General features: G+C 36.4%; 2 protein-coding genes across 2 annotated transcripts; both read right to left on the bottom strand.

Moving 5' to 3' along the window:
- Positions 1 to 16,782: 16,782 nt before the first annotated feature.
- Positions 16,783 to 95,296, bottom strand: LOC141488442 (antigen WC1.1-like). Its single transcript, XM_074188511.1, has 27 exons — positions 94,921 to 95,296; positions 88,205 to 88,513; positions 85,402 to 85,710; positions 84,990 to 85,304; positions 78,053 to 78,124; positions 77,661 to 77,975; positions 76,520 to 76,831; positions 75,324 to 75,365; positions 74,920 to 75,234; positions 72,596 to 72,628; positions 72,021 to 72,140; positions 71,544 to 71,639; positions 69,122 to 69,274; positions 68,245 to 68,346; positions 33,642 to 33,956; positions 30,491 to 30,799; positions 30,079 to 30,393; positions 26,050 to 26,121; positions 25,656 to 25,970; positions 24,743 to 25,057; positions 23,451 to 23,492; positions 23,055 to 23,369; positions 20,628 to 20,660; positions 20,046 to 20,165; positions 19,569 to 19,664; positions 17,425 to 17,577; positions 16,783 to 16,909 (listed from the first exon to the last, which is right to left on the bottom strand). The coding sequence occupies exons 1-27, from the start codon at positions 94,991 to 94,993 to the stop codon at positions 16,788 to 16,790; spliced, it is 5,088 nt and encodes a 1,695-aa protein (XP_074044612.1). The 5' UTR covers positions 94,994 to 95,296; the 3' UTR covers positions 16,783 to 16,787.
- A 30,264-nt stretch (positions 95,297 to 125,560) lies between these two features.
- LOC141523439 (small ribosomal subunit protein eS1-like) lies at positions 125,561 to 127,207 on the bottom strand. The gene has a single exon (XM_074236618.1). The coding sequence runs from the start codon at positions 126,179 to 126,181 to the stop codon at positions 125,660 to 125,662; it is 522 nt and encodes a 173-aa protein (XP_074092719.1). The 5' UTR covers positions 126,182 to 127,207; the 3' UTR covers positions 125,561 to 125,659.
- Positions 127,208 to 144,179: the final 16,972 nt, after the last annotated feature.

The following is a 144,179-nucleotide window of genomic DNA, read 5'->3' on the forward strand; positions in this document are numbered from 1 at the left end:
AAAAATCTGAATTTCCCCCCATGATTTGGTTATTAATAATCATTTCACTCACTAGTTAGGTCAGAGCTAAAATGTTGAAACGAAGAGGTGATATATGATGCAAATTGGGCCAAAGATTAGTCCCTAAATCAATAGAAGTTTTTGCAAAAGGGATTGAAAATAACTAGAATTCTGAATTCAAATTATTCAGTCCAGCTGAGTGCTAGCATAAGATCTCCACATCTGGAAAGTAGGGGAGAAGACAAGCTCATATAGACTGATAATATAACAGAGAAAATGCTTCTTTGTAAACATGTTCTATACAATCCATGGAACATTTCTGGACTCTTTATATAAAGGATTTTTGCTCACTAAGAAGTTTTCAGAGCAGTTGAGAAAGATGACTATTTAATTAATGAAGTGTAGCAGGGCAAAGAACTGGAAGAAAATGTTGACATCAAGATATTAGAGAATAAGATGAGTTAAGGAAGATTTTGGATTAGGTACATAGAAAAAGAGGATGGATAAAAGGGAAATTTCAGAATTAAAAATGCTAAAGGAGAAGCACTTTTGATAGAAGCAAAAATCTTATCCAGGTAAAAGTTCAGGGGAGTGGAGAGGTGTTTTCAACATGTGAGGGAGTGGAAAGGAGACTCTCAACATTGCCTTCTCGGGATATGGTGCTTGAGGGAAGGGGATATTGAAATCTATTTCAAGTATCACTAATTCCATTTCAATTCAGTCAATAAACATTTATGAAGAGATTTCTTGTACCTGATAGTCTTAAAGAACTGATGGATACCAATCTCAGCTACATCATACCCCATATCCAAGAGGACATTGGAAGGTCATCTTCTCCCATCTTGGAATCAGTCAATCCCCTAGAGAACTTGGAAGACTGTTCTAGAACCAGTAAAGAAGAGCTGAATTTCGGGCGGCTAGGTGGCATAGTGGATAAAGCACCAGCCTTGGAGTCAGGAGTACCTGGGTTCCAATCCCGTCTCAGACACTTAATAATTACCTAGCTGTGTGGCCTTGGGCAAGCCACTCAATCCCATTTGCCTTGGAAAAAACCTAAAAAAAAAGAGAGAAGAAACAGTAATAACAAGAGCTAAGAGAGGATTATGGAAAGGGGTCTGGAGGAGAAAGCTTCAGAACCCCAGGGTCTGTTCATTTCATTGCTTAGCAACAAAAATGTGGGTACAATTGTTCCAGTATATGTCCGGAAAATGTAAATCCAGAGAATTTTCAATGCAATGACAAAATATTTTGAGCATATATGTGTATGGATGTATATACATACATATAGATAGACACATCTACATACTTGAATGCATGTAAGGTCAAATGAATATGCATATAGATATTTCTGAATAGAGACAAAATTTGTTGGAAATTACTCACCTGTATGTGATTCCCCATAATCATACCATTCGTTGTTAGGCCCCAGAGTACTCCCCTAATTCATCTCAGTGATAGGAGTAGTTTTAGGACCAGATAATTCTTTAACATCATCATGCCTATCACCTAGAGTTTCATCAAGCCAATGAGAGATATCTGAGAAAGAAATGAAAATTTTATTTTTAACAAGATTTTTCTGTGAGTGGATATGCTTGTTTATGTGAAAACATACATTTTTTTAAAGCTAGAAGGGATTGGGGTCCAAAGCCAAGATGGCTTGTATGAAGCTAACTTGCTTCTTGAGTTTTCCCTTAAACAAAGCTAAATGAAGCATCTTTACAGACATTAAAGCTACATTCCCCACCACCACCAAAAAACAAAAAAGACAAAATCCAAATAAGTTTTCATCAATAGATATCATGGAGGATTTTCAGTCTGTCTCTCTGGGGGTGGGAAGTAAAGCCTAGCTGGACAGGAGAGTGGAAAAGCCAGAAGGAGGCTTTTATTTGCAGTGAAGTCCAGGTCCAGGTCCCAAAAACTTGACAACAGCATAGGTCCCAGCAGCTAGATAGCAAGCCAGCAGGGTGGGTTCCAACCCCAATCAAAGTCAAAAATCTTGGGAACAATGGGGCAAAGGACAAAACTGGGTTGGAAATAAACCACTGCATAGGCAGAACCTAGACATAGAGGAGGAAACACACCCCTGCAAAGGCAAGGCCTGGACTGCATAGACAACATCTTGGTCAACAACAAGCCAGGGATCAGATCCCAGTCCCAGCATAAAAAGTTTGGATCTACACTTCCTATAACCCAGAAGCAGAGCTCAAACAATAAAGATGAGTAAAGGAAAAAAAAAACCTAAAAGAGCACTCACTATAGAAAGCTACTATGCAGTAAAGATGATTACAATGCCACCTCAGAAGAAGAAAGTGGTGAAAATTACCTACAGGAGAAGTGGATTAGTATAGCTTCAAAAGAAATGGCAACTGACTACAGTTATCTACTGTTTGACAAACCCAAAGACTTTGGCTTCTGGCATAAGAACTCACTATTTGACAAAAACTGTAAGTATAACTGAAAAATAATATGGCAAAAACTAGGCATAGATCCACATCTCAAACTCTATACCAAAATAAAGTCTGTTTCCCCTGTCCACCAGCAGATGGATTCAGCTCAGTAGAGAAAAGGAAACACATATACTCAGGTGGGGAATGTCATCAGGACATCTGACAGAGCCAGTTTATTGATAACATCAAACAGTTCTTATAGAAGAAAACCACAAAATTAACATACAGGTTGAAAACAATGATGCAACTTTGTTATGGGTAGGAATTAACCCAGCAGAATGTGACCCAGGTCAAGAAGTTCAGAAACAAGGCTTATCGAATAGTGAGGCCATGAATGACACAGTTATGTTAAAAAATCACAGTTCTGTGGAAGCTTTTAGCTCAAGGGTTACCAGAACTCATGTTATTTTGGCCATAACTGGCCTCTTGACCCTGAACTCCCTTGAGCAGGCTCTACACTTCCCTCTTTTCTGTTTACGCAACAAGCTCCCAATTGCCCAAACTGATGCTCAACCTGGATAACATGATCCTGAACTCTATTGATAGCATACATAGTGGCTTTGGTAATAGAAAAAAATACTTTGAAAAAAACTTGGTAAGCAGCAAGAGAGAAGCATAAAGAGAATTAATATAAGACATAATTGTATAATACTCTTGCCCAATGCCCAAAAAGAGTGGGATGATGTAACCATTTAATTATTTTATCAGCTGTCTTTACAGGAATCAAATCTCATTGGGAGGCTATTGGAAGTCTTCAGCCAACTTATACAAATCATCAATACCAAAAGATAGTTTTTAAAATGAGAGACAAACAACAAATGATCAATATCATAATTGCAACAAAGCTGAAATTATTATTTCTATTTCTATAATACCATGTAACCATGTACCAACTATAGGTGGAGAATACAACCAATCATACAATTTCTTGCTCAAATCTATATATTCTTCCCTAACACAAATTGTTTATTACAGAAATTTTTAATGCATTAATCAAATGATAAGGATTTTCATAAAGTTTTCTTCTGAGCCTTAAATTCTCTAGGAACATTTTCTGACAATTCTTGAGTAGATTTTGCTTTTATCTTTTCCTTAGTCATCACTTCTTTACATACACATGCTATAATAATGCAATTGTAACAATTTTTTATTTATCCTCTTTTTCTCAGTAATGATTATAAATTCCTCTATATGAAGTGTGATACTATTTAAGTCAGAAAAATTATACCTAACTTCTCAGCATCTCTTCTTTGATATTTCCAATAGTAACTTTGTTATATTCCAAATAAATTTTCAGCTTCCCTTATCAAAATAACTTCAGATATATTTTAAAAATATATCAGGGTTTTGCACATAAATGCAATATTCAGTTCCTTTTGCAGTCCCCAAATTGTTCATGATTAATATAAGGATCACAAGTTGTCTTTGTCGTGCCTTCCCTTCATGTGGTCTGTCCTTTCTCCTCTTATGCTATCTTTTCCCATTTCTTAAATGTAAGTTGTTCATTTTATGTATCACTTGATTCATCTGGTTTGCATGGTCTGATATTTCTTTCTGATATCTAGAAAGTTTCTCCTTCTGTGGACAAAACAAAAGCATACCCTTGACCCCAGGTTAGTAATTGTTCGAGTCTTTTCCAATGTCCATCTTTTGTATCCTTCCACATTACTGTATGAGTACTCTTAGGGATGTATATTCTATTTCTACAGTAATTTTGTAACCAAATTGTTTTTCAGTCAAGGTTTTATTCTTATCATCCAAAGTCAAAAAATTAATGCATACAAAATTTTATTTAGGCATAGTCTGGTATCTGTTTCCCCACATTTCCTCTTTTCTGTTGATGTGGGAACATTTTTAATGACCTATTATTCTTCTCAACTATAGGCTTGATCTGTGGGATAAAAGGAATTCCTGTAGTATGTTTTATATTGTATAGACAGAATTGTTTAAATGTCACAGAAGTATATCCAGGGCCATTATCTGTTTTTATAAATTTTTGTATTCTTGCAAAACAAGAGAATAAATGATTAATCACACCTAGAGTAGCCTCTGAACTTTGTGCTGTTGCCATCATATATGAACTAAATTTATCTACAGTAACATGAATAGATTTCATTTTTCCAAAAGTTGTATAAAGAGTCACATCCATCTGCCACAATGCATTAAGAGTCTGGCCTTTAGGATTCTTAAAATAATTTGGAGGGGTAGATAAATACCCCTTTGTGGACAGGATATTACTATATTCCTAGCTTGCTCTTTGGTGATTTTAAATTCTTTCTTTAGTAAAGAGGCATTCTGATGAATTGTTTTATAAAACAGTTTAGCTTACTCTTCTACTAAGCTTATAAGGAGTGGAAGGTTTAATTGATAGGTCCTATGATTACCTTCCTGTGTATATATATATATAATATATATATATAATATATATATTATATATATTATATATATACATACATACATACATATATGTATATGTATACATATATATGTATACACACATATATACATTTATATGTATATATATATACATATATATATATGTATATATATATATACATATATGTCCAGGTAATCCAGGATGGGACTTCATATGTTCAATAAAAAGGCATTATATCCATTTCTAATAACTTCTAGTGATTCTTTAAAGAGTTGATATAATACTACATCTACATACTACTACTACTACTACTACTATGATTAATACAAGTTGTTATGCATCTGATGACATGATAATCATACTTACTATCTATAAAAATATTAAGAGTTGTGGCCATTCTCTTAATACCGATAATATAGCATATACTTTTTTTTTTATAGATGTAAAAGGAGTATACAATTTCTTTTCTGTTATTGTAATATGCTTGGACCTACAGGTTTAGAATAAGACCCATCACTTTGTTTAAAAATTTCAAGGAGGCCAGAGGGTCATAACTTCTGATATTGTCCCTCATTATCTCTACAAAGCAATACAATGATTAATTCTAGGCTTAGATATTACTGACTCTTAACCTATGCGAAACATAAGATTCCCAGGCTGACATTTCATTCTCTTAAAGCAAATATAAAGCAACTTCTCTTAAAGTTAACCTTAGATCTGAAGATCTTTTACACAAATTTCTTTCACATCTCGTATTATAAGCTCATTTTCCTTTTATTCCAAATATACTATTATTTTCAAAAAGAAAATAAAATTCTCTATGAATTTAGTTTTAAATATATATATATATTAATTTAAAAAACACAAAGTAAAATTTTTTTCCAAAGCTAGTGTTACAAGATACATATATAATTTTTTTAAGGTTTTTTTCAAGGCAAATGGATTTAAGTGGCTTGCTCAAGGCCACACAGCTAGGTAATTATTAAGTGTCTGAGGCCGGATTTTAACTCAGCTATTCCTGACTCCAGGGCTGGTGCTCTATCCACTGTGCCACTTAGTGGCCCTGAGATACATATGTAATTTTTAATAGATATAATTTCATAAGCATGAGATGGAAAAAAAAACTTTTTACAAACTCTCTGGGCCCAAAAGATCTTGAGATATATAATCTGTTGGCAAGGATTTCTCTAATTTTCTTATAACAAAGCTTTACAAATATTATGGATGACACTTTAATTCATTCATGTTTTGTTATTGTCTTGCAAAAACAAAAAAATAATAAAATGAAATGTATAGAGAATTGAATCAAATTTATAAGGTTACAAGTTCCCAATTGATAAAATGCTCAAAGGATAGGAACAGATAGTGAAGTTATGTATAATCATATGAAAGAATGCTCCAAATCATTACTGATTAGAGAAATGAAAATTAAGACAACTATGAGGTTTTACCTCACATGTATTAGATTGACTAAGATGACAGAAAGGGAAAATGATCAATGTTGGAGATCTTGGGTGACATTAATGCCTTGTTGGTGGAATTGTGAACTGATCCAACAATTATGGAATGGTTCCAATATGGAACTATGTCCAAAGAGCAATAAAACTAATCATCTTTTGACCCAGCAATTCCAAAACTAGGCCTACATGCAGAAAAAATAATAAAAACTGGGAAAAATCATACATGTCCCAAAATATTCATAGTAGCTATTTTTGTAGTGGAAAAGAATTGGAAATTGAGAGGATACCCCTCAATTGAGCAATGATTGAACCAGTTATGGTATGTGAATGTTATGGAATACAATTTTTCTATAAGGAACCATGAATTATCAGACTCTAGAGAAGCATGGGATGAATTATAGGAATGATGCTGAGCAAAAGGAGCAGAACCAAGAAAACATTGTGACTTGATCAAACTTGATGGTTACACCTCCTCTCAGTAGTTCAGAGTGCTTGGACAACCCTGGGAGAGAGTAATGGACAATGCAAGCTTCATTCAGAGGAAGAAAAACAAAACAAAACATAATTTAAAAAACCCTACAGAAACTGAATGAACACTAGACTCACTTTTTAAAAATATATCATGTATTTCTTTCATATCTCCTGGATTTCTTTCTTTTTCCTTAATCCTAATTCTTTATGCTGAAAATGCATCTGTAAACATGTTAAACATAAATGTGTATGTACAACATTCACCTGACTATGTGTTGCTGAGGGGAGGGGAGTGGTAAGGGAGAGTAGAAGGAGATTATGTAACTTAAAATATGCATATGCATGTGGATGAATGTTGAAAAGCTTTCATAACATGTAATTAGAAAAATAAAATATCAATTAAAAAATAGAAGTGATTGTCAGGAGGTGTTCAAAGCTGAATTCAGATGAAGATTAAGGACTCTTAGGCTTGGGGTTAGGGACCTGCCCTTACACTAAAAATCACCAAGGAATCAAGGGGACAAAGTTTCCCTCATATAGGACAATGATTTCAGTCCCCTCCATGTTTTTTTTACTTACTTCAGTCTCAAAATTTTCCTCTCTTAATTTCTGTGGCCTCATCACTTAGCACTGAACCCAGCAGCAGGGAGAAAATAACCTAGTCCAGAACCTTCAACACTGTCCTAATTCAATTTATGTTTCTCTGGGGATAGTGACCCTGAGAAAAGAGTAAGTTGATCAACTGAATTAACCTCTAGATTCAGATGACTATTCTGACTGAAATCAGAATTTTTTTCAGGGGTTTAGAAATCTATGAAACTAAGCCTAGCTCCCTTTTCATGAATCATTTCTCTTGTCTCAGTCCAAATCTCCATCTCTTAAGTGTATGTTTGGAGTCGAACAGAGAGTATACACCTGCCTTTGAGAATATTATTAAAAGCATGGTCTAAGGAGATATTAGGATGTCTAGGATAAGGAGGAGTTGAGGACCACAAAAATATATTTTAGTTGATATCTTCCAGAGCAGAAAACTCCTTGGAAAGCAAGAGTCCTTCCCTCTAAGTCCTTCCTTTTCCATTACATGGGGAAAGGGCAGTTTGTCATTTCCCTTCATTTTCCCAACTATGTTATTGAATTTTATCTCTCCCATGACTCAGAAGAGACCTTAACTGGAAGCAAATAGGAAGAGAAGACTCATTCTCCCACACATTCTCCATCCCACACCCCAAATAATCTTTAAACTTCAGTACAAGGTGATAATATACTCTGATACCAGGGAGATCAGCCTTAAACAGGAGGTAGTCCCAATCTTTGTTAAGAAGAGTAAAAAAAGTCATGATTAATCAAAGTGTTATGGGTAAGATTAAAGGATCTCCCTAAATAGGTCACCTTCCTGGAAGTCTCCTATTCGACTGGTGAAGAACTTGTCTGAGAAAACATTAGTAATGTAAAAAAAAACTATGTCCTATTAATTACAGCATGTGATAGGCGATGGTCTGTTAGAAGGCAGTTTTCTTCATGCTGAAAAGAAAAAAACATGCTAAACTTAAAGTTTGTTAATGAGCAAGGGACTCAGATCTGGCCAGGTAATCCTGCTCATGCAGTCAGTGCGGTTCATGTGGATGAAAAAGAAGTATGAGTATTGAATTGAGTTTCATCCATAGTTTCATGTTATCTTTTAGGGATACTCAAGACATTTTGTTCCAATTTTGTTCTTATGACAAAAGCTCCAGATAGAAGAAATTATATAATCACTTTGGAAATAACATTATGAGTATCCCATCCTGAACTTCTAGGCACTATACTCAGTGGAACCCAGATAGACAAAAGAACATAGAAACTAAAAAGCAGAGAGTTCAGAGCATTTCCCTCTAGAGATGGAGTTCAGAGCTCAGAATTGGGCTCTTGGACCTGCCTGCTCACATAGAAAATGGGAAATAGAAACTAACATGTTGGGGGGGAGGAGTCAAAACAGGCAGTTAGAGTAGAGATTTCTAAAGATATCAGGACCATTCTGATACTGACCAAAGCTTATAGTTCATGTCCAGAGTGTGCAAGGGAGGAGTACCTACATACCTGAACTGCTCAGAGGGTCCTCCTTATCCCATGACAGATGGAAATCAATCTCTTGGTATATGGTTTGGTTTCATAAAGAGAATCCTTATATCTGGACAAAGCTGAACAAAGGACCACGGAACACAAACTCTGGACCTGAGCCCATAATCTGATGTAGATTTTATCTCAGGGTCCTCCTGAGTGACCTGTTTACACACAGGTCACTTCCTTTTTCTACTATAGATACCCCTTTAAGATTTGATGTTCGGTGGGGCAGCTAGGTGGCACAGTGGATAAAGCACCGGCCCTGGAGTCAGGAGTACCTGGGTTCAAATCTGGTCTCAGACACTTAATAATTACCTATCTGTGTGGCCTTAGGCAAGCCACTTAATCCTGTTTGCCTTGCAAAACCAAAAAAAAAAAAGATTTGATGTTTGGTATAATTTCATGCCATGGACAAGCTCTGTGCTCACAACCTAGCCTCTCCTGGGCCAACAGAGCTTGAAAATGAGGGCAAAACATTTGAGTTATATCCAGAACTGAAGTACTTTAGCTTTTCTAAAATCCTTATCCATTTCATCACCTCCCTTCACTCACTCACACCCTTTCCCACAATACTCAGGGTCCACAGGATATCCATCTTGTTTCTGGATTCTCCATCTGTGCAGCTGAATCTTTAGGAGGATGAGGACCAGGAAGAGAAGGGCCCCTAAAATGAAGAAGATCCCAAACAGGGGAAATATGCCAAATTTAGAAGAGGCAGAAACTGTCTTTGTGATTAGTCCTTTGGAGAAGAAAAATCATAAGACTCTGAATTATGAAAGAAATTGTCAAACTCTCCTTAGAACTAACTGAGATTAATATGGAATAAGGAGAAAAATATGATGTGCATCCTTAAGTTGAACATCCTCCAATGGGAGAATAATCCTCCCCCAACCCCTGCCTCAGTGGTACTTCAAGGGGAAGGGGAAAGGACTGAATGTCTAAGAAAGGAAAGGAAAGGAATCTTCCTTCTTATGGGGACTGAGCTCCAAATCTTCAAACTGGAAATTGGCATAAGGATGATATATTCTTGAAGAATATTCTATGAACACCCCTCCCCAATCCTCAACTCCCAACCCACAAGCTTCTCAGCAGTTTCTCAGGATTTTAATACAATAAATCTTGTCAGAGATGAAAGAATTTCAAGGGATCATCCTTGAGTTCAGGAATGCTTCTGCTGTCAAATGAAACCAGAATTGGAGGAAGGACAGTGAGGAAGTAGCAGAGCTTTTCTATTTTTTATGGTAGTTGACAATATTGTTCTCTCAACTGCAAAAAAAATTAGGGAAAAAGATCTGATAAATGGATAGACCTCAAAATGGGTATGTCTTCTCAATTCTGCTCTAAATCCCTTCTAATGTGAACATCCTCCTAAAATGTTTCATCTAAACAGCTTAAGAAGACTCCTAGATCTCCTGGATCCCTTTCATTCAACTCAAACTAAAGAAGAGAGTTGGAGACCCTAAGGATTAGAGTCAGAAGGCTGCACTGAAGTCAAATCCTGTGTTGAGATGTCAGCATTGGAAATTTGTGAGAGGGTCACATATTCTCTAAGAAACTTTTATAGATTTTCTCTCCCCACTTATACCATTAGCTCACAAGTTTCTCAACTGATTCTCTGACCTAACAGTTAGCACTTCAAGACATGACAGATTCCAATAGGGAGAGGATGTCCCCTGTCCCATAGAAATTTCAAATTCAATGTGTCCAAAAGAGCACTTATTATCCTCTGTTCTTCCTGGTCTTCTCCCTCATCATCTTTTCTATTATTGTTGAGGACAGGACCACCCTCCCAAACTTTCAGACTCACAATCTTGGTGCAATGCTTAAACCTTTATTCTCATTTGTCCCACAAATCTAATTAACTGGAAAATTTTCTCATTTCCATCTCCACATGTTCTCATCCCTCCACTAATACAATTAATACTCAATTTCACATCTCCATAATATCTTGGACTAATACAAAACCTTCTGATTGGTCTTCCCCATGCCATTTTATCATTCATACAGTTGTCAATATGATCATTTTAGCAAATGCTTTTTGGTCACATGATTTTTGTTGCTGTTAAAACATTTTTCAATCATGGAATTCAAATCTCTGGGATCCCATTTGGGGTTTTCCTGGTAGTGATATAGGAGTGGATTACCATTTCTATCTCTAGTTCATTTTACAGATGAAGAAATTTGGCATAGAGAGCTAAGTGACTTGCTCAGGGTCACACAGTTAGTATCTGAGATTTGAAATCAGGAAGAGGAGTCTTCCTGGCTCCAGAGGTGCACCACCTAGCTGCCCACATCATACCTATGCTCATTAAAATCTTTTTGTTCCCTGTTACCTACAGGATTCAATATAACATCTCTGTTGGACATCTAAACTCTTCACAAGTTATTCACATGGTACTTATTCACAATTCTTTTGTACTCCCCCTCTCCACACACTCCATCATTCAGCCTTATAGGCCCATTCCCTCTTCCTCACATATGATACTCCATCTCTGTACTTTTCTGATAACCCTTGAATGAAATGCTCACCCTTCTAACCTCCACCTCTTGACAAACCAGGCTTCCTTTAAGACTCAATTCAAGTGTTTCTTCCTAGACAGAAAACTTTCATAAGATACATTGATATGTAAGTAACCTTTCTAGGTTACCTTCATTCTTTTCTGTAGGAACTTTTTCTGTATCTGGTTATTTACATCTTACTTCATCCTTTATATTGCAAAGCTGCTTGAAAGTAGAGGATATTTTTGTTCTTCTTTCTATTAACAGGGATTACCACAGTGGCTAGTACATGGTAAGCATCTATTATTGGTTGCCAGCTGCTCTGATATGGGCTAGAGTGGAGAAGTGGCTGAACAGTATATCTTTTTTTCATAAGCAATAAAGGGGAACATTAGGTGGTACAATGGATAGAGGTCTGGTCCTAGAAGATCAGGAAGATCTCAGTTCAAATGCAAACACTAGCTGCGTGACCCTGGGCAAGTCACTTACCCTTATTTGCCTCAGTTCCTCATTTGTAAAATGAGAATCCTTTGAAAAAGAAAATGGCAAAATATTCCAGTGTCTTTCCCTAGAAAATCCCATGGACATATTGTATGTGGCCATGAAAAATTGGACACCCCTGAGTGCCTGAATAACAAATTATTATTATATAATTTTATTTTGAAGAAAAAATTACAATTATGAGGATGAGTGGGAGTAGAGACTATGCTGGGGTTTGAATATTTGCTCAAGATACTCTATTCAAGGAGATCAAGAAGGTTCTCAAATTCTCTACATACCCACCCCCATCCTGCAGCACAAACTTAGGGTGAGAATTGGAGAGCAGAAGAGACATTATTAGTTTGAGAGTCACATAATGTGTTTTCAAAATTTTTTTCCAGCAAGTCATACTTGCTAGTCTGTGTGACCTTGTGGCAGTCTGAAATCCCAGTAGATTTCTATTTCTTCCTCTGTAAAGGAAAAATACTGGAATGATGACAATTAATCTTGCATCTTAAATTCTAAGACCCCAGCATCAAATTACAGCTTCCCCTGGTACCACAAGACAGATCTAAGGAAGCTCCAATTACATGCTACCTCTAACCTCAATATCTATTCTCAGAGCCCTCAGTTCCATCTTATTTTCTTCACACTCACCTGAGCACATCACATTAGGATCCTCCTCATGCTTACAGTCACTCTGTGCCTGGGGCCTTGCAGGAGTGTCCCCCAGAAAAGATTCTGTCCCTTGTCACTGTACATCATCCAACCAGATGGTCATATGTCCTGGACCAAAGTCAGTCCCTCTTGTGGCATCACACAGCAGAGCCATGGTCCAGCTGCCAACAGATCCCATTAGCATCTGCTAGGTCCTACCAATCATCACATACTGTCCCCCAAGGGTCAGATCTCCATTTGTCCTGAGCATAAGGTCTCTCCTCTCCTGAGTTGGAATTTGTATTTGTCTGGAAAGGAAGCAGAATCCTGTTACACTCTCAACCTGAAGTGAGGAAACCAGGTTTTGCAGAATTCCCAAAGATCCCTTAATCTGCACCCAAAACACAGACACCCTTTTCATTTTTCTGATATTCAGTTATTTGTTGAATTCATATCACCTGAGTAAAAAAAATATATATGTATGCAATTGTATAAATGTATGCATATATGAATGTATGCATGTACATATGCCTATATGTACACATATTATATATATATATGCATATATATATATATATATATATATTATAAACTGCCTGACTTTAGAGAGTTAAGAAAGTAATTAGAGTGAATGGAGACTTAATGAGGAAGCATATCAAATTAACTCAGAGAGAGTAAAAATGTAAGAGGCAAAGTAACACTGATTGCTAGAGAAGAGGTGCAGAAAGAATAGTCATAGGAATGTGTAATAAAAGGCAAAGAAGTAAAATGTGTCATATTATCAAGAAATTTTGAAGAGTAAAGGATGGGAGGGAAATAAATCTCTTTCAGATCTCTTTAGAGTTCCTGGTGATCTGCCCTAAAGGAGCAGTAGTTTAAATCATTTCCAAGTCTTCATGAGACTATTTAGAGAAGTCTTGGCAAAGATACTGGAGTGTTTTGAATTTCCTCTTCTAGCTCATTTTATAAATGAGGAAACTGAAGTATACAGGATTAAATGGTTTGCTTAGAGTCACACATCTAATAAATGTGTGAGGTTAGTTTTGAACTCAGTAAGATGAATCTTCCTGACTTCAGGCCCAGTACTCTCTCCAAGTCACTACCAAACTCTCTTTTTTGGGGGTGGGTGCAAATAATATTTATCTGATTTGTGATAAAGCCTTTAGTCCTTGTTTACTAGAATGCATGACATGTTTTCCGTAAATGGTAGGTTAGGTCAGGGAAACTTTGGCTTCTGGATCGGAAAGAAAAGTTCAAAGAAAAGAGCTTCAGGACTCATTTTGGAGCTAGTTATTAGAAATCTCATTTTTTAGGTTGGCACATATGACTAAGAATCTCTTGTTAGGGGATATGAGAAATCATGCAATAATCTCTACCATTAAAATATAACTAAGAATTTCAATTTGTATCCACTGAAGTCATATTTGGCAGAGTATTTTCTGATAACTGGTGGAACAATCTCCAACAATTCTATAACTGAGAATTCAGATCTTGTGTCCTTTGAGTCACATCCAGGAGAGAAACTACAGAACCACCAGGGATCCATGCAATGACATAAGAAAACACGAAGATCAACTTACCTCTTCACACTGTGGTCTGATCACACATGTTCTTCAAGTGTGTGACCCTCCATGAATATTCCTTGGATAAACATGCTCATTGTGCATGTGTCTCTCTACATTTGTGTCCTATTTCTTTAGATTTTATGTTGCTTTCTTTTATTGTTTGTCTCTGAGAAAGTGTCTACCAATGTTCTACTAATCTTTATGTTTCATTACTGGTATGTAGTAGAAGAAAAGAAGTAGAAGTAAAAAGCCTAGGAGAAAAATCATTCTATGCACACACACACACACACACACACACACACACATACATACATATGCATTTTTTTCATCAGGATCTTTTTTGTGTTCAGTGATCATAACTCTAGACAAAGTTTTTATTGATCCATATTTAAAACTTGAGGAGAGAAGAGAGAAAAATGTAGAATTAGATTCAAACCTAAATGAACTTAATTAACAGCTAAGCATTAGGAGGAATTAGAGATGGCATGTTAGATGCCACTAAAGCAGATGTCAAAGTAGAATGTTAAGTCTGGAGTTCACATAAGGCACATACCAATTGTATGATACTTGGCAAGTCACTTAACCTTGTCTGCCTCATCTTTATTATGGACTGGAGAAAGAAATGTCAAACCACTTCAGTATTTGTCAAAAAATGAACAAATAACCAAAAAACCCAATGGGGTCTTGAAGTGTTGAATATAAGAGCTATGAATGAAAAAAAATGAGATACCAACCCTGATCTTTTCTCTTCCCCTTGTCTTCCCCCTGAAAGATTTGAAAGAAAAGAATCCTGCAGGGAGAGGGGAAAACAAATGACTAGAAAGAAAACTAAGGCTAGCAATGAGGAAGAGGGATAGGGAAGAAGAAGAACTAGGTAAACAGTGATGTTGCCCATTATGAGGGTGAAAAAAGGGTAAAAAGTTCTCTCATCACCAGCACAATATTATCTACTCTTAAAAACTACCAGATATACATAATGTATACACTATGGTATCTCTCAGTAGAAGAATGACTTCTATATGACTGGCTAGAGGTGCAAGGTTATAATGATTTACCATACATTATAATGTATATTCTTCTGTTTCATTGATTGAGCTAGAATTGCATCTATGAACATGTGATGCTTAAGATGTGCTTATTAAATGAATAATATGTATGAACAGAGCCATATCACACAAAGTAATGATTAAAGTTCAATGAAATTGGAGGGCAGAGATTTGGAAGGGGCAAGGAAGAAGAGGAGCTATGGAATGAGTTCACTTGATAGAAATATTTTTAATTTAAGTTATTAACCAGTGTGATGTTTAAAAAGTTCAATAGATATAGTTCTTGGATAATTAATAATTTTACTAATGATGCTAACATATTATTGATTAAAGGGTTCAGTGATACTCTCAAAAAACTCCTTATGAAATCTACTCAATGTTTATGTACCCTAGGAAGAGTAGATGTTTCAGAGGGTGGCAATTGATTCTGATTGGTTAACTAGTAATAAAACAGATGAAATATTATAATGAGAGGCAGACTTATTTTAATGAGTGACTGAAGGATATCACTTTGATTCCCAGCTTTGGATACTTTAATCCACTTGAGTAGAACACAATGAGCAGGAATTCATCTAGATAGGATGGGAGGAGCTGAATTTTTGTCAGAGATCAATAACTGGGTTTTCTAAAAAGGAAATCGAATAAAGAAGAAGTCAGGATCTAGATAGGATGGGGAGGGCTGAATTTTTGTCAGAGGTCAATACTGTCCCTCAAAAACTGAGTTTCTAAAAAGGAAATCGAACAAGGAAAAAGTCAGGATTTTGGCCATAGTTTGTTTATTAATTAACATTTCTCTCATCAACAAAGTCAGGGGTAAAATGTAGTAGGAAATACCTAAGTTACATGCAAAATCAGTCATTATTGGTCTCTGCATCAAGAGAGACTCTTAGGAAAGATAGCAGAAGGGACTAAAAAGAACTAGGATCCTGGATCTCCATGCCTGGAGGAGGAGTAACAAAGAATAGCTCATATAGTCTAATAATTCAGCAGGGAAGGTGCATGTCAGAAAGGTGAGTTCTTTACAGTTCAGAGAACATGCCTTGACTCTCCTTAAAGAATCTTTGCTTACACAAAAGTTTTCTGAATAATTGAAAAGACTGACCATTTCATTACTGAAAGATAGCAAGGCAAAGGAAGTTATACTATGAGTAAAATATTTTAAGAAAAAGTAGAGATCAAAAGATTAGAGAATAAGATATAGGGAAAGAAAGATTTAGGAATAAGGACACAAGGGAAGGAAGAAGGATAAAAGAGATGCTGAAGAAGGATAAAAGATATGCTGAAGAAGAAATCCTTTTTTTTTTTTTTTAGTTTTTGCAAGGCAAATGGGGTTAAGTGGCTTGCCCAAGGCCACACAGCTAGGTGATTATTAAGTGTCTGAGACTGGATTTGAACCCAGGTACTCCTGACTCCAAGGCCGGTGCTTTATCCACTATGCCACCTAGCGCCCCCTAGAAGAAATCCTTTTGATAGAGATAAAATGTCACCCTGTTGGGTTTGTTCAGGACAGTAGAGAGGCGTTCACTACATATGAAGGGGTGTAGAAGAAACCCTCAACATTAACTTCTGAGGATATAGTGTTTGAGATCAGGTAAATTCTAAAGTTATTTAAAGTATCATAGGAAACTGATTACACTCCAGTTTAATTCAAAAAATATTTATTAAGACATTTCTTGTAGCTCATCTTAAAATGACATTGGAGGGACACCAATCTCAGCTTCATCATACCCCATATCCTCAAAGGACGGTGGCGGGTCATCTCTCATTCTGGAGACAAGGGAATCCCCAAAGACCTTGGGAGACTGACCTAGAAGCAAAAAAAAAATAAAGCTGTATTTTTCAGCTTTGTCTAAAGAAAAAAAAAACAAGGAGTCTCTGGTAGTGGTACATATGGGTGAAAAGAATTGGGTAAAGGTTCTTTTCTAAGTCTAGATGCAACAAAAATGGGGAAAAGCAGGAATGGAAAGGAGAGACATTTGGAAAAGGGAACCTGGAGGAGCAAGCTTCAGAACCCCAAATCTGGTTTATTAAAATGCTTGCTATGATCACAGTGGATACAAGTGTCCCAAGTGTATTCCCAATAAATGTCAATACTACGAATTCTAAATGAATAGTTTGACATATATTTGTATGTATTGTGCACCCACATATATGGAGACATTCAGCTATATACTTGAATGCACATGCATACACACAGAATCAATGGACTTGATATCTTCAGAAATCTCTGCCTGTAACTGCCCATTATGGCTACCCCCCATCTTCTAAAATAGCTGGAAATCTCTCTTGTAAGGTCAAATAAGTCTATAGGGAACCATTCACCTGTTTGTGATTCTCCATACTTATCCCATTCAGTGGTAGGCTCCAGACTACTCCCCTCATCCATCTGGGTGACAGGGGCATTTTCAGGTCCAGATAATTCTTCAACATCATCATATCCATAACCTGGGGCATCATCAGGCCAATGTGAGATATCTGAAGGATAGATAAAAATTTTATTTTATTTGTTTGTTTGTTCTTTTAGGTTTTTGCAAGGCAATGGGGTTAAGTGGCTTGCCCAAGGCCACATGGCTAGGTAATTATTAAGTGTCTGAGACCGGATTTGAACCCAGGTACTCCTGACTCCAGGGCCAGTGCTTTATCCACTGCACCACCTAGCCGCCCAGAAAACTTTATTTTAAATATGAGTTTTTTTGGTAAGTGAAAAGATGAACTTGTGTATATGAAAAGAAATAAAATTTCAATTTTTTTTAAAGATAGAGGGAGGCTCAGGACATGTTCAAAGCTGAATTCAGCTAAAGAATAAGACACTTTGGTTTAGGATTAGAGACCTGACCTTGTACTAAGAGTCATCAAGTGTTTACATTGGGAAAGGGGACAAATTCCCTCATATAGGATAATGATTTCAGTTCCCTCCATGTTATTTTCCCCTTGCATTGTTTTATCCTGAAAATAATTTCCAGGACCTCATTTCTTTTTACTGGCCCTCTGAGCAAGAGAGGGAGAACAAGAGCAAGGAGATAATCACTTAGACCTAGAACCTAATTCATGTTTTTCTGGTGACAGTGACTCTGAGAGAAAACATACAAGAGAAAGTAAGATGATTCCCTAAATTATCCTCCAGATTTGGATGCTTCTTTCACCATTATTCTGATCTTGAATACAAGCCCTGTGCCCTTTTCATGGTCTTATCGATCTATCCCTGAGTCATTTTCCTGGTATCAGTCCAAATTTCTACTTCTGAAGAACATGCTTGCAGTCAAACAGAGTATTCAACTGCCATTGGGATTCTTCTGAAAAGCTCAGCCTAGTGAGAGATGGGATGTCTGGTAGAAGTTGAGGATAACAGTTACATTTTAGCTGTTGCCTTCAAAATCAGAAAACTCCTTGGGAAACATAAGCTCTGACCTTTAAGATCCCCTTTTCTATTTCTTGGGGACAGTTGATGCTGAACTTTCCCTTAATTTTCCTCTGTGGGGTATGAAAGCTTGTTGTTCACAGAAAATTCTCTGTTCAGATGAAGCCCCATGATGGATGCAAATAGGAAAAGGAAACTTGTTCTCCCTCTCTTCAGGCATGGTCTATCTGCAAACTTCAGAACAATGTCAAAATGTCTTCTGACATCAGGGAGGCCAGCATTAAACATTAAATAGGAGGTCTGTGGTCAAAAGGATTAAAAAAGTCACTGCTCTGGAGTAAGACTAGGGAAACTCATGTCACCTTCATAATTTGACTGGTGAAGAACTTGAATTGACAAAATATTAGTAAAATAAAACAATCCGTGTTCAAAAAATTGCAACATATTTTAAGCGATGTTGTCCTGAGAGTAGAGTGTTGTTCTTCAAATAGTGGAGGGAAATGAAGTATGGATAACTGAAAGTTTATTAAGAAGTAAGGGTCCTAGAGATGGCCCTGTAGAGTAGTGACTATGCTTTTAAAGATCAGCATTATTCTTGTGAATGAAAAAGACATAAGGGTATGGAAGAGAATTTCATCCACAGTTTCAAGTAATTATCTTTAGGGACATTCAAGCCTTTTTACTACAATTCTGTTCTTAAAAAGCCAACACTGGGTTAAGAGGGAATAGTATAATGGTGTTCATCAATTCCATTGAATAGACTATTGTCTAAGAGAAATGAAATTAATGCATCTTTGGACCTGGAATCGAGGACCTTATTGTTAATAGGTAGGCACTATAATGAGTGAGACCCAAAATGACAAAAGAAAACCAGAATCAAAAAAAGCAGATAATTCTGTACATTTTCCCTCTAGAGAAGAAGCTCAAAGCTCAGAATTAGATTGATGGACCTACTTGCCCATGCAGAGAAGGGAAAATGCAAACTCAATGATGGGTGTGTCACATCATAGGCAGAGATGTCTGAAGATGCCAAAGTCATAGATTTCAATATTGACCAAAGCTTATAGATGATGTCCAGAGTATCCAAGAAGGCAGTAGATATGCATACCTGGGTCATTCAGGAGATCCTTCTTCTCCCCTGTCAGCTGGTAATCAATCTCTTGGTACACGGCTTCGTAAAGAGAATCCTCATATCTGGACAAAACTGGGCAAATGGCTATGGATCAGAAACTTTGGGCCTGAGTTCATCACCTGACATAGTTAACTCAGGACCCTCAATCTACTTTCTGTTCATACTCAGGTCACTTCCTATTTCTACTATAGATGCCTATTCTGTCCATCCCCGTATGGTATGACCTTGCTTGGAATCTTGTGCCTTGCACAAATTCTGTCCTCACATCTTAGCTTTTCCTGGAACAATGACGAGTGGAGTCATTTAGAACTTGAAAACCAGTGCAAAAATTGTGGATCATGTCATTTTTAAAGTGTTTTAATGATTTTGTCCAACATCCCAATCCCTGTCTCTGCCTCCCTTTACTCACATCCACCCTTTCCCATATTATTCAGTATTTCATAGATTGCTCACGTTGTTTCTGGATTCTTCCTCTGTGCATCTGAATCCCCAGGAAGACAAGGACCAGGAAGAGAAGAGCCCCTAAAATGAGGCAGAAGATCCCAAGCAGTGGGAATATGCTAGAATCAGGAACTGGAGAAAAAAAAACAACATAAAGCTCTGGATTATGGGAGAAGTTTTAAAATTCTCAGGCAAGCTCACTAAGGGTAGTATGGTGAGAGGAGGGAAATCTGAAGCTCACCCTCAATTTGGAGATTCTGTAATTGGGGAATAATCCCCCCAAATGAGGGGATGGAGATAGGTCTGGATGTCAAAAATAAGACAGTTAAGGAATCATCCTTCTTCTTATGGGAACTGAGTTCCAGATCTTCAAACTAATAAATGGGAGGGGGCAGATATAATCTTGAAGAACTTTCTATGGACCCTCTCAAAAATCATAATTCAAGCCCCATCCCACAGACTCCTCAGGATTCAGTCATAGTAGATATCCTGAGAGATAAAAGACTTTCATAACTTTGAGACTAGAAAGGTTTTTGTTGTCAAATGAAATCAGAGGTCTTATAAGGTGAGTGAGGGAGTGGCAGAACACTGTACCTTTTATGATAGATGGCCCTGGTGTCCTCTCACCTGGAAGAAAATAGGAGAAAAAAATCTGAAGAAAGGGTAGAGATAAGGATGGGTATGGCTTCTGGATGCTGCTCTATGTTCCCTATTATGTGAACATCCTCCCATAATGCTCCATGCAACCAGTTTAGTCTTCACTCTAGGATCTGCTTGGTCCAGGATAAAGGATTCATACAATTCATGTTTAAGAGACTGGGAACATATGGATTGGAGTCAAATGGCATGTGCTGAAGTCAAATGCCAAATCCAGATGTCAAAACTGGATATTTATGGGAGGGTCACATATTTTCTAAGAAATTGTTATAGATACTTCCCCTCATGCCATCCTTTAGATCACAAGTTTCTTAGCATATTATCTTTCCTAATAGAACTTATTCTCCCAGACATGAAAGTGTCCCATAGACAGTGAATATTGCATATAGCCTTCCTTCTGTCCCACAGGCATTTCAAACTCAGTATGTCCAAAATAACCAATTATCTCCTGTCTTTCTCCTTCTCATACACTTTTCCTATTCGAAATTTCCCTATTACTCTTGGTACACTTCTACTCTCCTAATCACTCACACAATCTTTTCTGTCACTCTCCCTACAGATCCACTTTGCTGGAAAAATCTTGCTATTTCTGTCTGCATGTTTCCTTCTCTTTACTAACACAATCAATACTTAGTTAATATCTCCACTATCTCCAGGACTATTGTTATGATTGCTCTCCCCATGGCAATCTTTCCTTCATTTAACTGTGAAACTGGTCATTCTGGGGAGTATTTTTGACCACATTAATTTGTTGTTGCTGTTAAATCATGTTTAAGTCATTTCTGACTTTTTGTGACTTCATTTTTTTCTTAGAAGATGTACTAGAATGGTGATCTATTTCCTTTTCTAGCTCATTTCACAGATGAAGAACTAATAAAAAACAGAATCAAGTAATTTGTCCAAGATGACAGAATGTCTGAGGACAGATTTCTATTCAGGATGAAGGGTCTTCTAAACTCCAGATCTGCATCATCTAGTTGCCTCCATCATTCCCATGTACAGTAGAATCCTCTAGTTCCCTATTATTTTCAAATTCCAAAATACTCTGCTGATGTTCCAAATTTTTTTCAACTTATTCTAATTGTACATTTCCACAATTCTTATATACTCCTCCTCTTCACACAATCTAAATATCAACCATACAGGCTCATTCCCTGTTTCTTTAAAATGATTCTCCATCTCTTTACTTGAATATTGACTTTCTGGAACTCCTTTCAATGAACTCCTCCTTACTTCTATCTCTTGACATGTTTGGTTTCTTTCAAGACTCAACTCAAGTACATCCTTTTAAATGGTTTCCTGAAACATGCCAGATGCTGAAACATTGTTTTAGGTTACTTTTATGCCATTGTAAGGTACCTTTTATGTATCTAGTTATTTATATGTTCTTTCCCCCTTTACACTATGAAGTTGCTTGAAAGTAGGCATTTTTTTTTTACTTTCTATTACTAGGCCTTAATATAGTTCCTAACGCATAATTAGCACTTTTTAGTAAATTCTTACTAATTGATTGATTGCCTGTTATTCTGATTTGGGCTAAATGTGAGGGGGCAGGTGGATGGACATTTTTGTGATAAACAGCATAGGGGTACTATATGGTACAATGGATAGAGCCCTGGTTCTAGAAGATCAGGAAAATCTGAGTTCAAACTCAGACTCAGATAATAATTGTCTACCTTTAGGCAAGCTACTTACTCAAATTTCTCATCTGCAAAATGAGAACTCATTGAAAAATGAAATATCAAACAACTCCCATACCTTTTCCAAAAAAGTTCCATGGACATATAGTCCATAGAGTCATGAAAAGTGGGATGCAACTGAATGACTGAACAACAATGTTATCTCATCCTTTTCACCAGAAGAAAAAAAAAACAATTTTGAGTGTGAGAATGAGTAGAGACCAAGTTAGACATATTGGCTCTGAATTCTGCCTCAGTTCTCTGTCATTTGAATATCTTCCCAAGATACTCTATTCAAACAGCTCAGGAAATCCTTCTCATCCACTCCTTCTGGCACAAGTTTGAGGAGAGGGCTGGGGAACAGGAGAGATATTGTAAGGTTAAGAGTCACAGAACCTGGGTCCCAAAATTTCCCAGGAAGTTATAATTGCTAGTCTATTTAATCTTATGTCCATCATATAATTCCCATGGACTTCTATTTCCTCCTCTGTAAATCAATTTGATTGGCATGATGATTACTAACTTTATTTTCAGTTACAAATTCTATGACACTAATCAAATTAAAGACTCTCCTTTTACCAATGGATAGACCAGTGGAAACTCCATTCATATGCTTACTCTAAGTCCATGGGCTCAACATCTGTTCTCAGATCCCCAAACCCCATCTTAAGTCTGTCACACTCACCTGAGCACATCACACCTGCATCTTCCTCATGCTTACAGTCACTCTGCCCCCAGGGTCTTGCAGGACAATCCCACAAAGAGGACTCCTTCCCTGTGCATTGTACATCATCCAACCAGATGTTTCCATTTCCTGGGGTAAATTCAGACCCTCTTGTGGCATTCAGAGCAGAGCCACAGTCCAATTGCTGACAGACCACGTTAGCATCTGCTAGGTCCCAGAAGTCATCACATACAGTCCCCCAGGAGCCATCATGCCAGACTTCCACTCGACCTGAGCACGGGGTCTTTCCTCCCCTGAGTTGGAGTCTGTCTTTTTCTGGAAATGAAGCAGAATCCCTTGTTACATGCCCAGGAATCTCTGTGAGTTTCAGATATAGAGAAGAAGCAACTGAGATACCTGTGTACTTCTTGGATGATGGGCAGTCAGTGTCCTTCTCTCCTGCAGAGAGAAGCCATATGACTTAATCATTATCTTAAAATATCATTCAGCCAGGGGCAGCTAGGTGGTGCAGTGGATAGAGCACTGGCCCTGGAGTCAGGAGTACCTGAGTTCAAATCTGACCTCTGACACTTAATAATTACCTATCTGTGTGACCTTGGGTTAGTCACTTAACCCCATTTGCCTTGCAAAAAAAATGTCATTCAGCCATAAGGTTTTGAGGTTCCAGGAGAATTACTAAAGATCCCTTTATACTCTCCCAAGTACAAAATAATACCATCTTCTTCTTTATCAAAATCAGTGATTTGTTGATCTATGAGTTCTCAATTGAGAATATATATATACACATATATACATATATGCATATAGAAGTACACACATGTATGTACAGGTATACATACCAACACAATGGGGCAACTGGGTGGTCAGGGGATAGAACATAGTTCTTGGAATCAAGAGGATGGAGAGTTTGAATTTGACCTCAGATACTTGACACTTACTAGCTGTGTCTTTCTTGAACAAGTCACTTAATCCTGTTCAGTATCAGGACCATCTCCAGTGATCCTGATTCAAATCCAACCCAGATGGCTCAGGAAGAAAAAGTGAGGCTGGTGACTTAGCATAGAACCCCCTCACTAAAATCCAGTTCATGAGCTTCTCTTGTCATCACCTCTCTGATATCATGGTCCTCTTTGAGAATGAAGGACAAACATTATGTATAGATTTATGTGTATTGTGTCTAAGTATGTGCATGATTATATGTGTTTACATATGCATATATGCATACTTATAGACAAAAAAGCAAATATATCCATATCCATATCCATTTTGCAAAATGTCTGCCTTTAGGGCAGCATATAATTAGATAGAAGGGTCATGAAAATAAAATGAAGACTCTATAAGGAAGCAGATCAAAGTAACCCAAGGAGAAAATGAAGAATTATCAGGCAAAGAGAGGAGGTATGTTTTTATGTTGGATAGAGTCTTTTCTTTGAAACTGAATAAGGTTGAGAATTAGAAGGAGTTTTAGGGAATATTTATGTTTAAATCTCTAACTATGAAGTAGGAATTATGGAAGGGAGAATGACTAACTCACAAATTGTTGACATCAAGCTACTAATCAATTAAAAAAAATATGAGCATCTCCAACAAACCTATATTTGGATCTATATCATGGCCAAAGATTGAATCCACTTGAACTAAGAAATAATACTTTTTTAAATGATTTACAAAGAGACAGACGCAGTTACCTCTACATATGATATAGCTTTCCTCTTCCTTGTTACAAGAATTCTGGTTCCAAGACTGAGAAGGACAATGCCACAGGAGGGATTCTTGACCTTGGCAGTTGATTTTATCTATCCACTGAACCTGCATACTTCCTCGGGGGCTATGCAATATATCAATATTCCCTGTGACACCACAACTCAGGTGTCTGCAAATCACTGATACAGTATTGTGGTCCATGGAGTTGTAGCAAACACTACCCCATGTTCCATTATAGAAAATCTCTAGCCACCCACTACATTCATTGCCATCACTCATCAGTCTGAGATCTAGAGATTCTGAAAATGGAGAGAAAGTTATTACATCAACATCATCAGAGGGGACATTTTTTCTCATATTCGCTGGGTCTCTTCTCTCTGGAAGTTGTGCTCTATTTTCTGACTCTGCAGGGGAGTCTCCACTGAATGGCATAGATCCCAGACCTTCTGTCTCCAGAATTACTTCCTCTATAATTCTAAATACTTCTTTTACTCTTGTCTCCCACATAGATAAAGACAAGAATGTCTTTACTATGATTTCCCTAATAAGTTTCATAGTTTTAGAATCACTTTATATCTGTGACCCACCAATAGTAAATCAAATCAGCAAACGCAGATTGTATAACTGTTATGGAAATATATAAGGGCAATGTATGTATATATGTAGGTGTGTGTATGTATGTCTGCATATATATACATACATACATACATACATACATTCATCATGTCTCCATAAGGGAGGACACCCATGTAAACAATTTGTAGGACTTGAATGAAATCACTCCCCCCCCCCCCAGATCAGAAGTCTTGGTTTGAAATTGAAATCTCAGGAGACACTGACTGGTCCTCAATGTTCCCTCAAGGCCTTCAGAATTAGTGGGATGTGTGTAGCACAGACCTGAGCAGAGGACTCCTGCATCCTCTTTGTGTCGACAGTCATGCTGGCCCCAGTGGGGGGAAGGGCACTCTCCTAGATGGGATTCATTTCCAGAGCAGCTAAGCTCATCTAGCCAAATAGGCCCTGATCCTTCTCCAAAGTGAGCAGAGACCATGGCTTTGAGGGCCACTCCACAGCCCAGCTGCCTGCACACCACATGGGCATCACTCATGTCCCAGGAATCATCGCAGATGGTCCCCCAGGTGCCATTGTAATAGACTTCAATTCTTCCAGAGCAGGGACCTCCTCCATTCAACAGTCGAAGTTGTCCATTTTCTACAGGGAGAAAGTCAGAATAATTGCCCATTTCCCAAGAAAAAAAGCAGGGTTTCTTCAGTTTGTTCTACTTTCTTACCTGTAAATGGGGCAGGTACCTTTTCTTGGTTAGGCTGTGCATTATTGAATGTTAGGGACTGGGTCTGGTTTCCTACAAAAAGAACAGAACTAAGATGCCTGGAGCTGGAAGTTTTAAACATTGAGTGCATATATAAGGTAAATGTGTACCTTGAGGAAAGGCACTGGATAAGAGGAGAGGATCAGCAAATTTTAAGAAGACAGGTTGTGAGGGAGGGACAAAGGAAGGTGGGAGGTAGAAGGAATGAGGGTGGTGAAGGAATTGGATGGAGGGAAATATAATTATCCATGGTAACTGTGGGAAACAATATTGAAAGAAGTTTCTCTGCTGGAAGTCTTACTTTTCAAACCTAGAGAACTGAGTCAAAATTATAAAAAAATAAGAGCCATTCCCCAGTTGGTGAAAGATCAAGATCTATGAACAGTTTTCAGATGAGGCTATTAAGGCAATCTATTTAAATCATTTTAAAAAAAATGTCCAAACTCACTATTGAGAGGAGAGATGTGGGTTGGAATGGTTCTAAGGTATTACTGTATGCCTATTGGATTGGCTAATAGGGTAGAAGGAGAAAAAGACAATTATTGGAGGGGCTGTGAGGAAGTTGAGACATTGATTCATAGTTGGAGAGTTGTCATTTGATTCAACAATTCTGCACAGTAGTTTGAACCGATGCCAAAGAACTATGGAACCATGCCTATCCTTTGGCCTAATGGTGCAATTGCTAGTTCTATATTCTAGAAGAGATGAAATATAGATAGAAAAGAAGTTTAAATACACACACACACACACACACACATACACTGCTCTTTTCTGCCGATGGGGAGGTGGAGATTGAGGGAATGTCCTGATGGTGAATGGATGATATTGTGGTATGTAATTGAGTTAAAATACTGTTCCATTATGAGAAATGATAAACAGGATGCTCTCAGCAAAAACCTTACATGAGCAGATGCAGTGGGAAATGAACTGTATGCATACTGTAACCAAAGAGAACTCTGAAGGACATAAGATAGAGAATTCTATCCATGCCAAAGACAGAAATGAGGGTGTCTGGAATACAGATTGAAGCATCTTTTTTCACTTTATTTTTCTTCAGGTTTCTATTTTGGAGAGGAGAGGATGGTTATATGTTCTTTTACGACATGACTTTTTGATAATTTTGGCATGACTACCCATTTTGGGAGTGGGTTAGGAGGAAGGAAGAGAATTTGGAACACAGGGTTATGGAGGTGAATGTTGAAACTAGTTTTTATACTAAACAGGGGAGTGAATAAAAGAAAATTTAAAAACACATTTTGCTTGGAGTGGTAACTATTCAGGATGGCAGGAAGAAAATTTAGAGGTACATTTTTAAAATGAATGTTAAAAATATTTACATGTAATTTAAAAAGTCATTTTAAAAATAAATTATTTCAATGATTGTTTCAAAATGATTGGTCTATGATTTATTTAAGGAGAGTCCCACCTCTAAGCAAGGGTCTACATATAAAGAGGTCTATGTGGTGAGGCTCATGTGTGGAAATGGATGTTACTCTCCCATGTGTCATGAGGGTGTCATTATGTGACTCATAGGGAGAAAGAATAAATATGTCTAGACATCTTTTCTCCAGATTGTAGTTCTATCATTTCAGTCTTGTCCAACACTTTGTGACCCCATTTGGGGTTTTCTTGGCAAAGGTACTGGTGTAGTCTGTCTACTTTCTCCAGTTCATTTTACTGATGAGGAAACAGAACCAAACCAAATTAAGTGTCTTTTCCAGGGACATGCAACCGATAATTGTTTGAGGCTGAATTTGAACTCAGATCTTCCTAACTCCTGACCCTGTTCTCTTTTCACTGTGTCTTCTAGCTGCCTCTCTATCTAGCTGCTCCCACTGCCCTTTTCCAAAGGAGACTTTAATTCCTACAAGGAGGGCAAGCAGGAGACTGGGGTCAGAGGCTGCTCTGCTCTCTTCAGAGAGAGGGGATACAAGCTAGAATTATTTTTTTTTCTGCTTGCGTAATTATTGTTATTCTAGAGATCATGATCTAGATCCATCTAACTTCTGATTGTTCTGACATTAACTATGGAGGAGAGAGTTAAAAACATTATTTTATAGCAGTCTTGAGGCTACCCCAAAAGAAGCCATGACCCAAAGATAATTATGACTTCCTGTTCTTGAGGGATGAGTGTCTCTCCTGTTCTAATTAGATATGAATTCATTCTACCTCTAAATCAAGAAGAAAATGTGGAGGCCTTCAATAGTGAGCACCGTACAAACGCTAGTAAATTGACTTTCCTAAGTAACTGAGGAAAAAAGAAAACATAATAGCAGATATGCATTTCTTTTACACATCACTAAAAATGACTTCCCAAAATAATGCTTATATAGCAAAACTGAAAGGAGTTCCCTCTAACTTTGTCCTATTTCTAAATTTCTCTCTGGTACTCCCTATTGTGGTGATTAGAATAGGACATGATAGTGGGAATTGAGTCAACCATACTGACTCCATCTTGTGACTTCTCTATCTACTTATGGAGCAAATCCAATCACTGACTTTTGAGAATTCTTTATTTAATTTTTGAAGCTGAGAGAAAACCTTTTTTGCATTATTTGACTCTAACCCTGCATGACTGGGAACTGGACCACTTACCTCTCTCTGATGCTTGAATAAGTCAGATCCATGATTATGCAAGAATTTTTCTCCCAAGCAATGCTTTATCTGAAAACTGAACCAGTACTGATAAATCAGTTATGGTTCCATATTTTTCTGACATTTGGAAGGAGTGGAAAACTTGGACAGCCCTTCATCTTTCCTCCATCTAGAAATTAGACTGCCTAATTTTGTTTTCTTTTAGATCTTTAGCATTGATACAAAAAAAAACTTATCCTCTCTATTCTTATTGCCAAAACTGCAAAAGGTGAGTGGTCTTAATAAATTAATAAGCTTGGAAGGTCAAACCTTTGTTTCCTCAATCATTTCATTTTTCATATACCTCACTATCTATTCTATCAAGTTTTCTTGAACCCAGTTTCTGGCTAACTTGCACTGATTCAACACAGATCTACATTGTTCACAGAATCCTGCTTCTCAGACCCTCGATTTAATGTTTTATTCTAGATACTGACTGATTTTTATTTCTGATTCAGATATAAAACTGACAGGAAGGTTTTTACCCTAATTGAACTTCTACTACCTCTCATAAATATACAGAGAAGAAATAAATTGTATGATCTTTAGCTCAAGAGTTTATTTCCTTAATAATCCTTTTTTCTGGTGGAACTTGATTTTATAATATGAAATTAGTGAGACTTGAAAGAAGAGAGATCCTGGTATTCTAGCTCAGGTGCTCTTTTTGTTTCTGACTAGAATCATTCTTTTCTCCAGCTTTCACCAAATATGACCCTAACTAAATCAATTTCCACCAGTGAGGAAATGTTTTACTAATGACCCTTTTGAGCCAAGGGTCATAATTTTCAAGAAACAACCACTGAAATTTTATTGTAAGATGGTTATATTAAAGTCCACCAAATAACAAATAGCCTCCTGGTCTTTATGATAATCTCCAATCTAATCTGTCCTTGAAATTTGATCTCACCATCTTGCTGGAAAGCACCCTATATGTGGATTTAGACTATGCCTAGTCCTTCTAGTTTAAATTTTCTCATTTGTGGGCCTTTGCATCAATGCATAGAGTCACTATATCTCTTCACTGTTAGTACTATACATTAGCATAATTCTACACTTCCACCTAGAGTATACATCTTCCCTACCTGTGAATTCTCAAGGAAAATCATGAAAGAAAGATGGCATAAATTAAGGGTATCTGTACAATTGTCATGAGCAATCCCCAACAAAATGATTAGAACTCCTAACACTTGCAGAGAAAAACTGCCATGACTCTCCTCTAAATTCTGAAGAGGATTCCTTGACTATTGATGAATATAGACACTTCTATATCTTCCTTCCTGCAGATGTCATTGCTTTCACTGATTCATCACCTGGAGATATGTTTTACATCCAAATTAGAGATTTCCCTTCACGAACCTGAGCAGACCACAGAAGCAACTGTCGCTTTGGCACATGGAGAAGTCCCCAGCACAGTCACAGGACAATCCCATAAATGAGACTCAGTCCCTGTACAATAAAATGTATCTCCTGTAACTTGGACACTTCCTTTGCCAAAATGTACTTCTTGTGGAGATTTCATGGCAACACCACAATTGAGCTGATGGCAGAGGACATTGGCATCTGCCAGGTCCCAGTGGGACTCACAGAGAGCTCTCCAGGTCCCCAAAACTTGGATTTCCACTCTTCCTTCACATCGGGAGCTTCCATTCATCAGGCGAAAGTCTGTGTACCCTGGGGAGAAGAAGACAGGGTTCTAGTGTTTGTGACTTTTTAATCTTAGTATCAAGCACAATATGGTAGCAGAATAAATGCATTGTGTAAGCTTTACTTGAACAAATGACTCCAACAGCCATGCTAAGTTGGCATTTTCCTTGTGGAAGAGGAACTGTGGGGCACAATGAGAGAAGTGGTTCACTTCCATTACAATGGAATTCTTTATCTGATATATATCCATTTCCTTCCCCAAAGTGAGCTCTTTCCATGATGGAGACTGCAGTCCCACACTGTAACTCAGCACATATGACTTTGGCTGTAGAAAGATTAAAATTCCAATCACAGACAGTGTTCCAATTTTCTCCAGAATTGACTTCTACCCTCCCATTACAGGGTCCATCCCCTGCAACCAGTTTGACAAATCCTGGAAAGAAAAGAAAGAAGGCAATGAACTCCAAGACTTCCAAGATTCCCAAGGGAGAAGAAGCAGAAGGATTCTCCTTAAGTGAGAACATAACAATTAATATCTTGAAAACATGCTGACTCTGGTTGAGACTGAAATAAAACTGAAGGTACTTAATTCATGGAATTCTTCAGATCATGTCTGACATATAAGGAAGTGCAATCCTTCTACTCTTTTAGGTAGGGCAGAGGGGATGAATGCCTCTCCCTCAAGGTACAGAGAGACTTAAATGAGAGCATTAGAGAAATAAGCGTCTCCCTTGCTCCAAAATCTGGTTATTCTGAATAGATTTTCATTTTTTTTTCATTTCTAGGACTTTTTTCATCTTTTCTCCTTTTTTATAGAGAATGGATGCTTAAAGTAGTTGATATTTCAGTTGCTTTGCAGTCATTATAAAGGGTTTATGCTGAAATTCCATGATTGTTTCTATAATTTTTGCATTCCATGATTTTAGTGTAGTTTCCTTATTTTCCCATGGTTAATTTCCTGCTTCTTTTGGAATGTTTGAGAACTAGAAATAGTGCTACTTATGGCATTAAGTATATGATGTGCAAATGATGACCCACTGCCAAAATAAGAAATCAGAACAGGAATAGAACCAAAATTGTTTAAAATAAAACTACTAGTACAATGAAGTTCAATGCACATGTATAGATTAGTGTATTGTGAAACCAGGCCAATATTTTTCTGGTGGTGTTGTTGTCCTTAACTTAAATCCAACTCACTTGCATTTGATGGTGAGTGAAATATTCCCAATAAAACATTTTAGAGTCAATAATCCTAGTGAAATGAAATCTTCTTAGGGTTAAGAAATATTGAAGAAAGAACAAACTGTTATTCTTAAACTATTTCTAATAGAAAGGCCCTTGTATTTCAAACAGATGACTTTTTTGAGAAGACTAACTTTTGATAAGACTATTTTACTGACTAGGAACATAGGAGACTTTTCTTAGGAGACTTTGCATGCTTAGATATTATTTCATTTAGATAGGAATAGAAGGTCATTAAAAGTCTTTCTGATATTCTCACATCTGGATGCTGAGATATTATTTTGTGAAAATATTTTATTCTTCTCTTTGTTACTGGATAGATTTTTCACATAAAGATTGGAACTCTGAAGATCTTAACCAGTTGGGTTGGCAGAGAGGGGACTGTGGGGGTGGGGGAAATCACACTATGCCATATAATCTTGCTTGGTTTGAATCTAGAGTGCAGTTACTTGATCTTCACTACCTTTGTGAGACTTGGAGTGTGCCCTTCTCTTGAGAAAAGTCGAAATAAACTTTTTTTCTTTTTTTGCTCAGAGGAGTCCCTCAATATTTTTTTAAATGGATTTTTATCCCATACAATGGCATCACCTCCCTGAAGTCATTATCTACAGACATCATCTAGGTGTTATGTTGATGTATATGTGCAAATGGATTTGTGTATGCATACACATATATGTATGTATTATTTATGCTTGTGTAGAGAGAGACAGGGAGAAAGAGAAGAGAAAAATGAAGAGGAAGGAGACAGAGAGAGACAGAGATAGTTAGAGTGAGAAAAAGAAACACAGAAAGAGTGGAACAGATCACAATCTGCTGGTTTGGAAGGGAAGGAATCACTTTTTCCAATGAACCTTTCTGACTGATTGCCCAACTGTGAACAAGTCATTCTTCTCAATGTGTGAGTCCAAAACTAATCCATAATCTTTTGATACTTTGTCATGGCATTACCTTTGCTACAGAGACTTTTATGATTTTAATGATGAACATATTTTTTTTTGGATTTGGAAATGGACCATGATATGGATGGGGCTGTCAGAAAACCATCTTTACAGGGGATCAGGAAAACTTCTTTTTTTATAACCATAATTAAAATACTTAGATTCAGGAGCTCCATGTTAAATCTCTCTGGTCTAAACTATGAGACAAAAGTTGATGCAGGTCATTTATTTAATGCCCCTTCATCCAGAGGAATAGTAGTAATATGGAGATAGAAATAACTAGAGGAAAATGATTCATTTAAATATATGAAGCACCAACTTGAAATGATCTCTACCACATTCTGAAGTTAGCATAATCTCTGCTACTCACAATTAGTGTATGTCATTTACAAAGTTTGCTTGCTATAAAATGGAGACTTTACCTCCCTTTTTCTACCTTTAAGCTTGAGTATAAAACTGTAAAACTGAAGAGGTAAGAGAAAAGATTAGTGAATAGAGTTCCTCCCTCCAAAAAACTCCTTTAAGCAAATATAAGAACTGCACCAAATCATGATAGAGAAAATCCAAGAAAAAGTGAGAATGAGTCAATTTTTTCTAAGTCAGGTCACGAAAGTGAGATAGACAGAAAAATTCAATATACTAATTTGGTCAGGAATTTGTAGGACAGGGAGAACTTCATAAAAAGATAAAGCTATCTGCCCCCAAACAAGCAGATTAGAAGGCTCCCAAATCCCCTCTATACCCCAGGAAAAGTATGGAGAGGATCTGGAACACAGAAAAATATTGTAGTTTGGGAAATCACAGAACCAGGTTCAAAAATTTCCCAGCAAATTATTTTTGTCAGTCATTGTGGCCTTGTGGCAGTCATGTAAACCCACTGGACTTCTATTTCCTCCTCTGAAAAGAAAAGAGATTTCCCTCAAGATCATTAATTTTACTTTCAGTTCTAAATTCTTTGACTCCAGGGTCAGATTGCAGCCTCTCTTGGTATTAGAGGACAAACCTGAGGAAGTTCCATTTTTATTCAAGTCCTAGTTCCATGTCCTCCAGTTCAGTGTCTGTTCTCAGAGTTCCCAGCACATCCTTCACACTCACCTGAGCACCTCACACCAGCATCCTCTCCATGACCACAGCTACTCTGCCCCCAATGACTCTTCCTGCAATCCCAAAGAGAAGACTCTCTCCCTGTGCACTGTACAACACTCAGCCAGATGGTGCCACTTCCTGGGCCAAATGCAGCCAGACCTGGAGCAGTCACAGCAGAGCCACAGCCCAGCTCCCTACAAACCACTTTAGCATCTTTTAGGTCCCACCCAGCATCACATACTGTCCCCCAGGAGCCATCATGCCAGACTTCCACTCGTCCAGAGCACAGGGTCTCTCCTCCCCTGAGTCGGAGTTTGTCTCTTTCTGGAAAGAAAAAAGAATCCCCTGTTAGAGTCCAGGATTGAAGTGAGGAACCTCTGAGAGAACCCAGGTATAGAGGGGAGGAACATATTTATTTGTGCAGTGGTTACAGGTCACACAGACAATGTGTGTTTGTACAAACCTGGTTACAAGTTCTCTCCCCTGTCACATTTTAACTCCTTGAAGTCAGGAGCTGCTTTTCTACCTTTCTTTTTATCACTAAGGCCTAGTACAGGGCCTGCACACAGTGGTTGCTTTAAAACTTATTATTGATTTTGTACAAACTACAAGCAAGTTGAGGAAAGGCAGGGACTTAAAATAATGATTCAAAATAATTGTAGATCAAGAAAACTGAGGGTAGCTAGGTGGTGCAGAGGATAGAACACTGACCCTGGAGACAGAAGGACCTGAGTTCAAATACAAACTCAGATGCAATGATTGCCTAGTTGTTTAACCTTGGGCAAGTCACTTAACCCCATTGCCTTAAATTAAAATTTAAAAAAAGAAAAAAAGGAAACAAACAAAAACACTGGGAGAAACATTATTCTAGCTCAAGTCAATTTAAAACTTGATAGGAAAGTTCTGTCTCAAGTGTAGGAGGGATATATCCAGTGCAGGCTACACCAGCTGCAAGACTTCAGGTCCTTACAAAAGGCAGCAGGCAGTTGGCCACAGTCAGCACTAGCCAGCAGCAGGCTTTAGGGCAACTGAATGTGGGACAATATTTTCCAGAGTTCTCAGTTCACAGATGATACCAGGTGCTGATACATGGTCAGAAGGTAATTACAAAGCAGTTGCCCCTGGGAGCAGGGCTCTGCTGCTTCATCCATACTCTGTTACAAGTCATAGTCCAAGGCATGGAGGAACACTTGTGCATAAGCTACCAGGAACCAGGGACCCTGGTCAGAATCCCAGGACAGAAATCAGTAATGAGTGATGCTCACTCACATACAGGTCAGGAGGACTGGCCCCCTCCACCATGGTAGTAGAGATTAACTTTAACACAAAATTAAACATCTAGAAATAGACTGGAAATGATCTAGCACCTATAAAATAGAAGCAAACAGCAGAATGGATTAAAAACTAGGATTCTACACTATGTTGTTTACATAAAACACATGTGAAGGAGAGAGATACACACAGAATAAGGGCTGGAGCAGGATCTGTTATGCTTCAGCTGATGTAAAATTTGGACAAGAAACAATCATCATCTCAGACAAAGCAAAAGCAAAACTACAACTTATTGAATTTGTTGAACATGGAAACTACTTTGTGCTAAAAGATACCACAGAGAATAAAGTCATATCAATATTAAAAAAATATGTGCTATATGATATAGCATCCAAATTCTCAAAGGGAAAAATTTAATGAATTACAGAAGGAAATAGACTATACATATGTCTGTGTGTGTGTATAAACTATATTATTGAGGGACCTCAGCTTTCCCGTCTCAGAATTAGATTAATTTAACCAAAAAAAGATAAGTGAGAAAGAAGTTAAAGAGTTGAAAAAACCTCTGTGGGGAAATTGAGTGGGAATAGAAGAAAATATACTTTTATTTCCATAGTACATGATATCTACATAAAACCTTTCCATGTATTAGGATAAAAACCTCATAAATACACAAAAGCAGGAATACTAAACATATTCTTTTGAGGTCACAATGCAATAAAAATTGCATTCAATAATGGATCATCTAAGCATGCATTGAAAATTAATTAAAAACTAAGTAATCTAATTATAAAGCATTAGTGGAACAAATAGAAAATAACAGAAACAGTAATTACATTAAAGAGAATAATAAGGTATACTAACACAATATAAGGGATGCAGCCAAAGCTATACCTTGAGGATGTGTGTGTGTGTGTGTGTGTGTGTGTGTGTGTGTGTGTGTGTGTGTAAATAGGATTTATTTTGTTTGGGTTTTTTGTCCTTTGTTTTCAAAGAAGACCATGGCATCCAGGAAGATGATTCCATGACAAGCATATAAATTGGATTTGAGTGAGAAGATTGCTGTGCTAAGTCACCAAAGACACTTTCTCCTCCAGAATCATCAGAGTCCCTGGCCAAATATGAATCAGTATAATTGGAGGTGGCCCTGGATGTGAAGCTATCAGGGTTAAGTGACTTGCCCAAGGTCACACAGCATGTAAGTGTTAAATAGTTGAAGCTAGATTTGAACTCTGGTCCTCCTGACTCCAAGGCCAGTGCTCTATCCACTGTGCCACCCAAAGGGGTTTACTTATATTCATGTATATTTCAAAGTATCTGCCTTCAGGGAATTCAGGGTAGACTTGGAGAGAAGGGTCCATGAACATAAAATTGAGACTATTAAAGGAAGCAGAACACAGTGGAGAGAGTGAAGAAGAATTGAGACAACATGAGACTGACAGCAGCAGCCTGACAAGGCAATGCTTTATAAGATTATAAGATTATAAGAAAAAGATTTAAAGAGAGTAATCAGCCATAGGAATTAATAGGGCTATCTTTCCTTCTTTGTGATTACACAATTCCTATTAAGGAAGGAAAGAAGAAAAGTAGGTCATGTTATCAAGAAATTTTGAAGACTAAAGAATGGGAGAGAAATGAATCACAGTCATCTCTTCAGAATTCTTAGTGAAGTAGGTGGTTCAGTAGTCCATCCTAAATGTACAATTGAGGGTTTGAGGGAAGCAAAAGTCAAGTGAACAAATAAATAACTATTTTAACCAATTTCTATGTGTCAGACACCATATTGAGCCCTGGTGATGCAAAGAAAGGGGAAATAAAAGCAGCCACTGGCATCAAGGATGTAAAAGTCTAATGGGGAAGTAACATGAAAACAGCTTTGTGCAAATAAGGGATGGACAGGAGAAAGTGGAGATAATCAATGGAGGCACAACACTTGATTAAAGGCAGAGGTAATTAGAGACTTCTGGGTGAAAGACAGGACTTCAGTGGTTAGAATCAAGATGACTCATGAAATCTAGTTTGTGACATTTACCAGTTGTATGATTCTAGGCAAGTTACTTAACTCTATTTCCCTCAGTTTCCTTCTCTATAAAATGAGCTAGAGAAAACTTTGCCAAAATAAAACCAAACTCAAATGGACTCACGAAGACAAATACAACTGAAAAGATAGATCAGTGTTAAATGAAACCAGGGATGGCAAGAAATAACAGGAAAGAATTATAGACATAGAGGAGAACCAATGAAAATGCAGTCAGAAGATAGAGTGAGCTATGCAAACAAAAAACAAAACAAAACCGAAATTAGTATCACTGGTTTGAAAAGAATATGGAGGAAAGTAAAGTGTTAGTAGACTAAAAAGAGAGGAGAGAGCCAGAATATGAAGGACTGTGAATGAAAGGATTTGATATTTGATACCAGAGGTAACAGGGAGCCAGTAAAGTTGTTGTTTGGGAATGAGGAGGTGACATGGTCAGACATGTGCTTTGGGAAGATGAATGTAACAGCTGAGAAAAGGATGAACTAGAATAAAGAGAGTCTTGAGACAGAATGATCAATAGAAAAACTCTTGCAATAATCCAGAATAGGCTTACATCTTTAGGGTAGCGATGTAAGAATAAAAAAGAAGGGGATATAGATGAGAGATGTTAAAAAAAAGTAGTATTAAAATAACTTAGCAACTGATTGCATATGGTAGGGCAAAAGAGAGAGAAGAGTTGAGGATGACATTGAGGAATAGCTGACTGTCGGTGAATGGCAATGGAATCCACAGTAATAGGAAAGTGAGAAAGATAGGAATCCAATGCAGAGAAATATGAGTTTTGGAAAATTTGATTTTAAGATGTCTACAAGTCACCTAGTTCAAGATGTCCAGTAAAGGGTTGAAGATGTTAGACTGGGGGGGAGGGTGTCAAAAGAAAGAGTAAAGGTTGATTGATAGATCTGAGATCATCTCTATAGAGATGATATTTTAACTACTGAAGATAATGAGATCATAGAGCGAAATAGTATAGACTTTGAAAAGAGGTGACCTAACATATCAGACAGGAAGGAGAAGAATCATAAAACAACAGTATCATGAAATCCTAGAGAGAAAAGAATATCAAGGGGATTGTGATGATTGACAGTGCCAATGGCTACAGAGAGGTTGTCAAGTACAAGGACTGAGAAAAGTCATTTAGATTTGACAATTGAGAGATAATGGATTACTTTGAAAAGAACTGTTTCAGTTGAATGATGCAACTTGGAAGTCAGCTTGCAAATTTGAGATGAGAATTAGATTATAGGAAATGGAGGCACTTGTAGAGAGAGCTGTCACAAGACTTTTAGCCATCATAGGTAGTGAAAATATAGTATGATAGCAAGCAGAAATAGAAACAATTAGTGGGTAAGTTTGTATTCTAGGGGAATAATAAATAGGCAAATGCTTTAAGAAGTAGGTTAATCTCTTTATGTGATGACGGGTTAAAAAAAGAGGTATATAGGTGATGTGATATGTGCAAAGAAGAACATGGAACACTTGAGAATAACTTTAATATTTAACAATTTTGAATAAACTTTTAGGGGAAAATAGGAAAACTTATATAGAGGAATCCTGCCATATCCCTTTCTTGAAACAAATATAGCACTGTTACATAAACCAGGGAGAGTGAAAACAGAGAAAGAATTTCTCTAGATAAATTTCCTTAGTATCAATATATCCCAAAGAGATGCACATATGTGGAATTTATGACAGAAATACAGGATTTGTTTATTATTGGAGAAATTATTGTTATAATTGACCATATAAATAAATAAATAAATACGTTTCAAACAAAAGCTATACGATTATCTTAACAAATGCAGAAAAAAGGAGGCAGAGTCTAGATGGCAGAGTAAAGGCAGGGACTCATCTGAGGCCTTCCCTAAGGCCTCCCAAAAGCTTTCAAATAATGACTAAATAAATTCTAGAGCAACAGAACCCACAAAACAATTTTCTAGCCCAAGACAGCTTAGAAAGTCAGTAGCAAAGGTGTGTTGCACCAGAGTGAGAGAGGAGTGACCAGGAAAAAATAAAATACTAAATAAACTTCAGAAAAATTTTAAAAGTAAATAGAAAGGATTTTTAAAAAGATGAAGAAAAAGTTTTTAGACAAAATACAATTACTATTAAAACCTCTGGAAAGCACAGAAATGAAGAGAGCTTCTCTTAAATGGATAAGTGGTATTTATCTAAAACCAACAGCAGATTTGTCTGTAAGGAAGACAAACTAGAATTCTTCCCAATTAGATCAGGAATAAAACAAGGATGCTCCCTTTAAGCACAATATCATTCATCCTTGTACGAGAAAAGATAAATATAACAAAAGCAAGAAAATAAAAAGAAATTGAAGAAATGAAGAGAGATGAAGAATCCAAAGTATCATTTTGCAAGTTATATGATATACTTGTAGAATCACTAAGAAAAAACAAACAAAAAGAATAACCTAGTTGAAATAGTTAAAAACTTTTGCAAAATTTCCAGGTAGAAGATAAACTCATAAAAATCACCAGCATATCTATATATTATGAACAAAATCTAGCAACAAGAGCTAGAAAGAGAAATTCCATTTTAAATAACTGCAGTCAATATAAATTACTTGGAATCTACCTGCCAAGACAAGAAATATATGAACATAATTAAAAATGACATTCCACATGAAGAAAGTCAAACAACTGGATAAATATCCATGGCTTATGGGAAGGCTGAGTCAATATAATAAAATTGTAATTCTGTGGAGTCAGCAAAGTAGAGAACCTTCACAAAGATCATAACCACTTTAGCACTGGGGTTGAGGGAATGTTGTCACATACATCAGTTTTCTTGTAAACCTTCTTTGAAAAATTATCATTTGGACCATCTGAAACACTGGGATAGAGATGAGCAACAAGCCTCATAAAATAGTTTTATCAACTGTACTTGAAATGTTATTCATAATGATTTCAGGTTTTTGTTATTCTCTCTGCAAGACAACTTATAATAACTTCCAAGTTGGTTTCTGTGCCTTTAAGGCTTTACCCTTCAATCTGTCCTCTAGACAGCTGTCATGCTTGGCTTGTTATTACCCTACTCAAAAATCTCAGCTGGCTCCCCTTTTTACCTCAGGAAGAAAATATTATTGAAATAAAAAATAAAAACCAAACTTTTCTGTGTTATTTGAAGACCTTTCTGATTTACTTCCAATTTATTTTTCTAGAATGATTTTAGATTCTTCCTCCTCATTCAGTCTACGTACTACAGTATGCTAGATGAGTTACTATTTTTCATACACAATATTCTATCTTCCAGTTCCTTCCTTATAATGCCTCTTGGAATTTCAAAATTCCTTCATACCTTACCTCAAATTATTTCATCTGAAGCTCCTGATTTCCTGATTATTTGAATTCTAAGCACTTACCCCACCCCCAGAAACTTTGGGTCTACCCTGCTATATATTTTGCCCTACTTGTAGTTATACATATTTCCCTTCCACCTCTAGTGTCTTTATATCTCTAACATTTCCATGACAAAAAGAAAGTACTTTAAAAAGTTTTAATAAAAAAATTCTTATTGGTAATCCATACTGACATGCCTCCTGAATACTGTCAACTCCTTCTTGGTCCATCTGAAAGATAAACTAGCAGGTGTGTCCTTCCTCTCAGTGAGATAAGGATGGAGCAGTAGGGAGACAAGGCAGAGAATGGGAGATAGTTGTGAAGTATTACCATTTCAGAGCAGGAAAACTCCTTGGAGAAATTCTTTCATGTTCCTCTTTTTAGAAAGGAGAGAATAATGGGGTTGAAAATGGTAAATTAACTTCCTCAAACTCACATGACTAGTGGCAGAATTAAGGTCTCAATTACTAAAACCTGCCTTATTTCCATTAGAGATATGAGTCTATTTTACAGCATGGATAGGAGACATGTATGAATGTTGTTTGAGTTTTTCCCTTGGGAAAGTCAGCAGAAATGAAAATGAAATTCCTCTTACTGAACACTATAATCCTTTGTACTTAATGTGAGTGGTCTGAAGCAGCAGAATATCTTGTAGTGACTGATGTCAATGTTTTTCCTCTTCCAGTCACAGAAACTATACAAAATCTTCAGGTCGTTTGACAAACTAATAATGATCTCCCAGCTAGTGAGCTAGTGAGACCAGCATAGTTCCAATAAAGCCTATCGATTGGCTAATAGGTTGAGGAATTAGATCAGCATATCTCTCTGCTTGATTTGTGTATGAAACCTTCCTTCCACATACTCATAAGTTGAATTTGGCAAATGGCAATGATTTGAATTGTTCTTTAGTCCTTTAAAAGAATGCTCTTCCAAATGTAAAAAAAAAAAAAGGATGCGAGAGCTAGCCAAGGACAACAGACCAATGAGACCTAAACAATATATTCTATTATTTTCTTAAACATCTACTATATTATAAGTCATAAGAAAACTCAGACCATTGCTGAAATAAATAGGAGACCATACAATCAAATTTTGTGATAAATACTTTCTCTCCTGATGCATAATGCCCCTCCTTGACTAATTACAACACCCCTCTAAAATAAAAAAAAATTTGGATTTTTTCAGTTTTCTTGCATTCCTCAAAACAAACAGTACATATTGTATTATTACTTTCTGAGCATTAACTTTGTTCCCCAAGTCCAACTCCTAATAGAAACTCCCGGAGAAGAAAAATGAAATCTTACCAGAATAAGTCACTAGGAACCCGAATACAAAGAAGACTAGACTCTGGACAGTAGGAAATCTCTCTAAGGCCATGCTGAAACCCCCAGTCCTGCTGTGTCTTGAAAGCACTTTTCTTGAGAGACCCCAGAACATTGAATGGGAGATGTAGAGCAATAGGAGGGGGGTAATAGTGGCTCCTGACCACACCACCTGTGCTGGGAGCCAATAGAAACTCTCTTTACCATTTCAGACACTATCAGGAGACTTCATCTGCAACAGTCTGAAATTCAAAAACCAATTAAATTCTTAATCCTACATATCTCCTTATATGAAAGATGAGGTCTTTGTGATGAAAATTCTGTCTGAGAGGATTGGAAAGAGATGTGCTTCTCAGAAGTGGGTGAAAAAGCTATATCTGTGTGACTTAACTCTTTTATGGGAACCATTTCATTTTCATGATCCAAAAGATGTGATTCCTGTTACAATCAGTGATGTTGTAATCACTTACTACATGACACGGGTTGGATTCAGGGACATCTTTGATATAATTGATCTTATTTCAGTGTATATTAAATGAAACACTTCTCATTAGATACAATCCATAACATTTGAAAAAAAATAAAAAAAAGTTAACTTCAATATATAAGAGGAAGCAACAAAAACACAATTTTGGAATTGGAGAAAATCAATAATCTCAGTTAGAACTACAAGTTAAGAATGTTGAGCTTTGGAGGATACAGACAAAAAGAATCTGGATAAACAGCACTTTGAACTCAAGAATTTTAATATAGGAATCTCAGAAAAATTATGATCCAATGCCAGAGGTATAACAAATGCTAAATATGCACAAGCTTGCAGGAAATCACTGGCCTGTCAGCTGGAATTTTTTGCATTCTATGAGATTTGGTACCTTACATAAATTCTTATACCTTGTACTATTTTGCTCTCAAGAAGTCAGACTTAAGAGCAGAACAAAGAAAATAACTTTCTTTGAAGGTTTGGGTGGCATTAGTCAGTAGATAGCCCCATTAGATCATTGGGTAATGGTGCAAAGGCAGAAACAAGAACATCTAAATCTATTCAGTGTAAACATTGAGAATTGATGATTATTTATTGAAGTTAATTACTGGCAAATATTGTGTTTGTCTATATGTTTAAATGGGAAATTAGTTATTCACATTCAATTCTGTCTTTGAAATTTCTTTTTGGTACTTGCATAGGCTATTCTCTAGGCCTGGAAATTTCTCCCTCATATTTGTGTTTTTTGAATTCTTGCCCTTCCTTCTAGAACAATCTCAGTGCCCTTTTATCAATATCAATATCAATATCAGTGTTTTCAATATGACCTTGACTAGACTCCTCTCTTGTTTCAATTGGTATGACTCTACTCACTATCCTACTGACTTGTCTCATAAAAACTCCCCTCCTTGGTCACCACTCCTATATAGGTGTTCTCTTTCTTTAGCATTGGTAATGTAGGGTTTTTTTATTTGTATCCCCTGTGACCAGTAAATGTCTGGTATATGTAAAGTGTAAATTATTGCTCATTACTCTACAGTACAATGTACTGGAGAGAACAGTGAAAAATCTAGAGTTCAAGGTATTCAAGATGTGCAAACATGGGCAATATTTCTGGATCTCAGTAAAAGTATTTATATGTAACCTCTGTCCTCAAGACCACTGGCATGACACTCTCTCCTTACTGGTGGAGATGAAGATCTTGCCCTGCCAGGAGTCCTAGAGCACAAACAGAACTAGGATGAGCAGGAAAGCTCCAAACTTCTTCAGTCATTTTGGGATGCTTCAGGCTCAAGTCACTTTGGCCTTTTGACTTTCAGCTTCAAGAGGCAAAATGGAAGAGGTCAATCACTCTTCAAATTACTGAAGAAAAAGACTCTAGCAAGACATGAGAGGAGCTGGAGTTTCCCTCATTTCCCAGAACTCAGCTTGCTACAGTAGTCTTCAGGGAGTTTGATCTTGTGTGAGAACTAAAACTCCCTGGTTGAACTGAGTTAAGCTTTCTTCCAATGGGAAAGCTCTTACACTCTCTCTACACTCTACATTCTCCTATGTTTGCCTTCTCTGTTGTTTTGCTACTGATTTGGATCAATGTGTTTCTTTGCTGTTTGCTAGATGTGCATTCTTGTGAAAATGGTATTTGGTGAAAAAGGGATCAAGCCTTGAATTTAAAACTTGGGATCTGGGGCAGCTAGGTGGCATAGTGGATAAAGCACTGGCCTTGGAGTCAGGAGTACCTGACTTCAAATCTGGCCTCAGACACTTAATAATTACCTAGCTGTGTGGCCTTGGGCAAGCCACTTAACCCCATTTGCCTTGCAAAAACCTAAAAAAACAAACAAACTTGGGATCCTCTCTCACCCCTAAAATAATGACATAGTAACCAGACATTAGATGTAATTCTATCATATTTAAGATTTATATGGCCAATCATATTTAAAGGAGCAGATATAGTCCTAGCATAAGGCTCTCTCTCTTTCTAAGAAGAACAGAGCAGTGACTTCTGGTCCCACTCCCTGCTTCCCTTCCTTGAGAGAAATTAAAATCTCCCTCTGATTGGTGGAGGAAGAAGAGGACAATGATGCCTGTTCTTCCTCCCTTTGAGTCCCACAGGGACAGCCCCTGCTAGAGATGAGACTACAGGCACTTGTGACACTCAGGGCTCTCTATATGCATGGGGTTTATCACATATAAAATGGGAACAGTAACACTTGTGTTGACATGGTTATGGCCACAGCAAAATATTCTGAGTCCCCACTTTAGTTATTTATAAAATGGGAATAATAACACTTTCCCTAAACATCTCAAGAGGTTGTAGTGAAGAACGTGCTTTGTAAACTTTAAAGCATCATTTCAAGATTATTGAGACCATGTGGCACCATCCTCTCACTTTACATATGACGTAACTGGAGTCTCCAAAGGTGAAGTATCATACCTAAGGTCTCACTGAGTGAAGAGTCATATCAAGTAAACTAAGGCTTCTGATTTCTTACCACTAGACTATGTTGTTACTAACCCAACCTCCTGAATAACAAATAACTTTAAAAACATTCAGTATGCTCTCAGTAACTTGCATACTACTCTTTCAAAATGTCTAATAATTCAGGGGCGTCTAGGTGGTGCAGTGGATAGAGCACCGGCCCTGGAGTCAGGAGGACCTGAGTTCAAATGAGACCTCAGACACTTAGCAATTACCTAGCCATGTGGCCTTGGGCAAGCCACTTAACCCCATTGCCTTGCAAAAAGTAAAAAACAAATTATGACTTTAATAGTAAAAAGAAGTACAAATTCTCTTCTTCTTTAGGCCCTTCCCTCACCCATTAAGAAGGCAAGCAATATGACATATATTGCACATCTGTTGTCATGTAAGATACATTTTTATTTTAGCAATATAGACAAAAACAAAAATGAGATGAAAAAACAATCTGCACTCAGAGTTTGACAGTTCTCCCTCTAGACATGGATATAATTTTTTTTTTTTTAATCATGAATCCTTTAGAACTGGAGTGGATGAACATATTGATCAGAGTCACTAAGTCCTCAACAGATGACCATTAACACAGTATTGCTGAGTACTGTGTACTAAACCATATTCTGCTCACCTCATTTAACACCAATTTATATGTTCTCTCAGATTTTTTATGAAACCAATACCTATCTAATGTCTTTGAGCATAAAAAATAATCCATCAGAATTATATACCACAAGTTGTTCAGTCATTCTCCAATTGGTGGGCATACCTCCAATTTGTGATTCTTAGTCACCATAAAAAGAGCAGTTACAAATATTTTTGTTTATACAAGTCTTTTTTCTTTTTCTTCTAGGTGAAAGAGTATGCACAATTTTAGCCCTCTGGGCAGAGTGCCAAATTGTTCTGCAGAATAGCTGGACCAATTCACAGCTCCACCAACAGTTCATTAGTGTATCTATTTTTTGTATCCTCTCCAGCATTTTTCATAATCCTTCTTTGTCATGTTATCCAGTCTGATAGGCATAAGGGGATATATCTCAAAATTATTTTAATTTGCATATCTCAATTGAGGACTGGCTACTTTTACAAAGTTGACTCCATTTCCTACATATTTGAGAAATGAGGGCCTCATTAGAGAAATTTTGCTCCTGGTTTCCTATATTTCCTCTCATTTTTTTTATGGCATGTGGTTTTGTTGTACAAAACCTTTTAACCTCATATAATCAAATTTTACTTCTTGTGAGCACTCACATGTTTTGTCATCAACTCATCTCTTAACCATAAATCTGAAAGACACATTTTTACATCTTCCCCTGATTTGCTTATGACATCAAACTTCATGTCTATATCATGCATACATTTTGACTTTCTTTTGATTAATGGTACAAAAACTATGTAAATCATTTTATATATAATATATATGTATGAAAATGTAAAAAAAATCTATGCATAGTTTTTCCCCTGTTTTCATTTTCCCAGTACTTTTTGTCAAATAATGAATTTTTTTTAGGTTTTTTTTTTTTTGTAAGGTTAAGGTTAAGTGGTTTGCCCAAGGCCACACAGCTAGGTAATTGCTAAGTGTCTGAGGTCTCATTTGAACTCAGGTACTCCTGACTCCAGGGCCGGTGCTCTATCCACTACGCCACCTAACCACCCCAAATAATGAATTCTTAAACAAAAACTTTGACATGGGGTTATCAAAGAATAAATTGTTATGGTTCCTTACTACTGCATTTTGTGTACCTAATCTATTCCATTGATTTAACACCATGTTTCTTACATTATCACATTGTCAAATATTTTAAAATCTGGTACATGTAGGCTGCCTTTCTTTACTTTTTTTATTTATTACCTTGATGAATTTGATTATTTTTATCTCTATAAAATAGTTATTTTGGTAATTTGATTCATGTGGTACTGAATAAGTAAATTCATTTATATAGAACTATCATTTTTATTTTATTAACTTATCTACTCATGAGCAGTTGTTTAATTATTTCCTTGTATAAAAAGAATTTTAAAATTGTGTTCATATAACCCCTGGATATGTCTGAGATTCCTAAGTATTTTCTCACATCTGCAATTATTTTCAATGTAATTTCCCTTTTTATCTCTTCTAGCTGGGTTTTATTGGTTATATATAGAAATGCTGATGATTTATACACATTTATTCTATATGTGGAAAATTTGCTAAAGTGTTTGTTTCAAGTAGTTTTTTTAGTTGATTCTCTAGTATTCTCTAAGCAGAAAATTGTATCATCTGCAAAGAGAGATAGTTTTGCCAATTTTAACTCCTATTTATTTTTCTTATCATATTGCTACAATTTGATTAACAGTGGTAAAAGTGGACATCCCTTGTTGAAGTGGATGTGCAACAACTGGGACCCTACTGCACTACTGGTGGAATTGTGTTCTTATCAGAGCTCTCTGGAGAACAATTTTCTAGATCACTTTTTTCCAATGAGATATTCCATATTTTCTTCTACTTTTACATTCTTTGGGCTTTTTTTTGTTCCTTGAATTCTTTTGGAATCATTCTACTCTTCCAACCCTAATTATTAAGGAATTATTTTTATCAGTGAAGGTTTTATTCTTCTTTTAGCATTTGGTCAATTTTGCTTTATAAAGAATTATTTTAAGGCCCTCCTCCTCTGGGCTCTAGAGCTTCCGTTGGAGGGCCCTGCCCTCTGAGGGGAGCCGGCAGCAGTGTCTGTGACCTTCTCTGAGAGAGAGAGTAGTCATGAGAGGGGGCCAAAGAGGCGTTGGCAGAGACCTCCGGAGCCGAATGTGTGTTGTCTGGGAAAGAACCGACATTGGAAGGCAGTTTACAATGGGCTTCCCATGTGGGGGCTTCTTCTTCCTTTTCCTCTGCAGTTCTCTGCCCCCCCACCACACACACACACACTTGCCCTCTGCTTCTGGCTTTTCTCTCACAATCTTCTTGTTTGTTCAAAGAAACAAAAACAAAAACAAAAAAAATTAAATAAAAATAAAAAATAAAAAACAATTATTTTCCTCAGTGGAATTTTATACTTTCTTTTTTATCATTTATAAATTTTGGTTTTTAAGGAGTTTTCATCTTAGATGAGATTATGTATCTCTTTCAACAAATAATTTTGTGTGTGGGGGGGTTCATCTTTGCAAGGCAATGGGATTACATAACAAGCAGAAAGACACACAACTAAGAAAGCTTTTAGTGTTTGAGATGTGATTTGAACTCAGGTCCTTCTGACTCCATGACTAGTGCTCTATATACTGAATCACCTAGCTAGCCATTGAAAGTCTAATTTCTTCAGTAGTTTTTATTACTTTTACCAAGTCATTAGTTGTCTTTTTATTATTTATTTGTATTATTCAAAATTACTTTTTCCAGTCTTCCCTCTTACATTCTTATTTGATTTTTAATTTTCTTTCTGCTTTTTCATCCATCTTCTCCTTTAATTCTTTTGGGAATTCTTATTGAACTTGTAGTCAATGTTCATTTGACTTTGATGCTTATGAATCTTTTTGTATCATTGTTTACTTCTGAGTTTGTATCTATATTCCCTGTCGCAACAGTAGATTTTCATGATTAGAGTCTCACTTTTCATTTCTTGTCCATTTTTCTAGTTTATTTTTTGACTTCAAAGTTTTTGTTAAGTTGGGCTCTTCTCACCTGAAGAATACAACACTGTCCCAAACCCCGATTGTTTTTGTGCTGCTATTTTCACAATGAATTTGAAGTAGGTGAGAAATAGTTTTTTGTGCTTTCAAAATGGAGTTCTTCATGGACAGACATGGTTGTTGCTCTCCTGGCCTGTATTCTACTTCTTCCTCAGGAAGGGTCTCTGCTCCTTCATCATCACAAGCACTAGTGTTCCTCTTTGTATTGTAAGTACCTCTCAGAAATGAGTATGGCAATGGAGTTACCAGCCAATATCCAGTCCATTGCTCAGTAGCAGCACAGAGGTCCTCCCTTTATCATCTCTGATGCATGAAAATTCTCAAAAGCGTTTCTGCTTTTGTTCCTGTCACTCACAGCCTCCAAGGCCCACAACTGATGGGTCTATCATGCTGCTCTCTGGGTCAGCCCCAGCTAGAAAGTCATCAGAGACTTCTTCCAATCACCTATAATGCCTTGACCTCACACTGACTTTGTGTTGACTGTGCTGTTTAAGAATTCAGGTGGAGCCCCTTCACTTACTGTTATTGCCTATTCTTTTACACAGTTATTCTTTTCCTTCCAGAAATTGATCCAGTGATCCAGAAACAGGGTTTTCGGCAATAGAGCTTCCAGATGGAAGCCTAGTCCTAGTGGTAGTACAAAAGAACCTGGGGAAGCTCTCTTTTCAAATGCTCAATTTCCTTAAGATCTCTGGGTGCTGGACTGTTCCCTGCTGCTGCTGCTGCTTTTGCTGTTGCTGCTGCTGCTTTTGCTGTTGCTGCTGCTGCTTTTGCTGTTGCTGCTGCTGCTGCTGCTGTGATTACTGTCTACCACTACTTCCACAGTGCTGTTCTGTGAACTTTCTGCACATTCCTAACCCCAGGGTCCACAGACTATTTTCCTAAACTTCCTTAATTGGAAAAACAGTTCACTTAAAATTATTTTTTCGCTTTCTTGATCAGAATTAAGTCTGGCACATTGTTAAGAATGAAGTGTGGTCATTGTGAAGGAGATTGGAAAGCTACTAAGTCAAAATTGCTGCCTCTCACTCCATCATCACATCTACCACTTCTACCAGCAGAACATTTTCCAGAATATACTATATTACTTATTAGTTACTTCTAAAAGATCTGAAGAAAGTAGGAGAGTCCCAGGGAACAGAAAATTGCTGTCAGGACATTTGACAACAGGTCATGATTCATAGGAGAGGACCTCTGGGTTTGAACTCAGGGGAATTCTATTCAGCAATTTAGGGCAAGCCTATATACCTCTGAGGATGGGTTTTTAAATTAATCTAGTACCAAATCTATAATGTGATGGACCATAAGTGACCAAAACTTCTGGATACTATTACAGGAACCACATTCCCCTATCATCAACTCCTCTCTTGCTCACTCTACATATATTATTTTTGTCCTATCTTGTAGACAAAATAAAGAAAAATAAATGTGATAAATTCTCAATAAATAGTGAAGTAATAAAGTAATACATGTAAATATATGTGATAAAAAATGAAAATGTCATATAAATGCATAAATATTTTCAAAATCACAGAAAAGTTTCCAAATTAATAAACTATCTAAATATAAATGTCTAAAGTTTAGGGAACGAGCAATATGAATAAAATGACCTAAGGCAAGGAGGTAAATTTGACCTCAGTACTAAGACTTGATGGGATTGGAATGTGTCCAATGAATGAAATATTTTTCAGGCTTACTATATCTTTTTGAAAAGTGGGAATAATAATAAAAATAGTATTTATAAAATAAATATTTATAAAATAACAATTATGTATAGTGCCATAAGATTTTCAAAATCATTTACAAATATCATTATATTTTATTCTCATAACAACTTTGAGAAGTAGATACTATAGTTTATAGTTTACAGATGGGGAACTAAGGCAGAAAGAAAACTGATTTGCCCAATGTCACATAAATAATAAGTGATTCAGTTTAATTGTGAACTCAGGTTTTCTTGAATCCAATTTCAGCACACAATCCTTTATACTATCTTTTATTATCTAGATGAACAAACTATTAAGACTTGGTAGAGAATGGCACTGCATATTAAGAAGTACCAGGGGGACGAATAAGAGTTCCAACTATGATACTCTCCTGCTTGAGAAGCTCCATTATATCTAGAACAAAATGCACTCTCCTCTCTTTGACTTTTAAAGTCCTTCACCAAGTCACTCCAACCTCCCTTTCAAGACTTGCTTGTTATTCTCCTTCAGCTCCCCACTCCCACATCTGTAGTTTCCCACACAATAGTTAGATAATAGAATAATAATAGTAAAATAAAATGCTGCTGTAGGACTTACAATTTTGTAAATTTGCTTTGCATATTATATCCTTCAATCTTTCTCAATCATTATATGTATATGTGTGTTTGTGTTAAAGTGTGGTCTCATGTAATACATATATATATATATATGACTTCTATCTTCTTATAGTGTATACTGCTATATTTTTGCCATTGTTCTGTTGTGTCTGACTCTTCATGTCTCCATTTGGATATTTTTGGAAAGGATATTAGAATATGGTTTACCACATTCTTCTCCTGTTTAATTATACAGACAAGGAACTGAGGCAAACAGTATTAAGTGACTGGCCCAGGATCATACAACTTGTAGGTGTTTGAGGACAGATTTGAACTCAGGAAAATCAGTCATTCTGACTTAAGATCTGGTACTTTATCCAGTTCACCACCTAGTTATCTCATATTTATATACATTTACATGTAAGTATAGACACATACACATTGTATTGATATGTGTATGCATGTATGTCAGGTATCATCTCTCCTTTAGTTTTTTTTTTTCTTTTCTTTCCTTTGTTGTTGCTGTTCAGTCATGTCACTCTTTGGGAATCTAGGAATCATAGGACTCTAGGATCTTTAAAGTCTTTCTAAGCTCCTGTTCAGTGTTTCCAAGACAGTGTCTCTCCATCTCAGCCCCTTTCATCCTGTCACTCTTTCCCAACATCAGGGTCTTTTCCAATGAATCATTTCTGTCATTTCTTGTCTATCAATAATATATTCTCTTTGTCAGAGAAAACAGAAATAGAATAAAACTCAAAAAGTTCTTCCCTACTACCAATAGCAAAACAAAATTTGGCAAATTCTTCTTTCCTGTTTCTGTATCCTTATCCCTCTCATTTTCACTCTATATAGATCACAGCTTGCCTTGCTTTCCTAGATGACTGACAAAGTTTCAAGCAAGGCAGAGAATTCTTGAGTACTTATCAGATATATAGACAGATATCTAAGTCATCTAATAACTGAAAAGCAGATGTGACAAAGTAAGCAGGATGTTAAGATCTGTATATGTGCTGTGATTAGAACCATTCAGTAACAGTTATGTGAGCCTGTATAATGCATAAGCTTCGAAGAAGCACAGAATTATGTATTTGGAAGAGACTTCAAAGATATCTCATTTGTATATCATATTAGTAGACATATAGCACCTGGAATATCTCTTTCTCCCTCATTTGGTCATCAAATTAACTATCTAAAGATTAAGGTATTTAAAAAATAGATAATAAACTCTCATGGTTCATTATGAACATGGACCCTTTTTCCCCCAATCAAGGGAAGTAATAAATTTAAAATACCATTATTATTCATTAAATAATGAATAAAGATAGTATGGGATATGTGGCCATGCACTGATATCATACATAATGGAGCATATGTAGCCCAGAGCAGATGTGGATAAGGATCTCTCTCTAAGGAACATCCATGGAAGGGTACTGGAAAAAGAACTCATGCTGTCACTGCAGGGTTTTCCCTATTTTCTGATGTTATTATTTCTAGGCCCTTTCTTTCTGTTGGAGATTGCTGTATGGTAGCACTGTACTACCCTCAGAGCCCCACACGTTCACAGACAAATACATAATATATAAGATAAACATACTATTCTTCATGTTTTTTATCTAATTTGATCAATGAGATCTTTTGCATCCAGTTAGCTATGTGAAATGGTGAAATGCTTAGATTTTAAAAACTGGAGAAATCTTGAATTCCAGAAGTATTTATTAAATTTTGTGCTGTCAATCACTACTTATTAGTCTAGCCTTCAGAGACTGAAATTTAGAAAGAATATGAGTTGATGTGACATCTCTGACAGAGAAACTCCAATCATTACCTTTGTAAGAGGAAATCCAAAGAAAAGAAAAATAGGGAAATTAGGCAATTGTGAAGATACTTCCCTTTATTCTAACTAGCTTGGCATCTTCAGTACAGAATCTCCTATAAGGCTGGGAAGAGGTCTCAATGATATAGCTAAGTCTGAGCAAATGTGATAAGGGAGACTATGTGTTGTTTTGTTTTGGTTTGTTTTGGTTTTGCTGGTGCTAAACAAAGATTTTCTGCCTTTTCAAAAAGAGCAGCAGAGTGAATCTACAAATAGAATTTATGCTCAGAAGGACTATTGTGCTTGAGGCTGGATTTTAACTCAGTTCTTCCTGACTCCAGGATCAGAGTTCTATCCACTAAATTACCTAACTGTCCCCAATGTCTTTTTTTTCCTTAAAAAAATTTCATTTCGGCTCTATGATGTTCCTTACCTTCCCCTGAACCTAGCAGCACATCCAAGTCCAATTTAGTCTAAACTATATTAACACAGACCCTTCAGAGGAAAGGAAGTGAAATCTTACCTGAGGCAGTCTGTAGGGAAGCGAAGAAAAAAGCACTAAAGGAGAGGTGGAAGTGTCTATTTAGGGCCCTCCTGTCCTTCCTAAGACCTATTGCAGTCTTGCAAGTAGCAACTTTTCTAGTCATTCTAGAGCAATGGATGAGTAATATTTTAAAATAGGAGGAGAATCTGTATATTCAACTCCTAACACCTGTGTTGGAAGATAATAAAAACTGCCATAACAATTTCAAATTGTAGGGAGACTTGATCTGCTATTGTTTTGGAAGCACACACCATTCGAATAACCCTGACTATTTACTTAGAAGAGAGGTGGAGATGTTTGTAAGCAGAATATTATCTCTAAGAATCAGAGAAATGTTTCTATGTTTGAAAAAAAGTTATATTAAATTGTATGTGCTATAGTCACTCCTATGTGGAGGTTCTATTCCTTTCTTTTATCAACATATCAACGTTAATTTGATATTATTCATAGATATTTTGGTCAGTCTCTATTAAACATATGGGAGGGGGTGATGGTGGTGGCCCATAGATGCATTAGATTAAATAAACCTACTTCTAAATCTGAGCACTATTGTATAAGAGTTGGTCATGAATAAGACATTTAATCTCTCTAATTTTTAGCTTTCTCATCTATAAAATAGGGATAATAATTGTCTTACCTCATAAGGCTTTTGCAAAGAAAAGACAGGAGCACCTAAGTTCAAATCTGGCCTGAGACACTTGACAATTACTAGATGTGTGACCTTGGGCAAGTGTCTTAATTCTTATTGCCTCACATCTCCAGTCTTCCTGATTCATATCTGCTCATTGGACCCAGATGGCTCTGGAGAGAAAGTGAGACTGGTACCTTAACACAGCACCCCATCGCTCCAATCCAATTCATTTGCTTGCCATGACATCACCTCCTGGATGTCATGGTTTTCAAGAATGAAGGACAAACATCATGATTTTTTTTATATTTTATAAATCATAAGTACTTTTATATTTTATAAATTATAAGTATTATTACATTTATAATTGAGAAGTTTAAGGTTTGTGGGGAAAGAAAGTTAAATATTCTTTATTCAGTGACTGATATTTGGGAACCAAGTTAACTCAAGGTCTATGCTGATCTGCTTTCAGTCATCACCTATCAATTCAGGCTCTGTAACTCTCAGGTCATCTTCCATACACATGGCAGTGTGATGGTTAGAGGAAACAGAAGAGAGAAATGGGGGAATGAGAATGATATTTCCTTCTTTTTTCCATGATAACTGAAGGAATTTATTTTCATTTTCCTTTTTAAAATGTCTTCCTTGTAACATTATTCACTATTTTCAAAGTTTTCCTAGAGGAACCATTATTGAAATATAACCTTTAAAACCATCTTTGGCTTTGAATGGCATGAGAAATTTCCTCCACATGACTTCCCACTCTTCTTCCTCATTGGAAGTTCCATATAAATCAATCTGGATCTCAGAATTAGCTATTTGTAACTCCAGCAATCTCGATGTAAGAGATAAATATATGCTATCTACTGTAACTTATGGCTCGAAATCCATTTCCATGAGACTCTCCTCAATAGAGAGATTAAGAAAGAAAAATTTATGGATAACTTGGATCATGCCTCTCCAAGTTAGCTAGCTGACTATTTCTACCTTTGAGAGTAGTATAGAAATGATTAGAAAGTACTTCTTTCTTTCTTTACCTATCTCCAAAAAAGTTACTGGACTAGAATGATGTATCCCCACCATACTTTGCATGTTTCCATCCTAAGGGTACAGCTCTTTGAGATTCTAAGTTAAAAAAGATATCATACCTATTTTTTCTCAAAGGGAAGAAATTTGAGAATTTAATATTTAAGTTTATTATTATTATTATTATTATTAAATACTGGAACTCAAAAGATTAGAGAATAGTTTAGTAGTTTAAGTCTTTACCAACTCTTCATTATTCTATTTATAGAGTATTCTTGGCAAAGATACTGGAGTGCTTGAATTTCCTTCTCCACCTCATTTTATATATATGAGGAAACTGAAGTGCACCGGATTAAATGTTTTGCTCAGGGTCACACATCTAATAAGTGTGTGAGGGTAGTTTTGAACTCGGAAAGAAGAATCTTCCAGACTTCAGGCCCAGCACTCTATCCAATGCATTACTAAGCTCCCTTTGATTTGGGGCAAATAATCTTAACCTAGTTTATGATAAAGCATGTAGTCATTGAATTCATACAACATGACTGTCATAAATTAGGGTGAGATCAGGAGAACTGACTTCTCGATCAGGAAGAAGAATTCAAAGAAAAGAGCTTCAGGACTCTTTTTGAAAACTCAATTTTGAGGTTGGAGCATGTGGCTAAGAATCACTTTTGGGGGTGATGAGAGATCATTCAACAATCTGTGCTCTCAACATAGAAATTAGCTAGGGATTTCAATTGGTGTCTCCTGGAATCATATTTGGCACAGTATTTTCCAATTACTAGTGGAACAATCTCCAACAATTCTGAAACTCAGAATTCAGATATTGTTTCCTTGGAGTAACATTCAGTAGATAAATTACAGAACCAGGAGGGAGCCATGCAATGACTTTAAAGGAAGACATGAAGAGGAATGAATTACCTCTCCACACTGTGCTTTGGCCGCACATGTTCCTTACCTGTTTGCCCTTCCATGAGTATTTCCAGGATAATCATGTTCTCTGTCTTTATGTCCCTCCACATTCCTGTCCTAATTCTTTGGATTTGTTTTACTTTCTTTTGTGGCTTTTCTCTGAGAAAGTGTGTATCATCGCACTGCTAATTCTTATGTTTCATTTCTGGTATTCATGAGATGAAAAGAAGTAGAAGTAAAATAACTAGGAGAAAAATAATTTTGTGCCTTCGCATGTGCACACACACACACACACACACACACACACACGTTCATCAGGATGGTCAGAACTCTAGATAAGATAAAACTTAGGAGGAAGAAGAGAAAAATATAGAATTAGATTCAATCCTAAATAAACACAATTAAGAGCTAAAGACTAGGATGAAATATAAATGGCATGTGAGATGACACTGGAGCAGTTAGATGGCATAATGGATAGAGTATTAGGTCTGGAGTTCAAAGAAGGTCTCAGACCCCTACAGGTTATCTGATGCTTGGCAAGTCATTTAGCCTTGTTTGCCTCAATTTCTTCATTTGTAATATGGACTAGAGAAGGAAAAGACAAACCACTCCACTATCATTGCCAAAAAATGAACAATCAAAAATCCCAGTGGATTCATGAAGAGTTGAACATGACAGAAATAACTGTGATGAGATGCCAACTCAGGTATTTTTTCTTCCCCTTATCTTCCCCCCAATGGATGTGAAAGAAAAGATTTCCCCAGGGAGAGGAACAAAGGAATGACTAGAGAGAAAGACAAGGCTAGCAGTAGTAGACTGGGGATAGGGGAGAGGAAAAACTGGGAATATAGTAATGTTACCCATTGTGAAGGTGGAAAGAAGTGTTAACAAGGATTCTCCTCATGAGCATCATAACATCTACACTCAACAACAATTAGATAAACATAATGATACACTATATTATCTCACACCAAAAGAATGACTTCTATATGACTGGCTATAGGTTCAAGGTTATAATGATTTGTCATACATTATATTTCATATTCTTCTGTTTCATTGACAGGGTTAGAACTGCATCAATATAATAAAAGTTTGATATGTGCTTATTGAGAGAATAATATGTATGAATGTATCCATATCACATAAAATAATAATTAAAGTTCAATGAAGTTGGAGGGCAGGGATTTGGAAGGGTCAGGGAAGAAGAGGAGCTGTGGAATGAGTTAACTTCATAGAAATATTTCAGTTTGGGTTATAACCAGTGTAATGTTTTAAAAATTCAATAGATATAATTCCTGGGTAATTAATCATTTTATTAATAATGCTAGCTGGTTATTATTGATTAAAAAGGCATCAATGAGAATCTCAAAAGTCAAAAAACCCGTTGTGGAACCTACTCAATGCTTATGTGCCCTAGGAAGACTGGGTTTCTCAGAGGGTGGCAATTGATTCTGATTGATTAACTAGTAATGAAAGAGAAGGAATATTATAATGAGAGGTGGAACTATTCTTATGAGGGGCTGAAAGATGTGACTTTATCTTATTATTTACTTCATAAATACCTCCAAGGTTTGAATAATTTAATCCACTCTAGTAGGACACAATCTCGTTAAAAATTTGGTTTCAAAAATGGAAAAAAAGAACAAGGAAAGTCAGGATTTTGCCCATTTTGGTGATTAATTAAAATATCACTCATTATCTAGGTCAGGAGTATAATGTAGAAGGAAATAGCTGAGTTACTATGCAAAATGGGTCAGGGATTGAGCTCTGAATCAGGGGAGACTTTTATGAAAGATAGAAGAAGGGACTAAAAAGAACTAGGATACAGGATTCGGTCTTCTGTCCACCTGAGAGTGAGCATGAGATCTGCATGACTGGATGAGTAGGAAAGAAGAACCCATGTAGTATTTGAATTCAGCTGGAGAGGTGTAACTCTGGAAAGGTGAGTTCTTTACAATTCAGAGAATATGCCTTGACTCTCCATACAGCATATCTGCTTCTGAACAATTGAGAAGACTGACAATTTGATTAATGAAAGGGAGCAAAGCAAATGAAGATGTACTGTGAGTAAAATATTTGAAGAAAAAGTAGAGTTCAATAAATTAGAGAATAAGATAAAGGCAAAGGAGGATTCAGAAATAAGGACAGAAGGAAAAGGAAAAAGATAAAAGAGAAGGAGAAGGAGAAACCCTTTTGATAGAGGCAAAAATGTCACCAGGTGGGTTTGTTCAGAATAGGAGAGAGGTGTTGAATACATGTCAAGGGGTGAAGATAAAAACCTCAATGTGAACTTTTTAAAAAAATTATTCATTTTTAAAGAAAGGTTTTATTTATTTTGAGTTTTACAATATTCCCCCAATCTTCCTTCCCTCCCCCACCCCCCACAGAAGGCAGTCTGTTAGTGTTTACATTGTTTCCATGGTATACACTGATTTAAGTTGAATGTGATGAAAGAGAAATTATATCCTTAAGGAAAAAAAATAAAGTATAAGAGATAGCAAAATTACGTAAGACATTTTTTTTTTAAATTAAAGCTAATAGTCTTTGGTCTTTGTTCAAACTCCACAATTCGATCTCTGGATACAGATGGCATACTCCATCACAGATATCCCAAAATTGTGCCTGATTGTTGCACTGATGGAATGAGCAAGTCCATCAAGGTTGATCATCACCCCCTGTTGCTGTTAGGGTATACAGTATTTTTCTGGTTCTACTCATCTCGCTCAGCCTCAGTTCATGCAAATCCTTCCAGACATCTTTGTATTCACATCCCTCCTGGTTTCTAATAGAAAAATAATATTCCATCACATACATACACCACAGTTTGTTAAGACATTCCCCAATTGAAGGAAATTCACTTAACTTTCCTTTCTTTGCCACCACAAACATGACTACTCTGTATATTTTTGGACAAGTGATGTTTTTTCTCTTTTTCATAATCTCTTCAGGGTATAAGCCAGTAGTGGCATTGCAGGAACAAAGGCTATACATTTTTGTTACCCTTTTCGACATAATCCAAATTTCTCTCCAGAAGGGTTGGATGAGTTCACAGCAACACCAACAGTGTAATAGTTTCCCATATTTTCCACAACCCTTCCAACAATGATCATTATCCTTCTTGGTCATATTGGCCAATCTGAGAGGTGTGAGGTGGTACCTCAGAGAAGCTTTAATTTGCATTGCTCTAATAAGTAATGATTTAGAGTAATTTTTCATATAGCTATGGATCGCTTTGACTTCCTCTTCTGTAAATTATCTTTGCATATCATTTGCCCATTTGTCAATTGGTGAATGGCTTGCTTTTTTGAAAATTTAGCTCAGTTCTCTGTATATTTTAGAAATGAGTCCTTTGTCAGAAATGCTAGTTGTAAAAATTGTTTCCCAGTTTACTATATTTCTTTTGATCTTGGTTACAGTAGTTTAGACTATGCAAAAACTTTTGAATTTAATAAAATCAAAATTATCTAGTTTGTGTTTAATGATGTTCTCCATTTCTTCCTTGGTCGTAAAGTGCTTCCCTTTCATAGATATAATAGGTAAACTACCCCCTTGATCTTGTAGTTTGCTTATAATACTGTTTTTTATGGCTAAATCCTTTATTCATTTTGATCTTATCTTGGTATAGGGTGTGAGGTACTGGTCTAATCCAAGTTTCTTCCATACTAGCTTCCTATTTTCCCAACAGTTTTTAATCAAAGAGAAAGTTTTTATCCCCATAGCTGGACTCTTTGAGTTTATCCAACAGCAGATTACTATAATCATTTCCTGCTGTTGTACCTAGTCTATTCCACTGACTCTATTTGTTAACCAATACCAGAAAGTTTTGATGACTGAGGCTTTATAATGTAATTTTAGATCTGATAAGGCTAACCTATTGTCTTTTTTTGCACTTTTTTCATTGAATCCCTGGAAATTCTTGACTTTTTTGTTTCTCCGTATGAATTTACTTACAACATTTTCTAACTCATTAATGTTTTTGAAATTTTGATTGGTAGGGCACTAAACAGATAGTTTAGTTTTGTTAGAATTCTCATTTTTATTATATTAGCGCAACCTACCCATGAGCAGTTGATGGTTGCCCAGTTAATTAAATCTGATTTTATTTGTGTGAGAAGTGTTTTGTAATTGTTTTCAAAAAAATTCTGAGTCTGCTTGGCAGACTCAGATAATCCTAGATAATTTATATTGTGGGAAGTTACTTTGAATGGGATTACACTTTCTAGCTCTTCCTGCTGTATCTTGCTAGTCATATATAGAAAAGTTGAGGATTTATGAGGGTCTATGTTATATCCTGCAATTTTGTTAAAATTGCTAATTGATTCCAGTAGGTTTTTGGATGATTTCTTGGTATTCATCATGTCATCTGAAAAGAGTGAGAGTTTTGTCTATTCCTTCCCAATTCTAATTACTTAAATTTATTTTTCTTCTCTTATTGCTGAGGCTAACATTTCTAATATGATATTGAATACTAGTGGTGATAATGGGCATCCTTATTTTACCCTTGATCTTATTGGGAATACCTCTTGCATTCACTATTGCATATGATGCTTGTTGATGTGTTTTTACTCAAATTGACCAGAGGTTTATCAATTTTATTGTTTTTTTTATCATGAAATGAACTATTGGTTTTATTTATCAATTCAATAATCTTTTTGCTTTCAATTTTATTAATTTCTCCATTAATTTTTAGAATTTCTAATTTGGTATTTAAATGAGGATTTTTAATTTGTTCTTTCTTTAATTTTTTTAGTTGCATATTTAGTTCATTGATTTCCTCTTCCTCTAATTTATTCATGTAAGCATTTAAAGATATATATATATATATACATATATATATGTATATATATATATATACATATATATATGTATATACATATACATCCCCTGACAGTCACTTTGAGTGAATCCTACAGATTTTGGTGTGTTGTTTCATTAATGTCATTATCTAGGATAAAATAATTGATTCATTGATAATTTGTTGTTTGATCCACTCATTCTTTTTTAATTTAATTTAATTTTTTAATTCTCATTTTGTACAAATTTTTTACATTAATAAAATATTCTCGTTTAAGAGTAAACAAAATACCCCTCCCCCCATGAATATAGACTTGCTTGAGTGATAAAGTAAAGGGGAGAGAAAAAAATTAAAATTAAAAAAATAATAGTAATAATTGTATGTATGGCCAGGTGGCATAAAGCACCAGACCTGGAGCCATGAGCATCCGAGCCCACATCCAGCCCCGTAGACCCAACAATCACCCAGCCGTGTGACATGCAAGCCACCCGATCCCCACTGCCCTGCAAAAACCTAAAAGAAGAAAAAAAAGACCAAAAATAAAATAAAATAGTAATAATAGTAGGGGTGGCTGGGTGGCAGACAGAGAATTGGCTCTTGAGCCAGGAGCACCTGGGTCCAAATCTGGCCTCAGACACCCAAAGATCACTCTGCTATGTGGCCCCAGGCAGGCCACCAAGTCCCATTTGCCCTGCACCCTCCCCCAAATAATAACAATAAAAAAATGTGCTTCAGTCTTTGTTCCAACACCAACACCTCTGTCATCGGTGGATCTCATTCTTTATGGTAAGTCCATCGCAAAAGTTACTTCCATATTTTTCCAACATTGCCATTGCTGATCTCAATTCTTATTTCTCCACTACCATGTACTATATTTTCTCTCTCCTTTCACTGGGACTCTGCTGTAGGGTCACTGAGTGGTGCAGCAGACAGATCCCTGGTCCTGGGGCCAAGAGGCCCCGAGTCCCCTGCCACCCCATAGGCCCAGAATCTACCTGACCCCATGGTCCTGGACAGGCCTTCCAATCCCAGCCTTGCAAGAAGTAAAAAAAGAAAATGTGTTATATCTGACCACTCTCCCCCCATGGTCCATCCTCTCCTCCTTTATTCATATCCCCACCCCTTCCCCCTTCTCCCTCCTCCTTCTTACTCCAGATGCCTATACCCCATTGAGTATATATGCTGTTTCCTCTCCTAGCCACCTCTGATGAGAGCAAAGGTTCCCTCATTACCCCTTGCCTCCCCCCTTCTATATCATTGCAATAGCTCTTTGTAATTAAAAAAATCTTATTATATGAAATATCTTGGCCTATTCCCCCTCTCCTTTTTCTTTCTCCCATTACATTTCCCTTTTTTCTATTGACTCCATTTTTACACCATATTTTATCTTTGAATTCAGCTTTCTCCTGTGCTTCAACTATAAAAGCTCCCTCTACCTGCTCTATTAACTGAGAATGTTCATATGAGTATTATCAGTGTTATTTTTCTATGCAGGAACACATGCAGTTCATCATCATTAAGTCCCTCATATTTTCCCCCTCTCCTCCAGTTTTCATGCTTCACCTGAGTCCTGTATCTAAAGATCAAACCTTCTGTTCAGCTCTGGCCATTCCAAAAGGAACATTTGAAATTCCCCTGGTTCATTGAAAGTCCATCTTTTTCCCTGGAAGAGGACATTCAGCCTAGCTGGGTAGTTCATTCTTGGCTGCATTCTAAGCTCTTTTGCCTTCTGGTATGTTATATTCCAAGCCCTATGAGCTTCCAGTGTAGTTTCTGCTAAGTCCTGTGTGATCCTGACTGCAGCTCAATGATATTTGAACTGTGTCCTTCCGGCTGCTTGTAATATTTTCTCTTTGACTTGGGAGTTCTGGAACTTGGCTATAATATTCCTAGGGGTTGGTTTTTTGGCATCTCTTTCTCGGGGGGATCAGTGGATTCTCTCCATTTCTATTTTTGCCCTCTGCTTCTAGAATATCAGGGTAATTTTTCTGTAGGAATTCTTTGAAAATGATGTCAAGGCTCTTTTCCTGATCATGACTTTCAGGTATTCCAATAATTTTTAAATTATCTTTCCTAAGTCTATTTTCCATATCAGTTGTTTTTTCAATGAGATATTTCACATTTTCTTCTAATTTTTCATTTTTTTGGTTTTGAAGTATTGATTCCTGTTTCTGGTAAATTCATCAATCTCCCTGAATTCTATTGTTTGTCTGAAGGATTTGTTCTCTTCAGAGAGTTTTCTTATCTCTTTTTCCATCTGGCCAATTTTGCTTTTTAAGGCATTCTTCTCCTCAATAACTTTTTGAACTGTTTTATCCATTTGACCTAAGCTGGTTTTTAGCATGCTATTTTTCTTCAGCATTTTTTTGTATTTCCTTGACTAAGCTGCTGACTTCATTTTCATGTTTTTCCTGCATCTCTCTCCTTTCTTTTCCCAGTTTTTCTTCCAACTCCCTCATTTGATTTTCAAAGTATTTTTTGAGCTCTGTCATAACCTGAACCCAATTTCTGTTTTTCTTGGAGTCTTTAGATGCAGGAGCTTGTGCTTCCTCATCTTCAGACTGAGTATTTTGATCCTTTTTGGGCTCATATGCAAAATATTTCTCAATGGGCTTCCTCTTGTTTCTCTGCTTGCTCATGTTCCCAGCCTGGGCCTGTTTTGGGGGTGTTTCCTGAGCTTTTGGGACACTCCCACAAGGGTCTCAGTGTGTGAGGCTCTGTCCTCCCTCCTGATCTGTGAATGACCCTAAGCGCCCCCCTCTGTCAAGGGGCTGAGGTTGGGGGTGGCCTGCTTTTCTATGGGGGGGCCTGGACTGCTATCAGGATCTGAATGTGGTCAGAGTGCCAGAGTCCTGTTCCAGAGGTAGAGGACAGAGCTCTGCAGTCTCTCTTCACTCCCCTCCCTCAGCTCAATGGGCTCATGCCCTGGGGGCTCCTGCTTACTGGCTCCGCCTGCTTCTGTTTCCAGGTCTGGGCTGCTGAAAGCCCAAGCTGTTTGCTGTGTGCCCTGAGGGCTGGGCTCCACGTGCTCACTCTGGCAAAGGTCCCCTGATGTTCCCCTACTTTGTGCCCTGTGCTCCCTGGGGTGCAGCTCAGGAGACTCCCTCGCTGCTGTGAGCCACTGCTCCCAGTGCCCTGGGGCTGCCTCCAGGAGGCTGAAGTTCTTTCGCTCTGGCAGGCCACCCCTCTGGCAGGCCGCCCCTCTGACCGGGAAGCAGAGCCTTTCTGCTCTTTTCCAGGTTACCTTGAGTAGGAGAACTGCCTCACTGGGTTCCTTTATGGGTTCTGTCTCTCAAAAGTTTAGTTAGAGTCCTTAGTTTCAAGTTTTATCAGAGAGCTACTAAGACTCGATCCCTTCTTGTCACCATCTTGGATTCACTCATTCTTTAAAATGAGGTTATTCAGTTTCCAATTAGTTCTGGGTCTATAGCTCCCTGACCCAATATTGAATATGATTTTTATTTCATTATGATCTGAGAAATATGTATTCAGTATTTCTGCCTTTCTGCAATTGATTATTAGGTTTTTATGCCATGGTCAATTTTTGTGTAAGTGCCATGTACTATAGAAAAAAAGTTATATTCTTTTCTATCCCCATTCAATTTTCTCCATAAGTGTATTATATCTAGTTTTTCTAATAATCTTTTCTAATAATCTTTTAACTTTAACTTTTAATCATTAACTAATAATCCTTAACTTCTTTCTTGTTTATTTAATGATTTGATTTATTTAAATCTGCGAGTGGGAGGTTGAGGTCTCCCACTAGTAGAGTGTTGCTGTCTATGTCATCCTGTTGCTCTTTAAGCTTCTTCTCTAAGAATTTGGATGCTATCCCATTGAGTATATACATATTCAGTATTGAAATCACTTTATTTCCTATGGTACCTTTTAGGAGGATATAATTTCCTTCCTTATCTCTTTTAACACTATCTATTTTTTCAGTTGTTTTGCCTGAGATAAGGATTGCTACCTCTGCTTTTTTCACTTCAGCTGAAGCAAAATATATTTTGCTCCAACCTTTTGCCTTCATTCTATATGTATCTCTCTACTTCAAATGAGTTTCTTGTAAGCAGCATATTGTAGGATTCTGGTTTTTAATCCATTCTGCTATTCACTTACATTTTAAGGGAGAGTTCATCCAATCCACATTCAAAGTTATAATTACTAACACTTTATTGCCCTCCATGCTATCTTCCCTCTGTTTGTATTACTCCCCTCCCCCCATATCTGTATTCCCCAATATTTTGCTTGTGTATGCCTCCACCTTCAAAGTCTTTGCCCTCCTATATCCATCCTCTCCCCTTTCTTTTTTTCCTTTTTCCCTTCCCTTCCTTCTATTATTTCACTTTTTTCTCCCCCTCAATCTCTCTGCCCCCTTCCCCTTTCCCCCCTTTTAATACTTGAAAGGTACAATGTTTATTAAGTTAACTGAGTGTATATGTAAGTTAACTTTAAGCCAAGTCTAATGAGAGGAAGATTCAGATGTTTCTCATCTCCTCCTTTCTTCCTCTTTATTACAGTAGATCTTTTGCACCTCTTAATGTAATGAGATTTACCTCATTCAATTCCCTCCCTCCTCCCATCTCCTTCCTGTCCCCATTGTTAAGGAGGAAGTGTTTTTAAATCATTCTAAGTCATAGAAAATCCTGAGTGTCAATCACTTCTGGCTAAGTATATTCTCTCTAATGGAGTTACAGTTCTTGAGAGTTATTAGAGTCTTTCTCCCAAGTAGAGATATAGCCAGTTTCATCCCATTGAATAGCAGTCTCTTGGCTAAATTATGAGTGTCCATCACTTCTGGCTAAGTGTATTCTCTGATAGAGTTGCAATTCTCTAGAGTTATGAGAATCTTTTTCCCATCCTGGGATATACCCAGTTTCTTCTTATTGGATAGCAGATTTTTTTCTTTACCCCCCCCCCTTTTTAAATCTCTTTATGTGTCTCTTTACCCTCCTGTTTGATGTCCACATTTCCTATTTAGCTTTGGTTTTTTCATCAGGAATTGTTGGAAGTCTTCAATTTAATTAAATGTCCATCTTTTTCTCTGAAACAGAAGGTTCAGCTTTGCCAGATAGTGAATCCTTCGCTGCATTCCAAGTTCCCTTGCTCTTCAGAATATCTCATTCCAGGCCCTTTGATACTTTAATGTTGATGCAGCCAGGTCCTGCATAATCCTTACTGTGGCTCCTTGGTATTTAAATTGTTTTTTTCTGGCTGCTTGGAGGATTTTCTCTTCTACCTGATAGTTCTGAAATCTGGCCACAACATCTTTGGTGTTTTCATTTTAGGATCTCTTTCTGGAAGGGATTGATGTATTCTTTCAATAACTATTTTGCCCTCTGGTTCCATGATATCAGTGCAATTTCTATCATTAAATCCTGTATTATTAAGTCTAGGCTTTTCTTTCCTCTTCAATGTTGTCAGGAAGGCCTATTTTTCTCAGATTGTCCCTTCTCGATCTATTCTTGAGGTCAGTGGTTTTAGGTACTTTGTAAAGTACCTGATGAGGTACTTTACATTTTCTTCTATTTTTTGATTTTTTGGTTTTGTTTAGCAGACTCTTGCTGTCTCATAAAGTCTTTAGTTTCCAAAGACTCCATTCTTTTTTTGAGAAAAGAATTTTCTTCAATTACCTTTTGCAACTCGTTTTCCAATTGGTCTATTCTATTTTTGTAAGTTTTCCATTTGACCAATTAAGGTTTTAAGAGAATTGCTTTCTTGTTGCAAGGTGTTAATTTTCTCTCCCATATTTTTTCCACATTTTCCAATTGATGTAAAACTTCTTCCTTATTTCTTCAAGGAAGTCTTTCTGTGCTGGAGAGCAGGTCATATTCTCCTCAGAGGTTCTAGATCTCTCTGAGTTAGTGTCTTTTCCTTCCAAGAATTTTTCCATAGACCCTCCTTTGTGCTGACATTTCTTCATTATCCTAAAACCTTGTGTTGGAGAGGGGCTGGTTCACAGAGATTTGGTGTTGGGATCCCTGGAGACTTTATTCAGTAAGTGTAATGATTCCAGCTTGCCAGTAGATTGTATTAGATGTTTTGCTCACTAAGTTCAATATCTCCAGTTGACCAGTACAGGGTGCTGGAGGGATTGCTCTCCAGCTGGACAGTAGGGGTTGCTAGTTGCTTCCTCTAGAGTGTCTGTGAACTTCATTGAGGCCCTCTCCCTTGGCCTAGAGGGAGTGGTTGAAGCTGTTAAAACATTTTTGTCTTCAATCAATAGAGGGCTATACCCTGGGGTGAGGTGATCACTCTCCCTATTGTCGACTGAGATGGTTCTGTTGCTTGGCCTTAGTCTGGGGTAGAGGGAGTCTGTTGTTGTGCTTGTTCTGGGAAGAGACTTCAGCTGAAATGGAGGTGTGGAATTTGAGTTCCTCCTGACCAGAGGGGCTCAGGAATTGTCTCTGCAACTCTCCTGCTTAGGAATTCTCCCTACAGCCCTGCCACTGATGGCTGTGCTCCCTAGTTGACTCAAGCCCCAGCAGTCGACCTAGCCCCATTGCTGATCAAGTTGGTCCAGTTCTCGGTCCCTCAGGCTCCCAGGCTCCAAACCCCGCCACTAATCAGCCTAATCCATGGCTGATCCAGGCTACCAAGCTGGTCCCATGCTCCCAACATGGTCTGCTCTCTGTGCCCAGACTCACCCACAATCTCTGAAGACAGATACTAAGGTGTATATTCTTCTGCTGGCTTTTATTTCTGGGTTTTGTAGATCGGATTTCTGTTAACAGATTTATTTCATATAATTTATAAAGGAAGATATGGAAACTTTAGAACTCCTCCTATCGTTTCTCTGCCCTCTTGGCCAGAAGTCAAGAATTATTTTCTTTTTGCCCTTGCCCAATTGAAGATCTGAGCAAAGTATTCTCATTTTATATTTGTCCAATTGTATTTTCCAAGGATTTGTTTTCTTGTTGTGAGATGTTAACTTTCTCTTGAATTTCTTTTCCCAATTCTTCCTATTGATTTTCAAACTCCTTCCTGATTTCTTAAAGGAAGTCTTTCTGGACTGGAGACCAATTCATATCCTCCTCAAAAGTGCTTGATCTCTCTGGGTTAGAAGCTGTTCCTTGTAAGTATTTCTCCATTGGGCTCCCTTTCTCATGGCCTTTCTGCATTTTCCTAGGATCTTGTGTTCAGGGAGGGGCTGGTTCCAAGACATTTGCTTTTGAAAATCCTAGAGGCTTTGTTCACTTGGTTTAGTAATTCCAAGCGGGCTGGCCAGTAGGAGGTGTTGGGTGTTTGAAGGCCTTTCCCAAATCCTAGAGGGAGTGATGAGGGACAGCAGGGTCTGAGGTGACCTTGAACAATGAACTAGGCCCTGGGGGAGGTAGTTAATCTCTCAGCTGAGTGAACTGTGTTGCCCACCACTGAGCCTGAGGGTGTGTGTGTGTGTGTGGGGGGGGTGCGATTACCTTTCATTGTGGGAAGAATGCTCCACAAAAAGTATGCAGCTTAGGTCCTGCACCCAGCTGGTCAATTTCCAGGCATGCTCTGCCTCTTTGTGCTGGAACTCATACTCCTGTCAACTGGGACTCACCAGGCCTCCTCTCCCCAAGCAGAGATTCTGGGGCTAAAGTTGGTCCTCGAACCCACTGTTCACCCAAGTCCCTGCAGCTAAGCCAGTCCTCTGTCTTCATCCTGCTCCTGTCCCTGGGCTCACCCTCTGTTCTCTGTTCCCATTTCACCCACGATCCCCTGAGACAGACCTTGTTAGTAGGTGTTCTCCTAGCTTCTTTTCCTGGGTTTTATTGATCAAATTTCTGCCAAGTGGTTTCTTTCATGTTACTTTTGAGGGGAAACCAAGAGTACCTAGCACAGTACCTGTCTTCTCTCTACCATCTTGGCCAGAAGTCATGAATTTTTTAAGATATAGTGTTTGAGGGTTTTAAAGTATCATGAGAAAATATTCCATAGCAGTTCAATTCAAAAAACATTTATTAGGATATTTCTTGTAGCTGACCATCTTAAAATGACATCTGAGGGACACCAATCTCAGCTTCATCATACCCCATATCCTCAGAGGACATTGGTGGGTCATCTTCTCTCATCCTGGAGGCAGGGGGTCCCCCAAAGAACTTAGGAGACTGACCTAGAGCCAGTAAAGTAGAGATAAATTTGTAGCTATGCCTAAAGAAAAGTAAATAGTCTTTGGTGGTGGTACAGTTGCATGAAAAGAACTGGGTAAAGGGTCTTTTCTAAGTTTGGGTGTACCATTAACAGGGAAGAGTGCAGGAATGGAAATGGCTGAGTGACAGTCAAGAAAAGGGTGGCTGGAGGAGCAAGTCTCAGAACCCCATAGCAAGCTCATTTAAAAGCTTGGTATGGGGGTGGCTAGGTGGCTCAGTGGATAGAGCACCAGCCCTGGAGTCAGGAGTACCTGAGTTCTAATCCAGCCTCAGACACTTAATAATTATCTAACTGTGTGGCCTTGGGCAAGCCACTTAACCCTATTGCCTTGCAAAAGCCTAACAAAAAAAAAGCTTGGTATGATCACAGTGGATACAATTTTCCCAAATATATTTCTAAAAATGTCACTACAGAGAATTTGCAATGTATTGATGAAATATTTTTTCCTATATGTGTATATGTATGCAGCACATATATACTTTTAGAGACATTCAACTATTTATTTGAATGCATATATATATATATATATATATATATGTGTGTGTGTGTGTGTGTGTGTGTGCGTGCATGCATACATACACAAAATCAATTGACTTTATATCTTCAGAAATCTCTGCCTATAACTGTCCATTATGGCTACTCTTCCCCCACCTCTACCACCACAATTTCCCCTTATCTTACAAAATAGCTGGAAATCTCACTTGTTAGGTCAAATAAGTTTATTGGGAACCACTCACCTATGTCTGATTCTCCATACTCATTCCATTCAGTGGTAGGCTCAAGAGTACTCCCTTTATTCATCTGGGTGACAGTTGGAATTTCAGATCCAGATAATTCTTCAACATCATCATACCCATCACCTGGGGTATCACTGGGCCAATATGAGATTTCTGAGGGAGAGATGAAAATCTTATTTTCGATGTGACTTTTCTAAGGGAAAAGATGTCTTTGAGTATATGAAAACAAAATTTCGTTTCTTTTAAAGATAGAGCGAATGTCAAGAAGTATTCAAAGCTGAATTCAGATAAAGAATAAAGACACTTAGGCTTAAGTTAGAGATCTGATCTTGAACTAAGAATCACCAAGTGCTTAAGTCGGGTAAGGGGACTAACTCTCTGTCATATAGAACAATGATTTCAATTCCCTCTATGTTGATTTTCCCCTTGCATTGCTTAATTCTAAATATATTCCTCTAAATAATTTCTATGACCTCATTTCTTTTCACTGGTCCCCTGAGCAAGGATTCTAGAACCTGAAACATTATCCTTAATTCAATTAATTGTTTTTCTGTTGATAGTGACCCTGAGACAGAATACTCAAGAGAGAGTAAACTGATTCCTTAAATTATCCACCAGATTCTGATGCCTCTTTCATCATCATTCTGACCTTGAAATCAATCCCTGTGTTCTTTTCAGGGTCTTAACCACCTATCAAACCAACCTAGTTCCCTTCCTCCCTTCCCTGAGTCATTTCCCTGATATCAGTCCAAATTTCAATGTCTGATGAACCTGCCTGGAGTCAAACAGAGTATTCAATTGTCATTGATAATCTTCTGAAAGTGAGTTATAGGAAGTCTGGGATGAAGAGTTGAAGGATAGCAGAGTTATATTTTAGCTGATGCTTTCAAGGTCAGAAAGCTCCTAGAGAAACACTTGGCCTTACCTGTAAGATCCCCTTTTCTATTATTTGGGGAAAGTGTATGCTGAACTTTCCCCTTCATTTTCCTCTCTAGAATATGGAAGTTTGCCTTTTACAGAAATTTCTCTGTTCAGATGAAGCCCCATGATTTAAGCAAACAGGCATAGTCTATCTACAACTCCAAAACAATGTGAAAATGTCTTTTGACATCAGGGTGATAGAAATTAAACATAAACAGGTCTTGGTCAGATAGATTAAACAGTTACTTTGAGATAATTAATTAAAGTGGTCTGGCTTAAGGCTAGGGGTTCTTCCAAATGTGACAGAAACTCATGCCACCTTCCTAGAAGTATCCACATTTGACAGGTGAAGAGTTTTAATTGACAAGATATTAATAATGTAAAACAATCTATATTCAAAAAATTGCAACATATCATAAGTGATGTTGTCCTGAAAGAAGGGTATTGTTCATCAAATAGTGAAAGGAAATAAAGTATGGAGAACTGAAAGTTTATTAATGAGTAAGAGTCCCAGAGATGGCTATGGATAGAAGAGCAGCACTATTCATGCAAATGAAAAAGAGATAAGGATATGGAAAGAGCATTTCATTCACAGTTTCAAGTAATTATCTTTAGGGATATTCAAGTCTTTTTTGCTACAATTCTGTTCTTAACAAGAAAAGGTTGGATTAAAAGGGAATATTACAATATTGTTCATCATTTCTATTGAATAGACTATCTTCTAAGAGAAATTAAATCAATGCATTTTTGAACCTAAAATTATGAGGGCCTCATGACCTTGATGGCACGCACCATAATGAGTGGGACCGAAAATGACAAAAGAAATTCAAAATCATTTGCATGAACTGATGCTGAGTGAGATGAGCAGAACCAAGAAGACTCTGTACACCCTAACAGCAACATGGGAGTGATGTTCAACCTTGAAGGACTAGCTCATTCCATCAGTGCAACAATTGGGAACAAGTTTGGGTTGTCTGCAAAGGAGAGTACCATCTGTATCCAGATAAGGAGCTGTGGAGTTTGAACAAAGTGCAAGGACTATTCCCTTTAATTTGGAAAAAAAACCCAGATATCTTATTGTCTGATCTGGTTACTGAGGATATGATTTCTCTCTCATCACACCCAATTTGGAGCAAGGTACAACATGGAAACAAAGTAAAGACTGACGGAGTGCAATCTGTGGGGTGGGGGTGGGGGGAGGGAAGCAAGATTGGGAGAAAATTGTAAAACTCAAATAATATCTTTAATAAAAAAATGAAAAAAAATTCAAAATCAAAAAAACACAAGAACTCTAGAGAAGATCAAAGCTCAGAATTAGGCTGTTGAATCTTCCTACTCATGTAGAGAATGGAAATGCAAAGAATTGGCAGGGGGAGTCATATCAGACAATGATAGGCAGAGATTTCTGAAGATGCCTGGGTCATGGATTCTGATATTGACTAAAACTTATAGATGATGTTCAGAGAATGCAAGGAAGAGGATGGGTAGTAGATACACATACCTGGTCTGTTCAGAAGATCCTCCTTTTCCCCTGTCACTTGGTAATCAATTTCTTGGTATACGGCTTCATAAAGAGAATCCTCATATGTGGACAAAGCTGGACAAATGGCCATTGATCAGAAACTCTGCATCTGAGTTCAACACCTGGCATAGTTAGCTCAGGATCCTCCTCAATCTACTTTCTATTCACACTCAAGTCATTCCCTATTTCTACTACAGATGCCTGTTTTGCCCAGCCCCATATATAGTATGACCATGGTTGGAACTTCACACTTTACACAAACTTTGTCCTTACATCTTAGCGTCTCCTGGATCAATGACAAGTGGAGCCTTTAAGAAATTGAAAACCAGAGCAAAAATTGTGTCTAAGTGCTAAATGTGCTTTAATGACCATGTCCAAAATCTCAGTCTCCATCATTGCCTCTTTTCACTCACACCACCTTTGCACATATTATTCAGTGTTATACAGGTTGCTCACCCAGTTTCTGGACTCTCCCTCTGTGCATCTGAATCCCCAGGAAGATGAAGACCAGAAAGAGGAGGGCCCCTAAAATGAGGCAGAGGATCCCAAGCAGTGGGAATATGCCAGAGTCAGGAGCTGGAAAAGAAAAATCATAAAGCTCCAGCTTATGGGAGAAGCTGTCAAATTTTTCCCAGGCCAGCTCCCTAAGGTTAGTATGGTGAGAGGACAGAAATCTGAGAATCACCCTCAGCCTGATGATTTTGCAACTGGAAAAAACCCTGTCAAATGCATAGCGGAGGGGATGAGGATAGGTCTGGATGCCAAAAAAAGAACAGTTAAGGAACCATTCTTCTTATGGGGACTAAATTCCAGATCTCTAAACTGATAAATGGCAAGAGGTAGATACAATCTTGAAGAACATTGTATAGATCCCTTCAAAAGCCCAACTCAACCCACATCCCCAAAAGTTCCCAGGATTCAGGTACAGTAAGTCTCCTGAGGTCTAAAAGAGTTTCTGTTGGGAAAGGTTCTGTTGTCAAATGAAGTCAGAGTTCATGTAAGGGGAGTGAGGGAGTGGCAGAGAACTGTACCTTTTATGATAGATGGCAATGTTGTCCTCTGACCTGGAAGAAAATAAGAGAAAAAAAATCTGAAGAAGGGGTAGAGATCAGGATGAACATGACTTCTGGATGCTGCTCTTAAGATCCCTATGTGAACATTCTCACATAATGTTCCACCAAACAGCTTACTCTTTGCTCTAGGATCTCCTTGGTCCTGGATAAAGAATTTATCCAATTCAAGTTTAAGAAACTGAAAACATATGGATCAGAGTCAGAGGACATGTGCTGAAGTCAAATCCTAAATTCAGATGCCAAATTGGTTATTTATGGGAGGATCACATATTTTCTAAGAAAGTAGTGTGGATCCCTTCTCACACTCCATCATTACAAGTTTCTCATATAACCTTCCTCTTGTCTCATAGATATTTCAAACTTAGTATGTCCAAAATAGCTAATTATCAGCTGTTCTTTCTCCTCCTCACAGATTTTTTCCTTTTCCAAATTTTCCTATTACTCTTGGACATACTACCACCCTCCTAATCATGCACACTCACACTCTTTTCTATCACTCTCCCCATAGATCCAATTTTTTGGAAAGTCTTGCAATTACCATCTCTGTATGTTTCTTTCTCTTTATTAATACAGTCAATCCTAGAGAATTGCACATATTATCATTATCTTCAGGACTTTATTCTAATTGGTCCTCCAAATGGCACTCAATCCTATATTCTGTTGCAAATCTGATTATTCTGTAGAGTATTTCTGACCACATGATTTTTGTTGTGGTTTTGTTAAACCATATTTCAATAATTTATGACTCTCTGTGACTGCATTTTTTCTTAGACAGTGGAATTGTTTGCTATTTCCTTCTCTAGCTCATTTCACAGATGAACTGATGAAAACAGAACAGAGATAGTAAATATCTGAGGACAGATTTCTACTCAGGAAGATGTATATTCCAGACTCCAGGCCTAAATCATCTAGCTTCCTACATCATACCAATGTACAATAAAATTCTGTAGTTCCCTGTTATCTTTGGTAGCCAAAAAATTACTCTGTCAATAATCTAAACTCTTTTTCAACTTGTTCTAATTGCCCTTTTCTACAATTCTTTTATGCTCCTCATCTGCACACACACTCTCTCAGTCATTCAAGCCCATTGCCTGTTTGTTTAATATGATACTCCATCTCTGTACTTGAATATTGACTTTCTGGCACTTCTTCAATAACATGCTTACCATTCTTACTTCCACCTCTTTATATGCTTGGTTTTTTCCAAGATTCAACTCGTGTAATTCCTTTTAAAGGGTTTGCTGAGACATATGAGATGCTGAAACTTTCATATGTAGGTTACCTTTATCCCTCTCTATGGGTACCTTTTTTGTATCTAGTTATTTATGTGTACTTTCCTTCTTTATATTATAAAACTGCTTGAAAGTAGGCAATTTTTTCACTTTCTTTCCATTACCAGGGCTTACTATATTCTTATAACATAACAAGTACTTATTTGTAAACTTTTACTAATTGACTAGTTGCCAGTTACTCTGATATGGGCCAGAGTTGAGGGGGGCAGGAGGATGAACATTGTTTCTTTTCTGATAGGCAGCATAGAGGGCACTATATGGTACAATGGATAAAGCCCTAGTTCTAGAAGATCAAGAAAGCTGAAGTTCAAACTCAGAGTCAGAAAATACCTGTCTGCCTTCAGGCAAATTATATAGCCATACTTTACCTCAATTTCACATCTGTAAAATGAGAATTCACTATAAAAGGAAATAGCAAACTACTCCATACCTTTTCTGCTAAAATCCCATGGACATAGAATCATGAAAATTTGAATGTAACTGAACGACTAAACATTTTTCACTAGAATAAAAACAATTTTGAGAATGAATTGAAACCAAATTGAGAATATTGACTATGAATTCTGTCTCATTCCTCTATCATTTGAATGTCTGCCCAATACTCTAGCCAAACTGCTGAAGAATGTTCCCAAATCCTCTTCATTCCCTCCCTCTAGTGCAAGTTTGGGGAGAGGGCTGGAGAACAGGTGGGATATTCTAAGTCTGAGAGTCACAGAACCTGGGTCCCAAAACTTCCCAGCATTTGCTTGTCTGTTTGATCTAATGTTCATCATATAACTCCAATGGACTTCCATTTCCTCCTCTGTAAAGCAAAGTAATTGGACATGGTGACCATTAATTTTATTTTCAGTTACAAATTCTATGAACTCTCCTTTTACCAGAGGAGAGACCTGGGAAAACTCTGTTCATATGCTTTCTCTAGCCCCATGTTCTCTTGCTCATTATCTGTTCTCAGATCCCCCAGCCCCATCTTATGTCTTTCCCACTCACCTGAGCATATCACACCTGCATCTTCCTCATGCTTACAATCATTCTCCCCCCAGGGTCTTGCAGGGCAATGCCATAGAGAAGACTCCCTCCCTGTGCATTGTACATCATCCAACCAGATAGTTCCATTTCCTGGGGTAAATTCAGACCCTCTTGTGGCATTCAGAGCAGAGCCACAGTCCAGCTGCTGACACACCACGTTAGCCTCTGCTAGGTCCCAGAAATCATCACATACAGTCCCCCAGGAGCCTGCATGCCAGACTTCCACTCTTCCTAAGCATGACGTCTCTCCTCCCCTGAGTCGGAGTCGGTCTTTATCTGGAAAGAAAGCAAAATCCCCTGTAACATATCCAAGAAGTAAGGGACTTCTGTGAGTCCTAGTTATAGAAAGGAAGGAAATGGGATACCTGTGCACTTGCTGGAGGATGGACAGTCAATGCCCTTCTTTACTGCAGAAAGAAGACATTTGGAAAGGGCAGAATTAATCACAATCTCAAAATAGCATTTAGCCATAAGGTTTTGAGGCTCCAGGAAAATTAACAGAGATCCCTTTATAGTCTTCTCATATTCAAAATAATATCTTCTTCTTCTTTATCATAATCACGAATTTGTTAATCATACCATGAGCTCTCAACTGAGTAAAAAGAAAAGTTTTTATGTATACACAAATGCACACATGTATATACACATACACATGCATACACAATGGAGCAGCATGGTGGTCAGGGGGATAGATCACTGATATTGGAATCAGTAGGCTGGTGAGTTCAAATCTGGCCTCAGACACTTGACACTTACTAGTTGTGTAATCTTGGACAACTTACCTAACCCTGAATATCTCCAGTCATCCTGATTCATATCTGACCACTGGACCCAGATGACTTGGGAGGAAAAAGTTAGGCTGACTTAGCATAGAACCCCCCTCACTCAAATCCAATTCATGTCTTCACCTTTCTGATGTCATGATCTTCTTTGAGAATGAAAGACAAGCATTATGTATTTATATAAGTGCATTGTGTCTAAATGTGTGTATGATTATATGAATGCTTACAAATCCATCTGTACACATATATAGATATATCCACAAATATATCCATATCCATGTTACAAAGCACCTGCATTTGGGGCAACATCTAATTAAAGAGAAGGGTCATAAAAACAAAATGAAAGCTCTATAAGAAAATGGATCAAAGTAACCCATGGAGAAAATGAAGAATTATCTCAAGCAAAGAATGAAGTCAGGTTTCTAGGTTGGATGGAGCTCTTTCTTTGGAAATGGATAAGGTTAAGAATTAGCTGTTGTTTTAGGGATTATTTATATTTAAATCTCCCACTATGAGTCTGGAATTGTGGAAGGGAAAAAGACTAACAAATTGTTGACATCAAGCTATTAGTCAATTAAAATAAAAAAAATCTGAGGACTTTGTCACATAACTACCTTCCTAGATCTTTTCCACTGTTTACTTAGATTGATTAAAATAAATTTGGGTCTAAATCCTGTCCACAAATTTAATCCACTTGAAGTAAAAAATAATCCCTTTAAAATGAATCAAACAAAAAAAAATAATAAAATGACTCAAACAGAAGCAACAGATGCAGTTACCTTCACATGTGATATAGGTTTCCTCTTCCTGGTGACAAGAATTCTGGTCCCAGGATTGAGAAGGACAATGCCAGAGGAGAGATTCTTGACCATGACAGTTGATTTTGTCTATCCACTGAACACGCACATTTTCCCGGGGACTAAGCAAAACAATATTCCCCCTGTCACCACAATTTAGGTGTCTGCAAATCACTGATACAGTCTTCTGATTCATGGAATTGGAACAAACACTACCCCATGTTCCATTGTAGAAAATCTCTAGCCAGCCAGTACATTCATTGTCATCACTAACCAATCTGAGATCCAGGGATTCTGGAATGGAGAGAAAGTTATAGGAACAGCTAAGAGGCACAGTGGATAGAGCACTAGCCCTGAAGTCAGGAGGACCTGAGTTTAAATCCAACCCCAGACATTTTCTAATTACTTAGCTGTGTGAACTTGGGCAAGTCACTTAACCCCATTGCCTAGCAAAAACAAAACAAACAAACAAACAAACGAACGAATGAATGAACGAATAAATAAATAAACAAATAAATAAATAAGTAAAGAAATAAAGAAATAAGTAAATAAATGAACTTGCAAAAGATCCACTGTGGCTCATTGGAGTCAGGAGGGAAAGTATAGCATCATCAGATGGGATATTTTGTCCCATATTCTCTGGGTCTCTTCCCTGTGGAAATTGTATTAGGTTCTCTGGCTCTGCTAGATAGACCCCAGACCTTTGTTTTCCAGAATTGCTTTCACTGTAATTTGAGCACTTCCCACAGTCTTGTCTCCCACATTGATAAAGACATGAATATGGTTTTAGTATGATTTCACAATTAGTTTTATAGTTCATAATCAATGTGTATCTGTGACATACCAATAGTAAACTAAATCAGCAGACTTGTCCATCTGTTAAGAGAATAGCATTCTATTATTAAAAGATGATTAAGGTGACTATATGCATGTATATATGCATATATTCACTTTATATCTTCATAAGGGAAGATACCCACTTAAGCAATTGTAGAACTTGAATGAAATCACCCCCTCCTTATATCAGAGGTCTTGGCCTGAAACTGAACTCTAAGGAGGCTCTGGCTAGTCCTCAATGCTCCCTCAAGCCCCTCACTGTTAGTGGGATGTGTATGGTACAGACCTGAGCAGAGTACTCCTGCATCTTCTTTGTGTTTACAGTCATGCTGACCCCAATGGAGAGAGGGGCACTCTCCTAAATGGGATTCATTTCCATAACAATTAAGCTCATCCAACCATATGGGCCCCAATCCTTCTCCAAAGTGAGCAGAGGTCATGGCTTTGAGGGCCACTCCACAGCCCAGCTGTCTGCATACCACGTAGGCATCACTCATATCCCAAGAATCATCACAGATGGTCCCCCAGGTCCCATTGTAATAGACTTCTACTCTTCCAGAACAGGGACTTCCTCCATTCACCAGACGAAGTTGTCCATTTTCTATGGGTAGAAATTCAGAATATTTGCCCATTTTCCCAAAAGGAAAAGACTTTCTTCAGATATTTCCACTTTCTTACCTGAAAATGGGACAAGTATCTTTTCCAGCTTAGATTGTGCATTATTGAATGTGAGGGACTGGGTTTGGTTTCCTGAAAAAAGAACAGAGTTCAAATCCCTGGAGCTGAAAGTTTTAAATAACAAGGGGATAAATTAGGTAAATATGTACCTTAAGGAAAGGCATTGGTCAACAAATTATAAAGAAGTCAGGTTGTGAAATGACAGAGGAATTTCCCTAAGAAAGTATGTTTTATCTCTACAAAATCAAATTGAAATGTTCTCCTTGACAGTTTTATATTTATTCCACTCCCACAGCTCCAAACTTATCTGGCATCTGCAGAGAGTCCTTCAAAATGTGATCTTCTATAAAGAAAGAGCTTCTGCAAGAAAGATTGCAGCAGTTCTAGTTGATTATCCCTTCTCAGATCTTGCTCACCTTCTGCTAGATCTAGCATCTATGTACCATATAGGGCAAATTCCCCTTACCATATTTCTCCCTCAAGTCTATGTTTAAACTCTGAAACAGAATTTTTAATTTACTGGGAGTACAAGAATATTTTTTACAACCTAAGTGCCTTTTAATAATGAATAACCAAATTCTAGAGTGGCAGAACCTACAAAAAGACTCAATGAAACAATATTCCAATCCAAGACACCTTGGAAGATCTATGAAAAGTGTTTGTGCCACTAATGATAGGAAGGATTTTCAAGGCATCCCGGGCTACAGTGGAATGGTCAGCCCCAGGCATCCAGGAATAGAAGGCTAGGTACCTGGGCCAGTGGCAGCAGTGGTGATTTCCATACCTCTCAGATTGTTATGGACAGCCTGAAAGGTCAGCAGGAAAACTGTTGCACCAGGGTGTGAGCGGAGCCCAGCCCAGCACTGAGCACAGCAATGCAGATCCCTGTAGATCAGGGAAGTACTGAATCATCATCATCATCAGCTACTTCCTAAGCTCTCAGTCCAGTAAGGGTGGTCAGGGGAGATTGCAGGGAATCCCTTTGCCATCACTGAGGAAGAACTCTGTTGCTTTCCCATACTCAGATATGGATCACAGTCTCAGGCCCCAGTCTCAGGAAGAGGAGGAGAAACACAATGGGACTTAGTGCTGCAATGGAGCAGGGGTTTTCCTCATGGTTCCATGACAGAAATGATACTTATGGTTGCCCATAGACCAGGAGAGTAGTTACAGCCTCTCATAAGACCTTGGAGGAATTGAGAACTTGCAGATCCCTGGGGGTATCTCTGAAAATAGCTGCAAAACCCCTCAAAATAAGACAGAGTCCTACCTTAACAAAGAGCTAAAATAAAGTCATAAGATGAGGAAATATTCATACAACAAAAGAAAAAATCCAACCATGGACAATTACTTTGGTAATATAGAAAATCAAATACACATTCAGAAGATAACAAAGTCAAAACTTCTGCATCCAAAGTCTCCATGTAAAAAGGGAATTGATCTCAGTCCATAAAAGAACTGAAAAAGAATTTGAATACCAAATAAAGGAGATACAGGAAAAATTGGAAAGAGAAATGAGAGTAATGGGGGAAATTCCTGAAAACTGAGTCAGCAGCTTGATGAAGGAATTACAAATACATATGAAGAAAATACCATTTTTAAATCCAGACTGGGCCAAGTAGAAAGGGTTCCAAAAGACCAATGAGGAGAAAAAATGTCTTAAAAAGCAAAATTGATTAAATGGAAAATAAGAGACAAAAACTCAATGAAGAAAATAATTCCTTAAAATATAGAATGGAGCAAAAGGAAGTTAATGACTATAAGAAGTCAAGAAACAATAAAACAAAGCCAAAAGAATTACAAATTGAAAAAAATGTGAAATATTTCACTGGAAAAAAACTGACCTGCCAAACAGAGTCATTCAAGATAATTTAAAAATTATTGGACTACCTGAAAGCCATAACTAGAAAAAGAACCTAAACATCATTTCTCAAGAAATTTCTAAGGAAAACTGCCCTGACAGTGTAGTAACAGAGGGTAAAATAGAAATTAAAAATATTCATTGATCACCTCCTGAAAGAGATTCTAAAAAAGAAAACTGCCAGGAATATTATAGACAAATTTCAGAACTCCCATGGTAAGGAGAAAATATTGCAAGCAGCCAGAAAAAAACAATATAAATGTGGTGGAGCCACAGTTAGCAGCTTCTTCATTAAGGGATTGTAGGACTTGGAATATTCCAAAAGGTAAAAGACCTTGCATTGCAACTAAGAATCAAATCACTCAGCAAAATTGAGCTTACTCTATCAGGGAAAAAGGTGAATATTCAATGAAATAGGGAACTTTATATTTTCCTGATTAAACAACCAGAATTGTATAGAAAATTTGATCTTCAAGTGTGAGTGGAGTCCAATCCAGCACCAGGCACAGCAGTGCAGATCCCTGTGGATCAGGGAGCTACTGAATCATCATCATCAACTACTTCCTAAACTCTCAGCCCAAGACCCTAGGGTGGTCAGGGGAGATTGCAGGGGTCCCTTTGCCATCACTGAGGAAGAACTCTGTTGCTTTTCCATACTCAGATCTGGATCACAGTCTCCTACTTCCTAAGCTCTTAGACTTAAGAGAAACCTAAAGAAGGTAAATAGGAAAAGCAAATCATAAGGGACTTAATGATGTTGAACTGCTTATATTCCTGCATGGGAGGATGATACTTATAGCTCATATGAACTTTCTCATTTATTAAGATAGCTACAAGGAACATATAAAGACAAAGCACAGGTGGGAGTTGAAATTGAAGGTATAAGAGTTAATGGGCTAGAGAAGCATGCACTGGCAGAAAGGGAAAGGAGTGGTAGAATGGGTAAACTATTTCACACAAGATTGTCAAGAAAAATCTTTGGCAGTGGAGTGGAAGGGGGAGTGATCCTATGAGAGAGATCCTAGGAGAGTGAGATTACTCTAAAAGGAATTGGCTCAGAAAGGGAATGACATGCACAATCAATTGATCATGGAAATGTATCTGACTGTAGAGGAAAGTAGGAGAGCAAAGGATTTGGAGAAAAGAAGTAGGCGTGAAGATGGTAAGAGGGGTAGTCATATGCAAATCCTTTAGATGAGGGACAGGGTGAAAGGAGAAAGAATAGAATAAATGAAGGTGGAGGAGAAATAGGATGGAAAGATAAACAGTAATAGTAAATGTGGGAAAAATATTGAAACAATTTTCTCTGCTTGAAGTCTTTTTCTCAAACATAGAAGAATACTGTGTTAACTTATAAAAAAATAAGAGAAATTCCCCAGTTAGTGAAGGATTAAGAGATATGAAAAGTTTCCAGATGAATTTATTAATGCAATCTATTTAAAGCATTTAAAAAATATCCTAACTCACTATTGATAGGAGAGATGTGGGTTGGAATGGTTCTGAGGTAATACCATTTATCTATTGGATTGACTTTTTGGACAGAAGGAGAAAATGACAATTAGTGGAGGGGATGTGTGGAAACTGAGACATTGATGCACTGCTTGGAGGAGCTGTGAATTGATTCGATAATTCTGTAGAGCAGTTTGAACCTATGCTAAAGAACTATAGAACCATACCTACTCCTGGGCAATGATGCCACTGCTAGGTCCATATTTCAGAAGAGAAGAAATATAGGAAGAAAAGAAGCTATATGAATAAGGATAGTTATGACAGCTCTTTTCTTCTAACACTGGATATTGAGGGGATGTCCATCAGTTGGGGAATGGCTGAACGTATTGTGCTATGTAATTGAGATGAAATACTGTTTTGTTATGAGAAATATGAACAGGATGCTCTCAGTAAAAAACTTACATGAATAATATGTAATGGATAATGTACTTTATGCATAGTAACAGCAATATTGCAGGATGATCTTGAGCTTGAATGACCTACCTTTTCTCAATAATGCTGTTACCCAAGAGAACTCTGAAGGACTTATGATACAGAATTCTTTCTATGCCGAAGACCGAACTGATGGTGCCTGAATACAAATTGAAACATCTTTTTTTCACTTTATTTTTCTTGAGGTTTCTATTTTGGAGAGGGGATGGTTATATTTTCTTTAAAACATGACTATTGTGATAATTTTTAATTACTACACATTTTAACTTATATCAAGTATCTTGCTTCCTCTGTGATTCAGGGAGTGGGGTAGGAAGAAGGGAGAAAATATGTAACTCAGGGTTATGGAAGAGAATTTTGAAACTTGTTTTTACATGAAACCAGGGGGGAAATAAAATTAAAATATATATATATATATATATATATATATATATATATATATATATATATATATATATACTGATAAAATCTGCTTAGGGAAATGGACATTTGGGGTGGAAAGAAGAAAATTTGGGACTAAATTTTTAAAATGAATGTTAAAAATTGTCTTTATATGCAATTGAAAATGTTATTTTAAAAATAAATTATTTTGATAACTCAATTTCTACATAACTGGTCCCTAATTTATATAAGAAGAGCTCTACCTGTAAGCAAGGATCTAAGTGTAAAGATTCCTGTGTGTGGTGAGTCCTCATATGTTGAAATCAGCTTTACTCTCACATGTATGTGGCATGAGGATGTCATTGTGTGACTCAAAGGGAGGATGAATAGATATCTCTTTCCCCCCTAATATTGTAGTTCCTTCATTTCAGTTATTTCCAGCACTTTGTGAACCCATCTGGGGTTTTCTTGGCAAAGATACTGAACTGGTTGGACATTTCTTTCTCCAGTTCATTTTACTGATGAGGAAATTGTAATAAACAGGGTTAAGTAACTTTTCCAGGGACATATATCAATAATTTGAGGCCAAATTTGAACACATATCTTCCTAATTCCTGACCCTGCTCTCTATTCACTGTACCACCTAACTGCATCTCTTTCTAACTTCTCCTTCTGTTCTTTTCCAGGTGAGGCTTTAATTCCCACCAAGAGGGGAAGCACGAGGCTGGGATCAGAGGCTGCTCTACTCTCTTCAAAGAGTAGGAGTACCAGTTTAGAATTATTTTTTCTTCTCAGTTATGTATTATGAGTCTAGGGATCATGATATAGGTCAATCTAACTTCTGATTGTTCTGTCATTGACAGAAGGGGGAGACAATTAAAAACATTACTTTGAAAAGTGGTCCTGAGGCTATCCTAAAGGAGGCCATGACCCAAAGATAATAATGAATCCCTGCTCTGGAGGAACTAGTTATGAATTCATTCTACCCCTAGCTCAAGAGGAAAAGGTTGATGGGTTCAATAGTAGATACCATACAAATACTATTAAATTGATTTTCCTAAGTAACTGAGGAAAATAAAACAAAATAGCAGACTCATTTTACTTTTACACATCACTAAAATGACTTCCCAAAATAATGTTCATATAGCAAAACTGAAAGGAGTTCTTCCCTCTGACTCTAACCTGTTTCTAAATTTCTCTCTAGGACTCTCTACTATGGGTATTAAAATAGCAAATGGTACTGGGAATTGAGCAAACCACACTGATTTCATCCTGTGATTCAATTTTGGAGCTAATTCAATTCTCTTTCTATGTACTTATGGATCTAGACCAGTTCCTGTCTTGTGAGAATACTTTATTTAATTTTTTAAATTGAGGGAAAATCTTATTGAATTATTTGATTCTAGCCCTGCATGACTAGGAAGAGGACTACTTGATGCTTAAATAATTAATAGATCCAAAAAATTTTCTCCCAAGCAATGTATTATCTGAAAACTGGCCCAGAACTGGTTAACTGATCCATATTGTTTTGACTGATATAAACATTAGACTACCTAATTTTTTCATGGCTAATGTTTTCTTTTAGTTCATTGATCTTAATTGATTGATTGTTTTTAATACATAAAAAAAATTCTCTCCCCTTAGTACTTATTGCCAAAGCTGTAAAAGTTCACTGGACCTGATTTATTATGCAACTGGCATGTATAGCTCAAACCTTTGTTTCCTTAGTCATTTAATCTTTCATAACTATTACTGTCTATTCCATCAAGTTTTCTTGAGCCCAGTTTCTGCCTGACTTTCACTGATCCAACAGAAAACTGCTTTATTCACAGAACCTGCTCCTCAGACTCTTGATTTAATGTTTTATTCTTGATGCTGACTGATTTTTATGTCTGATACAGATATAAAGCTGACCTAATTCACCCTAATTCAACATCTACTACATCTCACAAATATTCAGAGAAGAAAAAAATTGTGTAATCTTTAGCTCAAGAATATATTTGCATAAGACTCTCTTCACTGGTGGAAAATGATTTTATAAGATGAAGTTGGTGAGAGTTGGAGAGAAGAGAGATCCTGATCTTTCGGCTCAGGAACTCTCTTTGTTTCTGACTAGAATTATTCTTTCCTCCAGCTTTCACTAAACGTGATCCTAAGTAAATCAATTTCCACCAGTGAGGAGATGTTTTATTAATAACCCTTTGAGACAAGGGTTATAATTCTCAAGGAACAAACCACTGAAATTTTATCATTAGATGACTGTAATGTGTTCCAACGAATAACAAATAAACCACTACTGTCTATGATCATCTCTAATCAACTCTGTCCTTATGGTATGATCCTTATCATCTTGCTCTGGGGAAACATTCTATGTGTGAATTTAGGGTATTCCTAGTTCTTCTAGTCTGTGTGCTCATTGATAGGCCTTTCTACCAAAGTCCAGAGTCAACATATCTCTCTTCACTCTTAAAACTACATATTAGCATAAATCTACACTTTCCCCTAAAGTGTACATCTTCCCTACTTGGGAATTCTCAAGAAAAAGTTAAGAATGAATGAAGGCATAATTAAAGCTCCTAACATTTGCAGAGAAAAGCTGCCATGACTCTATCCCTCTGAATTCTTAAGATGTTTTTCTGACTATTGATGGGTGTAGACACTTCTATCTTTTCCTTCCTGCAGGTATCATTACTTTCACTTGCCCATCACCCAGAGATATGTTTTACATCAATTTAGCAATAATCCTTTACTAACCTGAGCAGACTGCGGAAGCAACTTTTCCTTTGAAACATGTAGAAGTCCCCAGGAGAGTCACAGGACAATTCCATAAATTAGACTCAGTCCCTGTACAATAAAATGTATCCCTTGTGACCTGGAAACTTCCTTTGTCAAAATGAACATCTTCTGGAGGTTTCATGGCAACACCACAGTTCAGTTGATGACAGAGAACATTAGCATCTGCCAGATCCCAGTGAGAATCACAGAGAGTTCTCCAGGTCCCCAACACTTGGATCTCCACTCTTCCTTCACATTGGGAGCTTCCATTCATCAGACGAAAGTCTGTGTACCCTGGGGAGAAAAAGACAGGGCTCTAGTGTTTGTGAATTTTTAATCTCAATATCAAGCATAATATGGGAGCAGGATAAAAGCATTATGTAAATTTTACTTGAACAAGTGACTCCAACATCCATGCTGTGATGGCATTTTCCTTGTGGAAGTGATACTGTGGGGCACATTGAGAGAAGTGGTTCACTTCCATTACATTGGAATTCTTTATCCCAGATATATCCATTTCCTCCTCCAAAATGAGCTCTTCCCATGATGGATACTGCAGTCCCACACTGTAACTCAGCACAGATGACTTTGGCCGTAGAAAGATTAAAATTCCAATCACAGACAGTGTTCCAATTTTCTCCAGAATTGACTTCTACCATCCCAGTACAGGGTCCATCCCCTGCAACCAGTTTGACAAATCCTGGAAAAAGAAGAAAGAAGGCAATGAGCTCCAAGATTGTCAAGATAAGGAAAGAGATGCAATTAAGTATGTGAGACTCTATTGGTCACATTCCTAAGGGAGAAGAAGCAAAGGAATTCTCCTAAAATGAGAACATAACAATTAACATCTCGAATATATATGTTGACTATAGTTGAGCCAGAAATAAAACTAAAGATGTATAATTTCTATAACTCTTTGGGAGAGCATGTCTGACATATGTGGGGAAGTGCCATTCTTCTACTCTTTTAGGCAAGGCACAAGGGCAGAGGGGATGGATACCTCTCCCTTAAGGTGCAGATAAATTCAAATGATATATCGTCTTTTGAGAAATAAGTACCTCCTCTGCCCCCCAAAACTTGGTTACTCCAGGTAAGTTTTCTTTTTTTTTTAATTTTCTAAGACTTTGTTCTTCTTTTCTCTTTCTTTATAATGGATGCTAAAAATAGTTGATATTTCAATTGCCTTGCAGTGTTTATAAAGGGTTTTATTTCCAAGTTTGTTTCTATAATTCTCCATACCAAGATTCCAATACAGTTTCCTTATTTTTCCATGGTTAATTTCCCCACTTTTGGAATGTCTGAGAACTAGAAATAATGCTAATAAATAAGTGTTTTAAACATATGAGTGTATAGAGTCATAATGAGCCACTGCCAAACTAAGAAATCAAGGAGGAGAAAGAGAAATGAAATTGTTTAGAATACAACAACCGGTATAATGAAGTTCAATGCACATGTCTAGATTTGTGTGTTGTGGGGATAGGGCAATCTTTTTCTGGTGTTGTTATTGTCCTTCACTTAAATTCAACTCACTTGCATGTCATGGCATCATCTCCCTGAAGTCATTATCTATGCACATCATTTAAATGTGAATATGCATGTATGCTTATGTATATGTGTACACATATACATATACATTTATTTTATTTATGTATGTGAAGAAAGAGAAATAAAGAGAGAGGAAAGAAATAGAGACAGAGAGAAAGTTAGAGTGAGAGAGAAACACAGAGAGAGTGAAACAGGTCACATCTGCTCGTTTGGAAAGGAAGAAATTACTTTTACCAATGAACCTTTTTTTCTGATTTTGATAATTCAATGTGCAAATCATTCTTTTCAGTGTGTGGGTCCCGACCAAAGCCAAAATATTTTGATACTTGATTGTGGCCTCTATTATGTTTGCTACAGAGATGTTTGTGGCTGTGATGACAAACATTTGCTTCATGGATTTTGGAATGGACTATGATAAGGACTGAGTTGATGTTATTGGTTATCAGAAAATTTATCTTTAGAGGGGATCTGAAAAACATCTTTTTTTAATTAATCAGAAATATGATCTTTAAGAGTAGGAGTCCCATGTTAAATCTCTTTGGGCTAAACTATGAGAACAGAGTTGAAGCATGTCCGTTGTATTAGACCCCTTCATCCAGAGGAATGGTAGCATCATGGAGATAGAAATAACTAGAGGAAATGATTAATATCATTGTTTGAAGCACAAACTTGAAAGGAGTTCTATCTTCTGTGTTTAGCTTTATCTCTGCTCCTCACAATTAATATACTCTCATTTGCTTGTTTTACTTGTTTTAGGATAGAGACTTTAGATCCTTTTATCTACCTTTAAGCTTGAGCATAAAACTATACAATTCAGGCAGAAGAGGAAAAAATGCCTAAATAATAGTAATTAGCAAATAGAGTTCCTCCCCCTCCAAAAAAAATAAAGAAAAGAACCCCTCAAGTAGATATAAAAACTGCACCAGGGGTGGCTAGGTGGCATAGTAGATAAAGCACTGGCCCTGGAGTCAGTTTGAACCTGGGTTCAAATCCGGTCTCAGATGCTTAATAATTACCTAGCTTTGTGGCCTTGGGCAAGCCACTTAACCCCATTTGCCTTGCAAAAACCTTAAAAAAACTGCACCAAATTCTGACAAAGGAAATCCAAGAAAAAATGAGGATGAGCCATTTTTTTTTCAGCTCAGGTCATGAAAATGAGATAGACATATTATGTACCAATATAATAATGTAGTCAGGAATTTGTAGGACATGGATAATTCCATAAAAAGAAGAGGTTTTCTGGCCCAAATACAAGCAGATCAGGAAGGCTCCCAAATCCTCTACATACTCTATTCCCAGGACAAGTCTGGAGATGATCTGGAGGACTGAAAAATGATTGTATTTTGGGGAGTCACAGGACAAGGTTACAAAATTTCTCAGCAAATTATTCTTGTTAGTCATTGTGGCCTTGTGGCAGTCATGTAGCCCCAAATGGACTTCTTTTTCCTTCCCTGCAAAGAAAAGGGATAGTCCTGAGGATCATTAATTTTACTTTTAGTTCTAAATTCTTTCACCCCAGGGTCAGATTACAGCCACTCTTGGTATTAGAGGACAAACCTATGCAAGCTCCATTTATATTTAAGCCCTTGCTCCATGTCCTCCAGCTCAGTGTCTGTTCTCAGAGCTCACAGTATGTCTTTCACACTCACCTGAACACATCACACCAGCATCGCTCTCATGACCACACAGATTCTGCCCCGAATCAATCTTATAGCAATCGTGAAGAGAAGACTCCGTCCCTGTGCACAATAACAGCCAGATGGTTCCATTTCCTGGGCCAAATGCAGCCCCTCCCAGGGCAGCCTCAGCAGAGCCACAGCCAAGCTCCCTACAAACCACTTTAGTATAATTTAGGTCCCACCTAGCATCACATACTGTCCCCCAGGAGCCATCATGCCAGACCTCCACTCGTCCAGAGCACTGGGTCTTTCCTCCCCTGAGTCGAACTTTGTCTCTTTCTGAAAAGAAAAAAGAATCCCCTGTTACAGTCCAAGAATTGAAAGTGAGGAACCTCCGAGAGAACCCAGGTATTGGGGAGGTGGGGAGAAACATACTTAACTGTGCAGTGATTGGAGCCTAACAGACAATGTCCTTCTTGTATAACTCATGTTTGTACAAATCCTGTTTCATATTCTCTTCCCCATTACACTTTAGGAGCTGCTTTCCTACCTTTCTTCATATCATTAGGGCCTAGTACAGGGCCCACACAGTAGTTGCTTTAAAAATTATTACTAACTTTTTACAAATAAACTACAAACAAGATGAGGAAGCATAGGGATGCATCCAGCCATTCTCAAAGTCTCCTTCAAACCACATAAAATAATGACTCAAAATAAATTCTAAATACAAGCAATAGGTGAAACAAGTTCTGTCTCAGGGACAAAAGGGTAAGTTCCAGTGCAGGCCACATCAGCTTCAAGGCCTCAGGTGCTAGTACAAAAGCATCAGGCAGTCAGCCACAGTCAGCACTAGTCAGCAGCAGGCTTTAGGGCAACTGAATGTGGAGTAGAATCTTTCAGAGCTCTCAGCCCACAGATGATAAGTTCTGACCAGCTGATCATAAGATGATTGCTAAGCACCCTTTTTGGTCCTGGGGGCAGGACTCTGTTGCATCTTCCATATTCTATTACAGGTCCTAGTCCAGGGCAGGGAGGAACATTTGTGTATTAGCCACAAGGAATTGGGGACCACAGTCAGAGTTAAATAAATAATCACAATAAGCAGAATGATAATGAGACAAAAATAACAAAATTCAAGTGATGCAGTCAAAGCTGTACTTAGGGGAAATATATAGTTGTGGATTATATGTTTGTATGTTTGCATGCTTGGATATTTCAAATTGTCTGCCTTTAGGGAGTTCAGAGTATACTTAGAGAGAAGGGTCATGAACATTAAATCGAGATTATATAAAGAAGCAGATCACAGTGACCCATGGAGAAATTGAAAATGTAAGAGATAAATTGTGGCTGGCTGCTAAACAAGGTTGACTACCAGAAAAAAAAAGAGAAAGATGTAGAGAGAGGAATAATTTCTTGTGTAATGGGGGAAAGAAGATAAATGAGTGATATTACCAAGAAATTTGGAAGAGTAAAGGATGGGAGGGAAATAAATTTCAGTCAAATCTCTTCAGAGTTCTTAATGAAAGTAGTTCATTAGCTGATTCTAAATGTGCAGTTGAGTGTTTGAGGACAGCAAAAGTCAAGTGAACAAGTCCATAACCATCTTCAATTAATGTGTCCAGCCCCATAGTGAGCCCTGGTGATACAAAGAAAGGGGGAAAAATAGCCCCTGAATTCAAAGAGATCAAAGTCTAATGGAGGAGACAATGTGAAATCAGTTTTTGTGCAAACAAGAGATAGATAGGAACAAATGGAAATGACCAGTGGAGAGACAGAATGTGCATTAAAGGCAGAGGTAAATAGAGACTTCTTGGTAGAAGACAGAGCTTTAGCTGGGACTCAAATGAAACATTTGTGTGGTGCAGTGGTTAGAACACTGGCTGGAATCAGGGAGACTCAGCAAATCTGGCTTCAGACACTTACTATCTGTGTGACTCTGGGCAAGTTACTTAACCCCATTTGCCTCAGGTTTCTCATCTTTAAAATGAGCTAGAGAAAACTTTGCCAAGGAAAACTGAAATGGGCTCAAGAAGACATATATAAGATTGAACAACAATAAATGAAGACAAGAATGGCAAGATAGAGAGAAAAGGAGAGAGAGAATTATAGACATAGGGGACAACCAGTGAAAATGCAGTCAGAAGATAGAGTGTCTTGTGCAAAGAACAACAAAGATTAGTGTCATTGATCTGAATATAAGGTGGAGTAAAGTGGTCCATCTCCATGGGTCACTAAAAATGTAACAGAGAGTCAGAATATGAAGGGCTTTGAATAAGAGGATTTGATATTTGATCCCAAAGGTGACAGGGAGCCATTCAAGTTGTTATTTTGGAATGGGGAGGTGACATGGACAGACATGCTTTAGGAAGATGAGTCTTGACACAGAATGCCCAATAGGGAAGAGCTTGCAACCATCTAGAATGGGCCCATATCAGTGGGGCAGCAATGTCAGGAAAAAAAAGAAGGGGATATAGATGAGAGATGTTACAAAAGTAGCCTTTAAAGAACTTAGCAACTGATTGCATAAAAAAGAGAGAGAAGAGATGAGGATGATATTTAGGATTAGATGACTGTGGGTCAATGGTGGTGGCATCCACAAGAACAGAAAAGTAGTAGGTGTGTTCGGGGGGAGAAATATGAGTTTTAGAAAATTTGATTTTAAGATGTCTGTTCAGATCAGCTAGTTCAGAACGTTCAGTAGAGATTTGGAGATGTGGGACTAGAGGTCAGGAGAGAGAGCAGGGTTAGATAGATAAATCTCAGAATCATCTACATAGATATGATGCTTTAACTTCTGAAGATATGAGAAAGTGAAATAATATAGACTTTGAAGAGAGCTGACCTGAGGACATGTCAGACAGGAAGGAGAAGAACCATAAAACAACAGTCTCATGAAATCCTAGAGAGATAAGAATATCAAGGTGAAGATGATGATTGACAGAGTAGAAAGCTTATAAAGTATAAGTACTGAGAAAAGTCAGTTAGATTTGGCAATTGGGAGATTATAGATTACTTTGGAAAGAACTATTTCAGTAGAATGATGAAGCTTAGAAATAAGATTTCAAAGTTAAAATGAGAGAGTCTTCACAAGACTTTTAGCAACCATGGGTAGTGAAAATATAAGAAGTCAGCTGGCAGAAATAGACATATTTAGTGGGTATTTTTGTAAGTGGTAGGGGAATAGTCAATAGACAATTGCTTTAAAAGGAAGAAGGTCCATCTCTTTATGTGATGACAGGGATGAAAAAAGAGATATTTGGATGATGTGATATGTGGAAGAAAGAAGACAGACCACTTGAGAATTGACTTCAGCATTTTACAATGCTGTATAAACTTTTTGGAAAAAATAGGAAAATAATAGGAATTCTACCAAATCCCTTTCCTGAAACAAATATAACACTTTTACATAAGCTAAGAAGAATGAAAACAGAGAGAGTAACTATAGATGAATTTTGAAATTTGAATATTGATAAAAATATTTAAATAAAATACTAACAAAGAGAATACATCAATATATCCCAAGATATTCACATGTTATAAGCATGTGAGATTTATGTCAGAAATGCAGGATCTGTTTACTATTAGGAAAATTATCATTATAATTGACAATATCAACAAATCAATAAATTATCAAACAAAAATCATATAATTATATTAACAGATGCATAAAAGGAGGCAGAGCTAAATGGCAGAGTAAAGGCAGGGACTCATTTGAGGCTTTTCCTAAGACCTCCCCAAAGCTTTCAAATATTGACTAGAAAAATTTCTATAGCACAGACCCCACAGAACAATTTTCTAGCCCAAGGTAGCTTAGAAAGACAGAAGTAAAGGTATGTGCACCAGTGTGAAAGAGGAGTGACCAGGAAAAAATAAAATACTTAAACTTCAAATTGCTTTTTTAAATAAAAGGAAAGGATTAAAAATAGATGCAAAAAACATTTTTGACAAAATACAATTACTTTTTTCACCACTGAAAAGCACATAAATTAAGAGAGCTTTCCTTAAAAGGATAAGTAGTATTTATATAAAATCAATAGCAGATTAGTCTGTTAGGGAGATAAACTAGAAGCCTTTCCAATTTTAGATCAGGAATGAAACAAAGATGTTCCCTTTAAGCACGATAAAATTCAACATTGTATGAGAAAAACTAGATTGCCAATAAGCAAGAAAAAGAAATTGAAAAAATGAGAAGACAAGGAATCCAAATTATCACTTTGCAGATGATATGATATATTATAGAATCCAAAAGAATTACTAAGAAAAAAGCAAACAAACCAACCAAAAACAATAATCTAGATGAAATAGTTAACAATGTTTGCAAAGTTTCCAGTTTGAATATAAATAATTATCAGCATGTGTATATACTATGAACAAAATCTAACAACAAGGACTAAAAAGAGAAATTTCATTTTAAATAGCTATAGTCAAAACAAATTACTTGGATGTCTACCTAGTAAGACAAAGTCAATAATTACATGAACACAAGTGAAGTTCATATGGAGAAAGTCAGATTTAAACAATTGGGAAAATATTCATTGTCATGAAAATACTGTATAAACTATTTGGAAAAAATTGGAAAACAATAGACATTCTACCAAATATAATAGTATTGCAATTCTATGGAGTCAACAAAGTAAATAACTTTCACCATAGCGCTAGACTTGAGGGAATGTTGCCAATTGCATCAGTTTTTTTTGTAAACCATCTTTAAAAGCTATCATTTGTACTGTCTGAAATATTAGGGTGAAGAGATGGACAAGGAACTTCATAAAATGATTTTATCAACTGTACTTGGAATGTTATTCTTACATATAAAAAGTCAGGCTATTGTTATACTCTCTGTAGGACATCTTACTACAAATACCTTCCAAAACCGTTTCTGTACTGTTAGGCTTTCCCTTTCAATCTATCCTAAAGACAGCTGCTATGCTGGCCTTGTTATTACCCTGCTCAAATATCTCTGATGTCTCCCCTCTTTGCCTCAGGAAGAAAATATTATTAAAAAAATACAAAACCCTCTGTTTGACATTTAAAGACCTTTCCAATTCACTTCCAATGTACTTTTTTAGAAGTATTTCAGATTGTTACTCCTCATTCAGTCTATACTATAGTATACCAGATTAGTTACTGTTTCTCATACACAATATTCTATCTTCCATCTCCTTCTTCATAATACTGCTTGGAATTTCAAAATTCCTTCACATCTTACCTCAAATTATTTCATCTAAGCCTCCTGATTTCCTGATCATCTCAACTCTTAAAATTCTTTTTTCTCTAAAACCTTTGGGTCTGCCTTCTTGTATTTTGCCCTTCTTGTGGCTGTACATATTTCTCTTCTACCCCTAGTGACTTTATATTTTCTGTATTTCCTTGGCAATGAGAAGATACATAACAAAAGTTTTAATAAAAATTTTTTTTTACTGGGAATCCATCCTGACATTCCTCTTGAATACAATTAACTTCTTCTTTGTCCATCCCCAAAGATGTACTAGTAGGTATGTCCTTCCTCTCAGTAAGATGGAGCAGTAGGAGCCAAGACAGAAAGTAGGAGATGGTTGTGAAACTTTTAGCTTTTAACTTTTAACATTTAACTTTTTAACATTTCAGAGTGGAAAAATTCTTTGAAGAAATTCTTTCAAGTCCCTATTTTTAGACAGGAAAGAATAATGGGATTGAAATTGGTAAAGTAGGAGCATCTAGGTGGCACAGTGGGAAGGACACAGGCCCTAGAGTCAGGAGGACTTTAGAAAATGTCTTGCCTCAGACACTTAATAAGTGCCTTGTTGTGTGACCTTCGACAAGTCACTTAACCCCCATTGCCTTAAATAAATAACATTAAAAAAAAGAAAATGGTGAAATAACTTTCTGAAACTCACATCACTAGTGGCAGAACCAAGGCCTCCTGAATAAAACCAGGCTTGTTTCTCCTAAAGTTATGAGTTTATTTTACAGCAGGGATAGAATCATGTATTAATGTTGTTCAAGTTCTTCCCTTGGGAAAGTCAGCATAAATGAAAGTGAATTCCTTAGTAAGCACTGTAATCCTTTGTACGTAAATTGAGTAGTCTTAAAATCACAAACCCTAGATTGGGGCTTAGAACTTTGCAGCTGGAGCAGAGTATCTTGTAGCTAATGTCAGTATTTTTCCTCTCCCAATCACAGAGACCATATAAAATCTTTACATCATTTGACAAATTAATAATGATCTCTCAGCTAGTGAGCCTGGGACAGACCAGCATAGTACCAATAAAGTCTATCAATTGGATAATAGATTGAGGAAATGTATCAGCACATTTCTCTACTTTATTCATATATGATGCCTTCCTTCCACATACTCATGAACTGAATTTGGTAAAGAGCAAGGATGTGAAACATTCTTTGGTCCTTTTAAAGGATGACAGAGCAGGTTAAGGGTAGCAGGCCAATGAGGTCTAAACAATATCCTCTATTAGTTACTTAAACATCTACTATATTATAAGACATAAGAAAACTCAGACCATGGTTGGAATAAATAGGAGACCTTACAATCTAATTTTGTGATCAAATGCTTTCTCTACTAGTGAATAAAGCCCCTCTTTAACTAATTGCAGCCCCTTCCAAAGTGAAAAAAATACATTTGGACTTTGCAATTCCCTTGCATTCTGCAAAATAAACAGTAAATATTATATTATGACTTTCCTGAGCATTAATTTTCCCCAAGTCCAACTCGTAATAAAAACTTTGGGAGAAGGAAAGTAAAATCTTACCAGAATTTGTCACTAGGAAGCTGAAGAAAAGGAGGACTAGACTCTGGGCAGTGTGAAATCTCTCTGAGACCATGCTGAAACTCCCAATCCTGTTGTGCCTTGAAAGCACTTTTCTTGAGAGACCCCAGAGCACTGAATGAGAGATATAGAGCAAGAGGAGGGGGGGTATATAGATTCAGCTCCTGACCACGCCACCTGTGCTGGGAGCCAATAGAAGCATCCTTTACCATTTCAGACGCTATCAGAGACTTCATCTGCCACAGTCTGAAATTCAAAAACCAATTAAATTCTTACCCCTGCATATCTCCTTATATGAAAGATGAGGTCTTTGTGACAAAAAATTCTGTCTGAGAGGACTGGAATGAGAAATGCCTCTCTGAAGTGGATGAAAAAGCTATATGATGTGACTCTAACTGCTTTACGGGAAGCATTTCATTTTCGTGATTCACAAAATATGATTCCAGTTACAATCAGTGATGTTGTGACCACTCACAACACTGCATGGGTCAGATCCAGGGACATCTTTGATATAATTGATCTTATTTGAGTGTGTATTAGCTGAAACACTTCTCACTGGATACAAGGCAACAATTGAAAAAAGGCAAAAAAAAATAAAGCGAGCTTCAATATATAACTGCAAGGAACAAAAGGCATAATTATAGAATTGGATAAAATCAATAACCTCAATTAGGAGTAGAAGTTAAGAATTTTGATTTTGGGGGGATGCAGACAAAAAGATAAACAAGTACTTTAGACTCAAGGACTTTATAACGGAAATCTCAGTGTCATAGACATAGTAAATCCTAAATATGTGCAAGGCCCTATGATGAGAATTGGCTGAGCATCACTGGTCTCTGAACTGGATTGTTTTGAATTCTATGAGAACTGGTACCTTTCATAAATTCTCACACCTTGTACTGTTTTTGCTCTCCAGAAGTCAAACTTAAAAGTACAACTAAGAAGAAAACTTTCTATAAGGGTTTAGGCAGCATACCCAATCAATAGCCACCTTAGGTCTTTGGGCAGTGGGGGGAAGGCAGAAGAAGCAAGAACACATAACTACGTGCTGTGTAAACACTGGCAATTGATGATAATCTATTCAAGTTAATTACTATCTTCTGTGTGCATGTGCATGTGTGTGTGTGTGTGTGTGTTTAAAAGGGAAATTAGGAATTCTGTCTTTGAAATTTCTTTTTGGCACTTGCATAGGTTATTCTCTAGACCTGGAACTTTCTTCCTCATATTTTTGTTTCTTAAATTCCTGCCCTTCCTTCCAGAGTCATCTCAGGTGCCTCTTCCATGAAACTTACCATAATTCAATTTTTTCAATATAACCATAAATAGACTCCTCTCTTATTCCAAATATTGTGATTCTACTCACCATCCTGCTGACTTCTCTCTTCAAAATATCTCTCCTTGGTCACCACTCCTATGCTTGTGTTCTTTCTTTAGGATTTCTATCTCCTGTGACTAGTAAATATTTGGTGCATGTAGAATGTAAATTACTGCTCATTCATTCTACCAGTATAATGCCTTAGAGAGAGCAATAAAAAGTCTGGGGGTCCGTGTATTCAAGATGTGAGAACATAGGCAATATTTCTGGATGTTACTTGAGATATTTATATGTAACTCTGCCCTCAAGACCACTGGCATGGGACTCTCTCCTTATTGGGGAAAATGTCCTTTGAGGAGGCCTTGAGATTTAACATAACTAGGGTGAGTAGGAGAACTTCAACCTTCTTCAATCTCTTTGGCCTTTTGGTTTTCAGTTTCAAGAGGAAGAGATCAGTCACACTTCAGGTTACTGAAGAAAAAATTCTAGGAAGATATGAGAGGAACTGGCAGTCTCCACTATGTCCCTGACCTCAGCAGGATCTTCAGGGAGTTTTCTCTTGTCTGAGATTGAGAACTCTCTAGTTGAGCTGAGTTAACCTCTCTTCCAAAGGGAAAGTTCTTTCACTCACTCTACTCCCTATATTCTCCTATGTTTCCCATCTCTATTGTTTTTCTACTGATTTGGATCAGTGTGTTTCTTTACTATTTACTAGCTGTGTATTCATTGTGAAAATGACATTTGGTGGGATAGGGATCAAGTTGTGGATATAAAACTTGAGATACTCTGTCAACCCTTAAAATAATGATATAGTGACCAGAAGTTAGATGGAATCTTATCATATCCCTAAACCAATAATATTTAAAGGGGCAGATATATTCCTAGCATAATATTCTCCTCTCTAAGAAGAACAGAGCATCTAACTCCACTCCTCACTTCCTTTCTTGAGAGGAATTAAAATATCCCTCAGATTGGTGGAGGAAGAAGAGGCCAATAATGCCTGTGCTTCCTCCCTTTGAGCCACACAAGGATAGCCCCTGATAGAGATGAGATTACAGGGCCTTGTACCACCCAGGTTCTCTATATGCATAGGGGTTTATTACATATAATATGGGAACAGTAACACTTCTGTTGACAGGTAAATATTCTGAGTCTCACTTTAGTTATTTATAAAATAGGAATAATAGCTCTTGCCTTAAACATCTCAAGAGGCTGTGGTGAAGAATGTGCTTTATAAACTTTAAGGCATCATTTCAATGAATGAAGATCATTGAGACCATGTGGCACCATGGCACTTTACATATGATGTAAATGGAGTCCTCAAAGGTGAAGAATCATATCCAAGGTCTCACTGAGTGAAGAGTCATATCAAGCAAACTGAGAGTTTCAGATTTCATACCACTAGACCATGCTGTTATCACCCTAAACCTCCTGAATAACAAATAGTTTTAAAAACATTCAGAATAAAGGATTTTCTAAATAAATGCAAAGAAAGGATATTCTTAGTTTGGAGCTAATGTCTTCAATTGAAAAAAAGAGATAAAGATATTTCTTTTAAAATCCATTATTTCTTTATTTTTGTTGTTTAAAAAGTCATTAAATTAAAACTAAAAACTTTGAGGTAGTGATTTTTGCCCTTTTCAATCGTTCCTTCATGCTTTAAGAAGGCTAGCAAGGGGACTTTTGGCCAAGATGGGGAAGAGAAGACAGACACTGTGCCAAGGTCTCCTGATCTTCTCTCAAATATAATATGAAACAAACCTTTAACAGAAATCTAATCAACCAAACCCAGATAGATAAGCTAGGAGATGAACATCTACCTCAATATTTCTCTTCCAGGATCATGGGTGAGTCAGGAACGGAAAGCAGAGACTCTTCCAGGAACAGATAGGATGGGGTGTGATCTTGAGAGCAGGAATAGCCTGATAAGCCACTGAGGCATTGGCAGTGGGAACCATGGTCGTGAGCCAACTGGGAAGTGGAGGCATTGGCTCTGGGACTGACAGTCTGGGGCTTACCTGCATGCTGGATGGCGAGTTGCAGACATCAATCCCTGGGCTCCTCTGGTCTGGAGGAATTCAGAGTCCATACCTTCATTTCAGCTGAAGCTTCTTCCCAAAACAAACGCAATTGCAGCCCACCCACTTCCCCGCCAGGGTCAGGTGTGAGCAGCAGAGCTCCCTCAGTTGTGATTGGGGAGAGTAAGTACCTTGCCCTAGGGCATAGAACACCACTGTAAAAGATAAAGGTAGTCAGCAACTTCAACCACCCCCTCCAGGCTAAGGGAGAGGGTCTCAAATCAAGGTCACAGACAATCCAGAGAAAGCAACCAGCACCCCCACTGGTCGGTCCATTTGGAGTCACTAAGCACAGTGAATAAAGCATCTAGGGATCTCAACATTGTCTATGAACCAGCCCTTTCCCCAAAACAAGATCTTAGGAAGATGAAGAAAGGCCAGTGGAAAAGAGAGTCCATAGAAAAATTTCTAGAAGGCAAAGACCCTAACTCAGAGAGACCTAGAACCTCTGAGGACAATTCAATTTGGTTTCGAGCACAGAAAGACTTCCTTGAAGAATTCAAGAAGGAGTTTAAAAATCCATTGGAAAATTTGTGAGATACAATTAAAACCTTGCAACAAGAAAACAAAACCTTGGAAAATACAATTGGACAAATGCAAAAAAGAAAAGAATTCTCTCAAAACCTCAATTGGGTCAAATAGAAAATTCTTTCAAAAATAGAATTGACCAATTGGAAAAGGAGCTGCAAAAGGTAAATGAAGAAAATTTTTCTCTAAAAAAAGAATGGAGTCTGTGGGAACTAATGACTTAATGAGACAACAAGAGTCTGTTAAACAAAACCAAAAAAATTGAAAAAATAGAAGGAAATGTAAAATGCCTCATCAGCAAAACCACTGACCTCCAGAATAGATCAAGAAGAGATAAGCTAATAATTATTGGTCTTCCTGAAAACATTGTAGAGAAACAAAAACACAGAATTCAGTGATGAGAAAACTGCCCAGATATCATAGAACCAGAGGGCAAAATAGTTATTGAAAGAGTACATCAATCCCCTCCAGAAAGGTATCCCTAAATGAAAATGCCAAAGAATATTGTGGTCAAATTCCAGAACTATCAGATAAAAGAGAAAATCCTGCAATCAGCCAGAAAGAAATAATTTGGATATCAAGGAACCACAATAAGGATTCTGCAGGACCTGGCTGCATCAACATTAAGGGAGCGAAGGACCTGGAATGTGATATACCAAAAAACAAGGAAGTTTGGAATGCAGTCAAAAATTCATTATCCAGCAAAATTGAGCCTTTCTTCCAGGACAAAAGATGGATATTTAAGGAATTAGGAGACTTCCAACTTTTCCTGATGTAAAGACCAGCACTTAATAGAAAATTTGGATTTCAAATAGGAGACACAAGAGACACACAAAAAAGGTCAGGTTAGATTTATACCAGGTAGGCAGGGATGGTTCAACATTAGGAAAATACTCAACATACTTAAACATATCAATAGTAAAACCAACAGAAATCATATGATAATCTCAATAGATGCTGAAAAAGCCTTTTGTAAAATACAACATCCATCCCCATTAAAAAACACTAGAAGGTTTAGGAATAAATGGAATTTTCCTTAAAATAATCTATAGTATCTATCTAAAATATCAGGAAATATTATATTTAATAGAATAAACTCAGAGTATTTTCAATAAATTCAGGGGTGAAACAAGAATGTCCATTATCACTATTACTATTCAATATAGTTTTGGAAAGGCCAACAGTAGCAATAAGAGAAGAAAAAGGAATTGAAGGAATCAGAATTGGCAATGAGGAAGCAAAACTTTCACTCTTTGCAGGTGATATGATGATATACCTAGGGACTCAAGAAAATAATCTAAAAACCTCCTTGAAACAATTAAAAAATTCATCAAAGTAGCAGGATATCAAATAAACTCACATAAATCATGACCATTTCTATACATATGAACCTCAAGCCCAAGAGCAAGAGATGGAAATAGAAATTCCATTTAAAATGACCATAGACAACATTAAATACTTGAGAATCTACCTCCTATGACAAACCAGAAACTGTATGAGTACAATTGTAAAGCTCTCCTCACCCAAATGAATTCAGACTAAATAAGAGACCAATGAATTAAGCATGCAACTAAAAAAGCTAGAAAAAGAACCCCCAAATTTTCTCAATTAAATATCAAATTAGAAATTCTAAAAAATCAAAGGAGAAATGATGAAAGTGAAAGAAAAGTATTGAATAAATAAAACTGAGTCTGTTTTATGAAAAAATAATTAAAATATTGACAAAATAAATATAAAAAATCAATAAAAATTAAACCTTTTTTTAATATGATAAAAAAAAGAAGAAATCCAAATTTCCCCATTTCAAAAATGAAAAGGTTAATTCACCACCAAATGCAGAGGAAATTAAAGTAATAAATCAGAGTTATTTTGCCGAACTTTATGCCAACAAATCTAACAACATAAGTAAAATGCATTAATATTTTAAAAATTATAAACTGTCTCGATTAACAGAATAGGAAAGAAAATAATTAAATGACCCCATTTCAGAAAAAAAAAAGAAATTGAACAAATTATCAATGAACTCTGTAAGAAAAAGTCTCCAGGGTCATATGGATTTACAAATGAGTTCCACCTAACATTTAAGCAGCAATTACTTCCAATTCTACTATTTGACAAATTACTTGAAGAAGGAGTTCTGCCAAATTCCTTTTATGACACCAATATGGTGCTGATACTTAAACCAGAAACAGCCAAAATAGACGAAACTATAGACCAAACTCCCTAATAAATCTTTTTTTAAGGTTTTTTTTGCAAGGCAAATGAGGTTAAGTGGCTTGCCCAAGGACACACAGCTAAGTAATTATCAAGTGTCTGAGACTGAATTTGAACCCAGGTACTCCTGACTCCAGGGCCAGTGCTTTATCCACTGTGCCACCTAGCTGCCCCCCTAATAAATCTTGATCCAAAAACTTTAAAGAAAATTTTAGCAAAGATATTTCAACAGGTTATTTCTAGGATAATACACCATGATCAGGTAGGGTTTATACCAGGTAGACACGAATGGTTTAATATTAAGAAAACACTCAACATAAATGAACAAATCTATATTAAAACCATTGAAAAGCATATAAGTATCTAAATGAATGCAGAAAAAATCTTTGTCAAAATACACCATGCAGTCCTATCAAAAACACATGAGGGCATTTGTAATAAATGGAGCTTTTTAAAAAAATTATAAGCAGTATCCATCTAAAATCACCAGCAAGCATCACAAATAATGGGGATAAATTAAAGATATTACCGGTTTGATCAAGGGTGAAACAAGGATGCTTGTTATTTCCACTATTATTCAATAATGTATTAGAAATGTTAGCTTTAGCAATGAAAAGAAAAAGAAATTGAAGGAATTATAATAGGCCAAAACTCTCATTCTTTGCAGATAATATGATTGTATACTTGGCAAATCCTAGAGTATCTACTAAAACTACTTGAAACAATTAGCACCTTTAGCAAAGTAGCAGGATATAAATTAAACCCACATAAATCATCAGCATTTCTTTTGATTACCAACAAAGTCCAATAGTAAGAGATAAAAAGAGAAATTCCATTTAAAGTGACTGTAGACAGCAAAAAAATACCTACTTTGGGAATCTACCTCCCAAGACAGAAATTATATGAAAAAAAATTTTAAAAAACTACTTTTCACAAAAATAAAGTTAGATCTAAACAAGAAAAATAAAAGGAAGTCAAGATTTAATTGATGGGAAAATGAGTGTGAAGGGGAAATACTCTTGAAATGACTTCACACATAAAAGTATAACTATATTAAAGGTTAATGTTTGTGTTATTTAAATATTTCTCCTTTTAGCAGAAAGGTGAAGGAAAAAGAGGAAAGGAAGAACCATTCACTGAGTACTTACTATGTGACAGCACAGGTTAAGCACTTTAAAAATATTGTATGATTTGATCCTCATAACAAGCCTACAGGTAAGTGTATTACTTTTTCTTTGTTTACCTTTGAGGAAACTGAGACAGATGGTGACTTGACCAAAGTCAGTATCTGAAGTACAAATTCAGACTTGTCTTTCTGACTCCAGTCCCAGTGTTCTCTCCATTGCTCCACCTGTCTACCTATCTATTGGTTCCAGAAGGTAGAAGAAGAGAGACAGAAATCAAATGAAATATATTAACCTTATCAGGAAGGCTGCCATTTTCATTAACTTTAAATGGAATAAATTAAATTGGAATTTTGGATTGGAAAAATAAATTAAATGGAATAAATAAATAAATTGAATAAATGATGAAGAGGTAACTCTAGAATTAGACTCAGCACCAATAAGATATTACCACTATGAGAAACTTTTTGGAATTAAGTGACTGAGGGAAGAGTAGGTCTCATAAGATTGTTACTTTGGGATACATATCTCTGACAAATTCATCTTTTTAAAGGCTCTGTCTCTGTTTCTCTCTGTGTCTCTGTCTCTCTCATTTTCTCTGTCTCTGTCTTTCCACATATCCAACCTGTTGCAAATTCTTTTTATATCTCTACAATATATGCCCTTCTCTCCACTCTCTTACATCAGCAACCATTGTGGAGGCCTTCATCACCTCTTCCTGTGCTATTTCAACAACCACCTGGTTGGTTTCCGGTCTTCAAATCATCCCTAAACTTATTCATCCTTCAGTTGCCAAAGCCATCTTCCTGAATCTGAGGTCAGACTAGACCATCTCCCTTCACCATTTAATAATCTCTAGTGGCTCCATATTGCCTCCAGAATTTTTCATGTTATAGTGTTTTCTATCTCTTCTTTGATCATAAATTTCTCCCCTTTCCATCAATCTGAAAAGTAAACTATTCTTTTTTCTGCTAATTGGCTAAATATTTATGTCTAAACCCTATACCCATTTCAATCTTATCTTGGTGTAGGCTATACCTAGTTTCTGCCATACTATCTTCCAATTTTCCAAACAATTTTTTTTATCAAAGAATGAATTCCTATCAAAGGAGCTGCAGTCTTTGAGTTAATCAAACAACAACTTATTATAGCCATTTACTACTGTTTCTTTTGCAACAAATAATGGAATACCATTGATTCACTGATTCTTAACCAGTACCAAGCAATTTTGATGACTGCTGCTTTATAAAATAATTTTAGGTCTGATATTACTATTCCATCTTCCTTCCCATTTTTCATCAATTCCCTTGATATTCTTGACCTTTTGTTCTTCCATAGAAATTTAGTTACTATTTTTCCCTAGCTCAATAAAATACATTTTAGGAAGTCTGATTGGTATGGAACTGAATAAGTACTTGATTTAAGTAGAATAGTCATTTTTATTATTTTAACTCAGTCTAGCAATCGATTGACAATTTCCCAGTTATTTAGATCTGCTTTCATTTATGAGAAAAGTGTTTTAGAGTTGTTTTCAATAATTTCTGAGCCTACCTTGGCAGGACACTCCCATGTATTTTATGTTGTCTACAGTTACTTTAAATGACTTCTAAATTAATATCACTATTAATTGGAGAATCAATTGATTAATAAGGAGCATTTATCTATTCACTGGTTTTCATGTGTGCAGAATTTTTCTTGATTCTGTGGAACTCAGAACCTGGATAAGCCTATATCCATCATATAATCTTCAAAAGTCTTGTTGGAGAGATATGATCATCCCATAGGATAAATTGCTAAAAAATAAGACATTGGGCAATTATCTGCTTAATTGAAAAGAAGGAATTAAAAATGCTCTAGACAAAGTCAATTAGGATTGGAATAATCAGGTATAGCTGTCCATACTGCCCAATACTCCTAAGTCAGGCCTAGGAGTTTTGTTAAGTCAGAGTTCTCAAAATCCTCAGGAATTTTGAAGGATCTTTTATCTGATGAGCCTGCATTGAGCCTGCAATGACAATGTCCTCCATGCACTATTTTCAAGACTTGTAAATTATTTACTTTAAATTAGAGCTCTTTTGGGGGCTAAATTCTTTTTTGAATGTTATTTCAATTACTTGCAGAGATAGTTTTCAACATTCATCATTTTGTTAACTTTTGAGTTCTACATTTTTCTACCTTTCTCCCTTCTCTCTCTCACCTCCCTATGACAGTGGGTTATCTGATACAGGTTAAACATGTTTAACATATTTACATAGTAGTCATGTTGTGAAAGAAGAAACAGAATTAAAGAGGAAAATGAGAAAAGTGGAAAAAATAAAACGTGTTTTAAAAAATGAAACTAACATGGTTTGCTACACATTCAGATTCTATAGTTTTTCTCCAGATATAAATGACATTTTCTTAATAAATATTTTAGAATTATCCTTGATCACTAAATTGCTGAGAGGAGCTAGGTTTGTCATAGTTGATCATCACACAATGTTTTGTTAATATATACAATGTTCTCCAGATTCTGCTCACTTTACTCAGAATCATTTGATACAATTATTTCCAGATTTTTTCTAAAATCCAACCACTCATTTTTTTATAGAACATTAGTGTTTCATCATATTCATATCCAATAATTTGTTCAGATATTTTGTCACAACAGAAAGGCTTCTATGAATGGTTTATACATGTGGATATTTTCCCCTTTTTTTTGATATCCTTGAGATGCAGACCTAGTAATGGTTTTGCTGGATCAGAGAGTATGTATGGCTTTATTGCGCGTTGAGCAAGTTCCAAATAGGAGAGTTATTTGTCTTATACATTCTTGCACATAAAAAATATAATAAAAAGTAAAGTTATCACTGTCAATAAACTCAAAAGAAAATCACAATTGACAATTTTATTTCCTAAATTCTATGACCTCAGGATCAAATACACCCTTTCCTGGAACCAGAGGACAGACCTGTGGATAATTCATTTAAATGAAAGCTTTAGTTCCTTGTGCTCCAGCTCAATATTTGTACTCAGGCCTGCCACACACATCTTATGTCCTCACCTGAGCATATCACATCAACATCTTCCTCATGCTTACTATCATTCTGCCCCCAGGGTCTTGCAGTGCAGTCCCAGAGAGGACTCCCACCCTATTCACTGTACATCATCTGACCAAATAGTCCCATATCCTGAGCCAAATGCAGTTTGGTGCAGAACATCCAGAGCAGAATCACAGTCCAGCTGTTGACAGAATACATTAGCATCTATTAGGTCCCACCAGTCATCACATACTATCCTCCCCAAGAGCCATTGTGCCAAACCTCCACTCATCCAGAGCATGGAGTCTCTCCTCCAATGAGGCAAATATAATTTGTCTGGAAAGGAAGCAGAATTCCTTATTGCATCTCTATCTTGGAAGTGAGTAATCTCTGCAAGCCTCAGATATAGAAAGAGGTGAACTGAAGTACCTGCGCAGTTACTGGGGGTTTAACAGTCAATGCCACTTTTTTTTTCCTATATCCAGTGCTGGATTAATGATAATTCAAAAATATCATTTACCCATTAAGTTTTGTGATTCCAGGGCAGAATTCTCAATGGTTCTTTAATCTGATCTCACAACACAAAATAGGACCATCTTCATCTATGTCATTTATTAATATAGGGATTTAAGAATGTCATTAGCGAGAAGGAACATGAACATAAAATGGAGAGGAAGCAACTCAAAATAAGCCATGGAGAGACTAAAGAAGTATCAAGAAAAGTGAGGCTGTTTCCCTTTATTGGATGAATGTCTTTGAAATAAATTAGGTGAAGAACTGGGAGGTTAAGATACTTAAGAGAATATTTATATAGTGATCTCCTACTACGAGGATAGGAATTGTGGAAGAAAGAAAGACTGACTCACAACTTCTTTATATCGAATATTTAGTCAATTAAAATGAAATAGATCATTGTCATATAACTTCTCTCGATCATGGTTTACCTGTATGGATTAAAATAAATTTGGGTCTAAATCCTGTTCACAGATTAAATCCCTTTGTATTGAAAAAAATGATTCCATTAAAATGACTAGAAAGTTGGGGTGGCTAGATGGCGCAGTGGATAGAGCACTGGCCCTGGAGTCAGGAGTACCTGAGTTTGAATCTGGCCTCAGACTCTTAATAATTACCTAGCTGTGTGGCCTTGGGCAAGCCACTTAACTCCATTGCCTTGCAAAAAACTAAAAAAAATGACTAGAAAGAAAAGATGCAGTTACATTTACATGTGATATAGGTTTCCTCACACTGGTGACAAGAATTCTGATTCCAAGATTGAGAAAGACAATGCCAGAGGACAGATTCTTAGCCTTGACAGTAGATTTTGTCTATCTACCAGACATGCAAACTTTCTTGGGTCTATATAATATAGCAATATTCCCAGTGGCACTACAACTCAGGTGTTTGCAAATCACTGATAAAGTATTGTGGTCCATGGAGTTGGAGCAAATGCTGCCCCATGTTCCACTGTAGAAAACCTCTAGTCACTCAGTGCATTCTTTCTCATCATTCATGAGCCTGAGATTCAGGGATTCTAGAAATGGAGAGAAAATTATGGCATCATCAGAGGGGAAGTTTATTCCCATATTCTCTGGGTCTCTTCCCGGTGGAAATTTTATTAAGGTCTCTAGCTCTGCTGGGGAGTTTCCACTGGATAGCATAGAGCCCAGACTTGATCTATATTTCTGAGCATTTCTCTCAGTCTTGTATCCCCATTGATAAAGAAAGGAATGCTTTTTCTGTGACTTCACTTCTCAAGTTTCAGTTTCAAAATGAGTGTATATCTGTGAACTATCAATAATAAAGCAAATCCATAGACACACTGAATACCTATTATGTGAATAGCACTCTACTATGAAAGGAAGATATAAGATATATATCTATGCACATATATGTATGTATAAGTGAATATATATGTATATATAGATATGCATTGATAAACATATGTGTGTATATAGGTATATGCATGTGGGAATACACATACATATTATATATATTATATATATTATATATATATATATTATATATATATATATATATGAAATTTTCATAATGGAGGATACCCACTTATACAATTGTAACACCTGAGTGAAATCAGCCCCCCCCACCTCAGATAAGAGGTCTTGCCCTGAAACTGAACTCTCAGGAGGCTCTGATAGATCTCAATGCTCCTTCAAGTCCCTCACTGTTAGTGGGATGTGTGTGGCACAGACTTGAACAGAAGACCCCTGCATCCTCTTTGTGTCTACAGTCATGCTGACTCCATCAGAGGGTAAACTAATCCAACCAAATGGTCCCTGTTCCTTCTCCAAAGTGAACAGAAGCCATGACTTTAAGGGCCACTCTACAGCCCAGCTGCCTGCAAACCATGTGGGTATTATTCATGTCCCAAGAATCATCACAGATGGTCCCCCAGGTGCCATTGTAAAAGACTTCAACTCTTCCAGAGCAGGGAGCTTTTCTATTCAACAGATGAAGCTGTCCATTTTCTGCAGAGAGAAATCCAGATTGTCTATTGTCCCGTGGAAAGAGAAGAGTTAGCTGATATTGTCCAACTTTTGTGTCTTACCTGCAAATAGGACAGGCACTTTTTCCTGGTCAGACTGTGTCTTATTGAATATGTGAGGTTACAACCTAGAATAAACTACTCAGCAAAACTGAACATCCTCTTTCAGGGGAAAAGATGGACTTTCAATGAAATGGGGAAATTTCAAACTATTCTATTGAAACAACTAGAGATGTAAGTTTAATCTCCAAGTACAAGACTCAAGTGAAGCATAAAGGAAGTGAATAAGAAGGATTAATTATGAGGAACTTAATAATGTTGAACTAATTGTATTCCTGCATGGAAAGAAGATACTGAAACTTCTTATTTATAAGAGCAGTTAGAAGGAGCACATATAGACAAGGTACAGGAGGGAATTGATTATAATGATATAATATGGTATAAAGCTGGAGTCAATGGGTGATAAAAGAAAGCACTGAGAGGAAGGGAAAGGAGAGGAAGAAGAGGTTAAGATAAAAGAGTCGAGAAAAAGCTTTTTCAATGGAATGGAATGGGGGAAGAGAGCCTTCATTCTCATCAGAAATGGCTCAAAGAAGAAATAACATACACACTTAATAGGGATAGAAATCTATCTTAGTCTAGAGAAAAATGAGAGGAAAAGGATGGGAAAAGGGGGAATAGGGAGAGGAGGGGGCAGCAGGTGATAGAAGAGAGAGGGAAGGAATAGAGTGGAGGGAAATACAGATAGTAATAACAACTATGGGAAAAATATTGAAGCAACTTCTCTGATGGACTTATGATAAAGAAGGCAACTCATCCCAGAAACAGAGCTGTTGGAATCTGAACACAAACTGAAGTATACCTTTTTCTCTCTCTCTCTCACTATTCTTGAGGTTTCTCTAGCTTTTTGTAGGGGTAGAGGATTTATGTTTACTCTCACAACAAGATTATTGAAATAATATAAAATAAATAAATCAAATTTTCAAGGATCAAAAAAACAAAGAGAATTGATTTTATAAGCTAAAAATAAATAGAAATTTCCAATTTAAAAAGGAGGTGCAAAAGATAAATGAAGAATATTCTTCTCTTAAAAAAAGAATGAAATCTGTGGAAATGATTATAGTAATCTGATGTTTGATAAACCCAAAGAGTCCAACAACTGGGATAAGAACTCCCTACAATAAAAACTGTTGGGAAAATTGAAAGTTAGTATGGCAGAAACTTGGATTAGACCAACATCTCACACCCTATAGCAAGATAAGATCAAAATAGACAAAAGACATATGTCTTTTAGACATAAAAGACAATTTTATAAGCAAACTAGGAAATCAAGAAATAGTCTATCTGTCAGATCTATGGAAAGGGAAGCTGTTTATGACCAAGGAAGAGACGGAGAACATCATTAAAAAGAAATTAGATAATGTTGATTACATTAAATTAAGAAGCTTTTGCACAAACAAAATTACTGTAAGCAAGATCACAAGAAATGTAGTAAATTGGTAAACAATTTTTCCAACTAGCATTTCTGACAAAGGACTCATTTCTAAAATAAATAGAGATAGTCAAATTTATAAAAAAAAAAGCCATTCCCCAATTGGCAAATGGTCAAAGGATATGCAGTGGCAATTTACAGACGAGGAAATCAAAATGATCTACAGTCATATGAAATATTACTTCTAATATTTTATTTTCTCAATGATATGATTTCTCTATCAACACATTTAATTTTAATCAAAGTATAACATGGAAACAGTGAAAAAATTAATTAGAAACTAAATAATCTAATCCTAAAACATGAGTCGAACAAATAAAAAATAAGAAAAATGATAGAAACATTAAAGTTACATTAAAAAGAATGAAAAAGAGATAAACTAAAAAAATATGTGGGATGCATTCAAAGCTGTACTTTGGAGGAATAGATGGATGGATGGATGGATAGATAGATAGATAGATAGATAGATAGATAGATAGATAGATCTAAACACACACATTTAAATTTGTTTTTTGTTGTTTTGTTTGTTTCTTTTTCATTCTCGAAGACCATAACATCAAGGGAGGTGATACCATGTCAAGCACATGAATTGAATTTGAGAGAGGGGCGTGCTGTGCCTGCCTCATTTTCCCCTCCAAAGTTCTCTGAATCCAGTGGTCACATATGAATCAGGATAACTGGAGATGATCCTGGATGTGAGGCAATCAGGGTAAAGTGGCATGCCATGGACACTAGTAAGTGCCAAAGAGCATTAATAAGTGGCAAGTATCTGAGGCTGGAATTGAACTCCTATCTGCCTGACTCCAAGGCCAGTACTCTATCCACTGTGTCACGTAATGGTGTATACATACATTCATATATATTTCAAAGTGTCTGCCTTTAGAGAGATCGGAGTGTACTTAGAGAGAAGGGTCATGAAAGTAAAGTAGAGCCTATAGGGAAGCTGATCACAATGGCCCAAGGAGAGAGTGAAGAAGTATGAGACAAAGTGAGCCTCATTGATGGATAAGGAAGACAAAAAAAGGTTATAGAAGGAAAAAGTACAGATTCAGTAATCAGTTAAAGGGATGAATTGCAGTAGGAGGGAAAGAAGAAAAAGAATGGGAGGGAAATGAATCTCAGTTGGATCTCTTCAAAGTTCTTAGTGAAGTAGGGGGCTCAATAGTCTGCATAAATGTGAAGTTGAAGGTTTGAGGACAGGAAAAGTTAATAGAACAAGTTAATAACCATTTTAGGGCATTTTTTTGCAAGGCAATGGGGTTAAGTGGCTTGCCCAAGGCCACACAGCTAGGTAATTATTAAGTGTCTAAGGCCAAATTTGAACTCAGGTACTCCTGACTCCAGGGCTGGTGATCTATACAGTATGCCTCCTAGCCACCCCCCCCTTAATAACCACTTTAAACCAATTACTATGTGTCAGGTCCCATACTGAACTGTGTTGATACAAAACAAGGTAAGAAAGCAGCCCTGCCTTAAAAATTTCAAAGTCTGATGGGGAAGACAACAGGAAAACAGTTTTGTATAAACAAGGGATAGACAGGGGATAATCAATAGAGGGAAGGCATTTGATTAAAGGTAGGGATAATAAGAGGTTTCTGTGTAGAATATAGGACTTTAGTTGGGATCTAAATGAAGCAGTGGGGTAGTGTAGTGGTTAGAGAGCTGGACCAGGAGTCAGGAAGACTCATCAAATCTGGTTTCAGATACTTACAAGCTGTGTGACTATGAGCAAGTTACTCAGCTCCATTTGCCTCAGGTTCTTCATCTATAAAATGAGCTAGAGAAAACTTTGCCAAGAAAAACTCATGGCTCAAGAAGACTTACATACAACTGAAAAGATTGAATAATGATAAATGAAGCCAAGGATGGCAAGAGATAGAGATGAAGAGGAGGGAATTATAGAAATAGGGGAGAAACAGTGAAAATGCAGTCAGAAGATAGAGTGTCTTGTTCAAAGAACAAGAGAGATTAATGTCACTAGACAAAAAAGAATGTGGAATGAAGAAAAGTGGCCCCTCTCCACGGGGGGAGGAAGAAGGGAGGTAAAAAAGTGGAAGAGAGTCAGGACATGAAGGCATGTAAATGAGAGGATTTGATATTTGACCCCAGTGGTAACAGGAAACAGGAAAATTATTGTTGTTTGAGAGAGAATGTGGTGGTGATATGATCAGACCGGTGTTTTAGGAAGATGAATGCAACATCTGAGAGAAGGAAGGATTAGAATAAAGAGAGACTTGAGGTAGAATGATCAACAGGAAAGCTCTGACAACCATCCAAAATGGCTGGCATCTGTGGTATGGCATTGTCATAAAAAAGAAGGGAATATAGATTAGAGATGATAGAAAAATTTACATATGGTAGGGCAAATGAAAGAGAAAAGTTGAGGATAATACCTAGGACTAAGTGACTATGGGACAAAGGTAGTGGCATTAACAGTAATAGAAAAGTTAGAAAGATGGCAATGTTTTAGGGAGAAATATACTAAGTACTGTTTTGGACAAATTGATTTTAAATGTCTACAGAACTCCTAGTTCAAGTAGAGAATTGGAGATGTGACACTAGAGATCAACAGAAAGAGTAGGGTTAGGTAGATAGATCTGAGAATCATCTGCATATAGATGACACTAAATACTGGAAATGATGAGATTATAAAGTGAACTGAGAGGTGACTGAGGAGATAGAGGAGTTGTCAAGTAGGAAGGAGAACAACTAGAAAACAATAGTGTCATTAAATTCTGGAGAGAAGATAATATCAAGAAAAAGATGGTGACTGACATTGTCAATGACTACAGAGAGGTTGTAAAGTATAAGGATTGAGTAAAGTCAGTGAAATTTGGCAACTACAAGTTTTATGGATTACTCTAGAAATAATTGTTTCAGTCATAAAATGAAGTCAGATTGCAAAGTTAAAATGATAATTAGACTGAAGGAAATAGAGGTACCTTTAGAGAAAGTAAGCAGGGATAGAAAGATTCAGTAGGTATGTTTTGTGTGGTAGGGGAGTAGTAAATAGACAATTGCTTTATGGAGAAGAAGGTTCATCTCTATGTGATGGCAGGGGTGACAAAGGTGGTGATATGATATGTGGAAGGAAGAGTAAGGAGAGAGCATTTAATAATGACTTCAACATTTTACAATTATTGTATAAACTTTTTGGAAAAAATAGGAAAAAAGAGAATCCTATCAAATCCCTTTTATGATCCAAATATGAAATGTTATGTAAGTCAGGAAGAGTGAAAGCAGAGAAAAAACTATAATAGATCAATTTCTCTAGTGAATATTGGTGAAAAACATTTAAATAAAATACTAGCAAGGAGATTACATCAATATATCCCAAAGATATTCACACACTATGAGCATGTGGAATTTAAACCAGGAATGCAGAATTGGTTCAATATTAGGACTACAACAAAACTACAAGTAAAAACAATACAATTATCTTCATAGATGCAGAAAAAGGAGGTGGAGCTAGATGGCAGAGTAAAGGCAAGGAATCACCTGAGATCTTCCCCAAGCCCCTCCAAAAATCTTCAAATAATGACTCTAAACAAATTCTAGAGCAACAGAATCCACAAAACAATATTACAATTCAATTCAACTTAGAAAATCAATTGTAAAGTTACATTGCACCAGAGTGAGAGAGGAGTGGGCAGAAAAAAATATACTAAAAAAACTTCTAAGAACTTAAAAAAAATAGAAAGGATTACAAAAGATAGCTGCAAAAAAGGTTGTTTTGTTTTGTGATTTTTACAAAATACAACACTCATTCCTATTAAAACCTCTGGAAAGCATAGGAATAAATAGACCTTTCATTAAAATGATAAGTAGTATTTATCATAAAATCAATAGTAATAATATCTGTAATGGAGAAAAGCTATAAAAACCTTCCCAGTTAGATCAGGAATGAAGCAAGGATGCCACTGTTAAGCACAATATCATTCAACATTGTACTACAAAAGCTAGATATATTAATAAGCAAGAAAAATAAATTGAAGTAATTAGAAGAGACAAGGAATTGCAGATGATAATGATGTTTACTTGAAGAATTCAAGAGAATCAACTTAAAAATAAACTAGTTGAAATAATTTTCAAAGTTTCTGTATAGAAGATAAACCCGCATAGAGCATCAGTTCACATATATTACCAAGAAAGTCTAGTAGCATGGGTTAAAAAAGATAAATTCCATTTTAAATAAATGTAGACAATAAAAAACTATATGAGAATCTATCTACCAATAAAACCTCAAGAACTATATGAACAGAATTATAAAAAGCCTTTCACATGAAGAAAGTCAGGCTTAAACAAATGGAAAAAATATTAATTCTTTTTGGGAAGGCTGAACCAATATAATAAAATTACAGCTCTGTGGAATCAACAAAAGCTTTAGCACAAGTTTTAGCCACCATAGTACCAGGCTGAAGGGAATGTTGTCAGTTGCATCAGTTTCCATGTAAACCTTCTTAGAAAGTTATCATTTCGACAAACTGAAATCCTGGGATAGAGAGATAGACAGTGGATCTCATGAAACAGTTTTATCAACTATATTATGAATAATATACAAACATATCAAAATTCAGGCTATTGCTACTCTCTCTGCAGGAGAACTTATTACAATAACTTTGAAATTGTTTTCTGTGTCTTCAGTCTTTCTGCTTCAATCCATCCTCTAGACCATGGGTGTCCAACCTTACTTTTGAAAGTTTTTATTGAAATAGTATACAATATATTTTGATTTGCGATTTTAGTGAGCTCTGCAGTAGCTTAGTTTTGTACACTAAATCAATAAGTAAACTTACAGATGGGTCACATAAAATCATACTGCAGGTTATATTTTAGACAGGCCTTCTTTAGGCAGTTGTCATGCTGGTCTTGCTCAAAAATCTGAACTGGCTCCCTCATTTTGTTTCAAGTATATAATATTATTAAAATTAAGATAATAAAATATAATATAATACAAATCCCTTTGTTTGATATTTGAAGACCTTTCCAATCTACTTCTTTTTAGGTTTTTTCAAGGTAAATGGGGTTAAGTGGCTTGCCCAAGGCAACACAGCTAAGTAATTATTAAGTGTCTGAAGTCAGATTTGAACTCAGTTACTCCTGACTGCAGAGTCAGTGCTCTATCCACTGTGCCACCTAGCCACCCCCTCCAATCTGCTTTTAATTCATATCTCTCTAAAAATTTCAGATTATTCTTCCTCATTTAGTCTCTGCTGCAGTACATTAGATTACTTGCTGTTTTCCAGATGCAATATTGTGTTTTCTATCTTCTTCCTTATAACTCCTCTTGGAATTCCAAAATTCTTTCATATTTTATCTCAAATTATTTCATCTAAATTTTCTGATTTCCTGATTATCCCAATTATTAGAACTTATTTTCCTCCAAAAACTTTGGGTTTCCCTGTATATATTTTCCCCTACTTGTCATTGTACATATTTCTCTTTCACCCCTAAAATCTTTGTATCTCCAGCATTTCCCTGACACAAAGAAAGTACATTACAAATATTTTAATCAAAAATATTATTACTGGCAATCCATCCTGACTTACTTCCTGAATCTAACTATCACCTTCTTTGTCCATCCCAAAGATAAACTAGCAGTTTTGTCCTTCCTCTCAGGGAGATGGGGATGGAGTAGTAGGGAACCAAGATGGAGAGTGGGAGATGATTATGAAATATTAACATTTCAGAGCAGAAAAACTCCTTGAAAAAATTGCTTCAAGTATATCTTCTTTAAAGGAGAGGATAATGAAGATCAAAGTGGTAAAGTAACTTTTTTTTTAACTTTTTGCAAGGCAATGGGGTTAAGTGAACTCAGGTACTCCTGATTCCAGGCCCAGTGCTCTATCCACTGTGCCACCTAGCTGCCCCTTAAAGTAACTTTCTGAAGCTCTCATCACTAGTGGCAGATTCAAGGTCTCCTGACTAAAATTGGTCTTGCTTCCACTATAGCTATGAGCTGATTTTACAGTAGGGATAGAGGCATGTGTGGATGTTGTTCAAATTCTTCCCTTGTGAAGGTCAGCACAAATGAAAATGAAATCATGTTACTGAGCACCTACTTTGAACTAGTTTTGTCATTGCTGTGAATATAGAGAAATTCTTAGTACTCACAGAAAGCTTAGAATCACCGTTTTGGGGAATATAAAACTAGGGGTTAAATAGAGTTTAGAGACTCCTCATTGTCCATATTGGTGATCTGGAGGAATCATAAGGTAACAACACATGCTCTCAGATTCATCATCCCCAAGATGGGGGTGGATTGACCAGTCCCTAAGATTCTGGGAGGACTAATTCCAGACAGTGGATGTCAAAACTTTCTCTGGAGCAAAATATTTACAGAATACACTAATTAAGGAAGGGATGTAATCCCTTGTACTTAAACTAAGTAGTCTTAAAAGCACAAGCCCTAGATTGGGACTCAGACCTATGCAGTAGAAGCAGGCCATTTCCATCTTGTAATAGCTGATATCAATATTTCTCCCCTCCCAACAACAGAGACAGTGTGCAAAATCCTCAGGTCATTTGACAAACTATTAATGATCTCCCAGTTAGTCAGCCTGTAGTAGACCAGCACTGTGTCAATAAAGCCTATCAGTTGGTTAATGGGTTGAGGAACTTAGATCATTGCATCTTTCTACTTGATTTATGTATGATGTATATTTTCCATATACTCATAAGCTGAATTGAAAGAATGACAATGATTTGAATTTTTTTAGTCCTTTAAAAGGATACCAGAGCAGGCCAAGGGCCGCAGATCAGTGAGGTCTAAACAAGACAGAATTGTGGGTCTTCTATTTGTTCCTTAAGTATCTACCATATTATAAGTCACATGAAAGTTCAGACAACTGAGGGAATAACAGGGGACCTTGGAAACTAATGTTGGGAACAAATTCTATCTCTCCTAACGAATAATTCTCCCTCTAAACCTAATTGAAACCACCTCAAAGTGAAGAAAAGACATTTGGACTATGTAAATGCATCATGTTCCCCAAAACAGACAGTATGTATTGTAGTATGACTTTGACCATTAACTTTTCCCAAAGTACAACTCAGAGTAGATAATGTGTGAGAAGGAAAATGAAATCTTAACAGAATTTTATCACCAAGAAACTAAAGAAAAGGAGGACTAGACTCTGGACTATGAGAAATCTCTCTAAGGCCATGCTGAAATCTTCAGTCCTGCTGTTTTTGGAAAGCACCAACTTTTCTTGAGACTCCAGAGCACTGAATAAGAGATGTAGAGCAAATGGTAGGGGTATATAGATTCAGCTCCTGACCATGCCACCTGTGCTGGAAGACAATAGAAGCTGCCATTATCATTTCAGAGAGTAACAGAGACTTATCTGCCACAGTGAAATTCAAAAACCAATTAAATTCTTACCCCTATATTATGTACTTATATGAAAGAAGAAGTCTTTGTGATGAAAATTCTGTCTGTGAGAAATGGAATGAGAAATGCCTCTCAGAAGTGGGTGAAAAAGTTATATCTGTGTGACTCTCTTTTATGGGAACCATTTCACCTTCATGATCCACAAAATATGAATCCAGTCATAATCAATGATATTATGGTCAGTTCCACTCTCCATTGCAAGGATCAGATCCAGGGACATCTTCGATATATGTTAAGTGAATACTTCTCATTGGATACAATGCAAAGCAACATTTGAATAATGAAAAAAGTTAACTTCAATATGTAATATAAAACAACAAAAAGTTGAAATTTGGGGATTAGAAAAATTTAATAACCTCAGTTAGTATGAGAAATTAAGGATGTTGACTTTTGCGGAATGCATCACATTGAACTCACAGACTTTATTACCATGATCTCATTGAAACTATGATTCAATGTCAAAAATATATTAAATGCTAAATTTTTTCAAGGCCTTCTGATGAGCTTGCTGTTCTCTGGACTAGATTTTATATTTTTAGAAAGATTTTATGTACTTTGAGTTTTACAATTTTCCCCCAATCTTGCTTCCCTACCCCCACCCCCACAGAAGACAGTATGTTAGTCTTTACATTGTTTCCATGGTATACAATGATCTTAGTTGAATGTGATAGCAGAAAAATCATATCCTTAAGGAAGAAACATAAAGTATAGGAGATAGCAAGATCAGACAATAAGATATCAGGTGTTTTTCCTAAGTTAAAGGTAATAGTCTTTGGTCTTTGTTTAAACTCCACAATTCTTTCTATGGATACAGATGATATTCTCCATCAGAGATAGTCCAAAATTGTCCCCGATTGTTGCACTAATGGAATGAGCAAGTCCCTCAATGATGATCATCACCCCATGTTGCTGTTAGGTTGTACAATGTTTTTCTGGTTCTGCTCATTTCACTCAGCATCAATTCATGCAGATCCTTCCAGGCTTCCCTGAATGCCTATCCCTCCTGGTTTCTTATAGAACAATACGGTTCCATGACATACATATATCACATTCTGTTAAGCTATTCACTAATTGAAGGACATTCATTTAATTTCCAATTCTTTGCCACCACAAACAGGGCTGCTATGAATATTTTTGAACAAATGATGTTTTAATCTTTTTTCATAATCTCTTCAGGGTATAGAAATAGAAGTGGTATTGCTTGATCAAAGGGTATGCACATTTTTGTTGCCCTTTGGACACAATATCAAACTTCTCTCCAGAACAGTTGGATGAATTCACAGCTCCACCAACAATGTATTAGTGTCCCAGATTTCACACATCCCATCCAACATTGGTCATTGTCCTTTTGGGTCTTATTGGCCAGTCTGAAAGGTGTAAGGTAGTACCTCAGAGATGCTTTAATTTGCATTTCTTTAATAAGTAATGATTCAGAGCTATTTTCATATGACTATGGATCATTTTGATTTCCTCATCTGTAAATTGGCCTTGCATATCCTTTGATCATTTGTCAATTGACATGCTTTTTTGAAAATTTGACTCACTTCTCTATATATTTTCGAAATGAGTCCTTTGTCAGAAATACTAGTTGTAAAAATTATTTCCCAATTTACTGTATTTCTTTTGGTCTTGGTAACAGTGGTTTTGTCTGTGCAAAAGCTTTTTTAATTTAATGTAATAAAAATTATCTAGTTCGTTTATAATGATGTTCTTCATCTCTTCTTTGGTCATAAAATGCTTTGCTTTCCATAGATCTGAAAGGTAAACTACTCCTTGAACTTCAAGTTTGGTTATAACATGTCCAGATCCTGTATCCATTTTGATCTTATCTTGGTATAGGGGGTGAGGTGTTGGTCTAATCTAAGCTTCTTTCATACTAACTTCCAATTTTCCCAACAGTTTTTATTGAAGAGAGAATTTTTATCCCAATAGCTGTACTCTTTTGATTTATCATACAGTAGATTACTGTAATCAGTTCCTAGTATTGCACCTATTCCATTCGACTGATACACCACTCTATTTCTTAACCAACAGCAGATAGTTTTGATGACTGATGCTTTATAATATAATTTTAGATCTGGTAAGGCTAAGCCACCTTCTTTTATACTTTTTTTCATTGAATCTCTGGAAATTCTTGACTTTTTATTTTTCCATATGAAATTACTTACTACTTTTTCTAACTCATTAAAGTAATTTTTTGGAATTTTGTTTGGTAGGGCACCTGTTTACAGGTAGTTTAGTTTTGGTAGAATTGTCATTTTTATTATATTAGCTCTACTTATCCATGAGCAGTTGATGTTTGCCCAGTTATTTAAATGGAATTTTATTGTGTGAGAAGTGTATTGTAATTGATTTCAAAAAGTTTTTAAGTCTGCCTTGGAAGATAGACTCCCAGGTATTTTATATTGTCTGAGGTTACTTTGAATGAGATTCCTCTTTCTAGCTCTTTCTGCTGCATCTTACTGGTCAAATGTGTGTGTGTGTGTGTGTGTGTGTGTGTGTGTGTTGAAGATTTATGAGGGTTTATTTTATATCCTGAGACTTTACTAAAGTTGCTGCTAATACTTCCAAAACCTTGAATTCAAAATTCTCTCCCTTCCTCCTAATTCCACTCCCCCCATTGAGAAAACATGTTACTTGATATAGATTAAAAACATGCACTCTTGAAACACATTATTACTATAGTCATGTTGTAAAAGTAAACATCATTCCCTTCCCTCCTCCCCAAAGCAAGTGAAAAACTCAAGAAAAGTAAAGTAAGAGGAAAAAATGTGTTCTTCAATCTGTATTCAGACATCATCATCACCTCTATTTTTGGATGGATGTCATTCTTTATCATAAGCTGATCAGAGAAATTGCTCCAATATTTTTTCCTATAGTTGCTATTGTTTGCTGTATTTTCTCCATCTTATTCCCTCCCCCAATTATTCTGTTCTCTCTTCTTTCATCCTGTCCATCCTGAAGTGTTTTATATCTATCCTCTCATATGAACTTCTCTCTCTACTATCACCCACACCCCCTCCCCCTGTCCCCTTTCTCCCATACCTTTCCTCTCCTATTTTCCTCTAGAGTATGATAGATTTCTATACCCACTTCAGTGAGTATGTTATTTCCTCTCTGAGTCACTTCTGATGAGAGTAAAGGCTCACTGCACTCCCCCTCACCTTCCCCCTCTTCCAATCCACTGCAAAAGCTTTGTCTTGTCTTTGTTAGGTGAAATAACTAACCTCTCCTTTCCCTTTCTCCCAGTACATTACTTTCTCACCCATTAACTCCATCCATTCAATTTATTATATGTTCAAATACAACTCCCTCCATCCCTTGTCTATTTATACTCCTTCTAACTTCCCTAATAAATGTGAACATTCATATGATCATTTATGACCATTATGGGAACTAATGGGGAGAACTGAAAAAAAGAAAAAAGTAGATGCAGAAAATTTTTTGACAAAATACAATACTTATTCCTATTAAAAATTCTTTAAAGCATAGGAATAAATGGAGTTTGTCTTTAAAATGATAAGTGGTATTTACCTAAAAACAATAGCAATGTTATCTGTAATGGAGATAAATTGTAAAAGTTCCCAATGAGATCAGGAATGAAGTAAGTATGTCTGCTTTAAATATGGTATCATTTATCATTGTACTAGAAAAATTAGGTATAACAATAAGCAAGGATATCGAAATTAAAGGAATTAGAAGAAATGAGGGAAAAACACTATCACTTTGTAAATGATATGATGATATACTTGGAGAAACCAAAAGAATCAACTAAAAAAACTATTTGAAATTAACAGTGTTAGCAAAGTACCATATATGATATAAATTCACATAGATCATCAGCATATCTATATATTACAACAACGTCTAGCAGTAAGAGCTAGAAAGAAAAATTCCATTTTAAATAATTGTAGATAAAAGAAATTACTTGAGAGACTACCTACTGAGACAAACTCAAGAACTATAGGAATACAATAACAAAACACATTTCACATAAGAAAGTCAGATTTAAACAATTTGAAAAACATTTATTGCTCATTTTTTATTTGAAAAATATTGATTGCTGGACTTCCGGCCAAGATGGCAGAGAGAAGACAGGCAGAGTTCTAAAGTCTCCTGATCTTTCCCCACCTATCATATGAAACAAACCTCTTATCAGAAATTGAACCCACAAAACCCAGAAAGAAAAGTCAGGAGAAAGAACATCTACCTCAGGATTCATCTCCCGCAGCAACCTTGTGCGAATCCAGGCAGGTGAGTCTGGGTGCAGAGGGCAGATCAGCCCTGGATCAGCCAGATTAGCAGCTGAATTGTAGCTGGGGAGTCTGAGGGTCCGAGAGAAGGACCTGCTGGATGACCAGTGGGGCTAGACCATGGGGGCTTGAGTCAACTAGGGAGCAGAGGGACTGGTGTTGGCACTGACCCTCTGGAGCTTGCTGACAGGGCTGGGGGGAGAGTTCTGGTGCAGGAGAGCTGTGAATACCACCCCTGGGTTCCTCTGGTCTGATGAACTCTGAGTTCACACCTCCATTGCAGTTGCGGCCTCTTTCCAAAACAAACAATTACAGACTACTTCTGCCTCAGCACAAATGTGTGAGCAGAAGAACCAGCCCAGCTGACAATAGGGAGAGGGATGACCTCACCCCAGGGTAAAGCGCACCATTGATTTAAGGCAAAAATATTCAATAGCTTCAATTGCTCTCTTAGAAGGCCTCAATCAAGGTCACAGACACTCCAGAGAAAGCAACCAGCACCTCCTACTGGCCAGCCAGAGAAACTGCACTCAGTGAGTAAAGCCTCTAGCTATCCCAAACCCCTGTGAACCAGCCACTCCCCAACGCAAGGTCTCAGCAAAATGAAGAAGGGTCAGCAGAAAGGTGGATCCATAGAAAAATTCTTGGAGGGAAAAGACCCTAACTCAGAGAGACCTAGAACCTCTGATGAGAATATGATCTGGTCTTTAGCGCAGAAAGACTTCCTTGAAGAAATAAGGAAGGAGTTTAAAAATCAACTGGAAAATTTGGGAGAGACAATTAATACCTTGCAACAAGAAAACAAATCCTTAGAAAATACAATTGGACAAATACAAAAATGAGAATAAATCTTTCATATCTTCAATTGGACAAATACAAAATGAGAATAAATCTCTCAGATCATCAATTGGACAAATACAAAATGAGAATAATTCTCTCAGATCTTCAATTGGGCAAATGCAAAAAGAAAAATAATTCTCTCAAAACCTCATTTGGTCAAATGGAAAGCGCTTTCAAAAGTAGAAATGACCAATTGGAAAAGGATTTGCAAAAGGTAAATGAAGAAAACTCCTCCCTAAAAAAAAGAGTGAAGTCTGCAGAAACTAATGACTTCATGAGACAGCAAGAGCCAGTTAAAAAAATAAAAAAATAGGAAAAATAGAAGAAAATGTAAAATACCTCATCAGCAAAGCCACTGACCTGGAGAATAGGACAAGGAGGGGCACCCTGAGAATTATTGGACTTCCTGAAAACATTGAAGAGAAAAAAAAAAAGCCTGGACTAAATATTACAGGATCTAGTGATGGAAAATTGCCCTGATATCATGGAACCAGAAGGCAAAGTAGTTATTGAAAGAATACATCAATGCCTTCCAGAAAGAGATCCTAAAATGAAAACACCAAGGAATGTTGTGGCCAAATTCCAGAACTATCAGATAAAAGAGAAAATCCTGCAAGCAGGCACAAAGAAACAATTTAAATATAAAGGAGTCATAGTAAGGATTACACAGGATGTGGCTGCATCAACATTAGGGATTGAAGAGCCTGGAATGAGATATTTCAAGGAGCAAGGGAGTTGGAATGCAACCAAGAATTCACTATCCCACAAAGTTGAGCCTTCTCTTCCAGGGAAAAAGATGGACATTTGACAAAATGGAAGAATTACAAAAATTCCTGATGAAAAGACCAGAGCTAAATAGAATATGTGGACATCAAGTAGGAGGTTCAAAAGACCATGAAAAGGTAAAAAAAAGGGGGGGCAGTAAAAGAAAAAAACTTCTATCCAATAAGTTGAAACTGGCTATATCCCAACATGGGGAGAAAGATTCTCATAAATCTTGAGGATTGTAACTCTAACAGAGAGACTATACCTAGCCAGAAGTGATGGACATTCATGACCTATCCATGAGACTGCTATCCAATGGGATGCAACTGGCTTTAACCCCACTTGGGAGAAAGACTCTAATAACTCTCAGGAATTTTGACTCTATTAGATAGAATGTACTTAGCTAGAAGTGACGGATACTCAGAATTTTCTATGACTGAGATAGAAAGATCTAAAAAACACTACCTCCATAAAAAAGTGGACAGGAAGGAGATGGGAGGAGGGAGGGGATTGAATGGGGTAAATCTCATTACACTAAGAGGTACAAATTACCTATGGTAATAGAGGGGAAGAAGGGGGGAGATGAGAAATACCTGAATCTTCTTCTCATCACACTTGCATTAAAGTCAACTTACACATACTTAGGTAACTTAAAAATATCTAACCTTTCAAGTATTAAAATGGGAAAAGGGGAGGGGGATGGAGAAAGGGGGAGTGGGAAAAAGGGGGAACTAACAAAAGGAAGGGAAGGGAAAAGGGGAAAATGGAAAGGGGAAAGAAAGGGGAGGGGTGATATAGGAAGGCAAACACACTGAAGGGGTGATATTCAGAAACAAAATACTGGAGAATACAGATAGGGGGGAAAGGGGGAAAATGCAAACAGAGGGAAGATAGCATGGAGGGCAATCAAAAATTAGTGATCATAACTTTGGTGGGTATTTTTTAGTTTTTTTTGGCAAGGCAAACGGGGTTAAGTGGCTTGCACAAAGCCACACAACTAGGTAATTATTAAGTATCTGAGACCGGATTTGAACCCAGGTACTCCTGGCTCCAGGGCCAGTGCTTTATCCACTACGCCACCTAGCTGCCCCTGTGATCATAACTTTGAATGTGAATGAGATGAACTCTCCCTTAAAACATAAGGGAATAGCAGGGTTGATTAAAAAACAGAATCCTACAGTATGCTGCTTACAAGAAACTCATTTGAAGCAGAGAGATACATATAGAGTAAAGGTAAAAGGCTGGAGCAAAATATATTTTGCTTCAGCTGAAGTGAAAAAAGCAGGGGTGGCAATCCTTATCTCAGACAAAGCAGCTGTAAAAATAGTGTTAAAAGTGATAAGGAAGGAAACTAGATCCTCCTAAAAGGTACCATAGACAATAAAGTGATTTCAATACTGAATATATATCTATATATATCTATATATATATATATCTATCTATATCTATATCTATATATATATATGTGTATATATATATATATATATATATATATATATATATATATATATATGTACCCAATGGGATAGCATTCAAATTCTTAGAGAAGAAGCTGAAAGAACTACAGGAAGACATAGACAGCAAATCTCTACTAGTGGGAGACATCAACCTCCTGCTCTCAGATCTAGATAAATTGAATCATAAAATAAACAAGAAAGAAGTTAAGCAGGTAAATAGATTGTTAGAAAAACTAGATATGGTAGACTTACGAAGGAAATTGAACAGGGATAGAAAGGAATATACCTTTTTCTCTGCAGTACATGGAACTTATACAAAAATTGACCATGTACTAGAACATAAAAACCTAATGATCAACTGCAGAAAGGCAGAAATAGTGAATACATCTTTCTCAGATCACAATAAATAAAAGACATATACAATATTGGGCCAAGGAGATATAGACCTAGAACCAATTGGAAACTGAATAACCTCATTTTAAAGAATGAGTGGACCAAAAAAAAACAAATTATAGAAAGAATTAATGATTTTATCCCAGATAGTGACAATAAGGAAACAACATACATAAATCTATGGGATTCACTCAAAGCAACTCTCAGGGGATATATTATATCTTTAAGTGCTTACCTGAATAAACTAGAGAAATAGGAAATCAATAAACTAAACATGCAACTAAAAAAAATTAGAGAAAGAACAAATTTAAAATCCTCAATTAAATAACAAATTAGAAATTCTAAAAATTAAAGGAGAAATTATTAAAATTGAAAGCAAAAAAACTATTGAATTAATAAATAAAACCAAAAGTTGGTTTAATGAAAAAACCAATAAAATTGATAAACCTTTGGTCAATTTGATTAAAAATAGAGAGAAGAAAACCAAATTTCTAGTATCATAAATGAAAAAGGTGAACTCACCACCAATGAGGAGGAAACTAAAGTAATATTTTGAAATTATTTTGCCCAACTCTATGCCAGTAAATTTTATAATCTAAGTGAAATAGATAAATATTTACAAAAATATAAGTTGCCTAGGTTAAATGAAGAGGAGATTAAATACCTAAACAACCCTATCTCAGAAAAAGAAATTCAACAAGCCATCATTGAACTCCCTAAGAAAAACCTCCAGGGCCTGATGGATTTGTAAGTGAATTCTACCAAACATTTAAGGAACAATTGGTTCCAATTCTATGTAAACTCTTCAGAAAAATAGGTAAAGATGGAACTCTGCCTAACTCTTTCTATGATACCAATATGATGCTGATACCTAGACCAGGAAGAGTTAAAACAGAGAAAGAAAATTATAGACCTATCTCCCTAATGAATATAGATGCAAAAATATTAAATAAAATCTTAGCAAAATGATTACAACAAGTTATCACTGGGATAATACATTATGATCAAGTAAGATTTATCCTAGGAATGTAGGGTTGGTTCAATAGTAGGATAACTGTTAGTATACTCAATTATATCCATAACAAACCTATCAGAAATTATATGATCATATCAATAGATGCTGAAAAAGCTTTTGATAAAAATACAGCATCCATTCCTACTAAAAACACTAGAGAGTGTGGGAATAAATAGACTGTTCCTTAGAATAATTAGCAGTATCTATTTGAAACCTTCAACAAGCATTATATTCAATGGGGAGAGGCTACAGGCATTCCAAATAAGATCAGGGGTGAAAAAGGGTGCCCATTATCATCACTACTATTCAATATTGTATTTGTCTGCGCTTCTCAGGTCATGATTTCCATCATTTTCTTACAAATTTGAAGGACCTGTTGGTGCTGGGCATAAAAGATCTTATGGATCTGGTTGTTGAGATTTTTAGTAAGACCAACACAAAAGAGGCAGAGCAAGTAGTCATTGATAGTTTTGACAACAACATGGGCTTCAATCATGGTCTGCCACTTTTTGACCATAGAGCTCATCTTGTCCCAGGTAAGATCCATTTCATGGAAATTTGTCAAACAATTTTTACCCTGAACATCTTCAGTAATTAACTTGAACTTGCGAAAAGCAACCTCATCATTCTGCAAATCAGCAAGGCTCACTTCAAAAATTCGACCCTTGAGACCATCAGTGGCAATTTTTGTTCCTTGAGTTCTTGTAACCAGTGTCTTGCCAATATTCCAAATGTTGAACATGGCTGGTGCTTTTACATCATACCAATCCTTCTTTGAAAATGGATCAACCACTTTCTTTTTGGCTCCTTTTTTACCACCTTTGGTCAGCCGCTTATTCTTGCCCACTGCCATGATCCCACTCTGAAAGCCAAAAGATAAGGTCCTTTTTAAAAAAAGAGTTTTAACAGTTTATTTATGCTCTGATGAGGTATATAAGGTCCTTTTTTAATTAATTTTTTTTATTTTTGCAAGACAATAGGGTCAAGTGACTTACCCAAACTCACAAGGCTAGGTAAATTATAAAGTGTCTGAGAAAGGATTGGAACTCAAATCCTCCTCACTCCAGGGCTAGTGTTCTATCCACTTGGCCACCTAGGCTACCACTATTATACTGTCCTTGAAGTAATTCCTGCTCTGTCAGTGATACAGAAGAATCTATATTATAATGTATGGTAAATCTTTAGAACCTTGCAGCTGGATCCAGTCATATAGGACTCATGAGGTTCTTTTGTCTGATGTGAGGTAACATGGTATGTGCATTATGTATATCTAGTAGTTGGTGAGAGTAGTTTTATAATACTAGTGGAGAGGTCTTGCTAACTCTTCTATCTGGCCCCACCCTTACTATGAACAACACCATTGTTTTCTCAAGTTCTTCTATGGACCCCACCTTCTTTCTCATTTTTTCCCTTGACTTTCTTTCTGGTCTTTCCTTTGCCCCTGATCCTGGGGAAATCTTTCTTTAAACCCATCAGGGAAAGGTCTGAGGTAACACTTCCCTCTATTTTTCAATCTTTTCTTTCATGCCCAACTCTTCGTGACTCCATTTCTTTTTTTAATGACAAATATAACAGGTGGTTTTCTGTATCCTTCTCCAGCCCATATTACAAATGAGGAAACTGAGTCAAATAAGGTCAAGTGGTTTGCCTAACATCAAAAGGTAATAAGTTTCTGAGGTCATATTTGTACTCATATCTTCATGATTGTAGACCCTCTTCTGTACTATCTAGGTGCCCCAGTGGTGTCTCATATGTCACCTCCAATTCATCCTAGCAATCATCATATCACTAATTCTGTTTATCCAGGATTGAATCTAATTATACCAATTTTCTTTCTACGTTCCCTAAGTTGTAAAGTATGAATCAATAAATACCATGTTTAGAGTTCTGATCACCATGCACAAAAGCATCCTGGGGAATATATATATATATATATATTAGTTTAAAATCTTTGTTTTCCTTGTAATTTTTCTTATACTTCATTTCCTCCATTGCTTTTCAGTAATGAAACTTAAAAGATGAAGCAATGTACTAGTGACTCTTTCTCAAAGAAACAGAAATAGAATACAGATAGAAAACAGAGCAAAATCTTTAAAGGGGCACAAATAGATAGAGGCATATACACAGTGAGCATGTATGTCCAATGAATACTCATAAAGGGCACATACATAAGGAATATGTACAGTCAGTTGAGGGGGGAGAGATAGAGAGAGAGAGAACAAGTTACTTTCACTCTTTGGCTTTGTCATTCAAAAAATAGATTAGAAAAATAATTAAAAGAAATAATAAAATCAAGGAATAATAAAATAATATATATGAAGTACTTTACAACAAAAAAGCACTAAATCAATCTAAGCAATTTGTGGGGGTGGACCCCATGGATGCTATTCTTCTTGTTCTATGTTGGAAACAAAATGTTAAAAGGAAAGTTGCTACAAATAATAATAACCTATTAAGTTAGGACAGGAGAGATCAGACATGTCATCAGATACAGGAGATTTTAGTGAAAAGAAATCATATTTCTGTAGATGAGAAGACTCACACTACTCCCACTGAAGTCTCAAAGAGAGAATGAAGATATTTTCATTTACAGATTTCCCAAATCCAAACAGAGGGATAACTGTTTCAGAATTGATGTATTGGCATAGTTGGTAAATCCTTCTTACTTTTCCTTTCTGTGACCCAAAAGCAAAGCAAATAGAGCAGAAAATCTCACCCTTCCAGGGCCTTTGAGCTTCTATGATAACCTTCAGCAGTTACACCCCTACAAGTCACACACACCACTGGCAAGGGTGGGTTTAGTCACAAATACCATCAAAACAATTATCTCCATAGAAATTTCCTCCTCCTGACACTGTTTTGACTAACAGTATTAGAGTCAAAGCCTTGGGGGTTTCCCCAAGGAGAGTGTGTTTGCATCTTCTTCACCTGAGGAGCCTCAAGAGGTGGAAGAGACATGAAAGATTCCTCTACTTGATGATCTGAGAGATAAACCTGTCTCTGGAACTAGGGGTGCTGGGGCTGAAATGTTGTGTTTTTTTTGCTTTATATTGTCGACCACTTGTAAACTGCTCTTCTCAGTACTTTCTCTTTGACAGTTCACCTTGATGCTGGATAATCTGTAGTCTTGGTGCCTAGGTTTAAAGTGTGACTGTTTCATGTATTAGCTAAACGATCATGGTCAATTCATTTATCCTCTCTGAATCTCAATCTGAATAAAGAGATTAATAATATGATGAGGTTATTAAATTTTTTATTGACATTAATAATGAGAGGTAGCTAGTTGGCACAGGAAGTAGAGCACTGGGTTTAAAGTTAGAAAGACTAGAGTTCAAATCTAAATTCAAAGACTTACTTGCTGTGAAACCCCAGTCAATTCACTTAATTTATCTGTCTCAAATTCCTCAACTTTAAAATTGAATTCTTCATAGTACCTAACTCGTGGGGTCATTGAGAGGTTCAACTGATGTCATATTGATAAAGTATTTAGCATAGACTTGTTTGTCCATTTTTTCAGAAGACCATGACATCAGGGAAGAAATGACATGATACACTTGTGAACTGGATTTGAGGGAGGGGATGCTGTGCTACATCACAGCCTCACTTTTCTCCTCCAGAGTCTTCTGAGTCCAGTGGTCAGATATGAATAAGGATGACTGGAACTAAGCAATCAGGTTTAAGTGACTTGTCCAAGGTCACACAGCTAGTAAGTGTCTGATTTGATCTCAAGTCCTCCTGACTTCAGGGCATAAGCTCTTCCTACTGCACCATCTAGCTGTCCCCCTACTTAGCATAGCACCTGGAATACTGTAGATAGTTAATAAATGTGTTTCCTTCTTTCCTTCATCAACCTCCTACAACATGAATCAAAAGACTTGGTACAATTCACTACTACAGGTAATTAAACCACTTTCCCAGTTTAGTGCCAGGCTTACAGTCTTTTTCTTCTCTAACTCTTCTTTCATGCTTGAGAACTTCAATGTATATATTGGGGTCTCATCAAACATGCTCAGCTACTGAGTTATCAGTCTCTCAAGTTTTCATGACCTACTTCTTTCTAACTCAGATGATTCTGTCTTGGATAGCATTATTTTCATAATTTAATGGAAAATTATTTTTTAAATTTTGAAAATGAGTTATTATGAAATTAATATTAATCATCAATTCAAGTCTCTCCTCTCTAATCCATACTCTGCCCAAAATAATCCTAAATCTGATCATTCAGTCACTCTTCATTAGCACACCTTGGAAACTTCCTGAAATCTTTCCTTCATCTACTAAAGTATGTTTCTTTCATATAATTTCCCTTTTTTAAAGCCTTCCTCTTCTAGGATTACTTCTGACCACATCATTTCTCCAACTCAATTAAATTCAAGGATATCATAAACTCCCTTTATACCTCCAGAATCCAATAAAGTCCTTTATTTATCAGTTCAAGCTCGTGATTAAAACTGTTCTGAGCAAATGAGCTGGGTCCTAGAATGAAATATAATTATTTCTGATATGATTAAAAATAATTTCTTTGTATTTGTACACCCAGCACTAGTAGAGTGTCATAAATGTACTTAAGATTTCTTAATTGTTGGATATGCAATTTTTTTTGATCCTTAGAAATATCTAATGTCATCCTTTCCTCATATTCATTTTATATACTAATAAAGATTATGATAGTATTATATATTATTCAATAATATTATAAATGTTATTGATTCAGTTACATAGATTCCATATTTTTCAGTTTGTGCTCTAAATTTTTTTTTAGGTTTTTTTTCCAAGGCAAATGGGGTTAAGTGACTTGTCCAAGGCCACACAGCTAGGTAATTATTAAGTGCCTCAGGCTGGATTTGAAGTCAGGTACTACTGACTCCAGGGCTGGTGCTTTATCCACTGCACCACCTAGCTGCCCCCTGTGCTCTAAATTTTTAATATTGCTCTTGCATTAACATTTCACAGTCTCTCCTTCCTCCACTTCCCTCCCACTTTAAGCACCACTTTTAGTTTGATGAAAGCATAGGATTTCTGCCTCATTCAGTAAGAGTTTGAATGCTCCTACATTAAAAAAATCTAGATAACATTAGCAAGAATAGAGAACAGAATCTTTAGATTATTCTCATTATTCAGTATTCTTAGACTCATGAAGTTCTTTATTCCATTGAGGAATCTTGGGGCATCTACAGTATATGCATAGATATTAATTATAGATAAGACAGTAGTGCGATGTTGGTAGAGATCTTAAGAGATCATCTAGTTTGACACTTCCAACTTAAAGGTTAAAAGCCTGAAGAACCAAGAGGTTAAGTCATATGAGTAAATTATTCATAAACACAATTGATCCACCTGCATTGGAAAAATAATTTCACTGGAAAGGACCAATAATTCAAAAGGGGTAAAATCCAGGAAGGGGGGGGGTACAACAAAACTTGTGACCTTCAGTTATGTAGAGAATATGGTTCATAAACTAGGTAAACTTGAAATCTTAATTTAAAAATATGTAAATTACATCTTGGCATGGATGAAATCAAGAAAAATATGACATGTTGTAGGAGGAGGATGAAGGAAAGAAGGGAACAAACATTTATTTACTATCTACAGTATTCCAGTTGCTATGCTAAGTAGGGGTACAGCTAGATGGTGCAGTAGGAAGAGCTTCTGCACTGAAGTCAAGAGGACCTGAGATCAAATCACAAATGGTTGTGGAAGTCTATACTTAAAATGAATAGTCATATGCCATATGTAGAATTATTTGATAAAAATGTATACTCAATGTATAGAAATTCAAGAACTGGAATTACATAGCGCAGAATATGAGGACCAATGGATAATGGATTGATTTTGTGGTGTGATTTTTTAGGCAGATTATCCAGGCCATGGGAAGAAATGGGAAATGAATAAAGAAAACATCAGAATATTTGACAATATATATTTGAGATTTAAAGCTTCAAGAATTAAGATAGGTATTTTTTGAAGGTTTTTTTGTTGTATATAGAAAAGCTGAAAGTCTGCTACTTGTTCTGATGATAATTTTACTCTTTGAGCATAAATTGTGGAGAGCAATAGCTGTTTTGGATTCTGGCTGAGAAGAAACAGAACATTAACCAAACAAAAATATAAGAATTCTGGACAAGAATTTCTTTTAGACTTTGAAGTAGAGTATCATAGGTGGTACATTAGTCAATCAATTCATGTCAGTCACTTAACATGTATGTATTCAGCATTTCTTATGTCCCAGACTATGAACTAAATTCTCAGAATATATAGAAGGACAAAAATCCATGTTTCTTCTACTGTAGCCTGGTAAGTTTCTTGATATGGGGGCAACAAAAAATATATCAAAGATAGTTGCACTTGGAGGCAAGTAACAACTTTCATTATTAGGATACCTAATGGGTGGCTACTCCAAATTTAATATAGTTTTGAGTCTATATTGCTTAGTCTAATATTTGAGAGAGTGGTAAACCTAACAGAAGGCAGAGGACTTAAATATTCCAAAGGAAAGGCGTTTAAAAGATTGGTATCATAAGAAAATAACAAGAAGAGATTTCCCTAATAAATTTTGTTAACCTTCCCACAAAATATGTAGCACTAGTGCAAAAAATGGATACAAATAGAAAACACTTTTGGAGAGGAAAATATACAGCCATCAGGAGCATCTGATAGCACCTCAGTCATGAAAAGGAGCATGTAGAGGACCATGTGCAGTTAGAGCACATCTTTGTCAGAATAATGTATGCCTCTATTGCTTAAAACACTATGCTGCTGCCCAATAATGTCAATGCACTTTTGCTTCTTGGCTGGTTCCCTTTTGGAGTTTCAAGTTTCTCCTTGAAAGCTCCTGGATGCACATACAGTATCACACAGTGCTCAGTTGTGGTCTTTGTCTGAGCTTTGTGCCACCAGATATATCCTGCTAGACCCTTCTCACCCCGTATTGCTCTGCCTGACATGACACAGTTGGATACCTGACCTCAAACTTTTGACTGCTAATATCTGGAGGGTCAAGCAGGCCTTGTGGTTTACCTGCAGGCTTTTTTTTTAGGTTTTTTTCAAGGCAAATGGGATTAAGTGGTTTGCCCAAGGCCACACAGCTAGTGTCTGAGACCAGATTTGAACCCAGGTACTCCTGACTCCAAGGCCAGTGCTTTATCCACTATGCTACCTAGCTGCCCCTACCTGCAGGCTTCTTAAAAAGCTCTTTTGGAAAAAAGAAGGGGAAAAAAGCCTCCGTTATACCTTCTGTCAGAAGTTGGGATACTATTGAAGCTTCTCCTCAACTTCACAGAATTTTCTGTGTCATTGGTGCCATGCTTTTTCAGAATAAAAAGAAGTATTTTCCCATTCAATTTTCTGATTTTTGCTTCTTTGGATTCCTTTTAACAAGTTAATGCCTTGATTTTCTCTGTCAGAGACATCACCTTGATTAATAATGATCATTTCACATGCCTTCCAATTTTCAATCTCTGAGGGCTAGACTACAAGCAAGATAATAATTGGTAGCTTAAAGTCTGCAAATGTTTTGGGGATTGTAGGTTTGTCCAGTTTTTAAAATATAATCATTTCCCTTGGTTCCATATAGTTGACTGGATGCACAAAGATCATATTGACTATTTTAGATAAAAAATACATAAAGGGAAAGATAGATGTCATATATTTTGCATTTGTACTTGAATATGCATAGTACAACTAGTGGGGGGGCATAGAGTGATGAATTCACAAAATGTCTGAAGCTGTTTTTGTCCTACCATAGAGCAACCTCTTGCACAGAGAAAAGATATAGCAATGGCATCATCAGAAGTTACTGGACACTATTACTATTCAATATAATTTTAGAAATGTAAACTCTAGCAATAAGAAAAGAAAAATAAATTGAAGCAATAAGAAAGTTTTCACTCTTTGCAAGTGATTTGATGGTATACTTAGAGAACCTGAGAAATTCACCTAAAAAATTCCTTTGAAACAATTAACAAATTCAGCAAAGTAGCAGAATGTAAAATAAACCCACATAAATTATCAGCATTCCTATATATGAACAGCAAAGCCCAATAGCAAGAGACACAAAGAGAAATTCCATTTAAAGTAACTTTAGACAGCATTAGATACTTGGGAATCTACTCCCAAGACAAACCCAGAAACTCATGAACACAATTATAAAGCACTTCTCACCCAAATAAAGTCAGATCTAAATGACTGGAAAAATTTCAATTGCTTATGTTAGGTCAAACTAATATATTAAAAATAATTCTACCCAAATTATATTACTTATTCAGTGCCATACCAATCAAACTACCAAATAATTATTTTACCAAGCTTGAAAAAATTGTAACAAAAATCATCTGGAGCAACAGAAGATCAAGAATAGCAAAAGAACTAATGAAAAAAATGTAAAGGACTAGATCTATCAGATCTAAAACTATACTATAAAATGGTAGTCATCAAAACTGCCTGGTACTGGTTAAGAACTGGAGTAATGGATTAGTGGATAGGTTCAAAAGAAATAGCAGGAAATGCCCACAGTATGCTATTATTTGACAAACCTGAAGACATTAGCTTCTGGGATTAAAAAATTCACTGTTTGGCAAAAATTGTTGGGAAAACTGGAAAATAGCATGGCAAAAATTAGTCATAGTCTCATATCTGATATCCTATATCAAAATAAAGTCAAAATGTGGGTACAGGATTTAGACATAAAAAGTGACACCATATATAAATTAATAGACCAAGAAATTATCTCTCAGTTCTGTGGAAAGGGGACAAATTTATGACCAAACAAGAAATAGAGTACATTTTAAACTGCAAAATGAATGATTTTGTCTATTAAATTAAAAATTTGCCACAATGTTGCCACAATTACTAGGAAAGCAGAAAGTTTTCTTCACAACCAGGAATTCTGATAAAGGTCTCATTTCTAAAATAGATAAGAAAACTACATCAGATGTATACAGTTGCAAGTCATTCCCCAATTGATAAATGGTCAAAGGTTATGAAGACATTTTTTAAATGAAGAAATTAAAGCTATATATAATTATATGAAAAAATGCTCAAAATCATTCTTGATTAGAGAAATTCAAATTTAAAAATCTCTGTGTATCAACTCACAGCTATCAGCTTGACTAGGATGACAAGGGAAAATGATCAATGTTGGAAAGGTTGAGAGAGGATTGGGACATTAATTGGTATTGGAGTTGTGAACTGATTCAACTATTCTGGAGAGCAATATGGAACTATGCCCAAAGAGAAATAAAACTTTTCATACCCTTTGAATCCAGCATTTCCAATTCTAGGTCTGTATCCTGAAGAAATAAAGAAAATGGGAAAAGTCCCTCATGTTCCAGAATATTCATAGCAGTTCTTTTTGTAATGGCAAAGAATTAGAAATTAAAGGAATGCCCATCAGGGGAATAGTTAAACAAGTTATGGTACATGAATATTATGGAGTACTATAGTTCTATAAGAAATCATAAATGATCAAACTCTAGAGAAGCATGGGATGAATTACACAATCTGATGCTGAGTGAAAGGAGCAGAACCAATGTACACATTCACAACATTGTGAGATGATCAACCCTGATGGATGCAGCTGTGCTCAGCAGTTCAGAGAGCTAGGACAATCCTATTATACCAGCTATGGTCAATGTTATCCCCATCCAGAGGAAGAAAAACCAAAACTAACCAAAACGAACCAAAACAAAAAAAACCCCTTCAGAATCTGAAGAACTTTTTAAAACTTTTTAAAAAATCTATCATGTATTTCTTTTCCTTAATTCTTAGTCATAGCAAAAATGACTACTCTGTAAACATGTTTAACACAAATGAGTATGTATAATAACCTGATTGTTTGCTGCTGAAAGAAGGGGGTGGTGGGAAAGGAGAGAGGAAGGAAATTTTGTAACTTAAAAATATGCATAGGCATATGGATGAATGTTGGAAAACTTCTATAACATGTATTTTGAAAAATAAAATATCAATTAAAAAAGAAAGCACTGGAAGTCCTAAAGTGTCAAGCTCATGAGTTGCTTTTCTATGCCAGTACCCTAGTTATGGATACTCCTTACATAGAAGTCCTTATAACATCTTCTCTGATTATATATGATTCTTCATTTGTGATATCTGGTATGGCTATACTTTACAGATATGATTTTTTTTTTATTTGTGGATGACTATGGCCCAGGTTTATGGAGGACATGATCTTTGCTACATTTATTATTATTCATTATTAATTTAATGTAGTGGGAAAAGTAAATACATCAAAGCAGACTCATTAGCTCCTATTTTGAATGCCTTTATCCTTGGGTAGTTAATTTGAGGACCATATAAGTGAGAAGGAGATGTTCCAGGTTTTATCATATTTACATATGATAATTTAATGAGAGATCTTTGAAGTCTCTTCCAAGTACAAAATCCTATGCTTCTTTAGAATTTATATACTTGACAGGTTCACATAGATATTATTGCATGGTTCTCATCACTGCAAATTATAAAGATCTTACCACCCTGATTATTTTGTCACAGGTGCTTGGAAGTTATGAGATGACTTTGATAACTATGCATAGATTAGCTAAATATTCAAGAATTCTCCATTTGCTTGAAACCTCGACAATGATCTAGGAAACAAGACTGGGCATGGTCTATGTGGAGTGAAGGGGGAAAGAGAAGAACATATAAGCAGCAAAGAAAGATTTCCTTTATTTTGTTTTGTTATTGATAATAGTAGAGAGTTGTTTAAGTTTTATTCTGCCTGTTTTCTCTGGAAAAGAGAATAATCTATGTATAGGAAAGGACAGAAAAGATTTATTGGCAAATATCTTGATGTTGGGAAAGATTGAAAGCAAAAGGAAAAGGGATGGGAGAGAGTGAAATGGACGAATAATGTCAAGAAAGTAATGAATATGAGTTTGTACAGACTTTGGTTTATAGAAGAGTGCCATACTGGAGTGCTATGGTAGATGGAGTCATGAAGAGTCTGATAAGACTGATATGACTGAACTACAACAAAGGAAAGGACAGAATAAAAAGGGCTAAGAGAAGATGATATCCATTGTATATATACATATATATGTATAAACATATGCACATATACACATATCCATTTATACATGTGTGTACATCTTTATCCATCCAACTATATGTAGATATATATTAATAGTGTAGACTTCAATGGTGAAGTGGATAGAGGGCAAGGTCAAATCAAGAAGACAAATTTAAAACATTTAGTAGTTTTGTGATCCCAGATAAGACATTTAACCCTGTTTGCCAGAGTTCCTCAACTGTAAAATGAGCAGGCAAAGAATATAGCAAATCATTCTAGTATCTTTACCACAAAAACATTCAAAATGAAGTCATGAATAGTCAGACAAGACTGAACACACAATATCAACTTTATTATATGATATACTATAACCTAACCTATGTAGCATGGGCACACATTTACTATATAGAGTGATCAAAGGATAGAATATGCAAAGTAATTCCAAAATCTGAAATGTTATAGAAATATTTTATCATCATCATCATTATTATTATTATTATTATTATTATTATTATTATTATTATTCTATCACCTGAGAATCATGTGGGAAACTACATGTGGGATTGGGGAACTAGAGGAAAATAATGTGTAAGCCTTGAAAGGGAGTTTGGAGTCAGATTGTGAAGGACTTTAAAAGTTAAAGAGAAAAGTCTGCATTATTTACTAGAACTAATATAACTTCTCAACAAAGAGAGTGACATAGTTAGAACTCCCTCCCCCACCCCCGATATTTCTTTTTTTTAGGGTTTTTTTTTCCCAAGCGGTGGGGTTAAGTGGCTTGCCCAAGGCCACACAGCTAGGTAATTATTAAGTGTCTGAGGCTGGATTTGAACTCAGGTACTCAGGACTCCAGGGCTGTTGCTCTATCCACTGCACCACCTAGCTGCCCCTGATATTTCTTTTTTTTTTTTTGTATTTTTGTATTATTTTTTTTTGAAAGGCAATGGGGTTAAGTGGCTTGCCCAAGGCCATATGGCTAGGTTATTATTAAGTGTCTGAGACTGGATTTGAACCCAGGAACTCCTGACTCCAGGGCCGGTGCTTTATCCACTGCGCCATCTAGCCGCCCTCCGATATTTCTTTATATACAATGTCTATCCCTATTTGTTTACCTAGATGGAAGAAAGATAATATAATTGATAGTGTTTTGGGAATGGAATCAAGAAAATCCCTGTTCAAAATTAGACTCAATCACTTGCTAGATGTGTGAACATGGGAAGGAAGGTCACTTAACTTTTTTCTGCTTTAGTTCCTTCCCCTTCTGTAAAAAAAAAAATGTATTTATTTATTTTTCCAACTCCATACAAAGATAGTTTTCAACATTAATTTTTTTGGTAAGATTTATAGTTTTACTTTGTCCCTCCCTCCCTTCCCTTCCCTCTCCCCTTGACTGTGAGTAATCTGTGTAGTTTATACATGTAAAATTATATTAAATATATTTCCATATTAGTCATGTCTTGAAAGAAGAGTCAGAACAAAGGGAGAAAAAAAGCCAAGTGAAGGGAACTAACATAAATTATAAATCAAATTTTAAAAGTGGAAAATAATATGATTTAGTCTGCATTTAGACTTCACAGTTCTTTCTCTGGATGTGGATGGTATTTTCCATCACAAATTCTTTTTTTTTATTTTTAAAGATTGTTTTTGAGTTTTACAATTTTTCTCCCAATCTTACTTCCCTCCCCCCACCCCACCCACATGGAAAACAATCTGTGAGTCTTTATTTTGTTTCCATGTTGTACACCATCACAAATTCTTTAGAATTGTCTTTGATTGTTGAACTGCTGAGGAGAGTTGTCTCTCTCTAAGTTGATCATCACACTGCTATTAATGTGTACAATACTCTTAGATTCTATTCATTTCATTCAGCAGCATCACTTGCAAGTCTCTCCGGTCTTTTCTGAAGTCTGATTGCTCATGATTTCTTACATAACAAACAGTACTCCATCACCTCCATATACCACAGTTAATTCACTCATTCCCCAATTTATGGACATCCCTACAAATTCCAGCTCTTTACTACTTCTAAAAGCTGCTATGAATACTATATATATATATATATATATATATATATATATATATATATATATATATGTATATATACATATATATATATGTACATATATATGTCTTTCCCATTCTCCTTTTTATGATCTCTTTGGGATACTAACCCAGTAATGCTATTGTAGATCAAAGGATATGCATGGTTTGATTGCCCTCTAGTAGTTCCAAATTGCTCTCCAGAATGGTTGAGTCAGTTGACAAATCCATTAACAATGTATTAGTGTCTCAGCTTTCCCATATCCCCTCCAAAACTGATCATTTTCCTATTTTTTGTCATACTGACCAAGTACACTCACAGAGTTCTTTAAGGAGAAAGTGAGGTAAAGAGAGATTGTAACAGAAAAGAAAAGGGAAGAAGAAGAGATTAGGTGTTCCTAGTCAGATGGAGGCCCTGGCGTGCTGATATAAACTGCTGGGAGGCAGCCCAAGTGTTCCTACCTTTCCCAACAGCTCATGGTGACTCAGTTCCCCAGTGCTGACAGGTGTTCCTGCACAAACAGTTTAGAATTAGCCCCAGGTATTCCCACTTCCCCTAATGAGGAAATGGGCAGCTAACTTCCCTTCGCTGAGAGAGCCTCTGACATTTCCAGTCTGGCTGCCCAGTGACTGGTAAAGAAGAAGTTCTCCTAAATCCCTTCTATGACACCAATATGGTGCTAATATCTGAACCACAGAGTCAAAACTGAGAAAGAAAATTATAGAATAATTTCTCCTAATGAATATGGATGCAAAAATTTTAAATACAATATTAGCAAATCGATTGTGACCACTTATCACTAGGATGATACACTATGATTAAGTAGGATTTATACCAGGAATGTAGGGTTGGTTGATTATTAGGAAAACTATCAACATAATTGACCATACCAATAGCAAAACTATAAGAAATCATTTGATTATTTCAATAGGTGCTTAAAAAGCTTTTTGACAAAATACGGTACCTATTCCTATTAAAAAAGCACTAAAGACATAAAAATAAATGGAGTGTTCCTTAAAACTATAAGCAGTATCTATCTAAAACCATCAGCAAGTATTGTATGTAATGGGGATGAACAAGAAGCATTACCAATAAGATCAGGATGCCTGTTATCACCACTATCATTTAATATTATATTAGAAATGTTTGCCTTAGCAATAAGAGAATAAAAAGAAAGTGCGAGAATTAGAATAGTAAAGAAGTAGCAAAATTCATTCTTCAGATGATATGGTGACTTCGAGAATCCTAGAAAATCATCTAAAAATTACTTGAAACAATTAGCAACTTTAGCAAAATTGCAGGACATAAAAACAAAAAGGTCACACAGATCATCAGAATTTCTCTATATTACCAAGAAGAAACAACAGCAAGGGGTAGAATGAGAAATTCCATTTAAAATAACTCTACATGGGGTGGCTAGGTGATGCAGTGGGTAGAACACTGGCCCTGGAGTCAGGAGGACCTGAGTTCAAATCTGACCTCAGACACTTAATAATTACCTAGCTATGTGGCCTTGGGCAAGCCACTTAACCCCATTGCCTTGCAAAAACCTAAAAAAAAGACTCTAGAGACCATAAAATACTTTGGAATCTACTACCAAGGCAAGCACAGAAACTATATGAAAACAACTATAAAACACTTTCACACAAATAAAATCAGATCTAACTAACTAGGAAAAAGTCAATTGCTCATAGGTAGCCTAAATTAATATAATAAAAATAACAATTTTACCTAAATTGAATTAGTGTCATACCAAAGAGTGCAAAGGAAGGAGACCTAAGCCATATCAGATCTAAAACTATATTATAAAGCATCAGTCATCAAAATTGTTTGGTATTGGATTAGAAATAGAGCAGTGGATCAGTGGAATAGATTAGATGTAAAAGAAATAGTAGTAAAGATCTATATTAATCTGCAGTTTGATAAACTCAAAGATTCCAACTTCTGGGATAAGACCTCACTCTTTAATAAAAACTGCTGGGAAAACTGGAAGATAGTTTGGCAGAAAACAGGCATAAACCAACATCTTATACCTATACAAAAATAAGATCCAAATAGATACAGGCTTTAGACAAAAATGGAGATAGTAGAACCCAATTTAAGGATAAAGAATGGTTTACCTGCTAGGTCTATGAAAAGTGGGGCAATTTTTGACCAAATAAGAGAGAGAGAGACCATTCTAAAAGATAAAACAGATAATTTTAATTATACAGTAAAGTTTTCACACAAATAAAGCCCATTGGCATCCAAGATTAAAAGGAATGCATTAAATTGGGAAATAATTTTTACAACTTGTGTTGCTGATAGAGACTCATTTTTAAAATATATGGATAACTGAGTTAAATTTATTAGGAAACAAGTCATTCCCAAAATGATAGTAAAATGATATGGAAAGACATTTCTCAGATGAAGAAATTAAAGCCATCTCTGGCCACATGAAAAATTGCTCTAATTCAATATTGATCACGGTTGTTTGATTGATCAATATGACCAAAAAGGAAAATTATCAATGTTGGAAGGGATGTAGGAAAACTGGTAAACTAAGGCAATTGTTAGTGGAGTTGTGAATTGATTCCACCTTTCTGGAGAACAACTTGGAATTATAACTAAAGGACAATGAAACTGCACATACCCTTTGATCCAGCAGTACCGCTTACTAGGTCTGTATCCCAAAGATCATGAAAAAGGATAAAAACTCACATGTACTTTTGTACATGTTTTTTACATTTATAGCAGCTCTTTTTATGGTAGCAAAGAAGTGTAAATTCAGGGGATGCCCATCAGTGGAATAGCTGAACATATTGTGGCATACGAATGTGATAGAACACTATTGTTCTATAAGACATCACTGGGGACAGGATTTCATGAAAGCTTGGAACGTCTTACATGAACTGGTGCTGAGTCAAATGAACAGAACCAGAAGAACATTATACACACTAAATTACATTGGATAATGATCAACTATGATGGACTTGTTTATTTCAGCAGTAAAATAATCAAGGACTATTCTAAAACACTTATGATAGAAAATACCATTCATATCCAGAGAGGGAATTATGGAGTTTAAATTCAGACCAAGACTTACTATCTCCAATTTTTAAAAGTTGTCTTATGTATTATCATTTTTTTCTGACATATTTTTTCCTTCCATGTGTATTTGAATCTTTTTTCACAAGATTAATATGAATCTACTTAGCATAATTATACATAGTCTATATTAGATTGCTTTCTGTCAGGAGGAAGGAGTAGGACAGGGAGGGAAGGAGAAAACTGTAAAGCTCAAAACCTTGCAAAAAAATGAAAGGTGAAAACTATCATATATTGTTGGAAAATCAAATAAATAATTTTTTTTCAAAAAAAGAGATCAGAGAAAAAAAAGGCAAGCAAAAAAGATCAAAAAAGAGCAGAATGTAATATGATCATAGATAGTTATTGTGATAATAGGGAAGGCCAAGACAAACTAAGAGGGTTCAAAAATCCTATGGACAAAATCCCAAAGAAAAACATGAAGTGATCTCTAACCCAGAAACAACTCTTGAAAAAGTTCAAAAAGATGTTTTAAAAAATCACATAATATATGTAAAAGAATAACTGGAAAAAAACCAATTGCTTAAAAAGTAGAATAGGCCAAATTAAAAAGGAGAAAAATCCAATATGGAAAACAATTCCTTAAAGAGCACAATTGGTAAAATGGAAAAAAAAAAGAGATTGCAAAGCTAATTGAGGAAAATAACCTTTTAAAGCTAGAATCAGACTCTATGAGAAATCAAGAATTCATCAAACAAATTAAACACAATAAAAATGGAAGAAAATGTTAAATATTTCAAAGACAATGCAACTGACTTGGAAAGTAGATTCAGAATCGTGGGACTATATTAAATCCATACTAAAAAGGAGGACCTGAATAATCTAAATAAAAATCAAGAAAAATTCCCCTAATATCCTGGTATAAAAAGCAAAATAGGGATTGAAAGAATCAACCTATCAACTCAGGAAGGAGATTCAAAAATTAAAACTCAACAGTCCGAATTTAGCATTTTAAAATACAAGATTACTCTGATCACCTACTGTTCTGTATTGTGTACTTAATTTATTCCACTGATCCAACAAACAGCCAATACCAGTTGTTTTAGTGTGTACCACTTTATAGCCCATTTTGAGATCTGGTATAGTTACTCCATCTTCCTTCACAGTTTTTAACTTAATTTCCTTGATATTCTTGAATTTTGGTTCCTCCACATAAATTTTTCTTACTTAAGCAATCAATAATTTTTGTTTTGTTTTTTCTTTTTTTCCTTTTTTCTTTTTTCTTTTTTTATTTGAGTTTTACAATTTTTCTCCCAATCTCACTTCCCTCCCCTAGCCCCACCATGGAAAAGCAATGTCAGTCTTTATTTTGTTTCTATGTTGTACATTGATCCAAAATGAGTTTGTTGAGAGACAAATCACATCCTTAAGGAAGAGACAAAAAGTATAAGAGATAACAAGATCAGAAATAAGATATCTTTTTTTTTTAAATTAAAGGGAATAGTCCTTGAAATTTGCTCAAACTCCACAGCTCTTTATCTGAATACAGATGGTATTCTCTATTGCAGACAGCCCAAAATTGTCCCTGGTTGTTTCACTGATGGAATGAGCAAGTCCATCAAGGTTGAACATCACCCCCATGTTGCTTTGATTCTGCTCATCTCACTTAGCATCAGTTCATTCAAATCTCTCCAGGCTTCCCTAAATTCCCCTCCCTCCTGGTTTCTAATAGAACAATAGTGTTCCATGACATTCCTATACCACAGTTTGCTAAGCCATTCCCCAATTGAAAGACAATTTATTTGATTTCCAATTCTTTGCCACCACAAACAGGGCTGCTATGAATATTTTTGTACAAGTGATGTTTTTATCCTTTTTCATCATCTCTTCAGGGTATAGACCCAGTAGTGGTACTGCTGGATCAAAGGGTATGCTCATTTTTGTTGCCTTTTGGGTATAGTTCCAAATTTCTCTCCAGAAAGGTTGGATGATTTCGCAGCTCCACCAACAGAGTAATAGTGTCCCAGATTTCCCACAACCCTTCCAAAAATGATCATTATCCTTTCTGGTCATATAGGCCAGTCTGAGAGGTGTGAGGTGGTACCTCAAGGAAGGTTTGATTTGCATTTCTCTAATAATGATTTAGAGCAATTTTTCATATGGCTATGGATTGCTTTGATCTTGTCTGCATGGTGGGGTGAGGTAAATTCCTGAGGAAGGCACATCTTCATACAGGCTCCAGAGAACTTATTTATAAGAAAACTTCATTTTCTTATTCACAGTGCAAAAGTTTTTTAATTCAATGTAATCAAAATCACCTAGTTTGTTTTTGGTGATGTTCTCCATCTCTTCCTTAGTCATAAACTGCTCCCCTTTTCATAGATCTGACAGAGAAACTAATAATTCATCTTCTAATTTGCTTGTAGTATTGTTTTTTTATGTCTAAATCCTGTAACCATTTGGATCTTATCTGGTAAAAGGTGTGAGGTGTTGGTCTAGTCTAAGTTTCTTCCATACTAACTTTCAATTTTCCCAGCAGTTTTTATCAAAGAGACAATTTTTATCCCAATGGTTGGACTCTTTGGGTTTATCAAACAGCAGATGACTATAATCATCTCCTGCTTTTGCAGCTAGTCTATTCCACTGGTCCACCACTCTATTTCTTAGCCAATACCAAGAAGTTTTGATAACTGGTGCTTTATAATATAATTTTATGTCAAATAGGGCTAAGCTCCCTTCTTTTGCACTTTTTTTTTCATT

Source organism: Macrotis lagotis, chromosome 5 (assembly GCF_037893015.1).
Source record: "Macrotis lagotis isolate mMagLag1 chromosome 5, bilby.v1.9.chrom.fasta, whole genome shotgun sequence".
Classification (NCBI taxonomy): Eukaryota; Metazoa; Chordata; class Mammalia; order Peramelemorphia; family Peramelidae; genus Macrotis; species Macrotis lagotis.

Coding starts and splice junctions, on each gene's coding strand:
- LOC141488442 (XM_074188511.1), bottom strand. CDS start 94,993: ATGGTCTCAGAGAGATTTCACACTGCCCAGAGTCTAGTCCTCCTTTTC. Junction 68,347..69,121: donor GTATGGAGAATCAGACATAG/GTGAGTGGTTCC, acceptor TACTGGCTCTAG/GTCAGTCTCCTAAGTTCTTT. Junction 26,122..30,078: donor TGCTTCTGTGGTCTGCTCAG/GTTCGTGAAGGG, acceptor TTCTTTTTGTAG/GAAACCAGACCCAGTCCCTA.
- LOC141523439 (XM_074236618.1), bottom strand. CDS start 126,181: ATGGCAGTGGGCAAGAATAAGCGGCTGACCAAAGGTGGTAAAAAAGGA.